At 42.5% G+C, this 121,896-nt stretch overlaps 3 protein-coding genes across 5 annotated transcripts; all 3 read left to right on the forward strand.

Annotated features, from left to right (window-relative positions):
• Positions 1-14,477: 14,477 nt before the first annotated feature.
• On the forward strand, positions 14,478-27,283 carry LOC146563720 (basic helix-loop-helix transcription factor scleraxis-like). Its single transcript, XM_085290303.1, has 3 exons — positions 14,478-16,010; positions 16,190-16,406; positions 25,775-27,283. Exons 1-3 carry the CDS (start codon positions 15,616-15,618, stop codon positions 25,811-25,813), a joined length of 651 nt encoding a protein of 216 aa, XP_085146429.1. The 5' UTR covers positions 14,478-15,615; the 3' UTR covers positions 25,814-27,283.
• A 31,920-nt stretch (positions 27,284-59,203) lies between these two features.
• Positions 59,204-71,473, forward strand: gapdhs (glyceraldehyde-3-phosphate dehydrogenase, spermatogenic). The gene is made up of 11 exons (XM_085290975.1): positions 59,204-59,299; positions 66,313-66,372; positions 67,072-67,168; positions 68,072-68,178; positions 69,652-69,742; positions 69,830-69,948; positions 70,066-70,147; positions 70,258-70,409; positions 70,542-70,704; positions 70,797-70,894; positions 70,989-71,473. Exons 2-11 carry the CDS (start codon positions 66,344-66,346, stop codon positions 71,056-71,058), a joined length of 1,008 nt encoding a protein of 335 aa, XP_085147101.1. The 5' UTR covers positions 59,204-59,299; positions 66,313-66,343; the 3' UTR covers positions 71,059-71,473.
• Positions 71,474-76,487: 5,014 nt separating this feature from the next.
• On the forward strand, positions 76,488-120,844 carry LOC146563722 (steryl-sulfatase-like). Of its 3 annotated transcripts, XR_014894348.1 has the most exons (13): positions 76,488-76,636; positions 77,622-77,679; positions 86,141-86,313; positions 89,144-89,265; positions 89,534-89,656; positions 102,989-103,394; positions 103,475-103,611; positions 105,631-105,768; positions 106,037-106,196; positions 106,421-106,542; positions 110,531-110,792; positions 120,097-120,626; positions 120,712-120,783. XR_014894348.1 is itself a non-coding variant. In XM_085290978.1 (12 exons), the coding sequence occupies exons 3-11, from the start codon at positions 86,159-86,161 to the stop codon at positions 120,617-120,619; spliced, it is 1,431 nt and encodes a 476-aa protein (XP_085147104.1). In that variant the 5' UTR covers positions 76,488-76,636; positions 77,622-77,679; positions 86,141-86,158; the 3' UTR covers positions 120,620-120,626; positions 120,712-120,844. The 3 variants fall into 3 exon arrangements, 2 of the variants coding, with proteins under 2 accessions (XP_085147104.1, XP_085147102.1); XM_085290978.1 differs by lacking the exon at positions 110,531-110,792 and having other exon boundaries at positions 120,552-120,626; positions 120,712-120,844; XM_085290976.1 differs by lacking the exons at positions 120,097-120,626; positions 120,712-120,783 and having other exon boundaries at positions 110,531-114,353.
• The last annotated feature ends 1,052 nt before the right edge of the window (positions 120,845-121,896 follow it).

Raw genomic sequence — 121,896 nt, forward strand, 5'->3', positions numbered from 1 at the left:
GCCTTAATTCTTCACGGCCATAGCTGGACTGGCCATCGGGCATACCGGGCATTTGCCCGGTGGGCCGCTGGCGATTTTTTGTTTTTATGGGCTGATGGATTTTTTTTTTTTTTTTTTTTTTTTTTTTTAGGAAGGGTATATATAATGAAAGGTGTTGGATTGGCCAATTGGTCATGATTGACTCTGGGCTGGACCAATTACAGCCGAGGAGGCCGGATGCACCCTCCCCCCTGTTTAGCAATCACGTGATTTTTGCGCATTGCATGCCGGGAACTCGTGGCAAAACAATCCAAGTACCGCATCAAATGCAAGCGTTTGCAGCACCGCAAAACGTTCATTCTCCGGTTCCAATACCTTCTTGTTTTTTCTTTGCCGCACAAAAAAGGAATGTACAGAACAAAAGGAGAACAATGCCGGTCCGTACAAAGACAGACTCGACGAAAAGACAAAGAAAAGATACGAGGAAAAATCAAAGGAGTGAAAGGGTCAGACCCTTACGAGCACGCAGAGGGACAAAAGACGTTAGCGTGCTGCCCAACTTTCACCACGCTCAGATTTATAATTATACGGTTCTTGGAGTGAGTGCATACACTCATGAAGTTTAGTAACTTCAGGTCACTGCAACAAGCCCAGGTACAGTTTACCGACGGATGGGTACAGGACCTTGAAATGCACCGTGTAGAACGAAAGACCATCGTACGAACAAAGGTAAGTTTACCAGTCTCACAAATTGTCGTCATAAATACACATTCGTTAACCGTTTATTAATATAACCTTTGAGCTCAACGGTAATTAATTAGTAGTGGAAATAATTTCTGGCAGCATTACAGAAATGTAGCAGTGACAATAATACTGTATGCTGTAATCGTACTGGGCAATTAGTGATACAAAACAACTGTTTTATCCTGTGAATAAAAGTATATGTTTTTGTCAATGTACCATAATAACAGAAGCGAAACGCAATATTGTGTCAGGACAATTCACTATTTATGCACAATAAATAAAGGAGCATAGCGCGACAATTTCTGTTCAGCGCCAGACTTGTAACCTATATCACCAATTATGTTAAGAAAAAGGACGTATTAACTACTACAAAACTCTGATCTTTGTGGGAATGCTTGGAGCAGACTAACATGTGAGCTGGAGTGTTCTGGGACGTTATATTTGGTATATCCAGACCATCCGTCGGCTCTTACTTCGGAAACATGGCTTAAAAAATTTCTCTTCAACTACGTAATCCGATAAAAAAAAAACGATCTCTTTACCCGTCGGATTTCCATGGCTGTCATGCGACCAGCTATTGCAGTTAATAATACAACAGCTTCTTGGCATTTTTTGGGTTTCTTTTTATCGCTAGTACCTCTTGCCACAAGTTCCCAGAATCCTTTGCGGTTTTACCCCTGAATGACGTCACATTTTCAATCTTTATCCTGGTGGGCCGGTCTCTAGTCAAAATGCCCGGGCCAATTTTTTGTCCCAGTCCAGCCCTGTTCACGGCACAGACTCAACAAGGAGCTGGAAATATTTCTCAGCTTCATGTGACAGCATCACATAAGTGCTGCAGATTTGTCGGCTGTACAATCTCCTGTTCCACCACATCCCAAAGATGCTTTGTTGTACTGAGATCTGGTGACTGTGGAGGCCATCTGAGAACAGGGAACACATTGTCAAGAAATCAGCTTAAGGCGATGTGAGTTTTGTGACATGGCCCATTATCCTGCTGTTCAATTGGTAGTAAGGAGCCAATGTGTGCCAAGAAATCCACGCTTTCATGTTATGGACACCAAATTCTGACCATCCATACATTCATAATAAAAATTAAGATAATAATAAGATAGATAATCCATCCATTCATTCTCATCCGTTTCTCTAGTACAGGGGGGCGGGGAGACTGGACCCTATCCCAGCTACCATAGGACGAGAGGTGGTGTCCACCTTGGACAAGTCGCGAGCCTGTCGCTGTACTAACACAGACAACCATTGCTTTCAGTTGAGCAGGGTGTGTTATCATGCAAGCACAGTTTTATTTACTTTTTTTTAAATGATTTTTTTGTGTATATTGATTGTAAATGTAGTGACTGTCATGTATAGTGTACATTTTGTTTAACATGTACAGCACTTTGGTCAACTGAAGTCGGTTTAGATGTGCAATAGAAATAAACTTTGATTTGACTTGCTGCTGCCTTCTCATCAGCTCGAAGAGTCTGTGACTCCTGACATTTTTACCCAGGGAACTGCTGCACACTGGATATTTTCTATTTTTCAGACCTTTCTCTGTAAACCATAGAGATGGTTGTGTGGGAAAATCCCAGCAGATCGGCAGTTTCTGAACCACTCAAACCAGCCTGTCTGGCACCAAAAACCATGCCACCATCAAAGTCACTTAAATCCCCTTCCAACATGATTCAGGACCTTGGTTTGAACTTCAGCAGGTCAAGTGATTGGCTGACTGGATATTTTGCGCTAACGAACAGCTGCACAGGTGTACCTAATAAAGTGGCAGCTGACTGTAGTTCCCAAGATAACACAGCAGCCATTTTTAACCATAGCTCAATACCATGAGAGAGGTAGTTAGCTTTTTACATTCATATTACACAATTCAGGTTTTTGCAAATTGTTTGCATGTGGCTGGTCAGTGTGTTCCAATCAGTTCCAGGCAACGCAGAAAATTCATTCGGCTGTTTCGATGGAAACACTTTGTGCAGCTTAAAGTGGTTCTGGAAATCCAGGGTTCGCTGTGTGAGGAAGAGAAAGGCACACCTTGTTCATTTCTACTATCCAGATATTCCCAGCTGGGAATCTTGATCCGAGACAGCAATGGCACAAATTTTCTGCTGCGAGCCAAACGTCTCTCCGTCTGTCTCCCTGCACTTTTTTTATTTGAATTAAAAATAAAAGCCATTTCCTGGTTGAGCTTGAGTGAAACGTGCACGTCTCCTGTGTGTGAGAGCAAGGCAGTGTGTGGGAGTGCATATATGTGTGTCTGTGATAGTTTTACCATGTGCAGAGTCGCTGCATGAGGCTGAATGAAGTCGGATGTGAAGGAACCTGTCAGATCTGGGCTACCGTCGGAAACACTCCTTCTGCTATTACCTCCTCCTCTTCCTCTTCCTCCTGATTGAAGACTGGACAGGAAAACTCTGCTATGCATGCTGCCAGGAACTTTGTCTTTATAATGTGTATGCATATAATACATTTGCATGCTGCAAATGACTTGAAAGTTAAAAACTGTTGTTAGAACATTTTAGTTTTCTCTTGCTGTTGTCAGTTTGTATGTCACTACCAAATATTTTGATACCAATAAATCTAAAAAATAATAAGTATATTCTATAGACTCTATAGTTTGGGGTTAGTCCAGAGGGGGAGTCATCAGATTTGTCCAATGTTCAGTCCCACCCTGGCAGCCCTTTGGCTACGCCCCTGGTTTCACATCTTCCACATGGAACAATCTCAGTCCAGGACTTTCCTTCAATCCCAACCCCAATCCTAACTTTAACCTAAACCCTATAATTAGCTTTTCGGAGGGAAAACTGTCCGCACAAGTCATTTTCTGGTAATTGACTGCAAGTAGAGTTTAAATGGTCACAGGCACATACGCATGCAGCGTGTGCACGCAGTCACTCCTATAAACAGTGGTCGTGTGCAGCTGCGGCGTTTGTGATAATGAGACAATCCTTGGAGGGGCTCATCTGGACCAAGTTATATCATCGCCCTGGAAACGGTCCACAGCTCTAAAATAGGAGTGTTTGCTCCCAGTCAGCTGCAGCATGATGTCATCCAATATAATTCAAACAATCAAGGAAAAAAAGGGATATCTGATGACATGTGAATGTGCAAAGAACGGTGGTTTCCTTAAATAAGGAGATTTTTGTGGTGCAGACTAATTTTGAGCTCTGTCTGCAGCTGATGTTTGTCTAAACAGAGACGTGCCATAAACAGAAAAACATGTTGCTTTAACCGGAGCACCTGTCCCTTATTATTCGAAACAAAAAATATGCAAACCATGTGAACTGTCAGTATATTTGATACATGTGAAAAACTAAAGACTTTATACAGTGCACATGAAAAAAAAAGCACCTCAGTCTGCTGTTTCTCAGGTTCTTCCAGGTGTTCCACTTTTCTAATGAGTTTCACTGAACTACTGACTTCATAGCAATCACTGGGTGTCCCCCTGCTGTGGCTTGTATTACTAACCCCACATCTGGATGAGGGAGTTCTACAGTACATTCACGGCTTTACGGTAGAACCATATGCAGGCAAAATACTTATAATTGCGCACATCACCTAAAGAAAACAAAACAAAACACAATGTTCAAAATAGACCATCATTTTAGGTTATGTGTTCTTTTTTCCCTCCTTCTGGTCTGAGGAATAAGGCTGTCCTGTACTGACCCATTAACTGCCTGAATCTATATGAACGCGAGCGTGACCGTGTCACTCTCGCCTTAAAAGAGCTTCGGATTGGTCGAGTCTGGTCTGTTTTACCGAGCAATAGCTTTATTAAAGGCTGCGTTTGTGCGTGTCAGTATGTGTATGTGTGTGTGGTTTACTAGAGGGCTGTGGTGGTTCTCAGGGGACAGCCCACTCCAGCTGCTCCTTTACAAGACTCTAACATCAAACACACACACGTACACACACACACTTAACACAAGGGCTCGACTTCACACATCTTTCCCTTACACCGTCAGCCTGCTTTAACAAGTTCATCAAATGAACGCTTCTCATTTCTTCCATTCCTGACATGCCGCTGACCTTCTCTCTCTCACACTCGCCCTGTGACATGAAATATAAATATACATATTATATATATGAATGTGTTCCCTTTTTTCTGTTTAATATGTTGTGTATGCAGTGCAGTTTCCTATTGTTTATAATGGGATAACTCACATGATAATCACCTGCAATTAAACAAGAGTTGTCAACGCGCTGCTGCTTTTGAGCTTTTGAGCAACATTAAAATATCTTTAAATATGAGCTATACACCAATAGGTGTAGCACCAGAGGTGACCATGATCTCTGAGCCGCCAGGAGCACAACGTGCAGAAAGGTTCTCTTCAACCCCTGCCACCCAATAATTTCAGTGTCACTTTTAAAGAGGGATTATTTTTCACTCTCCAAGGTCTGATGGGTGAAAGCTGCTTGACTGCTGCAACACAGTAGAACTGTCATAAAATGTAGTATGAAGTATGAAATGTTTGTACTTGACCTGCCATAAAACTCCCTTTGCACTTTATGTTTATTTTCATCACACCTCTGCATTAACGTTTCAAAAGCAGAACTTTGGAAGGAGTCTGCAAAGTGGTCCTGGGTACATTTATGTAGTCAGAAAATAATGGTACGCCTGCATGTCTATTGCACAAAACAAGGCTATTTTCCAAGATGTGAGAGTATAGATTTGCAAGGTGGGGTTGGAGCCTTGGTACTGACTGTGTGAGAAGCAGGGTGCACCCTGGAAGAACTCCCAGCATATCATGGGAGTTATGCAGGAATATAGAAAAACCTCACAATGAAAAATTTCTGTTGCAGTGCAATAGTGAAAAATACTTCTAGTGTGTTTTTTCAACATATTTTATTCAGCTCTGTTTTATTAGCCGTCATCACAGGGCACTTTACGTTGTGAAGTAAAGACCTTAGATAAAAAGAAACTCAACAGCACCCAAGAAAGAGACAAAACAAGACCACAGGGAGACAACGTGCAAAATAACAATACCTGGAAGGCAAGTAAGGTCAGTAACTGGAGCTCCAGAACCAGAGATGCCTGGGAGAAGGCAAAGGGAGAAAGAGGACAGACAGGAGAGAGGACAAAAGGGTAATGACACACAGTATTGGAATGTAAATAAAGGAGAGCAAAAAACGGAAAAACAACAACAAAAAAACAAAATTGCAAACTGCCACCTAGAATATGCTCTGTAAAAAGGGTAAGTGTAATGAGCTAAAGTTTAAGGCTATAACTTGATTGTGTTCTCAAGCACTTGTTAATTATTCTTGTTCACCTTTTTTGTCTTATGTGCTTACACACCACTCTGCATTTAATCACTGGTTATGAATAATCTCTGGCTCTACTTCACAGCATGTTTTGTCTGTTTGGTTGCCCCTCCCTGACGGTTCTTCCTGTTAAATGGGAGTTTTTCCCTCCCACTCTCGCCAAGTACTTGATTATTGGGGTTTTTGCTGTATTATTGTAGGGTTTTTACTTTACAATATAAAGTGCCTTCAGGCTACTGCTGATGTGATTTGGTGCTATATAAATAAAACTGAAATGAATTGAATTTATTTTTCTTGGTGGTTGTTGTTCTTTCTGAAAAACTACAAAACCTGCCAAAAATAAATTAATCTCAAAACCTCAAGTAAGCAGATCCCGTTTCTCATTTTAAACAACGCTAAATAAATGTTTCTGTGTTTATGTCTGTGTTTCTTCCAGTACCTCTCAAAGCTCACTCATGGATTTCACACTCAGTAGCAAGTTGCTGCTGATAGGCTATAGATAGTCCATACCCCTTTCTCTCTTTCTCTCTGTTGCGCTCCAAGCTGCCCTTTCTTTGTCCCCCCTTTCTCTCGCTCTCTTAGTGATGTGAGCTCCCTGGCATTTGAGGCAGCCAGTCATTACACCATGGAACGTATTGGAGCCAACCAGAGCTTCAGGAGTTTGGAAAACCAATGTGTAATGTTTTATTTATTATTACCTTTTAGTTACCACTCATTTATTACAAACAATCCTGTTTGCATAAATGATTTGTTTCATAAGAGACTTGATCAAAGGTTTAGTGAGGTTTTAGTTTATACCAGTGATAGCTGCCCAACTCTTCCATTCAAGTGTGGCACTGGAAATGATTGAAGTGAACCAGCAGAGCCGACTAAGCTCATATAACCAGTGAGGGAAAACACACAGCCCAGGAAAAAGAAAAAAAAGAGGGGGGACGGCAGAGATGGTGGCACATGGGAGGGGAAGAAAAAGTGGGTGAGAAAGTGACTGAGAGACATTTAGAGAAAGTTAAAAATACAGAGAGAGAGAGCTGAGGTGGTGAGTGAGTCAGGTGGTCAAATCGTTCCTGCCACCTCATTAGTGGCGATGACATCACAGCTGATTCCTCTTTTGGTCCGCTACTACTGCTCCGCCACTCCTCTGTTAACAGAGCTGCTACTGGCCAGTCTTTAACGGCAGAGTCTGGGGAGCCACTTTTATGTCGTCAATAACTCAGAGAAAGTAGAAAAGGAGGCAGGATCCACCGTGATTGGTGAAGCCGTCTTTTTTTTTTTTTTTTGAGATTTGATTTTTTAATGTTAGATTTATTCCCCGTCATGAATACGCTGCAGAGCAGCTGCAGCTGTCTGTATTCAACTGATTTAGTTGAAGCAGAGTCTTTAACGGTTTCTCCTGAGGATTTGGCTCACATTAATGCCTATAGAGAGATTTCAAGGACGTTTATGTAGCAACAAAGCAAATATCTCACAGGTGAGCAGCAGTGCTTCCAAACTGGGTTTCAATTCAGAAACAAACCCACTACTTGTTTGTGTGTGTGATTGTGCTCATTTTCTGCATACAGCATTAACTCAACAAGAAATATAAGCCCGATAATCAGAAGAAGGCTGTTCTTGAAATGTAGCAGGACTTTGATTTACACTGGAACAAAATGCGTGTGAGTGTGGGTTAAAGTTAATGTGTAACCAGCTGGGTTATGTTGGCTCCGCCCACCTGGAATTGACCTGTTTGGAATTGACACACAAGTCATGTGTTGACCACCTCCACTCCATGGTCTTTCTTTTGAAGATGAGGAACAACATGGTTCAGTCTTGTTTGCCTGATACTGAGTGGGGTCGGCTTCTCTATGCAGCCAAGGCTGCTTTGCCAGTTCAGTTTTATTTCCAGCATCACTTTTCTGGGTTGCTGCTGGGTTTTTATTAAAGGTTAGCCTTCATGGCTGTTTAAGTCTCCTGTGTTTTTATTCATTTATTTAAGGAGGGCTACTTAAGTGTTGACTTGATTTTAAACTTTATCAGAGATGTCCAGCACCTATTACAGAGCCAGTTGTGCACTGTAACAAGTGACTTCAGTTGTGTCGCTCATTCTTTGCTTGCATGTGCTTTTCATTTCCACTGATTGTAGTTTGCAGTGGCAGGAAGCCATTTTAAAGTGCCATTTGGCTGTCTTTTAGGGAAACCTTTGTTGTGTGGAGGAGAACCAGAAGATTGTTTGGGTGCAAGTCTCAATATGGCAATAAGAACTTTTAACCTCGTGCCAGTCTGGTTACAGGCTCCTCAAAGATATGCAGTAACTATGTCTCTGGGATCCTGGACTATGCACCAGCTTTGATTTTGATTGTCTCCTTGGCAGGACTACACCGCGTTCAGTGGAGCTGCTCTGCTGTGATGAGTCCTTGAAGTCCGTCTGAGCATTTCCCTTGTGTGTCTGTGACGCGTACTGGATCTCCTCATATGTCAGACTTTGGGGAAGAAAATGGAGCCATGGGGCGCCAAATCTGGTACGTAGGTTGAAAGAAATTGTGCTGATGTGGCAAAAAAAATCTGGCACAATGGCACACATCACTGCAATGGGTGTTTCTGCCAAACACTTTCCCACATCAGGATGTAACAGCTGTGCTCGACACTCTGACCTTTGTGGATTAATTCACAGTCCATAATGAATTAAAATAAATAAATAAATAAAAGTGACCATACAACACGCCCTCACTTAGATTCCTGACATGTTGATTTTGGGCTTGTCCATTGAAGTTTAATGTTAAAATGCAGTCCAATGCAGTGACTTTTACTAAGAGGTAAGCAGAGTTGCCATCCTAGAAATCAGTGTTACATGGATTACTGCTGCATGTGTTTAAGGTTGAGATCATTGTAAATATATTCTGTTTAATGACAAGCATTATATTATAGAAAATCGGGCTTGTGGTCGCTGTCCTGTGAGAATCTCAGTTGTTCATGAGCTCATAAACATAATCATAAATTAATCTGAAAGTGCTGCTGATCCTGCACCTGCTTAGCTTACCAGTTTTATTAGAACGGACATGGTGAGAACTGTCCTCTCTCCATCGTTGCCAGCTTATTAAATACGTTTTTAACAGGTTTTTCAAACTCCATCTTCTCGACATACACCGTTAGCAAGATGAAACTGAACTGTTACAATAATAAATCACTGAAGCTAGTTTGCTTGCTAATGCTAGCTGTGTTTCCATAAGAAGACATGGATCTAACTGATCTCAGAGCAGTGAAAGCGCCAGCTCGCGTCACACACTGGTTTCTGGAAAGCACTGCTTGCCTTGCTTGTCCTTATGGAACACCACTGGCAAAAGGTAAGAGTAGGACTCCTTGGAAGCAATCTTAAAAAATACAAACCAAACCTGTAAAAAGTGTTGCAGCTGAGTTACCATTGAAAATTTTGGGGGTTTCTATCAACTTGAAATCACAACTTCTTCCCTTAATTTCTCTTAAGTGAAGCGTGCAAGTTAAGTCTTACTTATTATCTGTTGCTTGTAACTTAAATCTGTTGGAAGGTTCTGACTTGCTGAAATAAGTTGTTTTAAAATAACTTAATTAAATGTGTTACCAGTTCACATAATATCATTGAGTTGTTCCAACAATTCTCTTTTTTTTAGTAACCAACCAACAAAACAAACTGAAATTGATAAATTCTGGTAATTTTTGTTTTTACCTTAGTAACTGGGCATTACATTTGGACCTTTCTGCACTTTTCTTGAGTTATGATGTTAAATGAACCCATTGTTCCCATATGAATTCATACTTTAAAACCAAAATAAAGACTTTCTATTCAAAGACGATGCTTAGTTTTTAAATTTATTGCATCCAACTCACCACAAATAGCATCCCAAATGGTTCCCAGCTATGTGCTGGGTGTCAGGAGGTAATTGGTGCAGGCATGAAAGCCTTTAATTGCTCATCCAACTAATACTCTGATCAATTACCAATATCACAAAAGACAAAGCAGTGTATACTTGACATATAGGTGTTCCACTGATCAAGCATTTAAAGGCAGACATAAATGGAGTGTGTATCCCTTTGCAGACTCTCATTATGCAGTGGAGGTGGACTTTATCCTCGGTTTTCCCATAGGAGTAGATCAGTGACCAGAAGCTGCTTGTGGAAAAAACACAGTGCATGTGTGAATTAACCTAATTTCTTTATTTTAAAGTAAAGGCATCTGATGAAAACCCCGTCAAGGTGGAACAGAAACTCAGAATGCAGTAGAAATGAAGCAAATTCAAAACGACCACAAGATAAAGGATTAGAAGCAGATTTCCGTCTCTCAAAGTTTCTTTTATTGGCCCACTGTGTTCACAAACTAAAAGGAGACATGCTCATACAGCAGGGCTCAGATGTATGACGACAGCCTTCAGACGCACTCAGACAAACGAGATAAAAGTCACACAGACTTTAATTTCCCAGCATTTCTTTCATTGTTTTACAGCGTTCTGAGGGATGTCAAATCAAACAATAGCTTTTTACTACACGCTTGAACCCAGTGCACCGCAAGCGTGTTTGTGAGAAACTCTATCATAAAATGGGATATGAACGGAAAAAACTAAGAGAACGAGCGCAGTTTCGACTGATGTCTTCCAGTTGTGTGACCTCTCTTTCCTTCCCGGTCTTTTTTCTGTCTCTCTGCCTCTCTCAGTTTAATAAGGCCAGCTGTAGAGTCTGGCTCTCTTGGGAAACACAGTAGAGTGTGGCTGGCGCTGAGGCTGAATGAGGCTGAAATTGGGGCTAGTGGTGGTGGGGGCTGCAAGTTGGGGGGGCGAGCACTTCCGACCATTTTCCCCATACAATACACTTTGCAGTCCGGAGCGCTGGCAGGCTGCCACCAGCTCTCTCCTCTTCGTCTTCTTTGACACCCCCCCCCCCCCATTCACTTCCCCCTTTTCCATCCTACTTTTCTTCCTTGTCCTGCTTTCCACCTTCCCACCTTCTTTTCTCTCTATCCCTACTCTTCTTCCCATTGTCATTATTTGTGCGCTCCCTGCTGCGGAGAGCACACACTTACTTTTGGTAATGACCCAGTCCAGACGTCTGCTTAGTGGCATCATAACAGAGATCTTCCCCTTTTCCCTCTTTCTATCAGTTTCGGTGGAGGCTATAGAAACGATTATCCGAGGACTACAATAAATAGCTCAGTTCCTTGGAGTGTCTTTCCCCTGCTAGGCGCCTGCTCTCTGGTACGGTATCGAGTCCAGACCTGCTTCCGAGTTTTGACAGGTCCCTGACCTGTGCCAGAGTTGTTCACTTCACTTATTCTGACTGAGAGTGTGTGTGTGTGTGTGTGTGTGTGTGTGTGTGTGTGTGTGTGTGTGTGTGTGTGTGTGTGCGCGCGAGGCTGGGCCCTACTAAGATGGTGGGTGTTTTTCATCAGACTAATGAATAATACGTCTGAGCTGAGCAAAGAGTATCAAGCGAGAGGAGAAGAGGAGGAGAAGGGATGGGGGAGGAGAGGGGAGGGGTAATGACTATCAGATGGTGCTCTACTACTGTGCTGCTGCCACCACTACTGCTGCTGTCTTTAAAGGAGAACACCACTCAATTTCAAAATGCGTGATTAAAAAACACACACAAAAAATAAATAAATCTAAAACTGTCATTAAAAAAAAGAACTTCCAAAGTCCCAGTGTGAGAAGAAAGAGCGATGCAAGTCGAACATAAAGTTCACTGCTCATTTTTCAATAATCAATCCTATTGGCCTTTTTTTCTGTGATGTTGGTTCATGGGATTCTCTAAAATGAATTTGCCAAACTCTCTTTGCCAGCTCGTACTAAATCACTTGCTTCAGCCTGACAAATGCCATAAGTCCACGGTCCAGAAGGTGTGTGCTCGGGAAATTACATCCTCGGTACAATCAACACCTCTTAAAAATACCATGAGTGGCTACCTGTTCATTCACAAATAAAAGAACTTTTGAAACTGCCTTTTTCTTCTGGCTCCGCTTTGAGCTGCGTTGCGCAGCTGTTTCCAGTGAAAAAGCTCCAAGTCTGAACATATACTTGCTTTTAAGTATGCGTTCACCAGTGCACGATATGGCCATTTGGCACTTGGTTGGTGCAAAGCCTCAAAACCTAATGCTAAGTTTATACAAGATGCAATTCCCACATTCTGGTAGGACTCTGTCATATAACACGGCATGTCAAATGTCACCGTTTTCATTATTTGCACTATGCAAATCATACATCATACATGTACAACTTAAGTGTAAAACTGTAAGTGTTACACTGCAAATTGGGTCTGCAGTTCAGTACAACGATAATATCTGACACAGGAACATTCAGCATCACTGTGTAATGCACAGTCTGCATCGAGGAATATTGGTCAATATTTTTATGTAGTTTAAATGTAAATGTTGCCATTACTGAATTGTAATGCGACTCCTTTCTTCTTATGCAACATTCACTTGGCAAACATACGTGATTATAAATAGTGGATATACCCAGTCGAATGGGTTCTGGCAGTGATTCAGAGAGAAATGGATACTGTATTAGACCAGCCACACGCTCCTGGGATATGCAAACTAGGGGAAGATCATGCTAATGCAATGTAATGATGGGCCGCAGAGAGAGCGCAGCTGGTTTGGAAATACACCTCCACATTTTAGCGGTCAGTCAAAAATATGCAGATAGGCAGAGCACAGCGCAGAACAAGTCGTTTCAAAGATCATGTCTTCATCTCTCTCTAACTCCAGGGCTGTAAATCATCGCAGGATTCCTCAAGCATTGACAATACTAACATGCCACATTACCGCAACTCCTGACCTTTTGTTGCATGCCCCCCCCCTCCTTCACACACACACACATACCACATTTTCTGTCCGTCTCTGCCGCAGCTATCAATTAAAGGCATATATGCCAAAGCAATAATATTTAGAAGAGATCCAAAATGTTCTCCAACCCAAACCCAACTGTTTACCACATACTGTCCTAGTTTTCTCCCTCGCAAGAGCGATGAGCTGTCGGATACAGCGCTGGCTCCTGAAAGACAAAGTTTGTTTTCACTGAGGGATTTTGTTATTTTTGGTCCACTTTTATTTAGTTTTTCGGCATTAGGAAAAGTTTAAATAGCTACAAGAGCATCATTAAAGGTTCTTTTTCTTTTAATCTAAAACATTGATTGGAAGTTGGCCTGATCTCATGAACGGATGTGTTCAATAAGAGTTGAAGGGAAGTGGAAAAGGTTTTTTCCAACAAAGTGTAAAATTGTTACACTTGGGGGGTGTTTCCCTTGCTTTCTTCCTTGTTTCCATTACGTCCTGCAGCTGAAGATTATTTTTTATTTATTTATTTATTTTTCTTAAGGAGATTTATTCATGGTAGCAGTGTGAACTCTGCAAAGGTGGTGTAACGTGAACTGTAGGAGCAGAACCGCATTGTTTGATTGCACCTTCAGGAGGAACCGATCAGTGCCAAAACTTAATGCTTCTCTGCTTCTGTGAAGCACTCGTATGTAGGAAGAGCAGCACATTTTGTTTTCATTATAGTAGTCCGACTGGAGTTTAATTCCCACCTATGCTGCACTTTTCTGTGCTTCCTGTATGTACTGCAATCAACCGCTGCAACCAGCGTTGGCTTTGGTTCATTCACTCAACACCACAGCATAAACACCACGACTAAGATTGAAGGGCAGGGATGGACACCGAGGGGAGGGGAGTCAGGGAGAAATATGGGCAGAAGAGGGAAAAAGACAGAGAAATCGAGAGTGATGAATGCCGACTGTAACATTGTGTAACTCTGACAGATTATTCATTGTGCTATTAGTTTTCAGCAGCAGCTTACTCTTGCCAATCTACACAAAAGAGGCATACCAGTAATGGCAGTTGGGTTTAGAGTTTTCACTGAGGTACTGCTGAGGATTACAGACTTCATAGCTGAGCTTTACATAGGTTGTCAACCTTTAACCGCTGTACATTTAAAGTAGGAAGAAACACATAAAGGTCACACAGTCTCTTGGCAATAAGAGTTAAGCTGCGCGATCATGACTAATAATATCACAAAGAGTTTAAGCAGAAAACACAATTAGACTTTGACGCTCCTGTCTTGCCTTGTCTCTTGCTAATTTACTCCCACTTGTGTCTGTCTTCTCGCCTCTGTCTCTGCTTCCTTTGCTGTACCTCGTTTTGAACTATTAACTTCCTTCTCGAAGAGAGGATGACAGATAGATGAAGGCAGTTTAAAGTCGCAGCTCTCCTACTACAATCTCCAATCGCATGAACCTTAAATTCACGTTAAATGTCTGAGTCCCATGAGGATAGATACATTGCAAAGCTCTTTAGTGCCACAGCTCGTACAGATAAAAGTCTTGCGGTCGGATAAACCTACATTTTGGCGTCATCCATGAGCTCAGCGATGCCTCCCGGCCAGCTGTCCCGGGATGAAATCAGAGATGTAGACGGAGGGAAAGAAAAAACACTCACACTCGCCACTCTGTCTTCACAGCTTACTGCAGTCGAGGAAGTGGTTGAACGAAACATGATTTTTTTTTTCCTGCAAACGCAAAACCCAGTTGTACCTCTTGCTGGTAGCGTGCCCTGTCAGACTAATGACAGAAACCAGGAAGAACATATCACATGAGAAACTGAAAACAAGTTAACACAACAGAAATTCTTTTAAGATATTCAGTCGTTATTCAAAAGACAGTTTGGTAAATTTGATTCTGGACACATTTCTGTGGAAAAAAGAAAATAAATATAGAGAAATAGATCAACCTGACATCTGATTGTACCGTCCAAGATAACAGCTTTATTACTAATGCCACATGACAGCATTTTATCCAACACATCGACCGTATTTCTTAAATTTTAGAGGGCCCCGTGGGTGATGCAAGATCTGTTTTAGGGTGGATTTCCCCTGGAACATATCAGCATGCAGCCAAAACAAACTCCTGCGGATGGTTTGCCTCTTGCCTCCGGTCTCTCCGGCCTGCTTCTAGAGAGCAGCCAAGGGACCCTCAGTGCTCAGAGGGAGGAGCAGTGCAGTCCTTTTGCCCTCCCACTGGCTTTAAGACCAGAGACAGACGGAAACACTCAGACTGCAGGCACATGTGGAGCAGAGACACACAGAGAGGGAGAAAGGACAGAGAGCACGAGAGAGTGAGGCGGCTGGCGCAGAGTCGTTCCTGGAATTGAAACGGGCAAATATAGAAACGAAGGGCAAAGAAAGACGCGCAGAGAAGCAATGAGAAACGAGACCAATTTTTGCTTCAACATGCAAGTATAAACTGATTTTTTGATTCTTATTTTGAAGTGATAGCTGCAGGAGACACAGATCTTTGGGATGTGAAGTGCATGTGAATAGATCCAGAAAGAACAAGAAGGACTTGGAACCTGCAGCTGTCCATGACCCGAGTGCTCTGAGGTCAAGTTGTCGTGACCTCTTAACCTGCTTTAGGATCAACTTCAATAAGGGGAGATTACAAGTTGAGGCAAATTAGACTCGCAAGGGAAACATCCGATTCTCCTGGCTTAATTTATTTTGTGAAGAAGAGAAGTTTTGGGGGAAATATCTCTGGTGGACACCTTCAGCCAGCTTCAGCCAACAAGCTTCATCAGCTCAACCTTGCCTTGAGGAAGCCCCCACAAGACTGACCGGTAACTGTCACGCTGTTGCGCCCAAGATGACATTCGCCATGCTGCGCACGGCACCCCCCGCGGGCCGCTTCCTGTACGGCGACATCGCCCTTCTCTCCGAAGATGATGACGAGAACGGCAGCGAGGGCTCGGGCTCCGAGGAGCGTACCAGCAATTCCTCCAACGCCGCCTTTCGCTTGTCCTCGTCTTCCCCATCTGCCTTTCACATCAAGGTGAACAGGAAGAGGAAGCTGTGCGGGGGAGGAGGCGGAGGGATAGAAGTAGGGGGCATGGCCGCGAGACTGGTCCCCCCGGACTCATCTCCACCTAAGGAATATCGCCAGAGGAACGCGGCCAACGCGCGGGAGAGAGATCGCACCAATTCTGTCAACACAGCATTTACAGCGCTGCGCACACTCATCCCCACCGAGCCTGCAGACAGGTAAAGACCTGCATGAGTTACTGTTTTGTGACATCATGCACAAATAAGACGAAAAATTCTAGCATCTAGCATCATTCTCTTGCAGGTTTGAACATATCCTATGAGGCAGATATCTTTACGTTACCCTCCAAATTTCTTTTTTTCCTCTGTCAACACCACAACTGTTTTCATGATTGCAGGAAGTTGTCAAAGATCGAGACGCTGCGTTTGGCCAGCAGCTACATAAGCCATCTGGGTAACGTGCTGCTCCTGGGCGAAGGGCTTCATGACGGACAGCCCTGCCACGCTCCCTCACCGCCGTTTTTCCATGTCAGCTCCTCCCCCAACCGAGGATCCGACCAATCAGCGCAGCCCAAGCACATCTGTACCTTCTGCCTCAGTAACCAGAGGAAAATGGTGAGCGGATAACGAACTCTCAGTCAGTTAAAGAAGAAGAGGGAAATCCGGGAAAACATTAAGTTAAAAGTGCGTTTTGCTTAAAAATCCTCTAAAACTAAATGGCGGGAAGTTAAAAAGAAAAGTCTTGTTTTCTTTATTTATCTTTGTTAAATTTTCCAAAATACAAATGATAGAGATTTAGCTGAAGACCAGTGCGGTCAGAGACACTGTGTGGTGGTTTAGGACAGCTGACCTGAGATCAGTGAATGTGCCCATAAACCAGATTGGCCCAGAGGGACTGTAAAAGCAAAACCACTTTTTAAAGGACTCAGTGTTATTGTATCATCGGGGGTTAGTTTTAATTAAGCAGGTGGTTTCTGAAAATCTCTGAGCATTACAGTCCACAGCAGTGGTTGTTTTTCTCTCCGAGAGCTGGGTTCAAACAGCACGCAGGCTTTTTCCAGACTAAATGTGTACGAGTGTTGTGTCTAAACCCATCTATGGTGTTGTTTGTGCTCTCTTTTTAAAAAATATGAATTTAGAGTTTACAAGGGTATTTATGCAGTGACTGAGATTTATGACCAGGAGCCCGTGAAATCCGTCCAAAACCATGCGTATAATTTCAAGAATGCATTGACGTCAGCCCGAATACGAGAAGGTTTTAATCATAACTTCTCGAGATTGACCTGAGAGATACAAATTGGTAACTGGCAATTACTTTGTTCCAGTGAAAGTCACAGTCACAGGACAAAATGTAGGTGGAGAATCGATAACATTTTAGAGCAAAAAAACCAAAACAACCAACTTTTCTTCTCCACTTTTGTCAATAATCTTGATAAAAATCTACATTTCTCTACAACTATTAAAATGGATAAGCTACACCTTAGGGCGAACCTGTTTCTGCTCATATTTGATTGAGTCATCGCGGGAAATTAACATAATCAAAGCCACTCTCGCAGACGAAAATCATCAGCTTGATGAGAAAATACAGAAAATGAGGGATCAGCTGAGTGAAGTTAAATATATATGACCCCAGTTCTGATTTTGACAAATGCTACAGAAGATGATAAAGAGTTGACTCCCCCCCCCCCCCCCAGCCCATAGCTGCCGCCCATTTAGCAGGATTTATGGGTAAGGGGCTGACATCTGGCAGACTCCGCCGTTACCCCAGCAGTGTGTGAAAGCTAATACCCTCCTCAGTGTCTCAACCCAGAGACCCTTTAGCTGGGGGATAACCTGAGACTCAGCAGTCTTAGTGTCCCCCCCACCCCTCCAAACTTCTGCGAGTGAAAAACTAGACGTCCTGAGCGTCCAAACCCAGACGTCCTCAGCTCGCAGATAACTCGCCTGAAACCTGTACCCCGTCCCTTCTTTTTTAACCTGTCTGTCCTCGCTGACTCCTTCACTTCCTCCTTCACTTCCTCCTTTGTCCTCGCAAACATCTCATTCTGTTTCATTTCTTCACCTTCAACATGTGCACCCCGGCTCCCCTCAAACACCACCACCACCACCTTTGTGCATATCGATCGACCTGATGGAGGTCAGAGCTACCAGTAGGAGCTTTGTAATACTATCTGCTGCTGTCAGCTCGCTGCTGTGGTTGCATGACTGACCTGTAAATGCATGCTGGGTAGAAAACTATTTCTCATGTCAAAACACTCGAGCGCAGACACTTCAGCTTACTCTGTGTTACACACTGTCAGTCACGTTATGATGTTTCCCGGTAGCTCAATGAAAAGTCTCATTATTCTCCCCTGTGTGCTGTGTACGTTGCATCAAGCGTACTTGGCTGACTTCCCCAAACGAATCCAGAAGAATCGCAAGCGAGAAGACAGAAGATGAGTTAGCACAAGGGTGTAGAAATGGTTGCTTAGTTTTGGTTTATGCAAACAGTTTTATGAATCACACACAAACAACTATAATGTCTTTGCAGTTCTGCTTAAAGTGAATTTAGTAGCTTATCAGTATCACAATGTGAAGATCTTTTTTTTTTTAACTCTATATTGCATTTTCTTTTACTGCATACAACCAGTAAAAAATGTTAAATGGTGCACTTTCTTGGTCTAATTTCAGTGGTGGATTAATCTTCACTTGGTTAGTTAGACGGTTAGCAGCAGGATGTTGTGTGGGTACAAGTACAGCATACACTGTGTGGCTATGTTTAAAGTTAATCTGTATTGGCACACAGGAATAAGCTGAGCTGGGCTTTGGATACAAGAACAGGACTTGTTAGCTGGACCCTTCAACAAAGGCCCGGTGGAGTCATAATAATATCACTCCACCAGGCTCCAGTGCTCCTCCTCGCCATCATATCGGCACACGCAGTGCAAAGAGGCTCATGTATCCACGCTGAATGTTTATTGTGCGATTTCCAAATTAAATTGATGCATCCATCCATCCATCTTCATCCGCTTTATCCGAGGCCGGGTCGCGGGGGCAGCAGCCTGGTGTGTGTGTGTGTGTGTGTGTGTGTGTAAATTGATGCAATTATCTAAAATATATTTTAGGAGAAAAATGAGGTTCATTTGGCCTCCTCTGATTGGCAGAACCTGAGAGCATTTCGTTTTCTCTGGAAAAGTGGCTACAGTGGGTCTAAGTGGGCTAAAGAGCAGAGTCGGTGCTGGTGATTACAGAGAGGAAACGATTGTGAAGGTAAAATGAGACTTTGTGTCCTGAGTGCTCTCTTTGTATGTTTTTATGGTCATTGAGGTTCATCACAGCTGTCAGGTCTGCTTAGACCAGCTGCTTCAGTTACACTTCTTTCCAGCGTCGGAGAGGGCGAAAGTGAGAAAAGTATACGCTCATTTCCTCTTATTATGTGTGTGAATACTGTATAACTGTTTCAAAACAAACAGTGTTGTTAGTAATGACTACTGCACACGGAGTGCTACGCTTTACATCTTACAGAGTCGGAGGAATAGTGATGGGATTTCATTATGTGTCGGTTCTTTGTACACATGTCTTAAGGAGCTTTAAAATGAATTTCACTCATTTACGGTGAGTTTCCTGAAAATGATACAGAACATGATTAAAACCCTCTCAATATCGCTGCGTCGTCAAATGTCAGCCGTTTGATGAATGACGGGTCTTTTTTTTTTTTTTGTCAGATTTTAGGTTAAAAATTTTCACCCACCTTCAAGTCGTCTGAAAAATTCGAGAGGTTTAGTAGAGGCTTGTCAGGAAAAAAAATGTATCTATTTTTAATTTTTTATGCCAACATAAAGAACAAAATCTCTCTCTTGATGCCCTAAAGTGTCAGGTGAAGCATGAAAAGCTACTTTGTGAAATTTACTCTCAGTATCTTTTTTGTTTTGATGCCAAATACCTCCTTGAATGTTCATATATATCACAGCAAAAATCTGATGTGTAAGGGGTGGAGCACACGCAGTTTGGCAAAGACAAAGTGGATAGCAGCTCTTGCATGCTGGTGCCTTTGATACTTGGATTTAAAAAAGGGGGGGGGGACATGCTTGATGGCTACATCTGTAAATGAGATGTACAATACTGAGGACAGACGACTGAGGTGAGCCGAGCACGGCTCAAATCCCCGTGCTGTCTACTTGATTGATGCAGCTATCCTGTGCAAAGGCTCTTTGCTGTCAGTGCAACTGTCAGATGCCTGGACTCAACATGTGACAGGAGAAGCTCACAGTGGCAGCTTTTATAATCATCAGCTCTTTATTGTCTTAAGTCAATATCTGGTAGAGGTCACCTTCAGTGATGGTGAAAGTGCTGAGGTGGTTGTCTGCTGCAGTTATTTTACAATCTGAATTTATGCAAAACGTGATTCAAAACAAACATCTTTTAAAATCTATCTGTCTCTAGTCCGCAGCGTTCAACTGTGGCCTATTTCTTTTGGCCCGAAACAGAGAGCGGGTTAATTCAATTCAAAGGGCTAAAGTAAATAGAAATAGCAGTTCGTCTGCCAATAAGAGCAATCACACTGCATTCTCCTTTCTAGCTGGATGTGACGTGCCCAAGCGTTTTCCATCATTTGAATTTCGAAGAAGCTCGTCTGATTAATTAAAAGCAACATCTTATGTTCGGAAACAAAATTTTTAAAAAAATGAAAGAAAAATTTGGTGAAAATATAACTGCTCTGGTGCTTATGGTGTGGTTGGTGTAAATAGACCAGCGCTTCTTTTGAAATGGTTAAATTTAGATGCGTTTACAAGCATTTTAAGGCACGGCCCAGAGTTTTACTCGCACTCAACGGAGGTCATTTATTTGGAATTTCTGGAAATCAAAAAGCAAACGTAAGCAGACGATGCATTCTGCCTTTGATATCGCAAACGGTTCTGATTTATATCTCGGCTGCAGCACAACTACGCATGGTGATTTTTGTATGTGGATGGAGAGACGGGGGCACTAAAATCTCACTGTGCAACTGGAAACACCTCTTCTCTGCTGGTGTGAGGGCGAGGACCACTTGCATTTGTTTTTGCATGAGACGGATGTGAGTGACACATCTAGAGTGAATTTTTTAATGTGTCTTAAGCAGCAACCTTGCAAACACACTCACAGACAGATACACACACACACACACACACACACACACACACACTGGCTGGCTCTCTGTGTCTGGAAGTCATTGGCAGCACAGAGCGGAGCAACAAATGAGCTAATTGTTCTGTAAATGATTTATCCTCTGCTGAGGCCATACAGCCAGTGTTTAATTCAGCGGCTGCTATTAGAAACACATTGACGTTGGGCTTTGATGGTGATGTTAAAGGAGCCTGGAAACCACTCACTGTGAAACGCCCTCCCTGCTTACGCTCACGCCCACACCAATCACACATATATATACACACACATGTGGGCGCACAGCACACCACCGCACTCAGACACTTTTATCAAAAGCATTTCACCCTACCTCCTAGTCTTTCCAACCAGACAGCCGTTCACCACTTCTAGACAGCGTGCAAAAAAGAGAGAAAAAAAGTCTTAAATATGATTACTTAGTTAAGGAGTTCTGGATCATGACTGCGTTTTCAACACTTTCTAAACTAATGGTGTGCAGGAAGTTGTGGAAACAGAGATGGAGAAGTAGAGCGAGAGAGAAAGAGAAATAGCCAACGACTCAGCGGGATAATCAACTTAGCTATTTATCCTCCAGTTTGGACAGTTGGTTTTTAGGCTGTGCTCAAACTACACTTTGCTTCTTTATAGAGATCAAATGAACCATGGGCCTAAAGAGGGCTTAAATGCATGCATAGGACATGTGCGGGGCCACGCTAATGACTGCGGTTTTTGCAGTTATTTGGATATTAGTCTGTTTTCACTGGAAAAAAGCATTGCGTCACTTTTGTGCACGGAGTCGACGTCTCGGTAGAACGTCATAGATGAAAACTAAATTGCCCTCATTTGCTGATAATGCTAGCGTTGAGTTGGAGGGAATGTTTTTCATGCCTCGTGAGCAAGAGCTTCGCTATGCTAATGAGGTGCATCGAAGGCAGCTAACACGCTGATGGCAGCGTCTAAATGTATTCTCAGCCACGCTCGGTGTGTGTGAGTTTGTGTACGAGTGTGTGCCCTCGAGCGTGGACCTGTCTGTATATTTTCAGCACAGATGGAAACGGTTAAATCCTAATTTAACACCAGCAGAAGAAGCCGGGTCAGATAACTAACAAAATCTATTAGCAAAACTATCATTCTGTAGCCATTCGGTCTTTGGGGAAAGGGCCGCTCACCCAGAAAATTAAAGCAAAAATACAGAAAGTCGAGCCAGGCTTTAGAGAAACACAGCGACAAAGCAGGATTTATGCTGTTTCTTGAAACAATATGTACTGAAGCTAATGACATACTGGTTTTTTTAGGGTCTACATCTTAGCACTGATGATCAAGCGCTGGTTAGTGCATAATGTAGCAAAATTAAGTCATCTGAGACTAGTGAAAATGAAGTCTGGCTTGTTATGGAGTCATTAAAACAGATTTTTAAAATGCTGGGGAAAATAAAGTACATGTGTGGCTGCCTGGTGCAAGCAGCATCTAATTAGGCAATCTAAGATTAATCAAGAGCCATGCTTACTGGCAAAGCTGCAATGAACATGAATTTGTGATGTGTCCAAGTCACGTAGTGGCAGACTGGGGCCTTATTTTGTGTTTTATTTCACTCAATTGAAGTCTCTTATGTTTTATTTATCAATTAATGATCATTTATGGGGGAAATTACAGCTTCTATAAGCCACCAGAGGCCCTGACGCATACACATACTTTCACTCGCTAAACTGAAAGGATATTACCAGTTTTCATTTCATGGTTAAATACCAATCTCCTTATACGATTGCGGGCCAGTGCCCAAGTAGAAATTATTTTTTCCAACCAGTCATTCCTGTCCTCGTGCAGCCAGAAACTAAATTAGATGTTTGTATTTGACAGAACAGCTTAACACAGGAAAAAAAGAGAATGGAAAATCCAGTTATAGGTGAAGGAACGGCAGGATTGGGTTTCGGAAAAACAATACTAAAGACTGAATTTGTGGACTTGATAAGATGCTGTGAAGACAGTGTTTACTGTCTTCACATTAGGGTTAAGACAGGCTGCTTTCTCCTTGTTGGTCCAAAAATATTGTTCAAGTTTGGTAGTATCATCATATCATATCTAAAGTAAACATCAGCAGGTAATCATATTAATGTCAGACAAATCGGCCTCCTGGGAAGACAGCGGTATGTGTGTGTGCGCGCGAGCCTGTTTGGAAAGAGAAAAGAGAGAGCAGAGATGTCATCCGAGCATGCCCTATTAGTCTTCAGGAGATTGTTTTGACTACCAGGCCGGCCTTAAAGCCCCCCTCCCCAAATCCCCTCCACCTTCTGTTTTGACTGAACCGGCTTCACTCCAGCTGAACCGCCTACACCAGCTACAGCTGTGCCTCTAAACTGTCACGGAGCACTAACAATGAGACGTGGGCTGATTCCTACCGATTCCGCTGCAATTTGATGTAATTTGGGAAATCATCCAATTTTCACACACAGGTTTCAAGTGAAATTTCTCACGTACCCACTTTAACTCTAAACTGCCTCAAGTACTTTTCCTTCCACTGACAAATGCCTTTAATTTTCCCCGTTGCTTTCCAACAAACACCCAGGAGCATGGCTGCGTTTTTGTCTTCCAACTGATGGTTTTGATGGTTTGTGAAAGGGAACAAGCACAATGAGATCACAGCGTCAATGAAGCCGAGGTTTTTCCAGGCTGTAAGTGACACAAAATAGACATCTGAGCAAGACTACATGTCATGTCAGATGGTTAAACTGACAGATAATTTGAGGCAGATCATTAGTCTTGTGTAATCTTTTACGGTGATCATATCAAGACTCTTCAGTTGTACTAGGAATGGATTTGTGCCTGAAGCAAGGGTTCTTAATGTGGGGGGATCCCCCAGCGCTCCACGAATCACAGCCAAGAGATTTACTATAAATTATAAAACTGCGCTCTTCAGCAAAAAAGAGCAAATCTACAGATGGGATCCACGGACACCAACAAAATAAGGATTTTCTGTCCTTTTCTCCCACTCGTTTTGTCTTTGGGTCATAAGAAACTCTTAATATGATATAAGTGCCTCTTATTTATTTATGGTACAAACAATCCAGAAGGCAACTGAGAGTATAAATGGTGGTAAACATATGCTTATTTGCATTAGGATTAATGCTGAAAGACCTCTATGATCTTTAAAATGAGGAAACCCTACATGTGCTGATTGATGTTCTTATATTTCCTTATGCTAGTAATATCTCATCTACTATCTACTTAGTTTTGAAAACAGGACAACAGAAGAACAAACAAGACACATTTGGTCACATGAAGTAGCTGCTTTTAAGCGTGGCTACTACATACTAAATTATACCACTGGTGTTGCTCATACTTGCACTCGCAGCCAGTAACACAGTGGTAATGATTCATGTCTAGCAACGGTAATGGTTCAATTTCAGTGTAATCTAATGATCCTCTGCTGATCCAGCTGGAGGAAGGATTGACAACAACAGTTTCTGCGTCTCCTCACACTCACTCACCTCCGTCAGTGGGAGTACCAATTCCTGTCCAAGTCTTATGATCTCATTCTTTGATTACCGCCTGATACCCTTCCAACCACCAACCCACCTATGTTGATCTCAGGCAAACGGATTTTTCCAAACACCTACACCTTGTGCGCCGTCTGAGAGGAAATGTGTAACAGGTGTTCGGCGTGATGAGAGGAAAGGAAAGTGGGAGGCAGAGAGGGTTAGTTGAGATGATATGAGAGGGGGTAGAGAAAAGTCAGGAGAGGACATGAGTGCTTATATTAGCATATGGGATAATGGTAGCCTTATTCTTCAGCTGAAGAATTAAATAACAAAGATCCGTTGTCAGCTATGAGTTAATCCTTAAAACATCCGTCTTTTTTCTCCTTTTTAAATTTTTTTTTTTACAAAAGCATGGATGATATGTGTTGCATATCACTCAGTGGTGTGTTCAATAAAATCCCTTGACTGTTGCCTGAAAAGCCAGTGGTAGATGGCCCAAGTGAGCTGAGAAGAGGTTAGGTGAAGAGGGAAAAAGTGATGTTATTTTCCTGGCCAGATAGCGAAGGTCTCCCAACCAGCCAGGAAATCAGGGCCTCCTGCTCTGATACCACAGATAAATGAGAAGCATATCATCATGCTCTGCTGTCATGAACCAGCTCATGATGTCAATCTGCAGGCTGTAATAGTATTAAAGAAAAGCTCATTTCTCTCTGCCACCACAATTAATGTTGTGTGCTACATTACAGAATGTGTTTATGTGAGTTTGCTGCACGTAGTCAAGGCTAATTTACTCTCCCATCAACTAAAAGCAGAGTACATCTAAAACCACATGAACTTGCTGTGCCAGTGATTCCAGTACGAAACCATATATTTTTGAGTGCATTTTTTATGGTTTACATAAAAAAAAATCATCTTTTTTACCTGTTATGATTTTTTTTTTTTACTGTAAAATTGCTGGGCTTCTTTAGAGCCTCTGTGATGAAATATGGTTTGAATAAATTCATTAAACATAAAGTGTACTTGTGTTAGTGAAACCAGAGAAAGCTTCGATCAAAACTGGCAAATTTTCATGAAATGACGATTAAGAAGTTTGTTTCTTTGAGCTTACCTCAAATTGTTTTTTATATTTGTGAGACTGGACAGATAAAGTCGACTTACAGGAGGGAAGACTTTCTGAAGCCACCCTCCTGAGAAATCTATGAAATATATCAAGTAAAAACACCAACAACATCCATAAAGAATCAATGTTCGATGGCAGTTAGCCTTTTTTCCACCTACCGTTTAAGTTTTCTCCAGCTCTAACTCATGAGAGCAAAACCCAAACTGTTGTTTCAGTTTGATTTCAGTGAACCCGTCAATGATGTGAGATGTTGTTTCTGTCTCTTGCAGAATAAAGACAGAGACAGGAAGACCGCCATAAGGAGCTAACAACGACGACACGAGCCACGTGGATAAAATGCTCATCACTTGCTTACAGCGATTTTTAAAATTACTGCAACTTGAACACTAACCAGACTCAAAGACTTTTGAAGGACTCCTTGCAGCACTTCCAGGATTTTCCAGGAACATTTTAACTAAAGTTTGCATTTTGTTAAATGACCTTTTTTTTTAAAAAAAAAATTTTTTTACAGTTTGAGAACTTTCAAATGGCTTTCACATGCATACCAACACCACCAAGAACCTCTTAATACCACTTATAAAAGACTCTTGACTGTATCAGTGACTCTGAGAACTTACGGCACATGATCTGAAAACACACTCATAAACTTGTATTCCCGAAAAGCTGTGTGTTATTAATGTGTAAACTGAAGTATAAATGTATATTTATGTGACATAACATTATATAATGAAACTATGTTATTTAACGGCTATATGACTTTTTTTTTGACAAACAATGTGCATCGTTTTGAGGTACAATCGTTGGCTATATGACATCACAAAAATATGCTGGAACATTGTTGGCATTGGTTATTTCTAATAATCATTTTTGAGAGTTGAACTTAACTCAAGATGAGCAATAAATTGTTTGTATATCTGGGATTAAATTTCATTCATATGCTGCTGGTATGTTAAACAGATTGTACTCTAAAATGTTCTCCTAATTCTTGCCAGTCCCAACCAATAAACGTTGTAGAAGTTTCCACCGTGACTTTCCGGTGAGCTGCAGATATATTTTAAAATCAATGCTGTATTATGCTTTTGTGGCTGGTGGAGAGAATTAAGTGGAACTTCCTCTCTGTCTGATCCCATAGCTCACATAAACCTAATTACCCTTACTCACCTGCGACGCTCTCTTTCTCTCTCACATGCTTGTTCCTTCTCTCCTCGAGAACTCGGTTCTAGTTGGTGCTGCTGTTGCTCAGACTGACTAAAGTTGCAGATGAGGTTGGCAACAGAGGCTTAAGGAGGAAAGAAAAAGGCAAGGCAAAGGGAGAGGGGAGAGGAAAATGAGCAAAATTGAATCTGCAGGTTGGCTACTTGGACATCTGCCTTTGTCCCTTTGCTGTCCTCTTCTTTACCTTTCCACATGCTTGTTCTCTCTTCTCCTCTGCTCTTCCTCTCTTTTCCCTGGAGTGCCACTGCCCAGAGTCTGGTTATTGATGGCTTTCCAGTGTGCTTAGCCCCACACCAGCTACATTCTTCTGAACTTGTCCTTTTATTGATGCATCCATACATCATCTACTTGTTTTCTTATTTTTTCTGCTGCCTTTTCCAGTGTTTCTGACTCTGTGTCCTCCATCACCTTCATGCAGCATCTCCTCCAGTCTGGCAACTGCTGTGATGGAAAATGTAGATTCTGCCCTTCATTTTTGAGCATATTCTCTTTTTTAAAATAATAATTTATCTTTTTCTTTCTCCTGTGACTACTACACATTTTTCCTACATTATCTTCAAGGTCAGAGGATAGAAGTTATGGCTACCTGAAAATGTTGCATCATCTGGGTGATATATTATCCTGCATGAAGAGTATTAAAATCTTATAATGCCACTGGTGTCCCAAAGTCATATAACAGTAGAATTTCTTAAGCTATTTTCCACCATTAAAAGAAATGTAAATTGAGCCTGTTCTTTTAATGGAGGCTAACCGCTGTGCTGCACTAGTTCGGTGTTCCCAAATTATTTTTTAACAACGCTAACAAGCTGTTTCTGCGACTGAGGTGCCAATTATCGAGCTTTTTCCTACAATGTGACAAGTGCCCGATGAAGGAAAACAACTAACAAAAAATTCAAATGCCACTTTCCACTGCCAAAAAACAGCTTTTAGTGGAAATGGTGCTGAAAAACAAAGCTGATTTATTTTGTGTGTGTGCATGTGTCAGATCTTACAAACACCCCCAAATTATATCACTACTGGGGACTCACAGCCAGTTCTAGAGTTAATATGTCCCCAGATGGATGTCTTTTAGAGGACACGCACTTTAAAGAAACAACTCACAAAGGTGATGAAGGAGAGAAACGTGTCGTCTGAAAGTTCATTAAAATCTGAATTAAAGATAGCTTCAAAGCCTATAATCGCTTATACCAAAGAATACAGTTGTTTGATATGCCCTACGAGTTTTTTTCTTCTAAAACGTAACGCGGGATGACAAAAGACTAAATCTCAGGACACGGATTCAAAATAAGTGGTCCCTGCTGCTTATAGGTTTCCGAGAAAAAGATCTGAAAAGCACCGCATGTCTTAAAGATCTTAGTCCTATCATGAGCCGATGAAATGTAGATAATCTTACTGCTGGGGTATTTTTTTTTTGTCTTTTTAAAAGGAAGCAATAGCTTTGAAAAAGCTCTGTGTGTCTAGCGTGTCCTAATGACTTCTGGTCCAGTTAGTCTGACAGTCTGATCTCTCTAGCAGGCCGTCTGTCTGGATACTAAAGGGGGGGACTGGTTCCTCCCACACAGACCAGATCAGGTTCCCCCTACGCCTACGCACGCACAACTTAGCATACACACAGATGACCGTTCACACGTTTGTGCGCAGATGAACTTACATATGCACAAACAGATGGATGTACTGTGTGAGCGGACGTGCACATTTGCACACACGGGAAGATCTGTGATATAGCTTAGCTTTCTAATGATCTCTGTATTTTATATTGATGAAACAGATCAGCTGAGAGGGCAAACTGCTTTTTATTTAAGTGGGCGGTTTTGGACCAATGTGAACCGGAGGTTGGAAGACCGACTGACTCTTATTATTATCACTATAATGATCTGACAGAGATGACCCCACGGAAATCTGGCATGTGAACGCTGATAGCTGAAGTTATAAAAAAAAAATAGAGTTTGTGCTGGAATTTGCACGCTTTTACGGCACCACCGGCTTTGGTATGGACCATTTGTCTTAAAGTAAATGATTCAGATAAAACATAACTACACTTCACTTCATTCAATGTTTGGACATTGACTCTTTATTTTAAAAAATGCTTCCGTCCAATGCCGCAGTTTGTTTGAAATCAAACAATCAATATGTGATTGATGATTGTAGACTTTCACAAAAATATTGCATTAACTGTTTAGGATTTAAACAGTTCATTGGATGACTGACTGACAAGCGGTTTCATGGCCTGTTCCCTTGTTATTTCATGACAAATTAAGAAGATAAATGATCTGGAGTTGACTCCCACTGTTAAATTTGCATTTGGTTGCTGTTCACTTGAACACTCAATATGAGGCTCAGAGAGATGTTGACACAAGTGAAGGAGACCATCATGAGGCCGAAAAACCAAAATAAACCTATAAGAAAGATAACAAAAACTTTGAGAGTGGCTAAATCAACATTTTGGTACTTTTTTAGAAGAAGGAATGCACTGACCAGCTCATCAACACCAAAAGGCTGGAAGGACCACAGAAGACAGCCAAAGTGGAAGATGACGGGGGAAAAAATTCATTTCAGTGATTTAGAAAAACAACTAACCAACGTCAAGAACACTCTTGAGGAGGTGTATCATTATTAAAGTCTACAATCAAAAGATGTCTATTAATTATTGATTAAACTCAAAAACAAGAAGGTCAGATTAGACTTTTCCCAAAAAAACATCTAAGAGTCTGCACGACAGCGAAAAAAAATCTTTGGATAGATGAAGCCAAGATTAGCTTCAACCAGAATGATGTGAAGAGAAAAGTACGGAGAAGGAGAAAAACAGCTTATGAGCTGAAGCATACCACATCATCTGTCAAACATGGTGGATGAAAGTTTATGGTATGGGCATGTATGACTGCCAGAGAAAGCGGGCCACTAGTGTTTATTGATGATGTGACTGCTGATAGAAGTTGCAGGATGGATTGTGAAGTGTACAAGGCTCTCTGCTCAGATTCAGCGAAATGCTGCAAAACTGATCAGATGGCATCTCACGGCCCACAAATTTTGCAAAAGCAACCCAAGAGTTTCTCAAGGCAAAGAAATGGGATATTCTCCAACGACCAAGTAAGACGCCTGATCTCAACCCAGCAGAGCATGCTTTTCATTTAGTAAATGCAAAAATGAATGCAGAGAGACCCACAAACAAGCAGCAACTCATCATTGAGTTCTAGACTTTAGGCAGTCATTGCCCGAAAGAGATTTTCATCTAAGTATTAGAAAGAATCAAGAAAAGTATAGTTTTTTAAACATTATATTAGTTTGTGCAGTTACTTTTGAGCCTGTGAAAATAGGGGCTACACATAAAAATGGCTGTAATTTCTAAACAGTTATTGCCGTAGCTTTGTTAAACGTCTTAAATTAAAGGTAAAATTCAAAAACTTTAAATAGTTATGGCCTTGGAACTGCAGTAAGAGCTTTCTTTTTATTGTCTATGTATATTTGCAGTTTACATTTTTATTTGTGTTGATGTGTGGCTACAGTCCCACACACCAACGCAAAGCCCTATCCTAATGAGGACACACACTGTCTTTCTTTTAGTTTTTACATGTGAACACAAACATGACAACACAAAGCAAAGATGGAAACCAGCGCAAAGAGACTTTAAAGCGATCGCCACAGATTCTGCTTTAGAAACACGAACAGGTAGAAACGAGCGGCTTGACTGCTCATCAGTTTGTTACCTGTTGAAGTTCACGGTCTGGCTGCTGCCTGCACACGAATTGCAATCAGTTGATTTTTGCATTAATTGTGAAGGAAGAAAAAAGCATGTTTGTATGATTTTTTTTCTTTCTCTCAGCCATGTGTACAGATATCTGAAGTACCTTTGAAACACAAGTAATTGCATAACTGTAACTATAATGTAATTACTCAATTTATAATATGGTGCCTTGCAGGCATCGGGGGGCAGTTATCAGCCTCCTGAATCTGCTTCTGTCCCTCAACTTAACGTAGGCACAAGTTGTTTTGGCTAGTAGGAAAAATAAAATGTTTCCTATAAATGTTTTAGTGTTAAAATGTCTGCCCAAAACCTACTCAACTAATTTCCCCAAACATATAGCATTATGCTTCAATATTAAGACATTGTCCTGCCCAATCAGCTCTCACTTCACTATTATTAAACGCTATATTGGATGCTTTTCATCTCCTCTTCCACGTTCAGTGACAAGGAAAAAAGAATCATAGAAGGTTATGTTTTAAAACATGTAATTATAGATTTTTATGGTCATTTGGGTGCAGCACAGAAAGCTCCAAACATAATACTGATGAGCAAAAAACTAGTAATATAATTTCAACTTGTAAAACAATTCGCAGTTCAAACATCCAGCAGACAGGGCGGAAGATTAACATGAGGTTTAATTCATTTTGACTTTCTGGCAACCCAGAAAATGCAAAAACAAATATACACTTTCCTTTTGAGCTCAATTTCTACCATCTCTAGAGAGAAATATTCTTAAGCTACTAAATACTATATTAAGTTCTCCAGATAGCTGCTAACGTTTGCCATTCAGTGCTAGGCTGTGAGATGCAGTGGAATATTCCCAGGTTTTTGCTGAAAACAGCTGAAAAATGATACTGAAAGTGTCCACGTTCCAAATTCTATGACCAAAACAATATGCTAAACTAGACTATGCAATTTCTGGAGAAACTGGTGGGATTTTTACTGCTGTTGGACATTTTGGAGTGCATTTTCTTGTGTGGGTTGCGGTTTAAAATTTGGGAAGAAGGACACTTCGGTACACAGACATACAGAGGTACACAAGGTATCAAATAACATGACCCGGCATTTTTATCACGTTCCTCTATGGCTGCTCACTTTATTAGACACTTTAGCTGTACCTAATAAAGTGACTTTCACAGATGGACCAAACAAAGTGGCTGGCAACAGTTTTACCTACCAAGGTGGCCACCTCTGTATCTAATAAGGTGTCCCTAATAAAATGGCACTGATGTAGGTGTAACTAATACAGCCATTTTAAAAAGCACACAACTGTACCTAATAGAGTGGCCACATATGTATCTACGCAGGCGTCCCTAATGAAAAGGCCACAGGTAGACCCAATATAGCTGTCCATGTTCACTGGACACACTGGATATTAGATGTATGAATGGTGTTTCTATAACAAAGTGTGCAGGACTAGTTGGGTGAAATAGATTTGGTTTTCTCTACGTTGTTCAGTTTGCAGTAATCCCACCAATGATGCTAATATGTGCCAAGGCTCCCAAAGGTTTGGGTTTCTTACTGTTAGTGTCATGTGACACACAGCTGATAATACTGTAAAAAAATGTTGGTGAATGCAACTCTTAACACGTCACATATGGAATTATTTAAACAAACCTCCCTAAAAACTGTTTTATGCAAAAGCTTTCTAAGCCCTAGGTGTCAGTCTGTAGATCCATAAAATGAAGCTTTGTGAAGCTCAAATTAATGTTTATCATGGTATTTATTGACAAATAAATCTTTTTTTAAAAACAAGTGGCTACATTGGCCGTTCTCTCAAAAGCGTTACCAGGTTTTTTCTACATTAATCAACAATCATGACACGAGAATCAGTGAAGTAGAGAGAAGCACCTCCTGTTTTTTACTCTAACTCATCCATGTTTTTGTACTCAGATGGTACCCAGCTGAATAAGGCCTATTAATTAAAGATGCACAGGTAGCAGTGCTTTTCCTGAAGCATGACCTCCTGTTGACACTGGAGCACAAGTTTCCTCTGGTGTCCTCTTGTGCTCGGTGAGCATGTTGGCCAACTTCCTGGCTCCACTTGAACTGTCTCAATAAAACATAAAGAACAAAGATATAAAAATGTGGAGGAAAGAGTGAAATGCACCTTTAGGAACATTAGTCTTTGTAACCCAAGTGGGACCTGAGCTACACACACACACACACGCACACACACACACACACGGCAGGAGGCTAACTGCTCCAAGTGGGAGCTGTGCTGCTGCGGGCCGGATGAAAGGAAACACTAAAACTACAACGAGGGAAAGACAGGTGGCCAGTTTGGCAGCTCCACACACTTGCAAACATTCTGACACACGCATACACACCAACACACACGTATGAGTAGGTACACAAACTCCTTCCTCCTCTAACCCCCTGTTGTGCACACCTGCGAAAGTGCCAAATCCCGGACTTGTTCGGCTCTCTAGCTTTCTTAATGCCTCCTCTCACTGTATCTCCGCCCCCCCACAATGAATCTTTCTCCCCCTTTTTCTCTTCGACAGGTCCTCAGAGTACACATTCCTCTTGTAAGCTAGCAGCCTGGCTCACCTTTAATTGGTTGTTAAAAAGACATTTCCTGCTGAAGAGGATACCACCATGGAAGCCTATATAATTGCATGTGAATGTGTGTGAATGTGTTTTTCCCCAACAAGAGGGTAATTAAGGTGTCCAAATGTTTATCTTTTAACTTGTGCATCACTCTTGCAATCATCAGTCATATTTAGTCACCTTACCACAAAAACACGTGAAAATGAGAGCAGAATGAGCGAAAACAACTTTGCGGCTGACCAGAGAACCACAGTTCCTCATCATCTGCAAAGCTGTGAGTCTTGCGCAATCTCCTCAACACTTCTCAGATTTAAAAGGCTCGCTGTTTCCCTCTGCTGCCTTGTCAGGTAAGGTCAGACAACAAAAGCTGATGCACTGTCTAGTGCCAGTGATTGTTTCTCCATTTCACTCATCCATTGATCCCACATTTTCCACCCTTTTCAAAAATGCCATTAGTAACTGTCTAGACTCAATACAGATGTCTCTTTAAAAAATGAACTTTAACACTGGTTTAAGAGAATTTTTTTATTTTAAGAATTGTGTTTTAATAGTTTAACTATTGCTTTAGTTGCGGTAGCAAGGAAATGAATATGTGACCTCCATTTAGCAGAGGCAACTTTTACAATAACATAGTTTGTATTGTTTTTTTCAACAAAACAAGCATCTGATACATCATTTACCATCTGAAATGTAATGTATCACATGAACTGACAATTAACGAGATGAACACTTTATGTAAGTTCGAAGCCTAGAAAAAAAAAGAAAAAAACGAAGAAAAAACAAGAGAAAAAAAAAGAAAAAAAAAGAAGAAAAAGAAAAAAGGGGAAAAAGAAAAAAACAAGAGAAAAAAAGAAAAAAGGGAAAAAAGAAAAAAGAAAAAGAAAAAAAGGGGAAAAAAGAAAAAAACAAGAGAAAAAAAAGAAAAAAAGAAAAAGAAGAAAAAGAAAAAAAAAGAAGAAAAAGAAAAAAGAAAAAAGGGGAAAAAAGGGAAAAAAAGGGAAAAAAGGGAAAAAAGGGAAAAAAAGAAAAAAACAAGAGAAAAAAAGAAAAAAGAGAAAAAGGGGAAAAAGAAAAAAACAAGAGAAAAAAAGAAAAAAGGGAAAAAAGAAAAAGAAAAAAAGGGGAAAAAAGGGAAAAAAAGGGGAAAAAGGGAAAAAAGGGAAAAAAAGAAAAAAACAAGAGAAAAAAAGAAAAAAGAAGAAAAGAAAAAAGTTTGAAACCTAGAGTTAAAAAAACAAACAAACAAATTGTAAACTCAAGAAATCCCTGTTTGTGTTTAAATTGGTGTATTTAGGTGCATGATGTTTTGCCTACTCACAGTTCCATAAGAAGTTGTTCCAGGTTAAAGATCTTACAGTAGGTGCTTTTATCAAAAACATTTATCGCACTGAGCTCAGGCTGAACGTCTGAAAAGAATTTCGGAAGCATTTGGAGTGAAGCTGTATGTGTAAAATGTTGAACACTACGTTTGGCATCAGTGAAACACATATGGATATGTCTCAGGCTGTCTTTCCACCAGCCAACAGGATTACATCTAATTTCTCTCTCTTTGCATCCTTTGTTAAACTATTTATTTATTTTATTTATATTACCTCACATACAACATAAAAATAAAGTCCGTGCTATGGTCAAATCTAGGGAAAGGACAATATCCATAAGGAAGAAGACGTCAAAAAAATTTCTCTAGCAAATGTTTCCAGCGCTAAATAATTGAATTACGTTTTACGAGAAAGAAAGAGTGATCCATATAAAACATACTAGTATGTTTATGTATTTACTGTACTGTAAGTTTGATAACCAGATGCTTAAAGGCCCTCTGCAGTGACAGTAGTAACACAGGAAACCTTTGAACAGACCACTGAAGAAACAGGAAATTAAAGGAAAATAAACCAAGATCACATTAGAGGCTGATGAGAAATTGCTTAAGATCTCATTTTCATACTGGGAACACTGACACAAGCTGCTGTGCTATGGCTTCATGGTAGCAATTTAAATGTGCAGACCCACATGCTCATAATTGCAAGGGAAAATACTAAATCAAACCAAAGACAGGCCAGGTACAGCTGAACACTTAACAAATGGACTTTCAAACTTTAAACCTTGACAGTAACAACAAAAGCAGATACCCTTAATACTGCTCTGTATATTGTGTGTATTTCGCCTGCACTAAAATAGCGTTAAGGGTAGATTTGTGTCCATTTGACAGAATAATTCTGCGCTGTCAGGGTTGGAAAACAGAGCCAAACCTTAACCAAGCACAGGCTAAATCACTGCCAGCTGACAATCTCGGGTAAATCTATAAAATCTTATCAACCAAAACAAAGCCCGAATATCAGTTAACTGTTCATTAACTCTTCCTTCAGTCCTGCATTAAGTTTTCGACCAACAGAAATAGTGGGTGACCTATGCAGACATTTCTACTAGATCTGGGCTGGGCTAGATGGATATTAAGATAGATGGGAGTTTGAGACACACCCTAAGCTGCCTTAGTTGCACACACACACACTGGGCTGCAAGTGTAATAAGCGTTTCATCCTTTTACAGGCTGTGTGAATCAGGAGGCACTTTAGGTTTTATTAGCTTTAAGCAGGCGTGTACAGATCCAACTGTGACCACGTATAGCTCTCCCCAGACTAAAACTCAGAGCACCCTAGACACAGTTATTAGTTGGAAGATGAGAAATAAAAACCAAAACAGGACTAATCAGGAAAAAAAGAAGAAAGCAAAAAGGTTTTTTTTTCCACAAACATAAATAATAGGTCAACAAAACTTGACAGCAGGTTTGGGTGTGGCAGCGAGGAGGAGCACATCCAGACTATAGCAATCCTCTGCTCAGAAAGAGAGACAGAAAGAAATGGCATGAAAGAGAGAATCAGAAAAGAAGCCAAGCTTTCAGTCAGTAGCAGCTTGCCAGAGCGTTGCTTTGCTTCGCCAGGTCCCTGTGCTCTCTGCTCTGTCCTCTCCAATAAGACCCCTGGTTTAATGCTGGAAAATTCTCTCCAAGCTGTCAATCACCTCCTTTAATAAAAACAAAGTATAACATTGCGGTCTCGCTCGCTCTCCGTTCTCCCTCGAGAATTAGAATGCAAGGTTTTGTCTGCGGAACTGTGAAAATCTCCTCTGCTTTTATTAGCAAAGCCCTGGTTCGCCCGAAACTCTGGAAAAATCTGGCCACTCTCCTCTCTGTGTCTCCCATCTGGACTACATTAAAGCCAACCACCTGGACTCAAACCAAACCTGAAATGAAACTGGGGGTATTACAGAAAATAACTCCAGGATCTGCCTGCATACACACGCACACTCAGATACATATCTTCCTATATTCACTCACTCACACACACATTCACATGCATTTGTGCTCCAGACATGGTTCATGGAGCTTTTTGTTTCTCCAGCTTTCTATTTCATGCTTAATTAGATTTCCTTTAGGAAAACTATTCTTAACCTACATGGGATCTGATTTGACTGACTGGCTCATTGCATGTTATTTTTTTTATCTCAGTTGTTTGGTTAACTCACTAGCTGATGGGCTAGTTGGGTGCTGACAAGCTGGCTAACGCAGCTGACAGAATGAGGGATTGACTGGCTGACTGATGAGTGACAATTACTGAGTGGCTGAGTGGCATTTGGCATTGTATCGCATGTGTGACATTAATGAACTCTTTCTTCTACCTGTCAAACTAAGAAATAGTCCTTTAGGCTTTTATTTCTGGGCCTGAGAGCACTGCAAGGCAGGCATCATTAGATTTTAATTATTACTGGTCGTTATCTTATTCTTTTGAGGCACAGATCCATTCTTGTCTCATATTAACTATTAGAGTATTATGAGACGTAATGTTACTTTAGTTTTAGGTGTGCATACTTTCTCCACAAATTGAAAATGAATTTAAAAAATCACTGGTAAGTTGTTTTGGCAAATTAGTGAACCTCTTTAAAAGACAACACATTTATATTTCCAGTGGAAAAAGAGGCCTAGGGCTACGATCTACTTAAAGGCTTGGTTAGCATTAAAGGACTGTGAGAGACTGTTGGGTTTAGTCTATAAATGTGTTATTATCAACAAGTATAAATTACATCAGTGGTAAAATGATCAGTAAATTACTAAAAAAAAAAGATTTATCAAGAAATCCTGATAACATAGGATAGATACACCTATATACCATAGATAAAAAGCAGGTGAAACCAGCATACCAGGAGCGAGAACCAGAGAGATGGACAAAGGCCATCGGACCCTGTTAGAGAGGAGAGAGGGAGCCTGCGGTAAGGATCCAAATGTCAGCCAACTCCTCTACATGGATGACATTAAGCTGTATGCCAGGAGTGAACAATATATCGATTCACTGAACGATACCATGAGGATATATGGCAATGACATCGGGATGTCATTCGGACTGGAGAAGTGTAGTCAGATGGTAACAAACAGAGAGAAGGTAGTCAGAACCGAGAGGATCACAACTACCAGAAGGCGACATTGCAGACATCGAGGACCGCTATAAGTACCTGGGAATCCCATAGGTGTGAGGGGATTTTTTTTCATTAAAGGCTGATTGATAGTGGAGTGGAAGTTCTTCCATAAAATATGGTTATATAGAATTCAGTGCTAAACACATCACCTGTCAGGAAACACTGCATAAAGGTGGTGTTCCAGTTCCAGTCACAATTTCTGACTTCCCACTTAAAATAAAACACTGTATTAAGTGGGATGGGCCAGTAAAACGAAACACCAGTAAAAGACACCTGAGGCAGAGTGAGCATATTAATAGCACTGAAATCATAATGCAAAGTAAAAGACACATTTTACTCTACTTCCCACTCTCTATACAACAGGAGGTAGCTTTTCATGTCATTTTCACTCAGTGAGTGACTCATTTGCAAAGCAGGTGATGAACTCCTGAGCTGCATGAAGAAACCTTAATGTAGAGTTTTGCTACTTAGCAACCATCACTAGTAACATTAGGTTAGTTGTGGAATTACTTTTAATGTTCCATTTTTCACTTCTGACAATGCATGGTCAGACTGGACCCTTTGCAGGGCTGATTATATATTTGATACTCCTGCCCTAAGGCATACTCTTCTTTATTGTCTATTTTACACTAAATGTGACCATAAACCATAATCTGAATGAAAAGCAGTTATGACTATGGATATATTATGAACGTCTTTATGTCGTAAATCAAGTGAGAAGTGTGGTAACTTTCTCAGGAGTATCCCCTTACTGATCATTAGAAAGCATGCAGATTCGAGACACTTCTGCACTGGCTTCACTTTGCTTTTATTTACAGTCAATGACATGTGCACATGCTCAGACAAAATAAGCCAAAGCTGGTTGCATTAGGCAGCTTCCTATAAAGAAACTTCCTTCCAACACTTTGATTAGTGCTTATTTGAAACTGTAGCATCACATTTCTCTAAACATAATCAAGTTGTTTTTGTGTCCGAACCAAACTAAACCCAGACCGTAGCAGTACGACATCATAAAACTGATTTACTGATCATTTGTAATCGTTTTGGAAGAGACAGATACTATTGCCCAGCCACAAAAAATAAAAATAAAAAATAAAAAATCTGCTCAAATTCCTAACCAATCAATGACATGTAAAATGTTTATCTAATTGTATTATGTGAATAAAATGTGAAGTGTTACATTTAATGAAAACTGGTCAAATTAAATTGACTTAACTGGTACACATTCAGTAATGATTAATTATCTAAACAAATTGCTTTTGATTTGATATATTTCAGTCACCCCAAAATAATGCTTCTACTGAGGTTTTTTTTGTTTTTTGAGTGTGAGATCTCATTTACTAATTTATTTAATCTGAAGGTTTTCAATGTTATTCCTCAAAGAGCTGATGTTGTTGTCCTTATTTTTTTAGAAGACAACAACATCAGCTGAGAGCAAAGAAGGCCTGTTTCAAAGACATCAGAAATGATAGGAAAGAGATAATAACTGCTGGTGATTTGCAAAATATTCAACATTACTGTAATCAACTTAAATACCAGTTATATCGACATTGTACAGAACATGCTGAGATGACAGGTGCAGCATGCATCGAAGATAAAGTTATTCTATCCCACCTTTGCTACCAGAGCTCTGCAGATTGGAGAAACGAAGCAGCACACGGGGAGGAACTGGTAGCTTAATGCTTTGGAAGATACATGCACGCAAACAGGCTGCCAGCTGGTTGCACTCCAAAACCACTCTTAACCTCCTTAAATCACCAAGGTAAAGTGTTAGTAGAGGCAGAACAAAATGAAATGAAAATAAACATGGCAGAGCAGCGTTTACAGGCCAGAACCCGGTATCACTCCCCTTGGTGGAAAACACACCATAAATTGCAGCAGATCATTTTGTGGAATTACGGAAAAAAGTGGTTCCACACTCCAACAGAAAAAATTGGGCAGCTGATTTATGTCAGCATTAATTATGTGTGCATGTGTGCGATGCGTTTGGGTGATTTGTGCATGTGCCTGCTGGGTGTCCTTGTTTGCATCTATTTGTTTATATAGAAAGGCCATCTCAGCTTTGTGTGTGTGTTAGTGTATGTGTGTGTGCACACGTGTGTGTGTGTGTGGGCGGAGAGGGGGATAAAATAGGGAGAGAGTGGATTTTAACTGTGGAGAGTAACAACTCTGCGGTTTTTGACCATATGATCCCGTACATTTCTTCTGTAGGCAGCTGGACAGTTTCCACTGCTCATAATAACAACAATATGTTCCAGATGAATCCCACTCCTCACTACTGTCAGCGTTTGGCTGCGAATCCAACCCCCGGCTGCACGGATTTGTAAAGCATATATCCTTTGACTGGTACTGGTCTGGAGCCAATAAAAAAGGGACAAGACAAAATCATCAGTGTCAGAGCAATTCACTGTTTACTGTAGTGTCACTGAGTGAGATGTTCTCCTGGGACACGATGAAAGGTGACACCGCAGCTAAACGTGCTCACAAGCCACTGTGCTGTCGTGCAGTTAAGATGCTAGTGATGCATCCTGTGTGCCAACCAAATGTTACAAAATGCCCTCAGAGAAACATTTTGGAGGTTTTTTAAGCTTTCACTTTGTGGCCCTTGAACTGATCAGCTGTTGTAGCTCTCTCTCTGACTCTTTTCCTCACAGTGGTGGATCGGAGCAGCATATTTACTGTACAGGCAGAGAACTGAAGAAAAAACTAAACCCAAGACAAAGAATTAAACTACTAAAAAAAAACTTTAAAAAAACCTGGAAATCTCAACATGAAGATGACAATGCAAAAATCAAATTTAACAACTAAGGAAATAACTCTTTTCCAGGCTATACCCTACTTCAGCTGAGCCTCTGGCAGCTCAGTCATTGTGGGCGGCTCACAACCACTGCCAGCACAACAAGGCTGCAACTTCGGCATATAGACAGTGGCTCCTCCTAATCTATCATTCAATAGATAATTGCAACGAGAAATCCCTCCCTCTAAATAAATGAATGTTGTTACAGACAATGCAATGCAGTAGCATAAACACAGAGAAAAACCTGCTATCTAATTATAAGAAAATTGGAGAGAGCACTGTTTGCGGTAATTACAGCTGTGGGACTAGGTTGAATAATATCAGCTTTGCACATCTGGACATAGCAATTTTTGCTCAGTCCTTCCTGACGAAATTGCTCCATCTCAATGAGAAGGTGAAAAAGGTCAAAATGAAATTCAAGTTCAGCTTGGGGCTGGGCTCTGTGTCCCCTTCGGTTATGTGTCTGGGATCAGTGCCCTGTGGGAAGATCAATTATCCGCAACTACAGGTCAATTTGCCCCTACAATTCTGCACACAGTTTTATTTTTTAAAGCTTTCAGTATTTGATGGCACATAATCCACACCAGGAGATGTTCCCACACTTGTACCTAATAGGAACGAAGTGTGCTTTACTAAGCACCTCTGAGTATGATGGCCAGAAAACTTTAGTCTTCTGACTATAAATGATCATTTCTCATGACTCTTCCAAAATAAAGGAGAGAAAAAACTTCAAGGTAGTTGCAACAATATAACAACACTAAATTGGGATGGTTTGACTTCTTTGAAGACTTCATCATCCCCCAAATTAGAGAAAGGTATCTCGGCCTATGGTTTATAACACAAACAGGATTATACACTGGCAGCAGCTCGAATGGAAAAATGGGCATCAGTCACAGTTGTGTGGATGGAAATTTGCCCCACAGAGCAGTGCACGCTATGAGTGAAGAATTTTCAGCGTACCTCACTCTGCTGTAATATTAATCTTACAGGACATTTTCACGGACCAGCTGTCTGTTGGTATTTCTGGTGTCCATGAAGAGCTTGGTGACTTGGGCCATCGTGTGGAGGCATCTCATTTTCTGAATGTTCACTTTGCTTCCAGACATTTGCTATCAGTGCAAATTTGTGTGTGCCTGTGTGTGATATTAATCTGTCATGGACACAAAACAAGGGAAATTTTTTGGTCAAGGAACTGTGCCAGAGAGAAAGAAAGCTTCAGGTTAGTACTGTATCTCATTTAATGAGTTGGTCAGTTTTAAGGAAAATTGATTGACTTGTGAGTAAAGTGGCTCGAAAGGCACTAAAATGTTCTCTCTACATAACTTTACTGTGCATGATGGGGATAAATCAAGTGTGTAGCTGTACATAATATGAACAGAATGTGTTATATCTTTGATTTTCAATATTGTATTATGTTTGAATTAACTGTTTATTTGCAAAATTGTATTTTTCCTTTGGCATGTATTTAGCTGGCAAAAACTCACTTACCCCCTGCACTGCCAACATACAGAGCCTGTTATGAAAGTGACTCAAAGAAAGATGATACATGCAGTAAGACGATACATCTCAAGGAGTAAAATAGAAACCAGGATTTCACTCCCTAGATAACCCATAATTCATACAGCCCCAGGACAAAATGCCTGTTACAGTAGCCCACCAAAGGAGGCGAGGCAAAAATGATTTTAAGAGCACAAGACATCAGGGATTGGGAACTCCAAGAATATGAGCAATTTATAATCCAGGAGAACATCAGCGACTGCCAAAGATTTGACCTAGTGTTCTTGTCCATTACTCAGCAGCATGTTTACTTTGCAAAGCTTGCTTTGCTATAAGAGCTTGTAGCAGATGATGCGTGCTGTATGCGAGGAAAGAAATATACCAAACTAGCAGCAGCAGTGACCTGGCAGTGCAGGATACGCCCTGTGGAATCTGGGTGCCACGGATTTTTAGCCACTTCCATGAGCAGTTTAGCCAGTCAGTTACAGCAGGGTTTTGTGGTCAGGGCGAGGTCAGAGCGCACCGTGCTTCCCTATAGAGCAGCAGCAATGGCTGAAAAAATACAGGACAACCATAACAGGCTCGTGTCATGAGTAACTAAATATAATCTGATAGCACAGCAGCGAGCTGTGCGTGTAATTGTTTCCTATATTGTTCACTTCAGCTCAGTGTGACATGTCTGAAGTGTGGTTTCTGTGAGACAAATTTCTGTTGCTGTTTATTCTTTGTGGATGTTTCTAGGAATAGCTGAAAATTGTTGCTTTTGTGATCCTGCTCGGCATAACTCAGATCGGTCAATTACTTCAATTCAGTTGAATTCAATTGAGTTTTATTTATATAGCACCAAATGACAACAACAGTCACCTCAAGGCTTTTAATAATGTAAAGGAAGAGACCCCACAATTATACAGAGAAATCCAACAACCACACGACCCATTTATGTCCTCATCTCAACAATGCACAAAACCATCACATTTGTTTAATCCAATCTAAGGTGTGGTGTATTCAGCCATCAAATCTTATCTGCAGCTTTAACTGCTGCATTTTTACAGTGTGACAGGACAGTGTCTCCTTTGAGGCTGAAATATCTTTAAAGGCTCCTTATGGGAAAACATCTTTGATGGAATCAGTGTTAAAAAGTCCAGTTACCTCTTATCTTGTCCAAACAATATGAAACAGTTTAAACACCCTTATCTATGAAACCACTGTGCAACCTAGAGCAAAAGAACAGCAGAACTGGATGATATCAGGAAAAAGCTTGCATAAATCCTCCCTAAAAACTGTCTGCATGATGAGCTGTAAAGAGTTATGGTTGTTCTTCTGTCTTCGAGCCACTGTTTCATTTCTAAATAATGATGCTGCACTCGAGCCTCGCCCAGATATATGAGCTTGGATAGAAGCTAGCAGCAAACTGACATTTCATTGATGAATGGTTTTACGTGTCTTACAATTTTATGTTAGTTTTCTATTTTTATCATGGAACATGATCATGTAATAAGTGAAGAAAAACACACAGGTACATAAAAAAAAAGTGATGCTGTGGTTTTGCTGGAACCGACTACAGTCTTTTTCCCAGATGGTCTACTGACTCCAAGGATCGGGAAATTTAAATGACAAAACAGGCAAGTCGGGAGGAGAAATGATGGGAAGACAGATGGATGACATGTAATAAATGGAAGATGCTTCCAATAGTGACACAAAACATACATCCTGCGATGATTCATTAAATGAAGATGATGACTAAAGAGACCGAAAACCGAGATCATCGCTAGTCATTTTTGTTTTACTTCTGTTTTGCTTTCACTGCTTTGGCTTTGGAACGACAGCCTTGTGTGCCATGGTTGCAAACTTGTGTTATTATAACATCAAAGTGATTATGTTTAGAAATATGAGAATACAGTGAAAACATCTAGAGAACCGAGGGTGGAGATCAGCTTCTGTTTACACTTTGTAAAGGCTGGATTTACAGTGGGCTGACCCAGCCAGCAGTCACACAGTGCAAACATACCCTGGCAGATGGGGAGTGATGGGATTACAGGTCCCAATAAGTTACGGTATGTGCTTCTGCCACTTGTCTCTGTATGGATCATAAACCCACCTTCTCCTCTAAGGACAATGAACCTCCTTGTGAGAGAAGGAAGGATGTTCAGGGAGAATGAGCTGAGCCTGCCAACAGAAATAAAGATGGAGGAGATGGAGCGCTCTGTAGAAATGTGGAAGCGCTCAAAAGAAAGAAAGAATAAGATCCCTGCTCCTCTGTGAGCCATCGATCAGATCAGAAGCCACTCGCTTTTTGCTAGAAGAACAAATGATAATATTTTGATCAACATAAATTAGGATTTGCACATAACAGAGTATTTCATTTCCATAGATTGTACGTTTTTAATCTTAAACTGAAAAACTTTAAAGTATCTTAAAAAACAGTTCAGGTCTACACATAATCTGTCCTCAGAAAGTCATATAAGGGAGTAAAGTAGATTCTTGGCTTTCTGCAGCATCTCTTTGCTTAACTTTGTTTCCTGCAGAATTAAATACTTAAATCATTTTACTTTTTGAATAATTCAAAAACATTTGACAGACTGGAGTAATCCTCTTTATATTTGTTGCTTTGTGCTGGTAAACGTTGAATTGAACTTGGTGCAGTTAGATCGAATTACCAGAGAAGTCTCCTGTGTTTTGTTGTTAGGTAAACGTAAGATATAATATCAGAGAGATCAGTTAAATGAAACCCAATCGCTTTTGGTTTGATCATCTGAAATTAGCCGACTCATTCAGCACTTTGAGAAGCACTTTGCTGAGATGAGAGGAATCATCGTGTTCTGTTGTCAGAGGGAATTACTCTTCTTATTTTTGTCTTTCCACATGTTCAGATCACTTTGGCCAGTAATCTGATTGTCAGTGCACACCACAAGCAGAAATAGATTACGGTGCCTACCATGAAATACTTTCTATCTCTGTTTGTTTACAGGTTTTCTTTTAAACATAAATGAATTTGTGTATATATGTGTGTGTTGTTGGGTTTCTTTTTTTAATAAATGAACCTTTCCGGATTATCTGCAAGGTTTTCCAGCTCATGCTGATTACAGTTTCAGACAACAACAAGCTGAAAGTGGAAAAAGAGGTAGGAAAATTTGTACTGGGACCCTTTTGGGAACAAATTGGCTCTGTTACGGGAATTTCTGCTAAGCATTTTAGAGTAAATGTACTGTTTAGTGGCAACTGCAGCTGACTGAGCCGTATGGAAATAAAGTGAGCAATGCATGACAAGCTTTTTTATCAACACAAATTGTGGTTGAGACAGCAATATTTCTACAACAAAAATGGCCCACGTGAGCAGGCACAAACTGCAGACTTAGGTCAGTTATTACTTTGGGGAAACTGCTGATATGCTTTCTTTTTGTTTTAGAGCACACTTTGTCAGGACTTTTGTTTCTTGCCAGCAGCATACAACCGCATGCAACACAATACCCATATGGCATTTGTCAGGAAAGATGTCACCTTTAAATGAAAGCCAGCCCTGGTCAAGGTTCCTTTCCAGGCCCTGACAGACCCTGATGTCCACAGTACTCGTGTTGCTGTAAGGATGCTGGTATCACAGTGAGGTACACATTTATAGCAGTACTTTTCCATGGCGTTTCGTGCCTGTTTAACTCTCCTCCACACCCAGCGTCAAATAATGAAACTGCACCAGTGCAAAATTTAACCCGTTTTTTTGGTGTCAAATCAATAGTTTATCTCAGGCTGATGTTAATCATTAGGTATCTAGGCACCAGGTTTAAAAAGATACACAGTGTGGTATTATTATATATGTTGATGGGTAGAAATAATCTCTGTTTCAATGCTCTGCAGCTTTTTAAAATAAAAACTGCTGTAATATAGTGAAAATATTTTTGCTTTGACTGATTTACGTGTGTTTCTCCTCACTTATTTCTCCTCAGTATAACACAGAGATAATATAACTCTTGGTTGTCTGAAATTTTAGCCTTTTTGTTCTTCTTAATGTAAGTTCATGTAGCTTTTTTTTTTTTTTTTTTCGAGTTGAACTCCCCACCGCTGAGTTATCTACAATTCTCACCGACACATTTAACAGCAACGTCTAATAGCTTAAACCATTTCTCCCCTTTGAGGTTAGCTTCAAGTTTGAAATATGAAGTTGGAGCATATTTAGTGATGGAAACCACGAGAAGTGCTAAAAATACCTCTGCCAGTCTGGTAGCCACGAGGCTCCATCACACACTCATTACCACACGACCTGAGGTTGGGAGGAGAGGAGAGAGGAGGGGATGTGGTCAGGAAAAGGAGGCATATAGCGTGTGTGTGTGTGTGTGTGTGTGTGTGTGTGTGTGTGTGTGTGTTTGTCTGTCTGTCTTGAATGGGTTAGCAGCAGAAGGGAAGGGAGAAAGTAAGGGATGTGGTAAAAAGAGGAAAAGAGAAGTGGAGAGTGAAAGAAAGGAAGAGGGAAGGAGGGAGGGATGTGAGGTGTGTGTGTGTGTGTGTGTGTGTGTGTGTGTGTGTGTGTGTGTGTGTGTGTGTGTGTATCTGTCTGTGTCTGCACAGACTCAAGAATGGTTGTGGTCAGATACATTAGTATTATATGATATTTCCTATGGTCTCTTGGCATTTTTGAATGACGGCACATATTGCGCCTGCTGGACTATTACTAAAATCTTACATCACATCATTTCTGAAGAATTTGCAGTTTGTTTGTCTCGACAAATCTCTTTTTTCTCTGATCCCCTCTCCTTCCTTTTCATCATTTCTCCTCTCCTCTCCTCTCTCTCTTGTCTTCTTTCTCCATTTCTTTCCATCCTCGGCACTGCTAGCCACCTTCCTTTATGTCCTCTCTTCTCTGATTTATTCCCTTGTTCCTCTCCATCCGTCCGTCTGTCTATCCGGTGTTCTCTGTTCCAGCTGCTCTGTCCCTCCAGGACCATCAATCCTTCTCCTCAACCCATACCTGGCCCTCATTCAGCGCACACATGTGAACACATGCCGTAGAGATACACACACACACACACACATCAGGAAGCCAGAGGGGCAACCTGATCCTTCAGTCAACCTTGGAGTGAATCACACAGATGGAACTTCCAGGTTTGGAAATCAAGACTAACAAGGTGATCTGTGGCTCAGCGGGCCGAGGCTGTGTGCTGGCAACTTCATGAGTCTGAGCTTGGCTGCCACTGACTTCAGTGAATGATAAACTGTAGATACGCACACTGATAGCAGGATTTGGATTTTTAAAGTTTCTTTAGAAACAGTTTATTGAAGCTTAATCTTGAAAAGATTTTAGAAACCAATATTTTATCTGTTTAAATTCAAACTGCTCAAATTGAGTAAAATTATAAGTTCCAGTTCATTTATCTGTTTGATGAGGAGGGTATAGTTTTTAAAGTATTTATTCAAGGTATTCACATGGACTGTAAATAAAAGATGAACATCATCTTTTATTTGGCATCTTTTGTGCTGCAGGCAGAGAGAGGACTCAAATGCAGGAGTCCGTAGACAAACTTCAGAACTTAGCACAGCTTCATTTCTGGACTTCACAAACAAAATCTTTACTAGCACAAGGAACTGAGAGCTTAGAAAACACACGGCATGAGGGAAGCTGCTATAGCAATGTCATGAAGAACAATGAGAAACTGAGGACTTACACACACGAGGTAATTAGGGAGATGGAACACAGCTGAGGGAAACAAGGCACAGGTGAACTAGGTCAGAGTAACGACAGGGGAAGCAAAACTAAACAGAACACACACAAGACGAGGGCCTGTCAAAATAAAACAGGAAGAGCAAGAAACACAGAGGCAGAAGCCCGGACTCGACACAGAAACTCAATGCACACGGGACTGTCAGAATAAAGCAGGGAACAGACTGAGACCAGGCACAGGAAAACACGTACAAAATGGGACACACGTACACAGACTCAGACTGACTAAATACAGGGAACGGATGGAGGAGACAGAGACAAGACTAGAAGACACAGAATGAGGGTGAGAGACCGAGGGACCGAGAGAACTAACTGGGAGAAGTCAGTTTTTCAGGTGTCTTTATGGCATAAATTCATGCAGGTGTGTCATGGTCTTATTTAAGAGGCAGTAACCTCGTCCACCTTCCTCATGGCAAAAGCAAACTGACTCGCATGTTTAATGGCAGGAGAAGGTGTGTGTATAAATATGATGGAGAGGAGGCCTTGGGCCCGTTACAAATAAGATACACCCCTGTGTTTGCCCCCCGAATGTCTTTAACATAGATCAATCCTGGCAGCTGTTCCTATGAAGCATCCTTCAGTGTCAGAGTTTTAAATCCCGCTGCTAATGTGCAGACTTATGGGACACAGCTACAAAGGCATACAGGAAGAGGAGAGCGGGAGGCAGATCTCCAGGTAACACCAAGCTTGTTGCAGCTCATCATAAAAGTCTTCTTCTTTGTTTATGGCTGGAAGGAACTAACTAGTCGTTGTTTAATCGCATAATAATTCAGTAATAATTAATACGACCTCCTTCAGTTCATTTCAAAGTTATGCTTCAAGGACATATTGCTCTTATTTTCTCTCGCCTGTACAGTTCCCTTTCGGACCTTTCCTTCTCTGGAATTTAAAAGTGTGAATTATTGTGTTTAAACAGATAATTAAAGGAGTTGTCTGGGTAAACATTATCACATGTTTCGGTCCATATATATGTCAAAGGGTGCGGGGCAGCCCAAAGCAAACACATGACATCAGCACACAGAGAGGCATGCTCACAGAGACACACAGAAACCGGTGTTGAGAGAAACTGAGAGATGAAGTGCGATATAGGCGGGAGAGAAGAAAGATACGCAGTAACAATAAATAGGCAGAATTAGGTGAAAGAGAAGAAGAGGAGGTGGAACACGGGACAAAAACACAAAGAAATAGGAAAGAAAGCATTAGAAAACAGAGAGAACGTACTATATATGGTTTGTGGGTGGCCAACAGATGATGTGTTATATATGCTTAACATTTACATGTACACGTGATAGTGACAAGGAAGAGGGATAGATGAGGAGCAATAGGGGAACGGTCACAGGCGGGACTGGGTGTTGATGCTAGAAGGCGAGAGGAGACAAGAGGGGAGCGTAAGATGAGTAAAGCTCAAGTGTTAAAATATTTTATAGCAGAGGCCTAACACAGAAAGAAAAGAGAAGGCAAAGAGCTAAAAACAGAAAGGAGGGAAATGAAAAAGAAATGTGTAGAGCTGAGCAAAGACTAAAAGTCAGGAGTTGCATATATGCAGCTGGGCATTCTGGGGAAGAGCTTCACTAACAGCTGTTAAAGCAGGGGTGTCGAACTCCAGGCCTTGAGGGCCGGTGTCCTGCAGGTTTTAGATTTCACCCTGGGTCTACACACCTGAATCAAATGATTAGTTGATTACCAGGCCTCTGGAGAATTTCAAGACATGTTGAGGAGGTCATTTAGACATTTAAATCAGCTGTGTTGCTTCAAGGACACATCTAAAACCTGCAGGACACCAGCCCTCGGGGCCAGGAGTTCGACACCTGTGTGTTAAAGCATCATAGCACCTCACTGCTTATTGTGTGTGTTTTATTATTGACAGTATATAATCTACTGAGCTCATTAGGAACTATAAATAAATAAGATCTGTACTTTTATTACCACGGTTAAGACCTTAAAATGAAACCTTTATAGATGAGCAGTGAGAAGAGTAATTAGCTGCAGTCACATTGAAAAATATAATGCAGTGTTGGCTGATTGTGACAGTGATATAGCGAGACTCAAAATGCAATAATGTAATACACAAAATGAGAAATATATGACTACATCAAAGAATCTGATCTTTTTCGCTTATCATTATCAGAGTAAAAAAGCCTTTTACGACTCCAGTCTGTTTACCTATTACCAAATTTGGACTTGGGAAAGTGTGTAAAGCTTTTTTCAAGCAAGAATTTGTTTTTTTCTGTTCGGTTGTTGTTAATAATGATACTTAGATATGGTCAGCATGGCTTTCTCTTTCAGTTTTACTCTAGATTTGTGAGCTACCAGTTCCTTTTAGTCTAAAGTTAACTGTCACACAAAAACAGTCATTAGGATTTCTGGTAAGAGTTTACTCATTTTCCTGTGTCTTGTTCACACACACACTCTCTCTGTGCTTTTTCCTCCATACCCGACTCTCTGTTCCTCCCCAAAAGCCTTTGCTCATGTCTCCCGAGAGCCACCTGATGTTTTCGACAGAAGGTGAGCAAAAGGGAGAAGACACGTTGCATCTCAAGAATGTTGTCTTACCCTTGCCACACCACGTTTTATACACACACACGAATATTTGTGAGGGCATTCCACCAACCTGCGTCGTTCTTTAAACCTTACCCTTGACATTCATCCAAACCACTATGTGACTGAACTTTTGCTCTTGTGCTGAATTCAAACCGCAACAAGCGGCAGAACAAAGTAACACAAAACATTATTGTTTTGCATGCACATCACTTTCTCGCCAGCTGGAAAACCAGTTAGATGTTGTAATATACACACCACCTATGCAAAAACTGTCCATCTTTTTGCCGCTGCCAAAGCCTGTCATCTAGAAAGAAGAGAACTGCTTCTGAATCACCTTGACTTCAGATGTGCTGAAGAGCAGGGGAAAAGAAAAAATGAGAGAAATTGGCAGCAAGATGCTCAAGGCGGGTACGACTGGGGACATAAAGAAACAGAGAAATAAAATATAATGCAAGAAATGTATTGTTAAAGAAGGATTGAGATCAGAGAGTAAAGAAAAAACATTTAAGCAAATCTTAGCGTGGTCAAACTGTGCAAAGTGAAGGGAACTCGGCATGGTACTCTTCTAACAATGCTGGACTCAAAGTGAGAATTTTTAGGATTTTTACTCTTTCTTTTAACCTGGCACAGTCATTACCCATCATACAACTCAACCACAGAGCACTGAGCTGGACATTTTAGGTATGTTATGGTAGTACTGACAAATATAGCCTGAAGGCTCAAGCAGAGATGTGGAGTGGGCTGCAGAGATCTGGAAGAGATCTGGCCAAATCACTTCTTCCAAACTCTACAAGCCCTTTGTTTATAATTTCAAAGTGTTCACCCTAGCTGATGCGCTCTTTGAAGACAGAGTAGTTGCCAAAACCAGCATCTGAGCTTTGGGGAATTTTGGAGGCTTTTAGGTAATGTCAGTAAAGTTTCACTCATGTACATTCAATCACTGTCCTCACCTCTTGGTCTAATCTGATCCAGCCAACACAGCATTACAGATAAATGATAGGACAGGCTAGTAGCCCCATTTTCTTTCTTTGCCCAGCATCAAGCCTAGCCCCCATCAGTGAGGGCAAACCATCAACTCTCTGAAAATGTTGGACATTTTATACCAACTTTCCTCACACAGGATTTTGTCAAAATAAACAGGAGTCGTGTGAGTGCCCTTTAAATATCGACCACTCTTCTCTTTTTCTATTGAGGTTTGACTGGTCCATAGACTGTACTCACTAGCCACAGTGACATCACCCATCAGTTTGTGGGCTACCCTTTAGGCGATGGGCCGAATGTTAGCCCTAGAAGTCCCAGGTCCAGTCAAAATGGAATACGCCTCCTAGGATGGTTGAGAATGACCGAACTAAGATCCTGTGGGATTTCCAGATACAGATGGACAAGCTGGTGATGGGTAACCAACCTGACATTGTAGTGATGGGCAAGCAGAGGAAGATGACCGCAGTGACAGATGTAGAAATGCCAAGTGAAAGCAAAATCAGAAAGAAAGAACACAAGAAGCCTGAGAAATGCCAATGGCTGAGAGGAGAGCTTGACACGATGTGGCAATATATTGTGTTTGATTACCACAAGCAACAGTGGTAATCGAAGCACTTGGTGCAGTGACCCCCAAACTGGGTGAGTGGCTCCAGCAGATCCCAGGAAGAACATCTGAGATCTCTGTCCAGAAGAGCACAGTCCTAGGAACAGCAAAAATGATGCGCAGGACCCTCAAGCTCCCAGACCTCTGGTAGAGGGCCCGAACTTAAAAGACTGCCAGCAGGATGACAAGCTGTCCCCTGCCCACACAAACACACACACATCTTCTCATAAACATCTACATGATCTAATTTCTTTAACATTCAGAACCGTGCACACCCTCTGCTGGTCATTAGGAAGAATGCAAGCTTAAGGTACATCTGCATGCCTTCACTTTCTAATCTCGTAGGCTATGTTAGTACCTCATCTACGCTGTATGGCCTTGACCTAACAAAATCTTTCCAGTCTATTTTAGCATAATTTGATTTGCTGTATTATTACATTTTTTAGAACCCCGAATTTATGTCTCACACATTCATAATGTTGTCTGTACCACATATATTGGGCATCGCTGATTTTGGAGATTCTTTTATATGATCTTTTTAATGTGCCAAGCTGATCGATAGTTTCTGTTAAATGTCAAGTACTAAATACTCAAATACTACATATTCACTCCATGATATGTTGCCTGATAGGTTGTTTGTTTCCACAGTATGATCCAGCCAAAGTAAAGAAAGGTTCAAACTGGCACCAGCCCACAGACCGCTGGGTCTGATTGCAGTCTTTGCAGGTATTCTGTCTCTCAGATAGACTAAAATGCTGCACTTCACAGAGTCGTGTCAGAGCCAGCAGTGTTTGTAAGAATCTGCCAATTTCAAGTTGAGGATTTCAAATCATATTAGCAGATATCCTACGGAAGCCTCCAAGAGAAACAAATCTCTGCTGTGATGAGGTGACACTTCCAGATCCTCAGTGCCAGGCCAAAGAAAACACAGGAGAGTGGGAGAGGAAGTGAAAAGATGCAGACAGTGGAGAGATAGGTAGGTAGCTATGAAGGTAGGAATGTAAAGTGTGTGGATGTGTGGACTGATTGATCACAGCTCATTTTGTAATTATAGGGTGTAAAAATAATTTCAGCACATGATATTCTGTTGTCATTTTTGCATTTTTCATGTATCACTGTCCAAGATCTCAGTTTATGTAACCACAATTGTGTCTGTTTGTGACAGTATTTTCCTACAGACAGCGTACAGTTTCAAGAGGGGCTTTCAACCACGGCAAACGTTCTCCTGCGCAGTTCTCCAAAATCCCAACCGCAGGCTGCTCGATGTGGATGACGCTGTGTGTCACTCGAATGCTGACTGGCTGACAAGTGAACCAGAACAGGGTAAGGAGAGACAGCAGACGTCACCATGAACAGGAGAAGCACAACAAACACCAAAGAATACAGCATGAAAAGTAAAGACAGCAGCTGGCTCGCTAACTGACCAACAATATCAGGAGCAAGAGTGGCTCACAGGCTCACTGACACTGCCTTCATCTGATGAAGGACACTCTGCAGGTAGACGGGCAGCTTGAAGCTGCCAATGCACTGACAACCCGCCACCACTGCTTGACTAGAATTTCCCAATAAGTGATGGTTAATTAATCCAGTGGTCATTTCACTGGATTAAATAAATCCAGTGAAATGACCTAAAAAATAAAATGCATGATTTTTTTTAATGATGGATTTTAAGCTTTCCTTTCTTCTTCCCATTTGACAAACGCCCTGACTGTTTTGTTTTTAAGCATGTTGTACATGTGTTTTGCTTTACTTCTCACCGAGATCAAGGCCACTTCACAAAGTGGCCTTGATCTCTGGATTTACACTGCAAGCTCATCCAGAGCCTGAGTAAATGTTTGTTTATTATATGTTCACTTACTTAGAGGCAGCATATTTAAGTCACATCTAGCCTGAGGTAAACTAACGTGCATTCATGCCTATACTTTATGCACTTTTAGGAGATCAGCTGGAGGTTAAGCCCAGTTCTGGCGATACTCACGATGTAGACTTTTCAGAGGATTGCCTTTCTCCAGACCTTCAAAGGACGGCTCACCATTTCCTTCCCCCATTCTTGAACTCTGCTAGAAAGACTGGAAAATTCTGAAAATGCAACCGTCCCCAGCCCACGTTACACATATAAGTGGTGCGGATGGTTTAAATCTGACTAAAGAAGGCTTTGCTGTATTTCATCCCCCGTCTTCCTTCCTTTCTTGCATTTTCCACTCTGTGCTTTCTTAACAGGCAGATATGCTATAAAAAATAATTGTTATAATGAATGTTTTAACTTTGGCTAAAATCTGGTCCGCTAGACTCTCCGTCCAGACTCTGTGGTTACTGATGCTAAGCAGCTCTTGGCATGAGCATAACTCTGCGATTAGTGCCCTTTTAAACACTTATAATTCACAGCCTATGAAAATATTATCAGAGAGGGCCAGCTCTCTGCCTGAGGGGGTCAGGAGGTTGTTTTAATGGCACCGTGGGTTCAGTGTGTTGAACTGTTCGAGCTCACAGCATTAGACTTCTCTTAAATCACTTTCAGTAGGTTGAGAAAGTGGAGAAAAACTATTCGAGATATGGTCATATGTGCTGTAATGTAAACGTGAAAATTAGCCATAATGTTCTGGCTATTAAGACCTTCACATAACTGCCACATGTGGAAATTATTTTCAAATTACAACATGATAAATGGTTTGTTTTTTCAGAGTTGTGTATGAAGGAAAGCCTGAATTCTCATATGTTCACATCCGCACATGTACACACCCACACACCTCTGCTCCGACCTAAATTTCCTGTTAGGTAGTGGTGGAAGGTGTACATGAAAGATATGTCATTTGGCCGGTGGCTGGTTTCAGCTGACAGTTTACATAAGGAAGTTTAAATATCAATAAATACTTTGTCCTGCCACACAGGTGCTTTCCTTTTATAATGTTTAATGTATGGTGTGTGTGGAGGCAAGAAATGATGAAAACGATCCAAGAAAAGCTGAGTTTATGACATCAAATAAGGCTGCACTACAACATAATCTATGTACTACAAACAAAACGGGGGCTCAATGCATATATAATGTCTGCTGAATTAGGTCTTGAGGTCCAACTGAACAGTTAAATTTATATATTTTAAGTGTACAGACTTTTTTTGGGGGGGGGGGGGTGTTTCTTTTTTGTTTTCTTACCTCCAAGTAACTCCCTCCTCACTAATACTGCCATATATTAGTGTTTCCAAGGCAGTGCTTGCAAACTTTTTTCTTTTTTTCAAAAGTTTCTAATGTTTTTTACTATCAAAAATACAATTTCTGCAACAAACACAATCTTTATGTATCTAAATCCATGATTTTTAAGCTCTGTGAAAATTAAGAGGATAAGAAGGTTTATTTCTGTTAAAAAGGAGTTCCTTCTTCCCACTGTTGTTAAATGCTTGCTCGAATCTGATTGTTGGGCCTCTTGATGTAGTTTATGAAACCCAAAAATGTTCATCAGCATAATCGCATCAACACGGCTCTTTATAACAGGTATCTGTATAATTTGTTGTGTATACATTTTTTTTATGTTTCTTTATTATTTCTTAAATATATATACACTTCAATATTTTATATGTGTTTCATGTGTCAGCCAAACATAAATGAGCAACAGCACTGACCTTCAGAGGCCACTGTTACTATAAAGGGAAGTTTGCCCCCTGGTGCATGAAACTATATGTGTGCTACTGTTAATAAATGACCGTGCTGCTCCTCTTTTTCATCAGGTCATCTCGTTGTGCCAGTGAAAAACTGAACAGGAAACACTCACACACGTACAGCAGCGTGCTATTTAACACAGCTGTTTGTTGAAGTGTAATTTCCCATAAAGTTGACACACTTCATTTATGGAACTAACTCAGCCTTACTAACTCAACACAGAATGATGTGGTTAAGAAGAAGACAGGCTGGCTGAAAGACAAATAGCTCTTAAAAAGTTTTAGAGTTTGTTCTTCGGGTCTCCAGACACTGACGGGAACATCCAGTCCAGCAATTACAGTTACACGCTCACAGGCAGATCCTGTTTCTGTTTCAAACTTCAATATCTCACGTTGCATCTGTAACTCTTTCATACCTCTCTAACCTTGAGCAGAGCTGTTTAACATGACAGCAATGCAGAAAAATCCAAATTTAGTACAGGTTCAATATTTAGTGACAAAACCTTTAGGTGCAAATCACAGTCCCTCTCTGTGCTATGCTGCTTAGTTCAGTCACAGCAATCTTTCACTATATTTTTGTTTTGTTTTGTGAACAACAAGGCAAGCATCTCTCATGTTTTGTTTTATGAATATTTATGCACATTATATAAAGTGACTAACCTTGTTGTCCATTTAATACACTATGTTTAATCTCAGTGGAAAAGATTTCCTCTCCAAAGTATGACACCAGGTAATCAGATGGAGAATATTATGTTTACCTGTTAGACTCATCTATGCAGAATAATGCATTTGCTGCAAGAAAGAGTGAGAATTTGCAGCCAAACAGATCAAGATTGAATCCCGGATATTTTTTTTATCATTTGTTTTTATTCTAATGTACAACTGTACAGCTTATATTGTGTTACTAATGGCACTGATTGTGGTTTTATTCTCTATTGTAAAATGTTCATTTTCTGTTTAATGTGAGACAATGCAGGAAATTTACCCATCACGTTACAAAGAAATGTAAGTGCTCCTTTGCTTTACAGAGTAGAATGTAAAACCTTTTGCTTTGTAAATGAACATCTCAGGAATACTTGCTTAGCAGTCAGTTTGATAACGTATCCTGCAGGATTTAGATGTCTTTGATCCAACACAGCTGATTTAAATGGCAAAATTACCTCCTCAACATTTCTTTAAGTTCTCCAGAGGTCTGGTAATGAACTAGTCATTTCAGGTGTGTTTACCCAGGGTGATATCTAAAACCTAGAGGACTGGAGTTCCCCACCCCTGCTGTAGGCATTCAGTAAATACATGTAAGATAAGATTTTTGTTACATTTGAAGACAAGAACATACTTCTAGTTTTCTGTCATTCTGACTAAATGGGATATAAACATTTTTGCTCCACATCGTGTCACAAGATTCATTGTGGTGTCTATGACCAAAAACCTTCATGTTGCATTTTGACAGGCGGATTAAAGGTTTTAGGGAGGTTACATCTTTTGTAGATTGTAGTGCAAGATGAAAGGGCTGTTTTGGTAAATTAAGTTTTAGAGCTAAAGTCTTTTAAAATGTTTTCAGAAATATGCCAAAGCAACCAAGAAAGACTCATCCACATGTAGGATCTGGGTTTCTCCAGGAGATGGCGCTTTTGTTTATTTTGTGTGTCCCGAGTGGGCCTCAGGATGGCGCAAGATTTCAAGCGTGTTTACCGTCACTCAAACGAAAATGACTTTGGTGTTTAACCCCGTGAACATCGGTAGAAAAATACATCTGTGCAAAGGTTTTAAGCTACCACTTATTTTTCTATATATTGCTAGGAAGATGGGAAATATGTGCAGCAATATGAGCAAACATACATGGAAATACAGTATTTAATTAGGGGGGAAACTGTTTGTACAATTCTAATGAGCTTGAAAGTCAGTTTAGTACCACCTTTATTCTTCATCACAGCCTGAATTCTCTTTGACAAGCTTTCTTGTCATTTCTTTAAGTAGTCTTCAGGAATACCGTTCTGGGCTTTTTGAAGGATATTTGAAGAGATTCCTCGGATGTTGCCTGCCTTTTCTTCTGTTCTGCATCAATATGATCACACGTGCTTCACTATTGAGGTCTAGGCACTAGGGAGGCCACATGACTGATGGTGTTCCCATATTTGTTTTTCTATCCAGATATGCTTTTACTGCACTGACAGTGTGTTTGGGATCATTGTCATGCTGAAAGATAAACCTGTTCGAGTCAGAATCAGACTCTTTCCTAATGGTACTACATGGTGATCAAAATGAAAATGTATACTTTTCGGTGTTCATAATTCCATCAATTTTGACAAGACCAGTTCTTGTGTATAGATTCAATCAAATTATGTGTTTTTGTGACAAGCTTGTCACAAAGTGCCTAAGTGGTTTAACATAAATAAGTAAATAAACATTCCTCTGAAAATGGTCAGGTACAAGGATGGGACTGAAAATGAGAAATCATCCAATGTCCAACAGCTTCAGAAAGCCTGAAGAATTATTACTCAAGACTATTTTATTTATTTATTTTGTATATAAACATTATGTAGGAGTAGGGATAATAGGTATTGATTTATGAATAACTTGACATGAATAACTTAACCTTATAATATACTACAGTATATTTCTAACTAACTACATATCTTATTTTATTTCTTTAACTTTCTCTTTACAGTTCTTTCATTAAAAATGTAATATACTTTAGGCACACGCACGCAGACGCAACCTAAAACACAACTTACCTAATTAACATAATGCATTGTCATAATTCTCTTTATTTTACACAACACCATAGATAGATAGATAGATAGATAGATAGATAGATAGATAGATAGATAGATAGATAGATAGATAGATAGATGGCGCTGTTAGTCCTTATTTCGGATTTATTTCCGATGCTTCATAGCCTTCATAGCCTTTTACCGTAACTATAAGGCTATGTGAGCTAAACAAGTTACAGATTCGTTATGATTCGTCACTTTCATTAAACGACATCCTCTAGACGGAGCAGCTTGCTGTACGATGCTGAAACCAAACACTGAATCTATACTGACGAAATTCGAAAGGGGGTTGTGAAGCATGTGCAAATAACGTCCCTCCTACTGCACTGCAGGGATTTCCCATTTTATGACTGCACGCATCCTGCCTCACGTAGGCTTGTTCTTAGTCTGACATGTGATCTGAAGAAAAGAAGAAAGAACAGAGCTAGCATATTTACGTGTGTGTGTGTTTTATTATTATTATTAGTAGTAGTAGTAGTATCATTATGCGGGATACTGTATTTTATTGCATATTGGTCGTACGGTCATAATCGATTAGTCCAGTTTAGAATACCGCCAGTTCTTCATGTATGACTACGTGACATGTCCAGGGCTCCCTACATATCGCTGCATACATCCATATGGGCTCTTTCACACACTAACTGCCCTCCATAGGAGGGCCAGTCTGCAGTCAGATCAATGCACAATCGAGGCCTGCTACCAAAGCGTTTGGCCCTCCATCCTACCCTCCCACACGTAGAGTGTCACCAGCCTAGTTACTTTGTATGCTTAACTCGCACTTTTGCGATCTAAACCAGCTAGTGCGGGCTCATGAATTGTTCCTATGTAGCCTGTAACAGCTTTATTAAAGCAAATGTGCCCCATTATATTACATCAGAGCCTCGTGTAACCGCTGAGTATCTTGGGACATCGGACCAAAATCTTCATCATTTCATCGCTGGCGTCCTGCCAGCCTCGCTCTTCCTGTCTGTGTATTTCTTTTGATATTCTTATGAATATCACCTTTCATCCTCTACGCCACCCTCGATCCTGCCCTGCGGACAGGCTCTGTGAATAAAGACGTTAACCACACCGACGATTCATTCTTCCGTTACTATGGCAGCGAGGAGAGACCGTGAGCATGTACGCGTTCAGAATGGAGTCCTGACAGAAGATGGCATGACGTCACGTCGCCAGGGCGACCAGGCTTCCCGAGTCATGTGTCTAATATAAAAGCGGAAGGCGCCTCGGTGAACTGCGCACACAACTCAAGAAGCATCATCCGTGAGGTAAGCCGCTACACCGCTTTGCTTTTCAGCGCAAGGACCCAACTAACGTCTGACTTTCAAGTATTTTTAAGTATTCAGGTAGAAGAAATGAATTCCGCTCTACTTTCAGTGTTTCACTCCTCTTTCAGGATGTAGCTACGTGACTCGCGGAAGCTGGTGAGCTTATCATCGCCCTGCATCCACGATTCATTAAGTCGGGCACATAAAACGTCGAAGTGGTGCAGAATGAGAGGAAATAGGCCCCACGTGTGCTGCAGGGGTGGTTTATGGTTTATTAAGTGTGTCATTTTTGGCAGGGTTCACGCTTGTATTGTACAGGAAGAGAGGATGCGGCCGTGGCCTTGCAGTCTGGAGAGAGGCAGGCTGTTGTGTTATGTGTTCTGTCTGCGCCATTTTTAACATAATGTGGCTTCAATTAAGAAATAAATCCCGAAAAACACGAAAACAATCCCAATTAGACTGCACTGTGAATTATCATGACGTAATTGTCGTGTATTAAGTTTGCTCCATTCATTCGTCTCAGCGGGCAACGTGACATTGGCAGCTCGGAGTGCTGCATCTGCGGAAGTGGATTAGTCTCCATGTTATGTAACCCAATAGAAAAATGAAGCCTATCTCAGAAGCATACTGATCAGTAGAGTTAGGAGGCAGATGCTTGAATGAATATGTCCCGCAGTGATGCACGGGGATGTAGGGACTTGAGGATGAGTAGATGAAGGTGACGCTACGTGCTTGCTCCTGTCTTCACCATGAAGTCTGTCGACGTTGCGCCATTCTCAGCTGAGCTGTGCGCCTGCAATTACTGCAGCCTACATGAGGCAGAGGCCTCAGAGATGAGCGAATGGACAAAATGAATAAGCTATGGTTTATTTCATGGCAGAGAGAAGGAGGCTGCAACTCCCCCCTCTTGACGGCGCAGTGTCGCATGATTCTGCCGCAGTTTACTCCAGACTGGACTGACCTGTTGATGCAGTTCTCTGCTTAGGAGGCCCGTGTTCTCCTTTAATGGCACAGAAGCATACAGGATACAGTTATTGTTCAATTCGTTATTAATAGAAAAGGTCAGATGGGTTCAGTACAGGAGAATTATAATGAGATCACAAGCGTGAATTCATTATTTTAAACTCCACAGAGAATCGTGATGTTTGTCAATATTTGTGTAGTAATACATTATTTGTGTAGTAATAAATACCACGATGTTGGGTTATTAGTTAAGGTGAACAGTGTTTTTGCTGCTGATTGATTTCATATGCAGGTGTGGTGGGCTACATGCAGATGGAGCCATGGTTGACTGTTGAAGGTCATCCCTCCGGCTAGTGAAGGTCACAGCAGGCCCAGAGCTGATACCGATCAGCCAGTAATGCTTCATCTTAGACTCCTTTGTCAGCTTGAAATCATTTATTGAGATTTCAACCATGAAGGGGCACTCACACGTTAGCTCATACTGCTCTATGCTGAAGGTCACAGTATCTTAGGATCCTTAGCAGTCATGCTAAGCACTGTAGTCACACCCTGTGCTGTCAAGAGGCCTTCAGGTGATGTGCATGACCGATGATGACCTGTTCCTTTAGATTTATTTCTTCTACAGAGTAAAGAAATATAGAATTTAAAATTAATGCCGGGGAGTTTAGCTAGTCTCTGCCTGTAACACACGGGACATGCTATCCTGAGGTGGAGTTCAACCATGTAATTACTAAGATGTAGAAAAGCAGGGGCTCATGTGGCCTCTTTGATGTTGGGTGTAAATGTGGGCTTGATTTTCGTGTGCTGTCTGCAGGAAGAACGCTATCAGGCCACGTTAGTCATGCCGGAAAATATTCCCTACCTTGAACCACTCATTTTACACCCAGGTACTTGTGGGTAAAACCCTACCCACATTAAATGACCACATCCTGTAGATGGTGGGTTGTCCCCTCTACTAAAAGTTAGTTTTGCGATGACACAGATTTACAAGTAGCCTTGAGTCATTCTTGAAGCACTTATGAGTCGCTGTTTCTAGATTAATTCAGGTTTTCCATCAAAGGAGTTTAGTGGATTACAGGCTGAGGTTGGTGTGAGTGTCCCACTTGACTGTGCTCTGCAGACGTCTTATCACCCTGCAATCTTTTTTAGGTTGTCTGAGCGAGAAGGAACTCCAGAGTGATTCAGCGCTCTGTGCGTAACTGCCCCCAATTTGAGGAAATAAACTCTTGAAAAATGTAGGAAGTAGAGCGTGTGGATGTAAGATTGCCTCACTTATTCAGCACAGCACTTCTTATGGATATTACAGTTATAATATATGTTATAGTATGTGGATTTTTGCATAACCAACATCTTTTTAAGACAAGCAGAGAACACCGCATCATTTTACCAACGTGCTGTGGCTTAGCTTATGATATAAAAGGAGGCAAAAGACAGGGACTAACACTTAAAAACCAGTCACAAATTAGTGCTGTGAGGACTGTGTGTGTCTGTGATCAGCATAACTGGGATCAGGGAGTCACGTGTCCTTCTGCTGAGTCCTCTGCAGTTTGATACAGCACAGGCTTTACTAATTCATGATGGCCGGTGTGTGCACAAACTCTATACAAGTTTTAGTGGATTACCAAACCATTACAGGCCTCATTGTATTCATCTTATCAAAGCTGGTGTATCTGGTCATAGGAATACACAATTGAGTGCCACTAATTAAATGCCTAATAGAAAAGTAGGTCTTCTAATCGGCCTGTCCCTGTCCACAGAAGGCCGGTATATTAATTACAACACCAAAATACAACAGTAAAATAGTGAAATAGGGGAAAAGCCCTTATTGGAATGGAAATTGCAGTAATAGTATGACTTTTCCCATATAACTTTAACTCTATAGTGCCCAGCAGTGCATAGTGAAAGTGATACGAACATTTTTATGGCGTTCTCTCAGAATAATAACATAATAGTATAGCTCACTGCGACTTGTTTGATTTTTGCAAATCATCCAGAAGCGGCAAGAACAGAAGACATTACCTAATTGGATAGTGCGCCCGGCCTCTGGCCAATCAACCTACTGCAGTGGAAAACCACTGGAGAGAGAGCGAGGGTGTGTCAGGGGGATAGATAGCTGTGGGGGAGGGGTTGCAAAATAAGGGCAAATGAAGGAGGAAAGCCAGAGGAGTTAGTGGGCAGGAAAAGCCCTGTCAGAGTCAGTGAGTTCACTCACTCACTGACAAATCTTTCAGATGGAAGCGCTTCCAATGAATGCACCAAAGCAAACCAAAGAGCGAGAAAATTAGCTTCAGTCTGCCTCCCATGCAGTCAATAGAGTGAGCTGTGTCTCTCCTTCAGCTCCGTCTCTTGTGTGTGAACAGTGTTACGTAGCAGAACATCTGTGCTACCTCAAACTTATGTCCATATAAGGGTTTGTAGCAAGTCCCTGCAGATCGTATGTTGTTCAAAGGAGACATATTTTGAAGAAACACAATCAGTGTTTGTTTTGTCAATCGTAGGTGCTCGACGCTGTAAAAAATGTGCACAGAAGGAAAGAAATGCTGTGTCATTATGCTCCACTCCCCTCTACTCCTTTCACTTACGCGTCCGCTCTCAATTTTGAGAATTTATTTTTTTCCAGCTGCTGATCGTCTTTGTCCTTTTTCTGGTCGAATAGTTATGAGTCATCTCTCTCCCTCAACAGTCCCTCCAGTGCACGTACAGCAAACACTGGAGGGGCCCCTGTTCTGCACCCCCTCTGCATAAACCTGGGTGAGGAATATAGGCCAAAGCCTTGGGGGTTGGGGGAGTCTGTGTCGGTGGTGGTGGGGTTACGCAGACAAATGAGCGCCGACAAATAGAGGGATGGAGGGAGGGTGGTGAATTTTAATGATTAGTTTGGGTGGTGGGAATGAGCAGAGGGCAAATGTGTGGAACTCATGGAGCCAGCAAAAGTAAGGGAGGGATAACAGCTCGAAGTGCAGGTCAGAAGGGAAGGACAACAAGCACGCACCATATGTCCAGCTATTCAGTATGATCTAAGCTTTAATACCATTCATTCTTTTATTCCTTTCACCTGTTCAGAACGATTTTCACCACCAATTTCTTGGAGCAGCCTTGTTCACCTACATTTAGATCAGATCTCAATTTTTTCCCAGTCTTGCATTGACTCCTCAGGTCAGTCTGTCTTTCTGTAAATGCCGAACAGTGTTTGGTGCATCTGCGTGCAATGCATGGTCAGAAAAGTATAGAATGCTTATGTTCCTTCTTTGAACAATTGAATGAGTATCAGCAGATTGGAAGCTGCAGTTACCAGCATATCACCTCTCCGCCCTGCACAGTGCTGTCTTTGTGAGATGTGGCACGTCTGTGCGAGCACTCTTGGGGGGTGGGTAATAACAGACCAGTGCTGTTTGGGCTGAAGGTAAATTCAAATGCAATGTCCTCGGTAGATATGCGCAATTAAACCTGGTGCAATTTAGGCGACCTTTAGTGAAACTATGGTGTTGTAATTGTTGCACAAAAACCTTACAAAGTGTAATGTAATATACCTCACCATTAGCATGATGCAAAGAGTTTTACTGGTTATCATAGTGCTCCTTAAATGGACTACTAAATAGTGATGCATGCAGCCTGATACCAGCGACCTTCATTGTGTCATGACAGAAGTGCCTGCCATGACATGAGTCTGTCTTTAGTATGTGCTCCATCATGCCGTCCTGCAAAGATCTGTCTCCTTGTGAGCGCCCTGCTATTCCATTTTCTATCTTTAGTTCAGTATAAAAGCCTCTTAAAAAGTAAGAGAGCGGCTGTTTTGTTATGGTTACCCGAGGCAGCTGCTCCGTGTTGGAAAACCTTGGAGCAAGAAGAGAGAAAATCGAGGAGGGAAATGAACTGTGAAACAGGCAACAAGGGCAGAGAGAGGTGGAGGGGGGGACCCTGCAGTGTTTTGTGAATGCACAAAAGGTGAAACCTGAGAACTGCGCGGTCACACTGGACCTTCTCCCTCTCTCTTGTCCCCTCTCCATCTTTTTTTTTTTTTTTTTGTCTTGGTGACCTTGTGTGTGGATGCAAGCAGCAGAACACAAAATGGCCGCTCTTGCCTTCAGCGGACGGTGCTGCAAACATGGAGACAAGAAGTCTAATAACTGAAAGCACTGAGGCCATCACAGGTCGCATCACATCACTGCTGGCAGGCTGTTCGATAAATAGATTCTGACTGGAAACAAATGGTGCCGCTCCTCTCTGCTTTAATGACTACAGCAGATACATCCAGGTGAAAATAATCCAGAGTCTCATGTACAGTTATTTTTGCGTGAAAGAAAGAGAGCGATTATTCATCATAATCTGGCACTCCCTTTATTCTATTTAAAGTGCTCCCACAATGCATTTCACCAGATCCACGACCTGCCCTACTTGCTTGTCAGAGAGACACGCACACATTTGTGTAGACACACACACGCTCTCTGTCTCTCTCTCACACACACACACACACCCGCGCACACACACACACACACACACACACACAACAGATTAGGAGATTACAGTTGTCTAAAATGACGAACAGCCAGTTCCAAGGACAATCCGCATTGCCCTTACTTACTCTACCTGCCCTGCCACTCGCACATATACACACACTTACATGCACATGCTGTCTCACACACACAGCACCAGCATCACCAGCACTGCTTTGATTGTGAACGTGTTATTGGTTGGTGACAAGCTACAGATGGAAACCTCCCATAACCCCCCAACATGAGGTTGCATGAGTTGGGAGACTAATATAGAGAGAGCGAGGACAGCGAAGGAGCTGAAGGGGCGGAGAGGGGAAGCAGAGCTGGTAGAAAAGACAAGAAGGGTGGGACTAGGAGGAGGTGTAGTGAGGAGGAACCAGAGTGTTCCAGTATGAAAGGGAGAGGAAGGTAGAGGGAAAAAGGTCATGCTTCCTCTCTATCAAGTCCCTGCTTGCTCCACATACCTACCTCCTTCCCTTTATATCCCATTGTTGTCGAAACATGTCGCTGCATGAGGTAACACCTCCCTACTCCTGCGGCAGTTGCCTGTACAACACATTTTTTTGGCAGCCTGTATTTTTCCCCTGTTGCCATTAAACACAGTCACACTCTTGCACACTTTCTGGCTTGTGCTATGCTTTCAGTCATCATACCTGGCTCAAAAATGTCATGCAAATTCATGAGCGTTCTTCACAGGTGTTAAGTGTTTTTGCCTTTAGTGCTAATGCGTCACAGAGGGCATCCAGGTATTGTGAGATGACAGTTTTTTACAGTGTTGCCTCAATGCTGAAATCACCGAAGGGGCTGATGTTGAAATTTGGGCATTTCAAATCTTTTTAAGATGTTGCATACGACAACATGTAACCTCACTTCACCCCACACGGCCTCCGACTGAGTGGAGAGGACAGAAACAAGTGTGAGGATCAGTGTAAAACGTGGAGGAGAGAAGGAGAGGAAGACAAAAAAGACCATCTGTAAATTCAAAGTGAAATGGATGATAGAGGGTAGCTTGGCACAAATGGATTTGTGATTTATTGCACATGTGCTTCTTTTTGGTTTTGCCTGCTCATTTCCTGTGGTTGTATGAGTGTAAGGTCATGTATTAACTTGCCACAAATTTTTTTTCTTGACTTCCGGTATATTATATTCATTTTGACACTGCAAGCCAACAATATATCTGTCCTTCCTAAAGCTGCTTCATTTTCTTGGGGCTGCACCCTGCCTGACTCTGATGTTTTAAAAATTTTATATATCAGCTATTTTTGGCTGGGTTGACAACATCCATCCATCCATCCATCCATCCATTCGCTTCCGCTTATCCTTCTCAGGGTCGCGGGGGGCGCTGGAGCCTATCCCAGCTGTCATAGGGCGAGAGGCGGGGTACACACTGGACAGGTCGCCAGTCTGTCGCAGGGTTGACAACAGATGGCATTTTTATCTGCCTTATCTGGGGTTGATGGCTTGCTTGTTATTTTCTGTCATTTGATGTTCAATGTTGTTTAAATTAATTCATTTCAAATGTGATGATTTATTTAATTTTCTTTCTTTTTCTTCCAGGTTACTCCACACTCCCTAAGCAGCAGCCACCATGTCAGACCTCTGTGTTGGAATCAATGGGTCAGTTTGAAACACACACACACACACACACACACACACACACACACACACACACACACACACACACGGACACTACTAAGATGGGTAAGAGTGACTTCTGGTGGTTACAGTAGGATATCATTGAAGCAAAAACTGGGGCTGGGCAAGCATTGGTGGTTAGTAAAGATGTGTTAAAGAGGAACCAAAGGGCAAATGCACCATAACACCATAACAAATTCATTATTAACAAGTAATAACTGCACAGTAAAGCCTGTTTTGATGCTGAAAGGTTTACTGTGATATTGAATTGAAATTATTAGAAGTAAACACTCTCCATGATTGAGCCACCTCTTCCTTTAGCCATCGTTCAAATTATATTATATTGTGGTTACAGTTTGAGGCTATATTTGTTTTCAGGACTAAAAAAAAGATAATTGTTTTTTTGTTCAGAAATAATTTCATCCACCGTAACATTTCTGTAATATCACAGTCACAGATGTGCTTGTAGTGAGGGACACAATCTGTCTATTTTTGAGTAATTGAAAAAGCATGACATGATGTGGACATATAAGAGTGTAGTGAAAGTTCCTCGTATTAAAACTGTAAAGTGTTGCTGCAGTGGACATGGACTGATCCCATGGGTGCTGTGACATCCTGAGGAAGTTTCCCACTGTTTTCCCATGGCAACTATTCCTAATCTCTCCATCTCTGTCTCTGCAGATTTGGTCGCATTGGCCGCCTGGTCCTGAGGGCTTGCCTTCAGAAGGGCATCAAGGTTGTGGCTATCAATGACCCGTTCATTGACCTGCAGTACATGGTGAGTAAATCTACTGCCTGCTAAGTAGGGCTGTGCAATATGACAAAAATCTCATATCCCGATATAAGACGTTTATCGTCCTGACAACGATATAAATCACAAAAATGCAATATTTTCTGTAAATTCTGTGACTCTCGGGCAACTCGACTTGTGTGAAGTTTTTCCAGCTGGGCGTCCTTTACCTGGATGCGAGTGTTTTAACCGATGCATGAAACTATACATTTTTAGACATAAGTTGTAACGGCCGCCGTTTTCTTTCAAAGTTTAGTCTAAGGTTTATTTTTTAGCACCTAACGGCTCTTTTTTTTTTTTCTTCTCATCCGTAAACTCTCTGCATGCTCTTTCACGTGATTCAGTTTATTTTGAAAAGTCTCAACAGGATCTTGAGCTTTATTGTGAAAGGTTTAGTAGAAAACAAACAAGCGGACAGCGGAGCCACGCCATGGTTTTACCATCATTGTTGCTAACGACAACATGTAAAAATAGGCGCTTGTCCGTGTGGTTATATTAAATATAAGAGAAAGAGAGAACTTTAAGAAATGAATATAGCCACTACAGTGACCATCAAAACGATGAAAAAATATTGCTGTAAACAGCTTATTTTACGACACCACGAAACAAACGATAGCGTAAAATGAAACGATAGACGTTTTTATATCGTCATCCGATATATATCGTTATATCGAACAGCCCTACTGCTAAGTTATCTAAATTATTCAGGCTGTGTAGTATAAATCCATGACATGTTGTCATGTAGGAATGGACGTCTGTTGTTTGGGTGCTAATAGAAAACTTAATCTCTGAAAACTGCCCAGAAAATTCCAGGAGGGTATAGAACGTGTTTGCTTCCTTGTGAAGCACTCCCCATATTAACGTCATCACTGTCATCCCTCCTGCTTCTAGGTTTACATGTTCAAGTACGACTCCACTCATGGCCGTTACCGTGGTGAAGTGTCTGCAGATAATGGCAAACTTGTCGTCGATGGCCAAGCCATTTCTGTCTTCCAGTGGTAAGTAACGACAGCATTAACTGGCCCGTGGCTGTGTTCTGCTACAGAGAGCAGATGTTCCAGTTCAGTTTTTTTTTATATAAAGCTGCTTCATTTTTCAAAGTAAACATCCAGTGACATTAGAGGAAGAACATCAGCAATCTTCTCTGACCAGGCATGTGATGAGAGTGGGGAAGAGTGTAGACAGGAGCGGTACAAAGCACTGACTATGGCTCCAAGAAAAGTTGCTGCTCTGCAATTGTGGCATATAAAGAAACAGGGAGTGAGAAAAGGGAAGTGAAGAAGAAGTGGTCAGTTCACTATGGGAAGTCCCCCCCCAGCAGCTTGAGGATATAATGACTGCAACAACTGAGGGATGATTGAGGGTCACCTGACCCAGCCCTAGTTATGAGCTTTTGAAAAAGGAAAGTTTTAAGTCTGATCTTATAGAGAGGGTGTCTCTGTCCCAAATCCAAGCTTGGAGCTGGTTCCATAGGAGAGGGCCTTTAGAGCTGTAGGCGCTGCCTCCCATTTTACTTTTAGAAACTCCAGGAACCACAAGTGAGTCTCAGAGCGATATTGTCATGGTCCTGAGTCTGAGGACTCAGTGTTTTGTGTTTCCTTATGCTTTTGTTCATTCCGAGTGTGTATTCTGTTGTGATTTTGCCATTTGTTAGGTTTCTGTTCTTTGCCTGCCTGCTCCCACTTCTCTGTGTTCCCTCTGTCTGTCCATGGTGTTATTGTGTCTGCCCATTATGTCTAAGTTCTCCCCGTGCTCTCTCTTCCCCCTGTGTGCCCTCTATGTATTTATGAGCCCTCGTCCCCTTTCGTGTTTATTCCATGTCTCCCCTGCCCGTTACGTTGGTGTTCTACTCGTGCTCTCTCTCCTCCTGTACTTCCTGTTTCACCTCTCCCGTCAGTGTTCAGTTCACCCCGCCCTGTCTCGTTATGATTATCAGTGTCACCTGTGTTCCCCGTGTGTTCCCACTTCCCTCGTTAACCCTCTGTGTATTTCTGTCTGCGTCTCCCTCTGTTCAGTGTGACGTCGTCCCTCATGCCGTGTGTGGATCTCCCTGTGTCTCTCTGTGAATTCTTAGTTTGTGGTTCCCAGTTTAGTTTAGTTTGTATATTTGTTCTGCCAGCGAATAAAGCTGAGTTTTGAGTTCATCCCCTCGTGCCTGTGAGTCCTGCATTTTGGGTCCTACTCCTGCCTGCCGCACGGCGATTCATGACAGATATGCCTTGTTGGGATAATATGAGGTTTTTAGGATGTGATGGGCCGCATATTTAGCATTTTGCATGTGAAAAGAAAGACTTTTAAAATCAATTAGCCAGCTGTATGTAGTAATACTCCTGTTTCGAGGGTTTTTTTGTTTTGTTTTTTAGGATAAAATACAGTAACGTGAACCAGGCAAAAGCAAAAGAAGCTGTTGTACAGAGACCTGCCAAATTTAAGGTGATTCTGGACTGATGCAGTTTCTTCTATAACTCTAGTATGAAGCCAGCTGAAATCCCCTGGGGCAGCTCTGGAGCCATATATGTTGTTGAGTCCACTGGAGTTTTCCTCAGTGTTGAGAAGGCCTCTGTAAGTACAAAAACACAGACAAACACAGACAAACGCAATGACATTCCAGGAAATGTTTCGAACCTGCGCTCTCTCTCCCAATCACAGTCTCACATCCAGGGTGGTGCAAAGCGTGTGGTTGTGTCAGCCCCCTCACCTGATGCTCCAATGTTTGTCATGGGAGTTAATGAGGACAAATACGACCCCTCCTCCATGACTATTGTCAGGTAACACAATTTAATTGTTAACCTAAATTTAGCTTTAGAACCTCAAAAGAAACCCTAAATATCATATCTACTAGTATATTGTAAAATAACTAATCGTGTCTGTTGCTCTGTTCATAGTAATGCCTCCTGCACCACCAACTGCCTGGCCCCCCTGGCCAAAGTCATCCACGATAGCTTTGGCATCGAGGAGGCCCTCATGGTAAGTAAGAGTAATTCTATACAGTATCTGAGTATGATAAGCAAATGTAATATTTATGATCTTCTTTTTTAAGTCTTAAAGGTTAATAATGTGTCATGTGATATCTGTAGACAACAGTCCACGCATACACAGCCACACAGAAGACAGTGGATGGTCCCAGTGCCAAGGCCTGGCGTGACGGCCGTGGTGCCCACGCAAACATCATTCCAGCTTCCACTGGTGCTGCCAAGGCAGTGGGCAAAGTCATTCCTGAACTCAATGGGTAAAGACACACATACAAAAGTTTCAGCTGCCTAAGATGGTGTACACTTTAGCCAGTTGTTGAAGAAATGAAGACTGATTAATAAAAAGTGCAGAAATCACTTTTTTGTCCTCTGCCTCCTTCTTTCTGTAGTAAGCTGACAGGCATGGCATTCAGGGTGCCAGTGGCCGATGTGTCAGTGGTGGATCTGACATGCCGTCTCTCCAAGCCTGCTTCATACGCTGAGATTAAGGAAGCCGTCAAGAAGGCCGCCGAGGGACCCTTGAAAGGAGTGCTGGGTTACACCGAGGACCAGGTATTCTATATAAACAGCTGATTTAATATTGTTATCATCGATCTGTGATTTGCTTTACTTTACACTCACGTGGTGTGCTTTGTGTTTGCCAGGTGGTGTCCTCTGATTTCATCGGTGATACCCATTCCTCCATCTTTGATGCTGGTGCTGGCATCTCCCTCAATGACAACTTTGTCAAGCTCATTTCCTGGTGAGTTTTCAGCATGTCCCGTCCAGCCCCTCATAGAAAACAGGAAGTCTGAAGAAAAGATGCTAACTAATTCATTTTCCTTTCCTCCAACCAGGTATGATAATGAGTACGGCTACAGCAACCGCGTTGCCGACCTGCTGCTGTACATGCACTCCAAGGAGTAGGCACTTCCTGTCCACCAAGGAAATCAGCAAAGGGACCACCCCTAATTCATCCTTTACTTCCACCTTTCTCTTTTACACACAAGCCTAACCCATAGTCATAGCATCACAACCATTAGCTCTACTACAGTATATGTAGGCAGCAGCAGTGTGTTTGAGTGTTTATGAGTTATTCTGGTTTTGTTTTATTCTTCTTATAATTCCAAGGCGACTGTTTGGTGAAATTTTTGTGTCCGTGTGCCCCTCTCCACCTCCCACTGCCACCTTAGATGTGTCATTATGACTCAGTACTATGGTAACTACTGTATCCATCGCCCTGTTGGTGTGTTTAAAGGCTTTATCACCAGTAAAAGGAGGAAGCTGAGAGGCAGAACTATTCCAACTCTGCTGAAGGATAAATAAAAGTTGAAAAACCTCATGTTGTCCTGTTTTATGCTTCCAATCAACCAAAACACAACTTGTTTGACTGAAATATGTAATAACAACCATTAACACTGTGATATACAGAATTACTAGAATTACTGTAACAATGATAACAAGAAGATCCATGACATAGCCACTACTCCTGGTCATGACAGCATTTTAAATTAGCTGTTACTGTGATCTTTGGGTATGGACATGCAGAGGAGGGATGGTGGATGCACTCGACAAAAGATCCACACTGAAAATTATCGTGATTTGCTTTGAACTCCAACTTCATATTCAAAAGTTCTGGCAAAAGCAGCTGTGTTTTAATCCACAGGATAATCTTCCAATTTCCAATTTTATTTATAAAACACTTTTAAATACCCAGCAAAGGAAAAAAGTGTTGTACAGAAAATAAGTTAAAACAATAGAATAACAGAAAACAGCAAAATAAATAAATAAAACACATAAAATTAAAACAGCCCTATATTAAAACAAAAACAAGATAAAACAGCATAGAATCACCTAAAAACAACTGAAATAAAAACCAACATCTCACATGAGTCAAATTCAGGGTAAAGAGGTGGGTTTTCAAGAGTGACTTAAAAACAGGTAAAGAACTGGCCTGTCTAATCTCTAAAGGAAGCTCGTTCCACAGTTTTTGAGCTGCTACAGCAAAAGCACGATCCCCTCTAAGTTTATGCCCAGTCCTGGGTACATTCAGGAGCAGCTGATCAGCTGACCTGAGAGAGTGGGGTGGGTGTATAAGGCTGTAGCAGCTCAGAGAGATACAATGGGGCTAGGCCATGGAGAGCTTTAAAAGTAAATAAAAGAATTTTAAAATGAATCCCAAAAGAAATGGGCAGTCACTGAAGTGAAGCTAAAACAGGGGAAATGTGCTCAAACTTTTGAGTGTCAGTTAAAAGACGAGCTGCGGCATTTTGCACCCTCTGTAGATGACTAATATATGATGCGCTGACCCCAATATAAAGTGCATTACAGTAATCCAGCCGAGTGGTAACAAAGGCGTGGATCACTGTCTCAAAGTGCTGCCGTGAAAGAATTGGCTTTATTTTTGCCAGCTGCCTGAGGTGAAAGAAGCTAGATTTTACCACTGCCTTAATTTGATTATTAAACTTCAGATCACAGTCCACTTTGACCCCTAGGTTTGTGACAGTTGGCTTAACATACTGGGCCAGGGAATCTACATACACATTGGGGGTCTCAGTGGGGCTACCAAAAACCATCACCTCTGTCTTTTTATCATTGAATTTTAAAAAGTTAACAGACATCCAAGTCTTAATGTCATCGAGACACTGAAATAATGGCTGTGTAAGGTATCTGCCTTTTTTCTTTAGAGGGACATAGATCTGACAGTCATCAGCATAAAAGTGGAAAGCAATGCCATGCTTTCTCAGTACAGAACCAAGAGGAAGCAGATATAAAGAGAAGAGGAGGGGGCCTAGAACTGAGCCCTGTGGGACACCACACAAGAGGGGAGCGGAGTACGACACATAGTCACCGAGGCTGACACAAAAAGTTCGCCCTGCCAAGTAGGACCTGAACCACTCCAGTGCTGTGCCCCTAATGCCCACCCAGTCCTCCAAACGAGAGAATAAAATGGTATAATCCACGGTATCAAACGCAGCTGTCAAATCTAAAAGCACAAGAACAACACAGTCCCCAGCATTAGTCGCTAAAAATATGTCATTAAAAACTTTTAAAAGGGCTGATTCAGTGCTATGAAAGGGTTTAAAACCAGATTGAAAACCTCGAGAATTTTGGAAAGAAAAGGTAGGTACTTCATGCATGTGTCTTAAAGGCAACCCCCTAGCGCACACACACACACAGATGTGTTTAGATGCTCTTGTTCTTCAATGAACTGTGCACAAGTCAAGTATATAAATCATATTTGATTCAGATTTAACAACAAAAGTATGAGTTGATTTAATTCACACGAGAGAATCGTGGATGCAGATAATATCCACTCTAGATCGTAGGTTACAACTTTGAAGCGTCACAAGTTCAAACCTGCTCAGTTTGATCCTGACTTGATTGTCATGCTTAAATGTTTCTACTCGTGCTCTGTAGAATAGAAACAGCTGTTCTACAGACACTGAGATGTAAACATGGGCTTCTTAACTAATAAGACAATAGCCATTTTTTGTGTATTGATATGTCAGTATTTGGTCATAATTATAAAAACTAAAGTTGGCTAGTAAATGTCAAAATTTGTTTTGTATACAGAGATAGGAAAAACGTGGGAGATTAATAATACATTGCCAGCTCTGATGTATCAAGTTAATGCTGCCATGAGAGAATAACTGCATATTTTTAACGTTAAAGTTCAAGTCAGCTCTGCAAAAACAGGGGACTGGTCACTGAGGACACCTGCTGTCTTTTTTGCAATACTGCAGAAAGGCACAGTCTGCATGCTGCTGTGATGCAGGAACATTTTTTAACTAAGCTTGTCGCTGCCTTGGCAACTTTAATTGCTCTTAAGAGCATTTGACATGCAAAACTCTGAACTCAGCTGTGCTGCAGTGCTTCCTGTTGTTTAACCGTATATATTTTCACCACCTCAGTAGGGGCAAAAAGTGCCATGAGCATGTTACATTGATCAACGGGTGTGTATCGTGAAGTGATATGAGAATGTGTATATTATTACAACTGCGCATCACTTGCAGCTACAGCAATGGCAGTAAAAGTGAAAATCTGGGACTGAGTCGGAGGGATATCATTCCCATCATTCCTTTTTCAGAAACACAGATAGTTTTCGAGTATTAGATGCGTATGACCATAAGGATTGTACGTGGTTTACCATCAGCTTTAGTGCTACGGCTAAATGGGCAAAAGCTTGAGATTTTATTTCATTTATAAAATAACAACTTTAAAGGTCAAAAAAGTTCTGATGGTAAAATATTACACTAACTTTATAAATGACAGTTTCTTAGATCTCATGGCCGTAGACTGCCATTCTTAATGATTGATGGAAACACAAAAGATGATATTGAATCATCTGCATTGTTGAAAATGTTTATGTTAAAGGACTCTTTTTGTTCGTTTCTTGTTGTTGTTCTTGTGAACTGGACACACCATGTGACTGAGACCTAGTCTCTGAACTTCTGCCTGATAAACGTGGATTTATCAATTCTTTCAGGTTAACCAGCATTGAAGGGGTCTGGTTTAAGTTTTTAAGAATGAATTTTCTAGCTGCCTATTTTCCCCAGTAACAATCTTTAAATCCCAACAGAAAACATTTTCTTTTCATTTGTTTTTCCAACTTCAGACTAACTTTAATTTACTGCCATTTTTCCTCCCCCCACATGGAGGTAGTTTGTAATCAGTTCCCTTATTTTGTTGTCTGTCTGTTTGTTAGTAGTCAAGTGTCCACACTTTTGAAGATATAATTTTCCAATTTTGCATGGTTTATTACCCACAATCTTTGGGGTGAATCATGTTCAAACTTCACAGCAATATAGGCCTTGGGGGACCTGAGGACCTAACTATGCTAAACATTTTACCATGACCTCTTCAGCAGCTGGAAACTTATATCAGGCAAGAATGGGACCAAATTCCAACATCAAACCTCTAGGATCTCATAATCTAGATGTGCAGAAACAGTTTTGGAAAGAAGAGGAAATGCTACATCGCAGAAAACATTTCCCCGTCCCAACTATTTTTTTCCCTGTAGCAAGCATCAAATTTGAAATGAGCTCACTTTGTGCATAAAATTGCAAAATTTCACTGTTTAAACATTTGTCGTGTTATATACTTTCCTTTTTCAATAAGATGCTGGCTCATGTGATTTGAAAATCTTTTATTTTTCATTTTGTTCAAATTTAAAGAATGTCCCGGTTTTTGTGGAATTTGTGTTGAATGCTGCACTTTGGTCAATGCCGGTCGTGTTTAACACCTCAAGACCAGCTCCCGATCATCAATCGCTCGTGAGGGTCTCACCACAGCCGCTCACACTGCTCACGCGCAAACACGTAAACGCCGTGAAAAAGACGGAGCAGCACGGCTGTGCAGCGTGTGATCTGGACACAAGCGATGGAGGCACAACTTGTAGAACTTTGGAAAGCTCATCCGAGCCTTTTCGATGTGGCATCACAAAATTATCACGACCACAACAACCGTGAAAATAGTTGGATTTACACTGCTGCTCAATCACAGCTGCCTGATCAATGTTTTTCATTAGCAGTTTAGCAAAGTTGATGGTGGTGTGTCTGTGTGAGTGAAAGACAGAGAGGGAGAGCGAGCGACAGATTTTCTGTTATAACCTTAATTTTATGGACGCACAGGGTGAGCTCTCAGGTCGCATCAGAGCATCGGGCCGTATAGTGTGAGACCTGCACCGTGACCTACCAACTTCTAACCCCTGTGAGTCAATCGTGCAGTTTGAGCAGGAGCTGAATCGCGCGACTGAAAAAAATCGCAGTGTCTGCCCAGCTTTAGGTGTACTGTCGTCCGAGACTTGCACCGCAGTGTCGGCGTTTGTTTCCCTGTTGGCCATGCTTCTTGTTGTGGTCATCTGTTGTCTTCCGGTATTTTCTCCGCAAGCGACCTTTCCTCGACCAATGAGATGAGCGGTAATCTGAATTGTCATACTCGAATTGTCATAAGTGTGCTGTCAGGTCATTGGTCACAAAGCAGGAGAGGGGCTGGGAATTATGTTTTCAAACAAAGCGTTAATTCCATTAAAAGTTATAGACTACTTTTGATTCTCACTGTATTACGGGACAAAGTGCGTCCCTTATTAGCTCAATACGGGACGTGTACTTTTGTTTCTAAATACGGGACGATTCCGTTTTTTAAGGGACGGTTGGCAACCCTACATATCGGTCACATATTTGTCAGTAGTTTGTACTGTGAGCAGACAGGCGGTGCAGGCTTAGTCAAATATGATGGGCGAATTTTTAATTAAGTTTTCTCCATTGTTTTCCTTGGTCTGACTGTGGAGTTTGTTTTGAAATTCATGACAGGAAGTACTTCTATTTAGCTAAACGGAAGCTAAACGGAAAAACAGAGTAGCCCCCACTTCTTGCGTGATTCTGGCTTCACAGCAGGAGCTCAAACAACTTTGCAAGATTTGAGTAGCGCAGAAATTTGGGAGAAGCGTCCCACAGAGCGACAGTACAGCCTGCGCTCCGGATCACCGTCTGTCATTCAGCAGGTGAGTAACACTTCCGTCTGTCTGCAGGAGCAAGTGTGCTGAATACTCGAACTCTGTTCATTTATCTGCAGGTTAGAAGTAAAACTCAAAGGCAAAAGTTATTTGCTACTAAAACTCCTCTGTTAGAGGATGGAGACCAGTAACAACAACAACAACAATAAATAACAATAATACATTTATAGCAGTTTGGATAAAGCCACACATTAAAGATAAATGTTCCCGCATGCAGACACACAGTCCTGAACACTGACTGAGAAAAGGACGGTGCTCTGACAACAACAACCTGACGTGATGCGTGATGTAGTGTGATGTTGCGTGCTCGCCGTGTGGAAACTACAGTATGGAGAAGATGGGTGACAACATGCGCATGGAATAGAATAGAATAGAATAGACCTTTGTTGTCATTGAACATGTGCCAGCGAAATTGTAGAAATGCTTCACCAACGTGTTCTTACCCTGTTGATCTTTGCAGGTTACTTGGATAAGAAAAAACAATATTGATCATTTTTAGAATAAAGATTTCGATATTTCTAAGGCGTGGCAGATGTTTTTAAAACGATTGCATAATTGGCACTTAAGCTGTGAGCGCAGTGCCAAAACTCTCTGTCCTAAATCACTCGGTGCGCAGGGTGAGGAAGTGAGGTGTGACGAGCGCACACAGCAAGCCACGTCTGGCTGAAGAATCTGTAACGAATACAAGTGAAATGTCCTATGAATGAATCCGTGTTAGTGCGTTAGATTAATCTCCATGTGATAATGTGCGACATAGTAACTGGAACTCTCTCATCTGATGGCAAATGATGTTAGGTCTGCTTTCACACACATTTAGCCTATAAAATCAAATGCATGTTATTTTAAGATAAGATACCTTTATTAATCCCACGGGTGGGAATTTTTGTTAATATTTAAATATTATATGTAAATGTCCTAATTACTTATTTAACTGCTTTGATCTAGTGGAATGTCTTCCTTCCTCCTTGTTTAGGATTTCTGTGACTGCAGTAAAATTCCCTCCATCCATCACTTACCCCACGAGACCTGAGGTAAAAATTAATTTATGATAATCACACAATTCTCACTAATTGAACTGAATGCCAATATGCATTTATAATGAACATTTACATGATCTGCACAACTTTGTTTATTATGTTGTTGTTTTCATGAATGACCGGAGGGTCTGTCCCAGTGAATCATGGGACAGCATTTTCTCCTCTCTATTAAGAAAATATGGCCCAGTGTATGCTGTTCCAACAGAGCTGATATAGGAAGCACCAAAGCTCCTTTCCTCAGTATTTGGGGAATTGGAGCATCTCTTATTATGGCGACTACACTACCTCTGGTCATCACTCTAATTTAGGAACATTTCTAATCAAAGTGGATCATTGGGACTCGTGGCGTTACTGTCACGGCTGGCGGGGTGAGCCGTGTGGTGTAGGAGGAAAAGGACCCAAAATGCAGGCAGTTGACTGGTGATGAGAGTGATGTTTTATTTACAGAAGTGGAGCAACTTGAACAGGCAGTGAGAAAAGACGAATGACTGAAAAAAACCTAGACTGGGGAAAACTTAATGACAAACCTAAGCGTGGAACGGGGAGCGGAGACTGCAGAGCGCCGTCTTTACACCAACAAACACAGACGATCCGACGATGAACAGAAGCCAACACACACTATAAATACACACTAGGTAATGAGGAGATGACACGCAGGGGTGGACACAGCTGACACTAATGGACATGATGAGAGGCAGACCTACAAAGTAAAACCGGAAACACACAGACTGTTTTACAACAAAACGCAGGGACCTGAACGGAGCACAGAGGGGAGACACAGGTAGGGATAATAAACACGACAACCAACCCAAAGAATTAATACCAAACACAAGATGAACCCAAAAAGAAACACAAAACGCTGGGTCAACGACCCAGGATCATGACAGTTACACTCCTTCCTGCATATACACTTCCACATCCACATTACATGTGAATTATAATCAAAATAACAGGTGGAAGATTAAAAACAAATGAACATACAAATATGAGTTTTAAACAGTTCTGTTAAACAAACCACTGATTCATTCGACCGAATCGACTGATTTTTGAAATAAGCTGCAGTTATAAGGTGCCAGTGTTTAGAGTTAATCAAGACCAGGACAAATTAAAGTTTAGTGGAACTAAGAGATCCAAATGACTGGAAACCATTAAATGTTTCATTTTTGCAACGTTTCAGATTAAATACATACGATTGGGAAAAGCTTTGATATGTGAGATTCAAATGCTTGTCAAAAGTAATACCAAGGTTTTTATCAGATGATTTGATATTGCTGATGTAAGGGCTCTCCTCAGAGAAGCTGCCAGACCCAAACAGTGTCAGTTTGAGACATCCAGTTAGTTAATGGCAGTGAAAGATTGCCTGAGGTAGCTGTTGAGGTTGTTTGTCTTACAGCTGTGTATCATCTGCAATGACAGAAGATGCTTTTGAAGCTGTTTAGTAGGATAGGATATGTAATGAAAATAGAATTGGTCCAAGGATGGAGCCCTGAGGGACTTCATTTAAATTTATACGTACATTTCAGAATTCGTATTATTACAAATATGTCTCTCGGTGAAGTCTGATGAGAACCATTTGAGAACGTTGTCACAGATACCAACACAGTTCATCAATCAGAATGGCATGATCAATGGTGTCACCTGCTGCAGGTCAAGTGGGAATGAAATCAAATATTTCCCAAGTGCATAAGAATGTCATTAGTAATTGTTAGTAATGCTGTTTTCAGTTTTGTCAATAATCAAAAGTGATTTCATACTTTCTACCTTCAGTGTTAGGCAGAGGCGGAGCCAGACATTTGAAATACCCGGGGCTTAGCCCTAAAGGGTATGCATTTTTTTTCTTTCTTTTTTTTTTGAGGGGGTTAGAAATGACTGAAAGATTAATAGGCTCTGTTTTGAGTTTTGTTCAAAAAAGAATGACTTCATATAGGGAAAAATATATATCACATATGCAGGACACCTTAAACTAGTTTTTTAATTAAGCAGCGAGGCAGAACAAAGTCAGGGCTGCATCAAGACACGAGGACTAAACCCCAAGTCAACCGGACCCAGAACTGATCCAGAACTAAAACAGGACTACAACAGTTTAAAATCAGGACTACTGAGGACTTAACCAAGACAGAACCAGAATCAGAACTAGATGATAGCAGGACTAAAAATCATCATAGACCTGCACTACACTTATTTTTTTTAATTGTACCAAAGTCCACTATTTAGATTCAGAAAAGTTTATATAATTATTTAGCCTTGTTGTGCAAACAAGCCTGCAAAACTTAATAAATATATAACTTGAAAAATAACAAACCTAAAAAGAAACACAAGATACATGAGTACCTATGATGCAGTGATACTTTTGGTAAACAACCATTTGACTAACATGTGTGTCTCACCTGCTCTTGTTCCATCTCTGTTCTGTCCTCATTCCCCATCTCCCTCTCTGCTCCTCTCTCTCCCTCTCTGCTCCTCTCTCTCCCTCTCTGTTCCTCTCTCTCTCTCTCTGTTCCTCTCTCTCCCTCTCTGCTCCTCTCTCTCTCTCTCTGTTCCTCTCTCTCTCTCTCTGTTCCTCTCTCTCCCTCTCTGTTCCTCTCTGTTCCTCCCTCTCTGTTCCTCCCTCTCTGTTCCTCCCTCTCTGTTCCTCCCTCTCTGTTCCTCCCTCTCTGTTCCTCTCTCTCCCTCTCTGTTCCTCTCTCTCTGTTCCTCTCTCTCCCTCTCTGTTCCTCTCTCTCCCTCTCTGCTCCTCTCTCTCCCTCTCTGTTCCTCCCTCTCTGTTCCTCTCTCTCTCTCTCTCTCTCTCTCTCCCTCTCTGCTCCTCTCTCTCCCTCTCTGTTCCTCTCTCTCCCTCTCTGCTCCTCTCTCTCCCTCTCTGTTCCTCTCTCTCCCTCTCTGCTCCTCTCTCTCCCTCTCTGTTCCTCTCTCTCCCTCTCTGCTCCTCTCTCTCCCTCTCTGCTCCTCGCTCTCCCTCTCTGTTCCTCTCTCCCTCTCTGTTCCTCCCTCTCTGTTCCTCTCTCTCTGCTCCTCTCTCTCCCTCTCTGCTCCTCTCTCTCCCTCTCTGCTCCTCTCTCTCTCTCTCTCGCTCTCTCTCTCTCTCTCTCCTCTCTCCCCCTCTCTGTTCCTCTCTCTCCCTCTCTGTTCCTCTCTCTCTCTCTCTCTCTCTCTCTCTCTCTCTCTATTCCTCTCTCTCCCTCTCTGCTCCTCTCTCTCTCTCCCTCTCTGTTCCTCTCTCTCCCTCTCTGTTCCTCTCTCTCCCTCTCTCTCTCTCCCTCTCTGTTCCTCTCTCTCCCTCTCTCTCTCTCCCTCTCTGTTCCTCTCTCTCCCTCTCTGCTCCTCTCTCTCTCTCTCTCTCCCTCTCTGTTCCTCTCTCTCCCTCTCTGTTCCTCTCTCTCTCTCTCTCTCTCTCTCTCTGTTCCTCTCTCTCTCTCTCTCTCTCTCTCTCCCTCTCTGTTCCTCTCTCTCCCTCTCTGCTCCTCTCTCTCCCTCTCTGTTCCTCTCTCTCCCTCTCTGTTCCTCTCTCTGTGTTCCCCTCTCTCTCTCTTTGTGCTGACAATCATCAAATATACAGTTGAAACCAGATATTTACTCTTCAGATAAAAACACTTTTTTAATTGTAACATCAAATCAGACTAAATGTTTATTTTTTTTTTAGATTGATAAATATAAAAACATATTCGTTAACTTTCTATCTGTATTTCTTAATTGCAAATGTATTCAAACTGAGCCACACTTATGGAGCTCCACAGTTCTGTTCCTGGTGTTTTGGTTGACATCTCTTTATTTTCCCATGTCAAAGAAACAGGCTCTGTGTTTTGCCTTATATGCATCCACAGCTGTGCCACCAATTTACTCACATGGACTCTACTAACCTATCAGAAGCTTCTGCAGCTCAGAATGGAATCAATAAACTTAGTGTATATGTACTCCTACATTTGATCAAAGTGATAAAAAATGGACAGCTCTGTCTCTTTATTCTGACATTTAACTAATTCAAAAGATATTTCAATATTTATCTAAAACAAAAAGTTTACTCTAAATTGATGTTGTACAGTAAAAATGTTTTAGGTTTTCTCCCTAAAGTGTATGTAAATATCTGGTTACAAATGTGAATATCCTGCTGTGTACTAAAGTTCCTCTTGTTTTGCATAGAAATATACCAAACAACACACAAAGCATAATATATAAAATACTACCAGAGTTTTTTCTTTGAAAGAAGCTCCTTATGTCCATTCTTGTATATCAGTGCATTACTGAAACCGATTTAGCCGTGGAGGGTAACGACTGAAAATATGAAATAAACACACATGTAAGCTAAGACTCTCTAAAGAAACAGCATTGTTGTTGTTCGGCTTTTCATTTCGCCATTTGTTGATTCACTTGAAGAGCGAGTAACGTAAAATGGGTCAAGTGATCAGTTTGATATCAATCTTTCGTGATGCACCGTCATATTTACATTATTTGTACGGTACGAATGATTTGCTTTGGTACCTGTGTTCCAGATCTACTGGCGTTTAGATCAACTGGCGTTGGTCGAACAGATGTGTGGCAGTCTTGCGTTTCAGGAGCTGCTACCGACAAACCAGCAAAAAAACGGCAAATGTGTCATCTGTGACACTTGTGAGGTTGTCTCAAACTTACTCCGTCAGTCTTGATGCTGTTGAACAACAAAATGTATAAAAATGTGGCGAGTTTACCTGGTGATATCCTCATGCGCAACGCGATCACGAAAACAGCAAACAAGTAATACCACGCCGATGTTGTTCACAGGACAGCAAGAGTAAACAATCGGGAGACTGCTGTCGTCGTTATCGTTCCCCTCGCACGGTTTGTTTCTCCGAATTCAGCGTTTTTGCTTCACAACTACAGCGAGCAGTTTACTTTGTGCACTAACATGGAGTCGAGTCAACCAGCGCCACCTCTGGCCAAGTGCCACAGCCTACAGCCAGATCAACTTGTGACACGCATCTGCAGCACGTTTGAATTCGTTTCATGCACATTTGTACCTTTCAACCGTGTCTGTTTGTGCGTCATGCAAATAAACCTTTGAAATGAATGAAATGACACTAATATTTCATATATTCCTTATTGGCCTACATTTGTACAAAATTCCAAATTATATACACAAAGTCATAGAAATCACCACTCCAATTGGTCATCATGATTTTGATATTCTCTTTTTCCATAACAATGAAATATGCCTTGGACAAATATGACACATCAATATTTCATTAGTGTTGTCACATCACATCCTGTAAGCATCGTTTGTCTGTGTCCTTTCTCTGGAAATGATATTTCCAGCCAATATAGGCAATCCATCAACATGGCTGGAGAGTTGGTAGTTATATACAGTCTGTATAAGTGTGGTTAATCCAATGAAGATTTGTAAGCAGACGGCAGTTACTTTGAATTCACAGCAGTTACACAGTGATTAGTAATAAACAGAGCCAGTGAGAGTGAGTGGATTTAAGAAAGTCAGTGACTCAGGTGTGTCGCTTGGTTTGTCATCTGTTTGTGAGACTGGAGGAGACGTAGAAATCCTTTGTTTTAAATCTTAGTTAGGAAGGTTCCTGTTTGAAAACAAGCACTTTTTGTGAGAAATGCAAGAAGTACATCTGCAGAAAGCACACAGTTACATTCTGTCCATCATGTGGACAAAATAGAAAATGTTGAGCATTGAAAAACTGAGAACGTTGGGCAAGTTCAAAATACGTGTTTGTAAGAACGAAAAACCAAATTGTTCCTAAAATAGTTATGGAAAGTCTAACTGTTGTATGTCTGTGTTCTACATGTTTATCTAATGGAAAATAAAGTTGCTATTGTTTTATTGCAGTTTATTGCAGTTTCTTGACAATTCTGAGTGAATTTACACAGTACGGGTCAAAATGACCCGCAACAAAATCAATGTCACTTTTTTGTTTTTCAACTTAATACAAGGGTTAATTTCCAAAACTTCCATATGATCTTCAATTTGTAGCAGATCCACTATCACACAGCAGCTGGAGCAGTTTCAAATGGAGGTCAGTCCACTACTACCATAGGCCACTACTAGATTAACTTGTGACACATCTGCACCTGCTGCTATGATCACATTGAGTAGAGGCTGAGTGGCTGCACTTACCCCTGGTACATCCAAATCTACCCACAAACATGTTGAAAGATGCAATGCCAGCAATGTGGATTGTCAACACTGAAAACAATCAGTAAGCAAAGACAACAGGGATCATTTGTTTCTGTTTATTTAGCATGCACAACATTTGTAGTCGCCTTCTGCACAGGGGAAGTCCACACACACTGTGTGGTACCACTTTCCACAGAAGGTGCATTCAATCTGCAAGACTGAATGAGATTGTCAGAGTCATTGTCTGACTGTTTATTACTAATCACTGTGTAACTGCTGTACATTCACAGTAACTGCCATCTCCTTACAAATGTTTATTAGATTAACCACACTTATACAAACTGTATATAACAACCAACTCTAACATGTTTGTTCGCAGAGAAAAGACACAGACAGACTGCGCTAACGACATGTGATGTTACAACACTAGTGAAATATTAGTGTCATTTCATTCATTTCAAAGGTTTATTTGCATGACGCACAAACAGACACAATTGAAAGGTACAAATGTGCATGACACGAATTCAAACGTGGTGCAGATGTGTGTCACAAGTTGATCTGGCTGTAGGCTGTGGCACTTGGCCAGAGGTGGCGCTGGTTGACTCGAGTCCATGCACAAAGTAAACTGCTCGCTGTAGTTGTGAAGCAAAAACGCTGAATTCGGAGAAATAAACCGTGGGGGGGAACGATAACGACGACAACAGTCTCCCGATCGTGTACTCTTGCTGTCCTGTGAACAACATCGGTGTGGTGTTACTTGTTTGCTGTTTTCGCGATCGCGTCGCGCATGAGGATATCACCAGGTAAACTCGCCACATTTTTATACATTTTGTTGTTCAACAGCATCAAGACTGACGGAGTGTGTTTGAGACAACCTCACAAGTGTCACAGATGACACATTTGCCGTTTTTTTTTTTTTGCTGGTTTGTCGGTAGCAGCTCCTGAAACGCAAGACTGCCACACATCTGTTCGACCAACGCCAGTTGATCTAAACGCCAGTAGATCTGGAACACCTGCTCAAACTTCAGCTCTCCTCTGTCTGCCTGGCTGCGTTTCTCCAACAGCGCACTCGCAGGCAGCAGCTGCCCCGCCCCGCTTAGTGTCTGAGCTCGGATCATACCAATATTAGGGGGGATTTACGCACAGTTGTAAATTCCCACAGTGTGCACTATGTGCTTTGAATATTGTGTGTAGTTTTTGTTTTATACAGTTGTCAGCCAGGCATCTAACTATGAAAAAATTACACTCCAAAAGACCCCGGGCTTCTGACAAAACAACCCGGGCTTAAGCCCAGTAAGCCACCCCCCGCTCCACCACTGGTGTTAGGAATGTTCATTTTACTCTTCACAGCCGTCACCACAGTGGCCGCAGTTGGAGTCTGACTGCTCATTACTGATTTTGTTACCTGTTCAAGATTAGGCTGTGGCTGCTTTAAGTGTGGGGACACAATTTCCACCATGGTTTCTAAGCACTGATCCAGACAGTTCAAGTTTCCCGTGTTTCTAAAATTAAGGGACTAAGCGTGTAAATGTAAAAAAGTAATAAAAATATAATGTAAAGCAGTAAAAGGAGTTAGTAGCTTTTTCTCAGCTTTCTTGCCAGCCCGTTCTCACTCCCGAGGCGTAACATGCCGACGTTTTGTCACGTCCCACGGCGTTTCTGAGGAACGTGAAAGGAGACCTTCAGCGTTCTTGTGGTACGCGGAGGGTTATGAAAACCAGTGCAATGACACTCCCGCGGTAGTAGACGTTCCAGCCCTGTATTCCAGCCCTAAACATGACCTTATCCCCGACCTTAACCAGGACTTAAAACGTTAAATAGCGTGTTTTTAAGCGATTTGAAGAAAAAGAGCGAACATATGTAGATTGAGTCCAGACGGTTCTCATATTTCCTCATTTTTCCGAGGTCGTCATTTAGGAACGTGGTGGGTAGCCGAAAACGTAATATGTTGACGATGTGTCACCTAGCGTAAAATGTTCCGCTTTGGGAGTGAGAACGTGTTGCTAATGCTGCCTGTAACAGTCTTCATTGTCAACCTTTCACTCGACTGTGTGCTGGAATCATAACCAGTTTGTATTATTCATGATTAAAAGCACTAGAAGAAGACACGAGTACAGTCCTTGGTTAATGACTTCACCACGGTTTGTGAAATGCTTGTGAAAATGTTACTGTAGCGTCAAAGCTATGGTCAACTATGGTCAGTTAAATTATATTCATTGGTAACTGACAGCAACTGACGGAGGCTTCAGAGTCATTGGTGGGAAACTCCAGAATACTACTGGCTGTAATACAGGTACCTGTCAGTGTATCTTTACACTACAATTACATGTGGTTTGATTTTTCTTCCAGTGTTTCTGTTCTGACAGCATGAAGTGCACGTGGCCACTTTCCTCTCTGTTGCTGCTGCTCTTAGAGGTGAACAGTGCTTCTCTGCAGGAGACCAACAGGCCTAATTTTGTCCTGATAATGGTGGATGACCTAGGAATTGGAGACCTCGGCTGTTATGGCAATAACTCACTGAGGTAAGAACATGTTGCTTCTCACTGACGCTGGTGAAGCTTAAGTGTAATTTGGCTACTGGTTCTTAGAGACGTGATTGGCAGAAATGGGGGGAACTTGTAATTCTTCAAGCTGCTACTCCCAGAACTCTTTCATTTGACCTCCTGTTATTGTAGGCCGTTTTGTTCCCATACTGGAGTGAATATCTTTGATTGTGGCTCTGTTGATTGTTCACTGTTCAACTGTTCACAGTTGTCTGGGGGGGGGGGTTAGACTACTGAATCTGTAGATAAACAGGACAGCAGGCTGCAGAGAGGGTAGAAGAGCACAAAATGTTCCTGTGATATTTTGGATATACACTACAGGAAGCCCAGTAGAAGAGAGAGGACTCATAAAAGACTGGCAAATACACTCAACAAAAATATAAACGCAACACCTTTGTTACTGCTCCCATTCCCCATGGGATGGACGTAGAGACCTAAAATTCATTCCAGATACACAATATAACCATCCCTCCCAAACAGTGGTCACAAATCAGTCCAAATGTGTGGTAGTGGGCACATCTGCTATATTGAGATAATCCATCCCACCTCACAGGTGTGCCACATCAGGATGCTGATCTGACATCATGAGTAGTGCACAGGTGTACCTCAGACTGCCCACAACAAAAGGCCACCCTGGAATGTGCAGTTTTTTGCGCTATTGGGGGTCTGGGGACCCAGAACCGGTCAGTATCTGGTGTGACCACCATTTGCCTCATGCAGTGCAACACATCGTCGCATGGAGTCTATCAGATTGTCAATTGTGGCCTGTGGAATGTTGGTCCACTCCACTTCAATGGCTGTGCGAGGTTGTTGGATATTCGTGGGAACTGGTACACGCTGTCGTATACGCCGGTCAAGCACATCCCGAACATGCTCAATGGGTGACATGTCCGGTGAGTATGCTGGCCATGCAAGAACTGGGACATTCTCAGCTGCCATCTGCCCTGAACAATGTGAACCATGATTCATCCGTGAAGCGCACACCTCTCCAACGTGCCAGACGCCATCGAATGTGAGCATTTGCCCACACAAGTCTGTTACGGCGACGAGCTGGAGTCAGGTCAAGACCCTGATGAGGACGACGGGCATGCAGTTGAGCGTCCCTGAGACGGTTTCTGACAGTTTGTGCAGAAATTGTTTGGTTGTGCAAACCAATTGTTCCAGCAGCTGTCTGGGTGGCTGGTCTCAGACGATCTTGGAGGTGAACCTGCTGGATGTGGAGGTCCTGGGCTGGTGTGGTTACACAAGGTCTGCGGTTGTGAGGCCGGTTGGATGTGCTGCCATATTCTCTGAAACGCCTGTGGAGACGGCTTATGGTTGAGAAATGAACATTCAATGCACGGGCGACAGATCTGGTTGACATTCCTGCAGTCAGCATGCCAATTGCACGCTCCCTCATTGCTTGTGGCATCTGTGGCATTTTGCTGTGAGACAAAACTGCACATTCCAGGGTGGCCTTTTGTTGTGGGCAGTCTGAGGTACACCTGTGCACTACTCATGATGTCAGATCAGCATCCTGATGTGGCACACCTGTGAGGTGGGATGGATTATCTCAATATAGCAGATGTGCCCACTACCACACATTTGGACTGATTTGTGACCACTGTTTGGGAGGGATGGTTATATTGTGTATCTGGAATGAATTCTAGGTCTCTACGTCCATCCCATGGGGAATGGGAGCAGTAACAAAGGTGTTGCGTTTATATTTTTGTTGAGTGTATAACCAGAAACTAACTAATTCAAAGAATATTCAAAAACACTGGACCCACAGACCCAGGACCATGACAGGAGATAGCCTCTCCCAGAAACTGTGCCAGTGGAAATATTATCATTTGGGATTACTTCACTGTATTGGATACTGTGCAAACAACATAAATTCAGCATTTATTGCTTTATTTAATGCTACATTTAGCATTTATTATACTAAAGTGACGCTACCCAAGAATATCCGCTAATATGAAGCCTATGTGAGCTAAGTACAAAAATCAAGGGAACTTTTTTAAAAGATATTTTTAGATCAATCTCAAACTACCTCTGACTCAATGTACTGCTCTAAAATTCTCCTTTGACTTAATTGGGGCCGACTAATTGAGAATAAAGATTTCTTTGTCTGTTCATTTGTTTCTTGTCCTGTTTCCTGTTGTGGCCTCTGTGTGAAGAGCTTTTCGTCGAGCTTGGTTTTACTCAAGGTCTCTTCCTGTCGAGTTCTGCCCATTGGGGAGTTTTGGCTTGTAGGGGCAATATTATTATAGATGACTGCTGTCGAGCAGTTATTATTGCATCCAAGTGCAATAATAAAAATACATACATACCATTTTATATTTGTTGAATGAGATTTTATTCCTGTGCTCTTGTTTCCATGCAGTAAGTTTTATTTGTCGAGGTTCTCTTTCTGATATTTCTTTCTCTATCTCGCTACAGTAAAGGTGAGTGGAATTTTAATAGAGCTTTAATTCTGCAAAGACGTCGGTGCTTTCAAATATTTACGTTCATCTCCAGTGTTTTTGAGTAGATTCAGAATGATCACAGCGGCGTGTCCCGGTTAGTTTTGTTTACTGATTTTTATCTAAGTCATAGTTTTTCTTTGATAAGACCTTTTTTATGAAACAGGGACACTGATTTTGTAAAATAACAGTAAAGTGGTGATTTGTGATTGATTGGAAAATTTGGGCATTAAGAACTGAGTAAGGGATTCTTGGGCAACAGCTGGAGATAAGTTGCTTTAACTTTATTTCAGGCATTGACAAGTCTGACATATTCTGCTTTGATGAGAAACCTGTTCTGTAATTGCTGATGATGTGATTTGCAGGACCCCCAATATTGACCAGCTGGCAAAGGAAGGGGTGAAGCTGACCCACCACATTGCTGCAGCCAGCCTCTGCACTCCCAGCAGGGCAGCATTTCTCACCGGACGATACCCAGTGCGATCAGGCCAGTTAAAAGCTGCACACAGAAACAAGCTTCCCTGACAGGAGCAGTGCTCAATGTTGGCCTGGTGGAGAAGTTTCCAGAATACAGGAGCGTTAAACACAGCCACCTTTAACAGAGGCCATTCATTTAGTGAATTATTTAAGATCGCTTTGAGCCCAATTACAATAAAACTGTCTATAAAACTCTTTATGCACATTGTTGTGAATTGAGTCATTTTTTTTATGCATGCTAAAGTCACACGTTTGTTTTTGTTTTTCTTTCTTTCCAGGTATCGCTGGTTATAGCAGACCAGGTGTCTTTTTATTTAATGCAGCATCTGGAGGTCTCCCCAGCCAGGAGATTACGTTTGCCAAGGTTGTCAAACAACAAGGCTACGAGACTGCTCTCATAGGTATGATGCATGAATCTTATGTGTCTTATTAGCAAAAACAACAAAAAGCTTGTCATTTCAGACCCTTACACATCTGTTAGGAATGAATATGAATATGTGGAAACGCTGAAAAAGCATTATGTCACCAAGAAACATGTTTAGAAGCTGACATTATAAGTGCTGTACTTTGGTGTGATTTGTCTGATGTAGAGTCTAAGCTGGTGACTCTGTGAACTTACCAGTGCAGTTGTTTTAGACACAGCGTGAAAGAAATGAGCAACGTATACCGTGGATAGCCATTTCATTGGCAGACTCCCAGTGTCATTGGGAGTCTAACCATTGGTACACTGGTCACACTGCAGTGCAGTCCTGGTTACCTTCGACTTAGTGATTTGGAAGAAGGTTTCTAACATCTGCAGTTTAGATTGTGTTGCTGATATGACTTAATGATAACAATTATGTTGCTGTATTTGTAGACAGGTCTTAGTACAGAGACTTGATTTTTCCATCCTTCCCTGTGAATCAGATTTTTGTGTATTATTAGTTTAAATTCTGTTTGTGTGTATAGAGCTTGAGATCGTGACAGTGTAACCGGTTTCTGCTTCATCCCGCTGCAACAGTTCGGCCCAAACAGACTCCTCAACTCTGCGTTGTGTAGTGTTTTTAAAAAGACAAGGAGTCTCTGATCGATCGTTGCCACTTTATTTCCTGAATGGAAACAACGGTGTATTATCAGTGCACAGGCTCGCCATACACCACTCCGCACAGCACACTACGGCAGAACATCTCATTAGCATTCCGCTTTAGCATACAGTTTCACACATTAATAAACAAATGAAAAGTACATAAAACTGATGTTAGACATGTGTCCACTAAGCACTTATTACACTCGGTGCTCGTCAGCTAATCAAACATGTTTTATGTGTCTGTACTACTTAGCTATATTGTGTGCGGAACAATACAACTCACCTCTCGTATGGCTACGGCAGATTACTGCAGCCAGCCTCACCTAACCAGCCACCTAACCAGCCACACCGAGAGGGGGGGGGGGCGCTGTTTCCCCATTACACTGACATTTGTGGCAAGTGGAATAATACCACATAAACACTGTTACATTCCCCCCTGCTGAATTCCACTTGCACACTCAAATAAACAAACACCACAAACAAAAAAACACCCTTAAAAAAAATCAGGTACACCACAGTCACCATAACACAAACAGAGGACAAAAACCCAATAATCCTCAAAAAAAAAGAACAAGATAAAAAAAAAAAATCCAATAGCTAATCCACAGCTATCAGCATGTGATAAATCTGTTCAGTAATACCAGGTCGTACAGTCACAAAGAAAATTCAGTCAGAGGACTATCCCCAAAGGAAGTAGAAGAAGAAGTTGGCCAAACCCCTTCCAAAAAAGAACAAAATATGCCAGTTACATATTTCATCACATCATAACTGTACGCCACTCCGACACAGAAAAATCAACGACAAATAATCAGTTTCAATTCTAAAGATCAAAGTCCCACTTCAACAACAATAGAATCAACTCACAGTTATCAACAATATTTAAACTTTAACAGGTCTCTGATGCATCATTTCAATCAACCTGGAAACAGGCTTAAGTAACCGTCCCACTCTCGATCTAGCACGGGTCCCCACCATCCTGCTAACATCAATCGGGTCTGCGTTGGGTGGAACAACTGTGGTTGAGACATGACCCTCAATCGTAGCTTCATTGTCCTGGTCACTGTCAGTAATGGCTGCCAACTCCGAAACAGAGGAGGCTACAACTGGGGCCACAGACATAAGCAGGTCAGAATGTTGACCACCAGAGGTGGCATCTACCTGCTCCTCAGTGTCAACAGGGGGAACACTGGTACAGGCAAGCTCTCGATCCACCATGCTGCCTTCTGGTTGAGTAACCCCTGTCATCAGCGAGTCGCTGGACACTGCAGACGGTAAGTCAGACACCCAAGCTCTTGTCCTGTATTCAGCCGTGCCCACTGATGAGTTGCAGACAGGTTCTCCGTCGCATCCAACCATCAGCAAGCCAGACTCAGAAAGCTCATCTCCATCATCCTGAACTGAAACACCACTGAGAGGGAGGAAGTTCACTGGCATTATCAGGTTGCGATGCATAACTTTCACTTGCCCTGTGGAATCATCCATCAGCTTAAAGGTGTGACTCTCATCATTTTTGTCAAACTGTATAGACAACACTCTCCCAGCGATCAGCAAGTTTTCTTTTGCCACGTCCCTTTTTGTTGGCCAAAAGGACGCGATCACCTATCGCTACTGGGGCTCCCCGCACTTTCCGGTTGTAGAGGTCCGTGTGACGCTTCAAATTTTTGCGAGCCACCTCCTGCGCCAAATCCATGGCCTCTTTGAGGTCCCTCCTCAATGTCTGGACATATCGATCATAGTTCATGATGTCTTGGTGCTCAATAACAGAGCCAAAGATCACATCAATCGGCAGTCTTGGCACTCTGCCAAACATCAGCAGAAATGGCGCATAGCCAGTTGTCTCATGGACTGTGCAGTTATAGGCAAATGTGAGAGCTTTCAGTGCCTCAGGCCACCTTTTCTTGGCTCTTGGGGGTAATGCACGAATCATGTTGCCCAAGATACGGTTCATCCTCTCGCAGGAGCTGTTTCCCATCGGATGGTATGGGGTCGTGTGAGACTTCTGGACACCTGCCACATTCAATAGCTCGGCAATGAGCACACTCTCAAAATTAGCTCCTTGATCCGAGTGAAGGCGTTTCGGAAAGCCGTAGATGCAGAAGTAGTTATGCCAGAGTTGGTGTGCCACCGCCTTAGCAGACTGATTGGGGCATAGAAAGGCCTGAGCCATCTTAGTAAAGTGGTCTGTGACCACAAGCACATCCACTGATTTGTTCGCCGAATCCTCCGCAGACCAAAAATCTATGCAGACCATTTCAAGAGGCTCTGATGTTCTGATATTCTCCAAAGGTGCTCTCGCCTCTGGCTCAGGCGACTTGCTAACAACACACCTTCTGCAGCACCGTACATACTCTGACACATGCTTGGCCATACCAGGCCAGTAGAATCTATGCCTGGCCAGATAAAGTGTTCTTTGTTGTCCCTGGTGACCGGCTTCATCATGGACGCCTTTCAGTACAGCGAGCCGCAAGGTTGGCGGAACAACATACAGATAAGTCTTTGTCTTTGAGACGGGATTCTTGGAGACTCGATACAGCACACCATCCCTCACAGTTAACTTGTCCCAAGCCCTTAGAAATCTCTTCGTATCAACCGGTTCACTTGCCCGCTCCCTCCTCGAGGGTCTCCGTCCCCTTTCCACATAGGAGATCACTCTGCACAGCACATCATCACGCCGCTGGTGTCCCACTAGGTCATCACTCGAGAAGGGTTCAGAATCAGACTGGTTTGGCGTAAGCACAGTCTGAGAGCATTGGGGCAGAAGGAGAGCATGTGGCCACACCCTGGACTCATGTTCACTATGGGCCTGGAAGACAGCTCCCACCTCAGAAGATGTCAGCATTCCTGTCTGTGCAACAGCCGTGCACTGCGAAACAACAGGCTGGTCATTGCTTGAGGCCTTATCAGCTGAGTGAACAGTCCATCTGAAGGCCTCCTGAACCCCACCAGTGGCGACTGCCTCTGCTTCTGCCAGAAGTTCCTTATATGGAACTCTTATCAAATGGTGTGAGGCCCTGGGGTGCACGAAGGGCTCCCTGCTCAGCGCGTCAGCAACCACATTTTTAGGACCAGGAATGTACTTTATGTCAAACTGGAAAGGCGCTAGCTTTGCGATCCACCTCTGCTCACATGCATCCAGTCTTGGCTTAGAAAGTATGTAAGTGAGAGGGTTGTTATCCGTCCATACGGTAAACTGATGACCCCTCAACCAGTGATGGAACTTGTCGCACACCGCCCACTTCAATGCAAAGAACTCCAGCCTATGCGCTGGGTACTTGGACTGTGCATGATTGAGTGTCTTACTGGCAAAGGCGATCGGTCTTGATGTAGAAGCCCCAGAAGGAACTTGCGACAACACGGCACCAAGGCCACTGCTGGAGGCATCAACAGAGAGCAAAAAGGGCTCCTCAAAATTAGGATGGGCCAGGAGCACTCGATCCAACAAGGCCTGCTTCAGCTCATTGAAAGCTGCCCTGCATTCATCCGTCCAGTCCTCCTCACACAGCTTTGTACGCACCAGCCAGTGCTTTCGCCGTGAACCACGAGGGCCTTTATCCCCAGATGTCAGCCAAAACAGAGGTTTTGCGATGGATGAGCAGTTCTCAATAAATTGTTGGTAGAACATTACCATCCCCAAAAATGAGCGGACCTTCTGTTGGGATGGGACACTCGAACCCTCTTCCATAAGGTCTGCCTCTGCAAGGGATGTAATGGATGCTATTTTGTCAGGGTCTGACTGTATCCCATCAGCATTTACAATGTGCCCCAGGAATTTCACAGACTGTCTCAGAAAATGGCACTTCTTTGGAGCCAACTTAAGGTTGTGAACCTGGAGTCTCTGGAACACCATATGCAAGCGCTCCAGTGCTAATTCTTCTGTCGGGGCAAAAACCAGAACATCGTCAAGATAACACAGCACACTGAGGAAGTTCTGATCCCCAAAAATGCCTAGCATCATCCTCATGAAGGTGGCCAGACTGTTGCACAGTCCTTGTGGCATACGATTATATTCGTACAACCCAAGAGACGTAAATGCCGTGTACTTACGGTCCTCCTCATGCACCTCCACATTATACTAACCCGAAGTAAAGTCCATTGTGGAGAACAATCCGTTCCCTCCCAAAGCAGCCAGTGCGTCAGCCGGATGCGGGAGTGGGTGAGCATCTTTGACAGTTCTAGCATTAAGCCAGCGAAAGTCGTTACAGATTCTCAACTCACCGGACTTCTTCCAAACTAAGACCAGGGGTGATGCAAACTCACTGCAAGACTTCCGAATTATTTCCCGTTCCTCCATGTCATTCAAAGCCTGTCTGAGTTTTTCATAATGAGTCGGCGGCACACGTCGGCATGGCAACCAGAATGGCTTGTTGTCCACAACTTGAATTCGATGTAGGCAGCCTTGCCACAATCCAGCTTGTCTCTCGAGAAGATAGACTCAAACTGGGCTATGAGGCCAACCAGTTTTTCTTTGCCAGTTGGCGAAACTGCACATGAATCAATGTCGATATCAGACAGCCCCAGATTTTGCAGCACTGCATGTAGGGGGCTACAACCACTTGTCACCTCCTGTGAGGGTGAAACATCTGGCAAAGTGGAAACATCAGTGACTAGACTCTGCTCATCATGGCACCAAGCTGAGCCAGTAGACCGTTGCATGTTCTGTTGCAAGTAGGAGCCAGTGGGGCTGAAGTTCTCCACTGCTGCACAGGGGGACACGTCAGCCAACTTCATGTTCCGTTTCAGTGTTATCGGCTTGTCAAAGGGGTTCAGCACTTTCACAGGGAGCCACCCATCACTGTTTAGATGCGCTACAGTTCTCCCAACCATAACTGACCTCGGTCCAGACCTTGACCCAGTGGGCTCTACAACGACAGCACTGCCCACTTCCCCATTATTCATTAGCTGCAGCCTGCCCCAAACAAGGTGTTCTGTCAAGGGCTCTAATGTTACAGCTCTCTTTAGCTTGACAGTTCCGATCTTATCACCAACATGCCCTGGGGCCACCACTCCTGACATTGAACTCAGCAGATTTTTATTAAGCTGTTCTTCCGCACTCAGAGTCTTGCTGCATTCCTCTCCTAAATGTCCCTCTTCCCTCAGGCGATTACCCAGATACCTCATTAGGTTACTGCCCAAAATGAGGTCCTCACTCTGCCCTGCAATCACCAACATTGGCACAACAACTTTACAGCCATATATCTCCACTGTAAAGTCACACACACCTGATGGAACTGTCCTCGAACCACCACAGCCAATCAGGACGACATCCGTGGGTTGCAAGGTGGGGGTCTGCAGCACTGCATGATGTAATAGTTGGGGCATCATATTGGTGCTGAGGGTGCAGGCCATAGAGCCACTGTCAAGCATGGCTTTAACAGACACTTTGCCACCCAGGGTCACATTTTCATAGAACAGCTCATCATGCTGTTTTAGTCTGTGTGTGTTCTGAAGAATGGGTCTCCGGCCTAGCTGGCGCTCCTCACAAACAGTGTGTAATACAGATTCTAAATCATCAAAATCATCCTCTTTGGGGGCGATTTCAGGCCTAACACTTGCCCCCTCCACATGTAGGCCATCTAGTTTCCCAGCTGCTGGGTGGCTGATTCAGGCCCCCTCACTCTGACAGACACTGCCCTGGGGCATTGAGCCCGTGTGTGGTCGCCAGCATGGCAGATGAAACATAGCTGATGGGCTCTACAGTGGTGATACGTAGAGTGTTCAGTGTCACCACAAATCACGCAAGGAACAATTTTGTGTGTTTGGTTTCGGGGAACCCTTACATCATCCTTAACAGGCAGCTTTGCTTGTCGAGGCTGTCCCTCCAGGACTTTCTCTAACAGGGCTATCACATGATCAAGACGATCAGTAGGTGGTTTTGCATGAAGGTCGGTAAGTGATGCTGAGGTAGAGGTTGGTGATGGTGTAATACACTTACTGTTGCCTGTCGCCTGCTGCACATTAGGACTCACCTCCTGTTGCTGAAAACTTAAGGCACTGACTGCACTAAACTGAGGGGTGCACTTCCGGTCCTTGCCATGCTCCAGCAATTTCTCGTGCACATCAGCAACCGTCCACTGCTGCAGGGGCTTGCACTTGAAAATAAGAGACAGTTCTGAGTCTGGACAGTGGCGGATAAACATAGCAGTCAGCTCTTTCGTCAGATATGCAAAGGACTTATTTTGTCTCTTCAGACAGTCTTCAGTCACCTCCATGGCTCTGTTCAACCTGAGCCAGTAATCAAACGGTGTTTCACCTGAGTTGGGTAGTGTTGCATAAAAATCAGCTAAAGGCATGCTTGAACAGGCAGTGTCACTGAAGTGCTGCTTTAAGATCTCAAAAATGGGCTCTGGGCCCCTCTCAAGACACACCGATGGCTTACTATGTATGCCCACCTTGACTATTTCTTGTGCCCTCCCCAGCAGTTTACTTAGCACATCATCAGCTTGTTCAGCAACTGGTACCCCTCTTCTCTTAAAAAAAGTCATCATCATTTCCTCCCATTTCTGAACACTGCATGTATCACAGCCATCCCCTCTAAAACACACAGGTTCTTTAACATCAGACTTTACAATCACATTCAATAGTGAGGGTTCAGATAACACATTATTGGCAGACCCAACAACACTGTTTCCCACTCCAGAGCCCAACCGAGATTCAAGACAAGAGGCAATGCTTTCCCCAATAGAAAACCCAATTTGCGTTGCAATCTCTGCATAAAGGTTCTCTTTTGTGGGACTGGTTTCTGATCTAGTATTTTGTAGATCATCACAGTTCCCAACAATAGGGTTTTCATTTAACTCAGCAAGGACAGGCTTAGGTGTGGAGGAAACTGGGGCTGTCAGCAACCTTGATCTGCCTCTGCCAAATGAATGCAGAGGGGTAAAACCAACTGCCCCCCTTCCCCTGCCAAAACTGGGAAAATCTGCCATGGCTCAGCAATATGTCCCTCCCTTTTTTTTTTTTTTAACTCTCCAAAAAAAAGAAAGCACGGAGCCCCGCCCCAATGTCTCTAAAGAACGCAGAAAATGGCGGGACTAAGAAAAGCCAGTCTCCCGCGACTTTTCCACCTTCCAGGAAGTAGACGGCCCCCGTTGCGGTCGCAGGATAGCAGGAGCTGGGGTCACGGCACCAGTGTACCCGGTTTCTGCTTCATCCCGCTGCAACAGTTCGGCCCAAACAGACTCCTCGACTCTGCGTTGTGTAGTGTTTTTAAAAAGACAAGGAGTCTCTGATCGATCGTTGCCACTTTATTTCCTGAATGGAAACAACGGTGTATTATCAGTGCACAGGCTCGCCACACACCACTCCGCACAGCACACTCTCGTATGGCTACGGCAGACTGGCAGCGATTACTGCAGCAATATTACAATTTCTAATATACAATAAAATAACAGCAACAACAAATGATGTACCTGAATGGAAACAACGGTGTATTATCAGTGCACAGGCTCGCCATACACCACTCCGCACAGCACACTACGGCAGAACATCTCATTAGCATTCCGCTTTAGCATACAGTTTCACACATTAATAAACAAATGAAAAGTACATAAAACTGATGTTAGACATGTGTCCACTAAGCACTTATTACACTCGGTGCTCGTCAGCTAATCAAACATGTTTTATGTGTCTGTACTACTTAGCTATATTGTGTGCGGAACAATACAACTCACCTCTCGTATGGCTACGGCAGACTGGCAGCGATTACTGCAGCCAGCCTCACCTAACCAGCCACACCGAGAGGGGGGGGGGCGCTGTTTCCCCATTACACTGACATTTGTGGCAAGTGGAATAATACCACATAAACACTGTTACAACAGCACAGTGCATTTACAGGTACAAGCCAGTGCATTTTTTATTCCCTCTAGTGTAAAGTCTCTGCCAAATCAAACATGTCAATCATTAAGAGTAAGATTTCCACACTGTGGGGGGCCCAGGTTAATGATAACTGCCTTTGGTGCTGTTGGCCAACAGTGTGCTGATGGAAGGAGACCAAGTGGAAGGGAAGCAAAGCCAGGAGCACGGCAGCTTGATTCACACTTTCTACATGGAATATAATAATAATAATAATGGATTGGATTTATATAACGCTTTTTCAAGGCACCCAAAGCGCTTTACAATGCCACTATTCATTCACTCTCACATTCATACACTGGTGGAGGCAGCTACAGTTGTAGCCACAGCTGCCCTGGGGCAGACTGCCATATTGCGCCATCGGCCCCTCTGGCCAACACCAGTAGGCAGTAGGTGAAGCGTGTTGCCCAAGGACACAACGACCAGGACAGAGAGCCTGGGGATCGAACCGGCTACCTTCCGGTTACAGATGCGCTTCCCAACCCCCTGAGCCACGGTGAAAGAAAGAGTCGTGGTAATCTTTACTTTTATGTGAATAGTGTTTTGCAGGTGAAGAGAGGGTCAGACAAGATCATGAGTCTGAAGCTGGAAATCAAAGGATGACGTTGAATGTTGCCAGCGTGGTAACTGAAGCAGAATTTAATGGACATGTGTGGCGTCTTCTTTTTGAGGTCTTTACCTTACAATATAAAGCACCTTGAAGCAACTGTTGTGATTTGGTGCTATATAAATAAAACTGAATTGAATTGAAGGAGAGAAATGCAGAAGGACCCCAACCCAAAATGGCGCCCGTGAGGTCGGCTGCCGTGCTGGATGCTCTGCCCTAACTTCTCCACTTTTTGCAGTTTTTCGTCACTTTTTGCTATATCTGCGATAATCTTGCATGGGCATCATGCAAAACACACAAATCCGCTACAGTAGAGACACTTTGGTTTCTATTGGTCTGCAGTACACGAACATTTCACCATGTTTAACTCCGGACCCAACCTGGCCAAAGGAGATCCTGAGAGAGAACAAAGGACGCGACCCTAAGCGACGGCCTCGAGGTAAAAGAGCCGGCATCAGGAACAGGCTACGGGCTCGCGCACACCGCGCACCCATGCCCAGTATCCTGCTAGCCAATGTTCAATCCATCGAGAACAAGCTTGATGACCTCAGAGCCAGAATCAAGTTCCAGAGAGACATTCGGGACTGCAACCTCCTCTGCTTCACCGAGACTTGGCTGAACCCAGCGATACCAGACCACGCCGTGCAGCCGACGGGGTTCTTTTCGGTTTACCGCATGGACAGGACAATGGAGTCGGGGAAGAAAAGAGGTGGTGGAGTGTGTTTGATGGTGAACAACAGATGGTGCGACAGCACAAACATCTCCCCACTCACACGCTCTTGCTCGCCCAATCTGGAGCTTTTGATCGTTAAGTGTCGCCCTTTCTATCTCCCTCGGGAATTCACTGCGGTCATTGCCTGCACTGTTTACATTCCGCCTCACGCGGACTCGGACACTGCCTTATGTGAGCTACATGAGGCTCTCACAGATCAACAAACACTTCACCGAGATGCCGCACTCATTGTTATGGGAGATTTTAACAGAGTGAATCTCAAACGGACATTTCACAACCTTCACCAGCACATCAACTGCCCCACCCGGGGCACGAGGACATTAGACCACTGCTACACCCCATTCAAGAACTGTTACAAGGCTCAACCCCTGCCGGCATTTGGAAAATCGGACCATTCCGCCATCTTCCTCATACCTGCTTACAAACAAAGGCTAAAGCAGCAACCACCAATCAGGAGGGAGGTCGCTCGCTGGACGGACCAATCGGTGGCCGCGCTGCAGGACGCACTGGATGACGCAGACTGGGACATGTTTCGGCGCAGCTCTGATGACATCAACATGTTTACGGAAGCGGTTGTGGGATTTATCGGGAAACTAGCGGACGACACAGCAGAAAGAACTATCATCCGAACGTTTCCCAACCAGAAGCCGTGGGTGGATAAAAACATCCGCGACGCTCTGAGATCACGCACCGCTGCCTACAATGAAGGGCTTGTCTCCGGTAATATGGACCTATACAAGGCTGCGTCCTACAACGTGCGCAGCGCGGTCCGAAAGGCAAAGCGGAGCTACGGGGAAAAACTAGAGTCACAGCTACGACAGTGCGACTCTAGGAGCCTGTGGAAAGGACTGCGGACTATAACGGACTATAAACGACCAGCTTCTTCAATGATGAATGCCGATGCTTCACTGGCTGATGAGCTGAACACGTTTTATGCTCGCTTCGACGCCGCAGCAATTAAAACAACAAACGGCTGCGGGCGCTCGGAGTGCACCAGTGAAGAAAATGCTTTCGTCATCACAGAGCATGCCGTGAGGAACACCTTCAGGAGGGTGAACACCAGGAAGGCAGCAGGACCAGATGCAATCCCTGGCCGGGTCCTTAGAGCCTGCGCTGATCAACTAGCACCGGTGTTCACGGAGATCTTCAACCTCTCCCTGGCCCAAGCTGTGGTTCCCACGTGCTTCAAACGGTCCATTATTGTCCCTGTTCCAAAGAAACAACAGCCCGCTTGCCACAATGACTACCGTCCAGTAGCACTGACTTCAATTGTGATGAAGTGTTTTGAAAGACTGATGAGAGATCACATCACTTCTTCACTTCCTCCCACCATCGACTCACTTCAGTTTGCTTACCGGACTAATCGTTCCACAGACGATGCCATATCTCACCTGCTCCACACATCCCTGAGTCACCTGGACACTGGCAGAGGGAATTATGTTAGGATGCTGTTCGTGGACTACAGTTCAGCATTCAACACAATAATTCCCTCTAAGCTTTTCACCAAGTTGACGGATCTAGGACTCAGCTCATCACTGTGTCAGTGGATCCTCAACTTCCTCACAGACAGACCCCAATCAGTGAGGGTAGGAAAACAAGTCTCCCCCTCCATCTCACTCAGCACTGGAGTGCCTCAGGGCTGTGTTTTAAGCCCCCTGCTGTACTCACTGTACACTTATGACTGTGTAGCCACATCCGACACCACCTCCATTGTCAAGTTTGCTGACGACACTGCTGTTGTGGGCCTGATCTCCGACAACATCGAGACGGCCTACCTGGAGGAGATTAGGAACCTGGAGACCTGGTGCCAGGAGAATAACCTCCTCCTAAACATCAGCAAGACTAAGGAGCTGATCGTGGACTTCACTACAAAGCAGGCGAGGAATTACAAACCCCTCATCATCAGTGGCACGCCAGTGGAGAGGGTGGACAGTTTCCGATACCTGGGTGTCCACATCACTCAGGACCTGTCATGGTCCTGTCACATCAACACCCTGGTTAAGAAAGCCCGTCAGCGTCTCTTCTTCCTCAGAAGACTTAGAGACTTCCATCTGCCACTGAAGGTGCTCAAGAACTTCTACTCCTGCACCATCGAGAGCGTCCTGACGTCAAACATCTGCACCTGGTTTGGGAACAGCACCAAGCAGGACAGACGAGATCTGCAAAGGGTGGTGCGCTCGGCAGAACGCATCATTCAATCAGAGCTCCCTGACCTGCTGTCCATCTACACCAAGCGGTGCAAGTCCAAAGCTAGGAAGATTATGATGGACCTCTCCCATCCCAACAATGGACTCTTCTCACTGTTGAGGTCTGGGAAGCGCTTCCGCTCCCTTAAGGCCAAAACAGAGAGAATGAGGAGGAGCTTCTTCCCCCAGGCTATTCGGGCCCTGAACCAGGTGTAGGACTGGACTCTCCCAAACACGTCACTATAAGACTGGACTCTCACACACGTCACCACACGCACCACCACACATTTCCTATAATCCTATAATTCCTATAATTTATAATCCTTATCTTTATAATCTCTTCTGCTATTTGCACATTCTTTACTGTAAATTCCTAAGTTAATTTGTAAATTTTTGTAGTAAACTGTAAATTGTAAATATTGTAAAACTTTTCTTCTGTCATTTAATGGTCGGGCATTGTACAGCTACAAGCATTTCACCCCCATGTCATACTGTGTATGGTTGTGTGTGTGTGACAAATAAAATTTGAATTTGAATTTGGTGTGGATTTTGCAAATAGGATGGAATGGCTGAATGCGGAAGTGCAGAGGTTAAGAAAGGAGGAAGTGAGGGCAGCTATGAAGGTGTATGAAGAGTGAAAAGGTGGTTGGTTGGAGATGTGTAGGAGACAGGGCAGTGGACCTTTGACTGTTTAACAGTCACAGAGAGTGAGAAGATGCCTGAGGAATGGAGAGTTTTGAAGAACAAGGGTGGTGTGCACAGATGTAGTAACTACAGAGCTTTAATGCTGATGAGCCATACCATGAAGTACACTATGGGAAAGACTGGTTGAAGCCAGGTTAAGGAGAGAGGTGGTGAATGCCCCAGATCTCCTAGGCTCTGTCTTGAGGTATCCTGAGGTAGATGCTGAACCCTGAGTTGACCCCAGTGCCTGTGAGTGTGTGAACACGCGGGTAAAAGTGCTTAGGCACAGAAAAAGCTGGTGTATGAATGCAGACAGCAGGTGCTATGTAAGCGCCAGTCTATTAAGTACAGCATTAAATGTTATGTCAGACAAGTTGAATAAAGAGGTCTTTGGCTGAGTGTCTCGTGTGCTCATCGCAGACAGTTTTGAGCGTTATTAGCAGCTAAAAATGAAGTGACAGAGCTCACACCGATGTCAATATTTATACCCGTAACCGTAGTGAGATTTGTTTGTTATAGGACGTGTACAGTTTACTCTCTTATTGTGGCTTCGAGCTTAATCGGGTTTCTACTTTCTGAGTTTTTGTTTCTTCTTCTTGTCTGCAGGAAAATGGCACCTGGGCCTGAACTGTGAGAGCCGTGACGATCACTGCCACCACCCTAACAACCACGGCTTCAATTATTTCTTCGGTATCCCTCTGACTAACCTGAGGGACTGCCAGCCTGGACATGGCACCATTTTCCAGTTCCATAAATATTTGCCATACAGAACAATGGGCATCGTTTTGCTCACTACAGTTGTGCTGCACTACAGCGGGGTCATCGGCAGAAGGTCGATCCTGAGCTTGATGTTTCTGTTGCTTTTGGTCACTGGTTTGCTAGTAGCGTTCATCATGGTTGTCCCATACTTAAACTGTGTTCTCCTGAGGGACCACAGCATTGTGGAGCAGCCATATAAGTCTGAAAACATGACACAGAGGATGGTCCACGAGGCAGTGGACTTCATAGAGCGGTACGTGAAGCTTTCCTGATTCACCTGGATCTGAAAACTCTCTTGTTGCAATGTTTCATATTCATTGTTTGTTTCTGCAGAAATTCAAACAGGCCTTTCCTGCTCCTTTTCTCTTTCCTCCAAGTCCACACAGCCATCTTTGCTTCAGCAGCTTTCAGAGGAACGAGCCGCCATGGTATCTACGGGGACGCTGTGCAGGAGGTGGACTGGAGTGTGGGTAGGTCATTCTGTCTGTTTAAAGGAAAAGCTGCTTTTCTATGTCTGTCAGTTCTTTCAAATCCAGTAAAAAAAGCCCAGAAGCTTCCGACCTCTCCTCTTTGCCCAGTTCAGTCAAATGACACTAAGAAAGAAAGAGCCTTCAGGAATAATCATTAAAGTGGGAACAGAAGATAAGTGTGTAGTCATAGCAATTACATCTTGTCACGATCTTATCATGTTAGGAGGGTAGGCTCTGTGAAACCCCCCCAGCTTCACCTGCTGCTGCAGAGGAGAGAAGAACCAGTGAGTGAGGCGAGATGGAAGATGTGAGGAGATCCACTTAAAACCTTGTGGATGGAGAACTGATCTCACTGTGCTTTGTAGTGTTTATCATGACCTGACCTTAGTATACTGCATGTCAGGGAGAAGCCCTAATCAGACAAATCGCTATGAGTCTCACGTGGCGACAGTGGGAAGAAAAACACCTTTTTAAAAGAAAACCTCCAGCAGAGCCAGGCTCAGGAAGCTCAACCATCTGAGCCGACTAGATTGGGGTAAGGATTACTAAATATTAAATGCAATACTGGTGTATAGAGGAGTATAAATAGGAGTGAAGAACTGCATCATCATCAACAACTATTACAGCATAACTACTGCACTGACAGGGACTCGAAAGAGAGAGCAGATTTCTCCTGTCTTGGCTTCCCTTCATTGGCTTCCTGTTAAATCCAGAATTCAAAATCCTGCTCCTCACATACACGGTCTTAAATAATCAGGCCCCATCTTATCTTAATGACCTTGTAGTACCATATCACCCTATTAGAGCACTTCGCTCTCGCTCTGCAGGCCTACTTGTTGTTCCTAGAGTATTTAACAGTAGAATGGGAGGCAGAGCCTTCAGTTTTCAGGCCCCTCTTCTGTGGAACCAGCTTCCACTTTGGATTCAGGAGACAGACACTATCTCTACTTTTAAGATTAGGCTTCAAACTTTCCTTTTTGCTAAAGCATATAGTTAGGGCTGGACCAGGTGACCCTGAATCCTCCCTTAGTGATGCTGCAACAGGTGTAGGCTGCCAGGGATTCCCATGATGCTCTGGGAGTTTCTTCTTCACTCACTATGTGTTAATAGGTCTCTCTGTCATTACAATTATAATAGTCATTACTTCTCCGTCAGCACTCTCAAAGCCAACAGTTTTTCTCTATATTAGGGTCTAAAAATAAAGCCCCTTGAAGTGACAGTTGTTTTGATTTGGCGATGTATAAATAAAGTTGAACTGAACTGTTTTTGGCGACTGAAAAAAGTTAATGTCCAGTAGTAATGATGGACATGATCAATACAATCCCTGTGTCAAGGCTGATGGGCACGCTGGACTCAGGAGATCAAAGTTCAGTGTGTTTGTTTACAGCGAAAGTATATTTGCACAAAGACACAATGCAAATAGTGGAATAGTGGTCCAGGGGTCCGGGGGGAAGAGAACCCATGTAAAACCGTCCATCTCAGGGTTCGACCCACCACACACCAAGGAGGGGAATCCAGGGAAATGTACAGAAGAAACACACTTAGTGTTCGAGGATGTCGGAGGCACCACAAACACAGAAGGTTTAACTCATTGTGTTGTTGAACGGTCCAGTGAAGAGTGGCCTTGATGAGATGAGGACACAAACACACGTGCACAGATAGAGGAGAGAGGCACAGAAAGAAAGCAGAACAGCCAGCGAGCACTGATGCCTACTTTGACCAATCTAATATAGAAGATGTATTTTTCCTCCTTCTTTAAGCTGCTCCGTTTAGGGGTCACCACAGTTCATCTGCATCCATCCCGCTCTGTCCCTCTGCCTCTGTCACACCCACTCTCCTGCTTGACATCATTGACGACAACACGAACCTCCTCTGAGGTCTTCCTCTTTTCCTCCTGCCTGGCAGCTTTAACACATGTGTTGTTTTACAGTTTCTCTTTCTCGTTCTGTTATTCATACTCAAACGGAAAAATGTTTCCAAATAATTACAGACTGGAGTTTGCACTGTGTGTATTCTCAGGTCAGCTCATGGAGACGCTGGACAGACTCAGCTTGAGAGGAAAAACTCTTGTTTACTTGACTTCAGATCAAGGGGCTCATCTGGAGGAAATCTCTGCCAGAGGCGATGTCCACGGGGGATCGAACGGAATATATAAAGGTACACCGAGAAGAAAAACGGAAAACTGTTCTTGGTTGTAATGCTTAAAGCTGAAGACCTTTCTGCCTGTATACATCAGCAGGATTTTACCATTTAGTTAATAATTATAATTGCAGCCACCGGCAGAGCAAATGTAGACAATGACAGTACCACCTGTGCAGACGGCTCAGTGGGGATTTGGTGCAGTGCTATCATTTAGGCTTAATTGGTAGCCGGATGAGAATTATTTTCATGACTTCTTGTTCTTTTTTTTTCTTTTACCGAGCAGCAGGGAAGTCCACGAATTGGGAGGGAGGAATCAGGGTCCCTGGAATTTTACGTTGGCCTGGGAAAATCCCTGGTGGCAGACAGATAGATGAGCCCACCAGCAACATGGACCTGTTTCCTACTGTGGTGCAGCTGAGTGGAGCTTCAGTCCCAGAGGACAGGTGAGGCTGCACAGCGGTGAGACTGTGCTCCTTCCTTATGTCAGCCTGAAATCTAGGTCACATTTAAAGAAAGGAGAGGCAGTGAGAGCGATTCACAGTGAGGGGAATCCTGGATGTGAGCAGAGGGAACATGTTTTCTAATGAAGAGTGGGGTGTTAAGGTAATCCAGAGGCTTTGATCAGTTGCAGCCACCATTGTAATTCATGTTCACTTTCTTTCTGCAGGGAAATAGATGGTCATGACCTCATGGATTTGCTACAGGGGAGAGCTGGACGTTCCAAGCATGAATTTCTCTTTCACTACTGTAATGCCAACTTGAACGCTGTCAGATGGCATCCCCAAAACAGTAAGTGTGCAACAGAGAAAGATGAAGCCGTATTGATAACCTCTACCGTTTGTTGACAAGTGCAAACACACTTTGCACCAGGTCAGGCAGCATTTTTAACCTAACCTGCAGGGTCAGGTTCAGTCTGTCCAAGTGACACAGCATGTCGACCAAAAAGACCAGATCCATAATCCACTTGAGGTCCGAGAGCTCGGGATAGTCCTTCTCTACCATTAACAGTTTCATGGGCGACCGTGGCTCAGGGGGTTGGGAAGTGTATCTGTAACCGGAAGGTCGCCGGTTCGATCCCCGGGCTCTCTGTCCTGGTCGTTGTGTCCTTGGGCAAGACACTTTACCCTACCGCCTACTGGTGTTGGCCAGAGGGGCCGATGGCGCCATATGGCAGCCTCGCTTCTGTCAGTCTCCCCCAGGGCAGCTGTGGCTACACCTGTAGCTGCCTCCACCAGTGTGTGAATGTGAGAGTGAATGAATAGTGGCATTGTAAAGCGCTTTGGGTGCCTTGAAAAGCGCTATATAAATCCATTCCATTATTATTATTATTATTATGGCATCCAAAAGCTCAAAGAAGCGAGAGAGTGCCTGGGTTTATCACAGCCACCTCACAGTGCAGTGCAGCAGCAGGTCACCTGGAAGCCTCGGGTCCAGCTCAGCGATGAGATTCTTGAATTGCATGTGGTTAAGTGCATGTGTGTGGATGCAGTTGATGATTTCCATCACAGGCTTCATGACGTTGTCTAAATTCAGTGATTTAGACGCGAGTTGCTCCCTGTGGATGATGCAGTGGAACCAAACGTGAAACATGGGGAGGGCACAGAAACAGAAACTCCAAGCTTTGTTTGCAATAATCAAGTATAAATCAAACACAAACACAGGGTCACACCCATCATGACACTCGCACCTACTGGGAAACTTTGTGGTATTTCCATCTCACGCACATTTGCATTTGATGAAAATACAGTGTTAAAGCACTTTGAATCACCTTGTTGTTGAATTGTGCTATACAAATAAATTTCCCTTGCCTTGCCTTAAACTCAAACGAAGCGAACACGCAGATTAAAAAAACCACAAACTTCAATATAAGAGCTGCATGAAACCAGGCAAAGAGCTGCATGCGGTTCAGGAGCCGCGGGTTGGCCACTTCTGAAATGGATTAATAAACTACTAAAATGTAACATACCAAACTAAAGGACAAAGATCACTTTGTACCAGACAGATACAAACTCTGGTATTTGAGGCCATATTCCTGGTGCTATTTGAAGTCAACATACAAAGATGAAAAGAGGCTGGCTTCCTCAAGAGAACAATCATCCAAAGCAGACTTAAATATTTGTAACAGTCCCCTGGCCTGAATATCAAAGAAGGTCTCAGGGGAGATCTGACACCGCAAGACAGTCTGAAAAGATCTCTCAGCTGAAGAGATCTGCAGGAGTGGCAGCTTAATATTATTAACTGCCACCAAAAGTGTTTACAGGCTGCAGCGTGAATGACTTGGTGTCCACACTTTCACAGATTCCACAGTTACTTATGTAGTTTTTCCAAGTTAATAAAATACAGAATGGAGTTCATTAACAGCAATGGTCTCATTTGAAAACCTGAGCATGCTGCTGCATTTCTATTTATGGTCACTTTTAAAGACAGCAGTTTGGCCAAAGTGCCCGACCACTGCTGATGTGTATCACACTGAAACATATACTATATTACTACACATTATAGAGTTTATGGATAATAAGTATACCATGGCCCCATACTCGTGTTTGGAGTTAAAATTTAAAAAGTGAAAGCATGAAACCAGCAGGTGATGTGAGCCGTCACATGGACCAAATGATACAAGTGCATGGATGAAAACAACTTCAGACGTTTCCTGCAGATTTCTCACACTCAGCTCAGGCTGAGGCCGTCCGAGCTTCTAGAAGGCTCTTTAAGCCTTCTGCAGGAAATGTTTGACCAGAGCTTTCAACAAATGAGGAAACTGACCAACTACAATCCCAGGTGTATTGTAGCAACTGCTCATTTAGCTGAACTAGATCCAGGGGCAGCACCGTGGTGCAGTTGTTAGTAGGGCTGTGCGATATGACAAAAATCTCAGACATTTATCGTCCTGACAACGATATAAATCACAAAAATGTAACATTTTCTGTAAATTCTGTGAATCTCAGGCAGCTCGACTTGCGTTTAGTGTTTCCAGCTGCGCGTCATGTAGCTGGAGTCGAGTGTTTTAACCGATGCATGAAACGATACATTTTTAGACATAAGTTGTAACGGCGCCGTTTTCTCTCAAAATTTGAGTCTAAGCTTTATTTTTTAGCACCTGACGGCTCTTTTTTTGCTTCTCATCCGTAAACTCTCTGCATGCTCTTTCACGTGATTCAGTTTATTTTGAAAAGTCTCAAAAGGATCTTGAGCTTTATTGTGAAAGGTTTATGTGGAAAACAAACAAGCGGACAGCGGAGCCACGATGAAAAACAATGAAAAATATTGCTGTAAACAGTTTATTTTGCGACACCACGAAACAAACGATAGACGCTTTTATATCGTCATCGATATATATGGTTATATCGAACAGCTAGTTGTTAGCACTGTGTGCAGAGTGTGAGGTTAACTGATTATTCTAAATTGTGAATAGGTGTGATTGTGAGTGTGAACGGCTGTCTGCCTGTAAGTGTTAGCTCTGCGACCGAGTGGCGGCCTGTGCAGGGTGTAATTTTGTAATGTACCATATCAGGTCATGAAAAAAGGCAAATGGAAAATGTGTTTCTCTTTGATATTATTTGACAAAACATACATTACACACTTTACAAAAGGTTGATTCTGTTCATCAACCTTTTGATAACATGTGGCTTCTGCAGAGATCCAGTAGGCTGGTCATCTACAGTTAGGTCCATAACTTGTTGGACAAAGACATCATTTTTTTGTAGTTTTCAAACCATATGTGACTGAAGTATTTCAGCTTTCATTTAAGGGGTTTTACAAACATGCATTAACTGAATTACAGCCACTTTCATGCAGAGATCTAAAATGAATTAGGTAGTTCAATGACAAGCAGTTTCATGACCATGCGAGGTTATTCCCTCATCAAATGTATCAGATATACAGTGCTGTGCATTTGCCACATCCTGTTTCAGATCATCAAACAAATTTTATATTAGACAAAGACAAAGTAAATACAAAATGCAGTTTCCAAATGATGATTTAGGAGAAAGAAACTAAACCTACGTGGCCATAGCTATTCAAGTAATCCCCCCCCTCATGTCAAATCAGCAACTGACTGTGATGAATCCATTTTTATGGAAAGCTGAGTTTAACTGGATACTGTGTGACCTGATGAATCAAGGAGGATAAAAGATCTCAAAAAGTTGCACATCATGACACAAAATACACTCTAGAACAGATAAGAACCAAAGTCATTAACATGTATGAGTCTGGAAAACATGACTTTGCAAAGCTATTTTTAACACTTTGGGACAGCAGCAGTAAGGCAGAGAGGGGCGTCCATGGAGAGAATATTGAATTAACAGTTTATAGCTTCTCGCTGTAATTTTGAATAAGAGGCCCAAACACGATGAAGCTAATGTTAGCTTTATTAGGGTGAGCTGTGACGTGCACAGGGCTGTACTCTGCTCAGATTCAGACAAATGCTGCAGAAACCTGATCGAAATCTTGCAGAGCAGCTTTTCAGTTGATAACCAGAAGGATCCACAAACTGAAGGTGGATGCAGTAAATGCCTGACGGAGCGTCTCTCAGGAAGAAATGCTGCATTTGTTGATGTCCATGGGTTTTAGACTCCAGCTGGTCATTTTCTACAACAGATTTTCATCCAAGCATTAAAATAAAATTGTTAGTTTGTTGAATTAATGCATCTGAAAATGTATAAATGTTGTGCTTCCTTTGGTTTGTAAAAGTCTTACATTTAAGGCTGAAAGTCTGCACTTCAACACCCTGCTTCATGGAGGGAAAGTGGCACTGAGTGCTTTCATTTATCGTTCTCAGGTAGCTCGGTGTGGAAAGCTTTTTACTTCACTCCAAACTTCTACCCAGAAAACAAGACGGGATGTTTCCATACACATATCTGCTTTTGCACGCCGGAGCACGTTACCTTCCACGATCCTCCTCTGCTCTTCGATCTCTCAAAGGACCCATCAGAGAGCACACCGCTGACCCCAGACACTGAGCCTGCCTTTCACTTTGTCCTGGCCACAATGAAGGAAGCTGTGAAGATGCATCGGCGCTCACTGAAGCCAGTGGAGAACCAGTTAAGTCGCGCGAACCTGATGTGGAAGCCCTGGCTGCAGCCCTGCTGCTCCACAGTCACGCAGCTCTGTCAGTGCCAGCTGTACCAGTAAGCTTCTGTGGAGGCGGCACTGGAAGATCCTTGCTGCTGTTTAGAGTCACACTAATCTGAATATGGACACTTCATATGAACTTCTCAAATCCACGATTAAACCTTTGTTTTGTCAGGGCGCAGTCATCTGTTGCACTGATTTTATTTCACTTGATGTAGTAACAAAAGCCTCACATTCAGAGATCTAGTCAGCACACAGGTGGCAATTATAAAATACAATAGACTGGATAACAACAAAGCTGAGCGACTAACACAGTAAAGTTGTCAGCTGTCAAATCAGAAAATATATTATGAGACTTAGACCTCAATAAAAGTTCAGAGAATCGTCTTATACAAGTCTAAGAGCTACAGTACGAGCTGCAAAGGGGGGGTCATGAATGATTAACAAATGTTGTGATACCCACGATCTGATACTGATTTTCTGGTTTAGTTGAGGCAGCTGAGGTAAAGAAAATCAGTCTTGGTTGAACTAATTTCCAGAGAATATGGTGACCATCCGTGAGCTGAGCAACAGTTTGGACTTTAAACACAAAGTCAGCTAGATTTCAAAAGTCTAGTGTGGTCTGACATGTTTGTATACAGTTCAATTCAGTTTTATTTATACAGCACCAAATCACAACATTTGTCTCAAGACGCTTTATACTGTAAGGTCGACCCTACAATAACAAAAACGAAACAGAACAAAACCCCAACAATCAGATGACCCCCTATGAGCAGCACTTTGGCGACAGTGAGAAGGTAAAACTCCCTTTTAACAGGAAGAAAGAACCAGGCTCAGGGAGGGCCGGGGCCATCTGCTGTGATTGGTTGGGGTGAGAGAAGGAAGACAGGATAAAGACATGCTGTGGAAGAGAGACAGAGATTAATAATAACTAATAATTGAATGCAGAGTATGAACATGATGTCAACTGTGACTGAAGTAGAAACTCCCAGTGCATCATGGGAATCCCCCGGCAGCCTACACCTATTGCAGCATAACTAAGGGAGGATTCAGGGTCACCTGGTCCAGCCCTAACTATATGCTTTAGCCAAAAGGAAAGTTTGAAGCCTAATCTTGAAAGTAGAGATAGTGTCTGTCTCCTGAATCCAAACTGGAAGCTGGTTCCACAGAAGAGGGGCCTGAAAACTGAAGGCTCTGCCTCCCATTCTACTTTTAAATACTCTAGGAACAACAAGTAGGCCTGCAGAGCGAGAGCGAAGCGCTCTAATAGGGTGATATGGTACTACAAGGTCATTAAGATAAGATGGGGCCTGATTATTTAAGACCTTGTATGTGAGGAGCAGGATTTTGAATTCTGGATTTAATAGGAAGCCAAAACAGGAGAAATACGCTCTCTCTTTCTAGTCCCTGTCAGCACTCTTGCTGCAGCATTTTGGAATATTGAAGGCTTTTCAGTGAGTTTTTTGGACATCCTGATAATAATGAATTACAGTCGTCCAGCCTGGAAGTAATAAATGCATGAACTAGTTTTTCAGAGTCTCTCTGAGACAGGATATTTCTAACTTTAAAGATGTTGCGCAAATGGAAGAACGCAGTCTTACATATTTGTTTAATATGTGCGTTGAAGGACATGTCTTGGTCAAAAATGACTCCAAGGTTCCTCACAGCGTTACTGGAGGCCAAGGTAATGCCATCCAGAGTAAGAATCTGGTTAGATACCATATTTCTAAGATTTTCAGGGCCGAGTACAATAACCTCAGTTTTATCTGAATTAAGAAGCAGAAAGTTAGCGGCCATCCAGGTCTTTATGTCTTTAAGACATTCCTGCAGTTTAACTCATTGGTGTGTGTTATCTGGCTTCATAGACAGATAGAGCTGGGTGTCATCTGCATAGCAGTGAAAATGTATGCTATGTCTTTTGATGATACTGCCTAAGGGAAGCATGTATAATGTAAACAGAATTGGTCCTAGCACTGAACCCTGTGGAACTCCATAATTAACCTCAGTGTGTGAAGAGTAGGAGTGCAACGATACACAAAATTCACGGTTCGGTTCGGTTCGATACTTTGGTGTCACGGTTCGATATTTTTTCGATACAAAAAAATGTTCATGCATTTTTAATTTGTCATTTATTAAAATTATAAATATATATTTTAACTCAAAAGTACAGTTTTTAAATTTAACCCTAACCCTTGTGCGTGTTTTTTATTTTGACAGCGAATGCGCACCTGTGGACCACTTATGTGCAGCCCTGGTTATTTAGCTCATCATATCGCAGCCACAGAAATTCTTTTGTCCATGAAACCATAAAGCTGCACTTTCTTTTTGCCTTATAGTCTGATTTGTCATAACTTCTCCGTTTTGTGGTAAGCTTTTCTTTGGCTGTCACTTCTTCACCCTGACCTGTCTTATTTGGCTCAGCAGAACTGAAATGCTTTTACACGCTCACTCACATAAGCTCAGCGATTCTCTGCGCGATCAACCTCTCACATGTGTAAGCTGCGGGAGATTTCACTTGTCATGTTTGCATAGTAAGCTAACGATTAATAAGACGATGTCAGAGGAATTGGTGCACAAATTATCATCACTCACAGATCAGTGCTGTCGCTCTCTATACACAGTTCGCACGATTGCAAAGTGAAAGCAAAAAAACAAGCGCAAATTCAAACGCGACTTCAATATGTCACATATTGACAGTGGCTCACCGATGCCAATGACATAATTACCCAGCTACATTTCTGAAAGAATGCAAAAGCATTGACATATATTTTTCCTACAATAGCCCGACGGGCAGGGAAGAGAAAGATTTTGGTAGCCCGACTGAAAAAAATCGCTAGCTCCAGGACGTCGGGCTAGCGATATTGCGAGCCCTGTATCTGATTGAGGAATCACTCATCTTTGGAAAAGAGAGTTTATTACAGAGAAATGGCTCTTTCCAAAATAAAAGCTATACTATCCGCTTCTTCTGGGCTATATTCTCAGCAGCATAAGGAGAATCATGTGCTAACAGCTGTCTAAATGACTCGGCTAAAGTTAGTAGCATGCTTGCTTTTTTTGTCTGCTTCCACTTGTCTTTGCACTAGGATGATGTCGGCGTAAATGTGCAGTCATATTCGTTGTGTTCCCACTAGTGCTTTCAGGTTAATCTCGTTGAAATGACCTTAACGCCACAACACGGCAAATCTCCGTTAACGAGCTACCGCCGATCGCTCCGTGCATGGGGCTAGACGGCCAACACGTTAACGAGCTAACTGCGCTAACACACTAGTTCACACCAATGTAATTGAGCATTGCATGGCACATCCAACATACTGTTTTACTTTAGTCCATGACTCGCTTACCTTCAGGGTCATACGTCACATGAAAACCAAAATAATTCCAAACGCCAGATCTGAATGAGGTTCAATTTGCCTGTTGCAAGTAGAGCTTAACTTCTGTCTCGCTAGCTTGCCCTGCGCTCTTCCTTCTGACTATGCTGTCTGTGTTGAGCGCTCAGTGGATCTGCGCTCGACAGTGCAGCCTAGGCGGAGTAGTCGAACACAGATTCACTGAGCGCTCAACACAGACAGCATCGTCAGAAGGAAAATTGATAAAATAAATTACAAATGTTGTATTGTTCGATACATATGCGTACCGAACCGAAAGCACTGTATCGAACGGTTCAATATCGATACGAATATCGTTGCACCCCTAGTGAAGAGGACTCTCCATTTACATGAACAAACTGGAGTCTATTAGATAGATATGATACAAACCACTGCAGTGCAGTACCTGTAATACCTACAGCATGTTCTAATCGCTCTAATAGGATATTATGGTCGACAGTATCGAATGCTGCACTAAGGTCTAGCAGGACAAGCACAGAGATGAGTCCACTGTCAGAGGCCATAAGAAGATCATTTGTAACCTTCACTAAAGCTGTTTCTGTGCTGTGATGAGCTCTGAAACCTGACTGAAACTCTTCAAATAAACCATTCCTCTGCAGATGATCTGTTAGCTGTTTGACAACCACTCTTTCAAGGATGTTTGATATGAAAGGAAGGTTGGAGATTGGCCTATAATTAGCTAAGACTGCTGGGTCTAGAGATGCTTTTTGAGTAAAGGTTTAACTACAGCCAGCTTGAAGGCCTGTGGTACATAGCTGATTATTAGAGATAGGTTGATCATATTTAAGATCGAAGCATTAATTAATGGCAGGACTTCTTTGAGCAGTTTTGTAGGAATGGGGTCTAAAAGACACGTTGATGGTTTGGAGGAAGTAATTATTGAAGTTAACTCAGAAAGATCAATTAGAGAAAAAGAGTCTAACTTAACATCAATGGTACTAAGAGTAGCTGTAGATAATATTACATCTGCGGGATGATTACTGGTCATTTTTCCTCTAATGATTAAAATGTTATTTGTGAAGAAGTTCATGAAGTCATTACTAGTTAACGTTAAAGGGATGGTTGGCTCAACAGAGCTCTGACTATTTGTCAGCCTGGCTACAGTGCTGAAGAGAAACCTGTGGTTGTTCTTATTTTCTTCAATCAGTGATGAATAGTAAGATGTTCTGGCTTTGCGGAGGGCTTTCTTATAAAGCAGCAAACTATTTCTCCAGGCTAAATGATGATCCTCTAAATTTGTGACTCTCCAGCTTACGAGTCATCTGCTTTCAGGTGAGTGTTTGAAAGTTATACCTCTGATGTGAGAATTTCTTTTTCAGAGGAGCAGATTCGTATGTAGTAAAGAAGTGAAATTGTTAACAAGATAATCGACCTCTGTGGGATGGCATGAAACCTTTTGGAATCCAAGATAACGCTGACCTCAACCAGGGGGACAGTGACAACCTTCAGCAGGACCAGGAAGAGAGCCATGTTGCTGCCGTTTGGGTTATTTTCCCAGAGAAGACCCATCTATAGCACCAGTTCACTGATGGTGTCAGTGGTGCTTTATAATTACAGTGAAAACTATAAATGTCTTGTGAGCAAGCACTCTACAATAGTGGGAAGGAAAAACACCCTTTTAACAGGAAGTAACCTGCAGCAGAACTATGCTCAGGGAGGGGCGGGGCTCCCGGGCCCCTGCAGCCAGTCTTACCTGAGCCCTTTTCCACACCCCACCACCCTGTGTTTAAGTCAGGACCTGCCCTAGCGTCTTTTTAACCATCAGTTACTGTGTGTGTGTGTGTGTGTGTGTGTTCCAGTTCAGGTTCAGTCACTGGAGCTCGAAATTCAAATAAACTTATTGGAACCACATTTAGATGTACGGCTGAAAAATATCATTTTGTGCAGCACCGTAACAGGTTCAAGCCTGACTTCTCTGAAAAGCTCCATGAACAGTGCGTCTGTGGCTGATGACAGTCGCAGGACCTCTGTGATCATATCTGGCACTGGTGGTAGTGGAGTGAGAGATCAGAGAACAGCAGTATCTATTCATTCCTCAGAGCTGAGGAAAAAAGTTAATTTGAACTCATCAGTATCCAAAGAAATCAGCCTAAACTGCACAGAATGTGAGCGTGTGAACAAACAACCAATGAAAGCTTAGTCGGGGGCTGAGCATCGGGGCATGTGACCTGTAAATGTGTTCAGTGTGTTTCAGGCATAAAACCTGCCCACAGCGTGGAAAGAAAAGCGTCTGGACTTCTTTGAGTTGCTTGAAGACGTTTCACCTCTCATCCGAGAAGCTTCTTCAGTTCTAGTTATTGTCTGAGTGTGTTGCTGGGTCTGAAGTACCCGGCCCTCGAGGCCTGGAGTGTGACGCCCCTGGCCACACTCCAGGCCTCGAGGGCCGGTGCCCTGCAGGTTTTAGACGTGTCCTTGATCCAACACAGCTGATTCAAATGGTTAAATGACCTCCTCATCATGTCCTGAAGTTCTCCAGAGGCCTGGTAATGAACTAATCATTTGGTCAAGGTGTGCTGACCCAGGGTGACACCTAAAACCTGCAGGACACCGGCCCTCGAGGCCTGGAGTTCGACAGCCCTGTTGTAGTTGGATACACTGTCTGAATGTGCCTGCAAAAAAATAAATAAAATCAACCCTCAGCATCGCTAACAGACCTGTAGCCTGGTGTGTTTCAGCAGTGACGTGAGCTCTTTGCTTTGAGGGAACGTGGACAGGCTGACTATGATGAGGACTGCAGACCGTAAGTCACATCAGAGCTCGTGATAACAGACTGTCTGTTGAGAACACAGGGATATCACGCGTCCTGATTCGCCCTCAGTTTAGGCCATATACTTTAATACATGTCACGCTCCTTCATGCTCAGATAGTACAGTGTAGAAAACAATCAGGAAATAGCCGTTATGTTTTGCTTATTTCTTCAGCGTGCAGGCGAGGGTAACAAAGAAATCTTTGCAGCTTGTGGAGTTGTTTATTAGCCTGTGCAAAGGTACCAATCATATCTGCCGAATGGATCTCCCAGCAGCCCCGGGGCACAGCGGGAGCTTCTACTGCAGTATTGTGGTTACAGCCCAGAATCCCATTTCCTCAAATAACTGTGGACAGAACAGCACAAAGGGCACGGATGTTCCTGGATTGCATAAATACTAGACCTCCATCCTCTTTGGGCCTTTGTAGAATCAGTTTCCACTGCATTCGTTTAGGACCAGAGGACAGTGCAGCTCGCAGATGAAAAACTTCCAGGAGCTGAAAAGCATTCTCTGCTTTCCAGTGGATCTGAACGGCTTATCACACAAATAACACATTGCAGGTGTGAACAACAGCTTTTCAGTCCCATACACTGAAGTCAACAGCTGAATGATTACACTAACAAATGAGCTCCTTCAGCTGGCCTCCGCCCACACAGCAGTCCCCTACTGTAGTTCATTACGAGACTCAACATTAGGGAGAAAAACATAAGCCGGGGTTTCTTTGCCGCAGGCGCAAGCTTTAAATGAGCCTTATTACCACAAGCAGCAGGTGAGCTTACATAATAACACAATACGCACAAGTGAGATATGTGTGTGTGTGTGTGTGTGTGTGTGTGTCGAAATCAAATTTAGATGTTACAAGTTTAAAATGCAAAACAATCCTGAATCGTTTCAGTAAGAACTCAAACACAAACTCAAGCCTGTCCTGGTGACTCAGGTCATGTTTGTCTGTTGACATTAGTGTTGAAGACTTTGTTGTTAAAGGTAAGAATAAAAGTTGACTGATTACAGCAGACAGTAGGATGACCTCTGTGTTTGCAGCAGATCTTCACAGATCTCTGTTACTAATAATGTTTAACTGACGATACAACATTCAGGTTCTGTACTATTCAGGACTGTTCATGATGCACATCCCTGGGTGGACTTCTGCACGTCATAAATCAGCTACATAAACTGACTTGAACTGAATTCATGATGATCATTGGTGGATTTTCCCTGCACATGTTTGCCAGTCGTCTTTGTCGTGAGTCTGTTGAATATTTCAGAAAAAAGGGGCCGCACAAAAGCAACTATTTTATCTTAATAGATCAATTTTTAAACTTTTTGAAAAATAAAGTAAAAGTCTTTTTCACTTAGTTACATCTGAACAGTTTTGCTAAATCTTGGAACCCATGAGGCTGTGGGTCTATAGCTTTGCTCTTTTACTTTCTCCTTTCTCTCTTTAAAACTTTAAGACACAGAGGAACAGAGCCTTTTACTCCACTGGTTGTACTTTGTGTGTTTATTTAACTTTTTTCTCATGATTTCCATTTACTTACATTAGAAACAAATGAGATTAGGCCACATTCACTCATCATAGTGTGAATGTGGGGGCATAGTGTTTGTTTAAGGTTTGAATGGCCCAGGGGAAGAAGCTGTTAGTTTGTCTGGAGATGTGGGTCGGTGCCTCAGAGACACAAACAGGTGGTGGGTCAGGTGCAAGGGGCTCACCTTTGATGGTCCTGGTTTTTCTGAGACAGGAGGATCTGGCGATGGCCTCCAGGGGTGGCCGAGGGCAGCCAATGATTTTTGGGGCGGTATTAATTACCCGTTGAGCAGCCTTCCTGTTCTCAATAGTGCCCACTGTGTACCAAACACCCAGGCAGTAGGAGAGCATGCTCTCTCTCTAATGAGAGTGGAGCGGACCTGTCTGTGCCTCATGAAGTCCATTATGAGTTCTTTTAAGGACGTTCAGCTTCCGGTTATGAGCACAAGCGGGACAAGTTCTCTCCACCCTGTCCGCTGTCTCATCTCAACAGAGAAGAGTCCAATCATAGTGGTGTCATAGGCATACTTGATAAAGACGTTGGTTGGATGGGTTGGTGTACAGTCATATGTGTACAGGGCATACAGCAGGGGGCTGAGAACGCAGCCCTGAGGGGATCCGGTGCTGAGTGACAGTGGGGGGAGAGGTGGGGCCGAGTTGGACTGATTTAGACCGGTTTGCAAGAAAAACTTTGATCCAGGAGGATCACGGAGGATCTGAAGGTGGTCCAATTTGGCTGTGAGGATTTCTGGTATTATGGTGTTGAACGCTGAGCTGTAATCCATAATAAGCATCCTCATGTAGCTCTTCCTGCTCTCCAGATAGCTCAACTCTCTGTGAGGGGTGATGGTGGTGGCATTCTCTGTGGATCGATTTGGTCTGTACGCAAACTGGTGGGGGTCGAGGGACGGGGGGTAGACAGTCTCTGATGTGCAGAGACACTATGTGCTCGAAACACTTCATGATTACAGACATGAGGGCTATAGGCCTGTAGTCATTGAGGCTGTCTATGCCAGTTCAGTCTTTCTTGGGGATGGGAAATGGTAATTCATTAGGTAGTAGAATATGGGGGCAGAAAAGAATAAATATCACTGATCACAGAGAGACAGACAGAAAAAAATACTCTCACTTCTACATATAACCCCTAATTTAGACCCTTCAATCAACTTAACCTTTCTGTCTGTGTACTGTGAGGGAAACAGGAGAAACCTCAGAAAACTCATGCAAATGCAGACCGCTTCACTGGTATGCAATGATCACACTAGAATACCTGCAAGATTGGTACAAACATCAATAAAACTAGCATTAATCAAATAACTAAAAACATATAGTGTCACAGTAGAATTTGAGTTGTAAAGGAAAGCATCTTTAAGAACAAAGTCAAAGGTGACAACAGGAGAGTACAACAACAGGGCCATTTGAAATGTATTTGAAATTGTGCAGAGTTCCTATTGGTAAGCTGGATGTTGAGGTGTGTGTAGGTGGCACTGATCACATAGCTGGTTGCTATAAAAGCAGGGTGATTGCTGTTCAGCAGCCACGGATCACATCATAAACTGACTGACAGCAAATACAATCTCTGAAAACTGATCTGTGTGGCTTGTTGTCCAAACAGGAGCAGATATGGGGAAAAGAAGAAGAAGAAGAAAGTGTGTACTTTATTGTACTTTATTGAGCCCCGTGGGGAAATTGCTCTCTGCATTTAACCCATTCACTCAGTGAAGCAGTGGGCAGCCATTGGGCGCCCGGGGAGCAGTGTGTAGGGACGGTACCTTGCTCAGGGGTACCCCAGGGTAGCTGTTAAGGGGAATCGAACCCCCGACCTTCCGATCATGGGGCAACCACTCTACCTACTGAGCTATCCCTGCCCTATAGCAACTTTGAACTGGCACTTTGCCTCGTACTAACGGCTGCCTGTGGCTTAAAAGGAAACATTGAACGTGACACACACATTTTTATTGGGAAAAAGAACTGGACACAAGCAAGACTATTCTGCCAGACACATTATGTTGACTTGGCTACTTTGGACATGATAAATATGAAAGTTATTATACCATTTTTGGTCCAAAGGAATATCCCAAACACTTGGATTGGTCTGCTCAGAGATCCTGAAGATGACTCATTCTGGAAGTCTATAAATCTAAGGTGAGTGTCAATTTTGAAATGACCTTTATGTCAATATCCATGTCTGTTTATGCTGATTTTGAGATGATTGTTGTGTTGATTTCAGAACAGGTGAAGGTGTCTCAGGTGATGACCTCTCACATACCAGCAAATGGGCCTCTGCACAGCAGGACTACTGTGCAGTTGTAGGAGATGACCTCATGTGGTACAGTGCACAATGTTCAAGTATCAATAATGTCTACTGTTCCCGAGGTGATGTAATCCAGTATCACACTGTTATGCTCAGTTGGTATGATGCTGTAAAGTTCTGTATGGAAAACTATGGTTACCTAGCCACTGTCACCCAGGTAAACTCAGGTGATGTTGACAAACGGGGCTGGATTGGACTGTATCGAGTGGGAGGCAAGACCTGGAACTGGACGGGTAGTTTAGCATCTAGCTACAGAAACTGGGCACCAGGACAGCCACTCACTGCAGACTGTGGCTCTTTGCATGCTTTTATCGGAGGCTGGGTAGGCTATGCTTGCTCTGAAAAGTTTAACCCTTTTTGTTTTGTTGACAACCTGGTGGTGGTGAATGAGAACAAGACATGGGAGGACGCCTTGATTCACTGCAGAGAGATGAAAGCATCATGTGCTGGTTGTACGTACGACCTCCTGAGCCTGACCGATGTCTCTCAGTACAACTATGTCAGAGACAGGATCTACAGAGCAACCACTGATGAGGTTTGAGTTTATTAGTTTTGAATTATAGATGTTCTTCTAAATGCATCACTTGTTCATAGATTCTGCATTAAACACCAGAGGAGTTCACGTTCAAGTGGCTTTACTCTTTCTACTAGTTCAGTGCTTTAAGGCATAAATTCCAGGCTGTGCTGTGGAGATGTCCTTTCATGTCCAATGTGTTGAAAATGTATACTCTAGAAAAGAAGTGCGTGTAAAATATATATATATATATTTTATTTTATTTTATTTTTTTAAAAAAAGGATCAATATTCATTTCAGAAAAAGCTTCACTAAAGCCTTAGTAATCAGCATTTGTGTCTGGCTTAATTTGCAAATATAAATCTTTTTGTCAGTAATTGATTGATTTGCCAGTTTATTTGCATTTTTCAGCTTTCTCAGAAAACTACCAACACTTCCACAGCCAGGAGTGACTCTCCCAGTTTTGTCCTGTATTTCTCAGGTTTGGATTGGCTTGCGCTTCCTGGGAGGAAAATGGTTTTGGAGACAAACCAGGTCCCAAAGATATGCTGCCGGACTGTCCGTCCAACTGGGAACACTGTGGGACA

The sequence above is a fragment of the Mchenga conophoros genome, linkage group LG11 (genome assembly GCF_057382185.1).
Source record: "Mchenga conophoros isolate Kocher_MC1m ecotype Shallow Benthic linkage group LG11, M_conophoros_male_GT1.1, whole genome shotgun sequence".
Taxonomy (NCBI): Eukaryota; Metazoa; Chordata; class Actinopteri; order Cichliformes; family Cichlidae; genus Mchenga; species Mchenga conophoros.

Coding starts and splice junctions, on each gene's coding strand:
- LOC146563722 (XM_085290976.1), top strand. CDS start 86,159: ATGAAGTGCACGTGGCCACTTTCCTCTCTGTTGCTGCTGCTCTTAGAG. Junction 103,612..105,630: donor GGAGGTGGACTGGAGTGTGG/GTAGGTCATTCT, acceptor GTGTATTCTCAG/GTCAGCTCATGGAGACGCTG. Junction 106,543..110,530: donor CAGATGGCATCCCCAAAACA/GTAAGTGTGCAA, acceptor TATCGTTCTCAG/GTAGCTCGGTGTGGAAAGCT.
- gapdhs (XM_085290975.1), top strand. CDS start 66,344: ATGTCAGACCTCTGTGTTGGAATCAATGG. Junction 69,949..70,065: donor TCCTCCATGACTATTGTCAG/GTAACACAATTT, acceptor CTCTGTTCATAG/TAATGCCTCCTGCACCACCA. Junction 70,895..70,988: donor TTTGTCAAGCTCATTTCCTG/GTGAGTTTTCAG, acceptor TCCTCCAACCAG/GTATGATAATGAGTACGGCT.
- LOC146563720 (XM_085290303.1), top strand. CDS start 15,616: ATGACATTCGCCATGCTGCGCACGGCACCCCCCGCGGGCCGCTTCCTG. Junction 16,011..16,189: donor CCCACCGAGCCTGCAGACAG/GTAAAGACCTGC, acceptor TCATGATTGCAG/GAAGTTGTCAAAGATCGAGA. Junction 16,407..25,774: donor TCAGTAACCAGAGGAAAATG/GTGAGCGGATAA, acceptor TGTCTCTTGCAG/AATAAAGACAGAGACAGGAA.